Source organism: Aotus nancymaae, unplaced genomic scaffold, assembly GCF_030222135.1.
Source record: "Aotus nancymaae isolate 86718 unplaced genomic scaffold, 86718_ANA_hifiasm-v0.15.2.pri h1tg000022l_1, whole genome shotgun sequence".
Taxonomy (NCBI): domain Eukaryota; kingdom Metazoa; phylum Chordata; class Mammalia; order Primates; family Aotidae; genus Aotus; species Aotus nancymaae.
Genome location: NW_026988435.1, coordinates 9,078,403 through 9,222,581, shown reverse-complemented (window position 1 = coordinate 9,222,581; position 144,179 = coordinate 9,078,403). Strand labels below are relative to the sequence as shown.

At 36.7% G+C, this 144,179-nt stretch overlaps 1 protein-coding gene and 1 pseudogene across 1 annotated transcript; both read right to left on the bottom strand.

Moving 5' to 3' along the window:
* Positions 1–43,746: 43,746 nt before the first annotated feature.
* Positions 43,747–54,471, bottom strand: LOC105718832 (uncharacterized; annotated as a pseudogene).
* Positions 54,472–55,045: 574 nt separating this feature from the next.
* VGLL3 (vestigial like family member 3) lies at positions 55,046–103,612 on the bottom strand. Its single transcript, XM_064380013.1, has 4 exons — positions 103,487–103,612; positions 91,856–92,138; positions 81,819–82,355; positions 55,046–61,458 (listed from the first exon to the last, which is right to left on the bottom strand). Exons 1-4 carry the CDS (start codon positions 103,610–103,612, stop codon positions 61,415–61,417), a joined length of 990 nt encoding a protein of 329 aa, XP_064236083.1. The 3' UTR covers positions 55,046–61,414.
* Positions 103,613–144,179: the final 40,567 nt, after the last annotated feature.

Here is a 144,179-nt window from a genome sequence, read left to right as displayed (position 1 = left end):
AGGGCAAGTGACTGCATTTTTCTAACGTCTAAATTCTCACACATATTTTTTTTTCTCTCTCTCTCTCTCTGTGTGTGTGTGTGTGTGTGTGTGTGTGTGTGTGTGTGTGTGTGTCTTTCTCTTCCTTTATGGAGGTTCTGCCTGGACTGAAAGTTATCTGAAGGTAGGGACTTTGTCTTGCTCAGTGCTCAAGAGGACTTAGCACAGAACACAGCGTGTGGTTGAGAATCAATAAATATTCACTGAATGAAAGGAGGCTCACTGACACTGAGTGTTACTGCTCTAAGTCTCTTGAGCCTCAGCTCTCTCTTCAGGGCAAGAGGAATCTGTAGGTGAGCCTTGGACTTCCTAAGGAAACAGAAAACCATCATGCAGCCACTGCCCAGAGTAGAGACTGGGACTAACGCAGGACCTTAGAGAATAGTGGTAGTGTAGCAAGGACTTAAATGAAAATGACATTCTTGAAACCCTCACATCGGAGAGTGTTTTTGTCAGCTGAGCTTCGTATATTGGAAGGTGGTGCTGGTTTGGAGTCTTGACTAGGCTGGCCCAGAGAATTTTATCCACTGAATTCAATCCCATAAGAAAGAATTCATTATCCTGCTTTCCAGAGTTAATGATTGTCATTCCATTTCATTCTCTCCCCAAAGAAGTTTTTGTCTATTTTGAGTCCCTCCCTGTGAAAATAAGGCAAAGTTCCTTAATCCCTGGCACATAGCTGAGGTAGGGAAGTCCTTAGGACTACCATCTAACCCCAGAGAAGAGTACCAGTAAACACCAGAAGTATATTTCTTCTTGGATTGAAATCCTTTCCTGCTGGCTTCAATGGGACCCCACAGAAGGGAAGAGGAGACCTCTTCCTCACAGTAGAATGTCCTCACATCTGAATTTGTAGATCCATAAGAGAGAAATTGGATTAAGAAGTCTATACAGTCAGTAACAGTATCAGCTAGATTGGTAGCCAGTTCTGCTATTATCTCTCACGTGGGCCACTGAAACTGCCTTCCAAGGGGTCCGCACCTGTCGACCCTTCAAACTGATGCCCTAGCAAGCCTCCTGAAAAATACATATGACAGATAATAATCAGAGTTGGCAAGAATGTAACGAAATTAGAACATTTATACATTGCTGGTGAGAGTGTAAAATGATGCAGCTGTTTTGGAAAACAGTACACCAATTTCTCAAAAGATTTTTCAACATAGAGTTATCATATGATACAGCAATTCTACTCCTAGGTATATACCCAAAAGAAATGAAAGCCTAGGTCCACACTGAAACTTGTACATAAATATTAATAGCAACCTTATTCACACCAGCCAGAAGGTGGCAACAAACTAAATGTTCATCAACTGATGAATGGTTAAACAAAATGTGGCATATCCTACACAATGGAATATTATTTGGCAATAAAAAGGAATGAAGCACAGTTAGAACATGGAAAAAGAATTATGTTAAGTGAAAGAGTGCAGTCACAATAGGCCACATATTAATATGCTTTCATTTACATGAAATATCCAAGATAGGCAAAACTATAGAGGCAGAAAGTAGATAAGTGGTGATGAGAGAGGAGAAAGAAAAAAACCCAGTCAGGCAGGCAGTTAGGGTGGTCATCAGTTAAACCTTTTCAAACGAAAGAACAGCCTGCAGGCACAGATAAGGGACTTAAACAGGGGGGCTTGTCTAAGACATGTCCATAGCTGCACAGTTAAGAAAAGCTACACAGGTGACTTGCCTGGATATACCTGGAATAGAAAATTCCATCCCCTGACACATGCACAGTAAGGGGAACAGAGCAATATGGAGTAACTCAAGATAAGAGCCCATATGCACATTAGGAGGATGGAATGGAGCTACCAGAAATTTGTACCTTATGCAAATAAGACACCCATCCTTAATCGGTTTTCTATAAAAGCTTTTGTATTCAACTGTAAAAAATGGCAAAACCCTTCCCGGTTCCCTCTCAGCAGCAGAGAGCTTTCTTTCTCTTATGAAACTTTCAATTCAACCTCACTTTTTGTGTCCGTGCTTCTTAATTCTCTTGGTCGTGAGACAAAGAATTCTGAGTGATACCTCACAATGAGAGACTGCTACATCCTTGTGCATAGGCGAGACTGTAACAGTTACCTAGAGCTGGAGAGAGACTGGGGGAAAAAGGGGTGGGTGTTCTTACAATTAAAAGGTATGAATTTCTTTTGCAGGTGATGAAAATGTTCTAAAATTGATTGTAGTGATGGTTGAACAATTCAGTGAGTATAGTAAAAACCACTGGATTCTACATTTTAAATAGGTGAATTGTGAATTATATCTCAATGAAACTGGTACCCCTAAAAAGAAAAAAAAATTAGACCTGCTCATTCCCCTACCAAAGGCTTCTGCTGGTTTCCCATTACCCAAAAATAAAACCCAAGCTCCTTGGCCCACCAGGAAACTGTCTCTTGACAATTGGGCCCCACCTCATTTTTCAGCATTGTCTTCCTCTCTTCTTGACATGTACCCCAAATGCTGAGCTTTTGAGCTTGCCCTGTTCCTGAACATACCATGCTGGGGCGGCCACAGGAGTCCAGGCCCTTGCATTGTGTCCTTATCTCCTGCATTGCCTTTTCTTTTATCTCTCTCTGACAAATGCTGATTTATTTCTCAGGATCCAAGATGAGCATCACCTGTTCTATGCAGCCTCTCCCAGCTTTCCCAGGAATAGTTTATCTCACTCCTGGGCTGCCACGACACTCTGTTTATAGTCTATTTTTGTGCTTATCCCATTTTGTTTTAATTATCTGTCTGCATAGTACCTTCTCCACTAGCCTGGACCATCGGCACTTCAAGAACAGAAACTATGCCTTATTCATCTTTGTACCCTTCTCTCCAGCCCACTCCCACCACATGTGATTAAACACACAGAAGGAAAGAGAGGGACCTGCACTCACACCTTAGAGTCCAGCCTGTAAAAAGTAGCTAACAAACATGAGGAAGGGAGACAGAAAACAAGTGGAAGAGGACAGTCTCTGGCATTGGAGAACTAGGTGTGATCTCATCCCATTCCATGCTGGCTGAGCAACCTTGGTTAAAACTTAACCTCAGTCAGGAGTTCGAGACCAACCTGGCCAACATGGTGAAACCTTGTCTCTACTAAAAATACAAAAGTTAGCCAGATGTGGTGGTACACACCTATAGTCCCAGCTACTCAGGAAGCTGAGGTGGGCAAATCATTTGAACCCAGGAAATGGAAGTTCCAGAGAGCAGAGATGGCACCACTATACTCTAGCCTGGGCAACAAAGCAAAACTCTCTCTCTCAAAAAAAATAAATAAATAAAAAGAAAGAAAGAAAAAAGAAAATTTGGCCAGGTGTGGTGGCTCACACCTGTAATCCCAGCACTTTGGGAGGCCGAGACAGGCAGATCACCTGAGGTCAGGAGTTCAAGACCAGCCTGGCCAACATAACAAACCCCATCTCTACTAAAAACACAAAAATTAGCCGCATGTGGTGGCATGCTCCTGTAATCCCAACTACTCAGGAGGCTGAGGCAGGAGAATCGCTTGAACCCAGGAGGCGGAGGTTCCAGTGAGCCGAGATTGTGCCATTGCACTCCAGCCTCGGCAACAAGACTGAAACTCCCATCTCAGAAAAAAACAAAAAACAAAAACAAAACTTAACCTCAGTTTTCTCTGGTACAGAAGATGATTAGCTGGGCCATTTGTGTTAAACTCATTAACCCCTACAATGATGCTTTGAAGGACGTATTATTATGTATATTTCACAAGTAGGGAGCTCAAGGCCACATTCCTAGTACCCTAAGCGATCTAGATGTTTGATGTTTGGAGGTTTGTCTCTCTGACCCCAAGGCCTGAGCTTTCAACCTCCTCAGCAATTTGCATGTCATCAGCGGATAGTTGCTACCTATTATTTAACTTTCTCCAAACTATCAGAGGACCCTGGAGGCAAACAGCGCCAGGTTGCACTCTCAGAACATATCCTTCGACTTGAACTGCATTCAATTCAAAGCACTCTGCCTCTCGGACTCAGTTTACTCCCCTGCGGATTTCCAGATGTTACCGTGAGGCAAATGCATGCCTGTAACTTCCATCCTCTGCTCTCCACCCAGCCAGGGCTCCCTCATTTTTTAGGACCCAACTCAAATTCAATATCCTTTAAGACATCTTCTTAACTCTTTTTTGTATTCTTCGAGGTCTTACATTCTGAACCACTTATTTTAACCACACATCTCTAAATTTTGCTTTCCATTCACAGACAAAAATGTCAATTTATACCCCTACCCCGTCTCCTTCCTGCCCACTCATTTGGTGATACCCTGCGATACCCACTCCATCCTCACCACTCCCTTAGAGCTACATTCTCACCGTTACCTACAACCCTACCTCTGTGCCAAATTAAATGGATTTTTCATAGCTCTTCTCCCTCATCCCCTACAGCATTTGACAGCATTCTCTCCTCCCTCTGCCTCCTCCTGGACACACCGCCTGCCTCCTTCACTGGCCTTCCCACTCCCCACTCCCTCACTCCTTTTCCTCACTGGGCCTGCCTGAGGCTCAGGTGGGGCCCTTGCTTCTCCAGCCTTCACACCCTCTTCCTTGAAGTGTGGCATCTCTCATAGCTCAGACAATAGCCCTGACTTCTTTCCTTAGCTCCAGTTGAGTGTCTCCAACTGCCTTCTGGGCTTTTCGACTTGGATGCCTCACTGTCACTCAGCATTTAACCTGCCTAGATCCTGGAAGTGCTATTAATACGCATGCTCAAAATGAGCTGTAGATCCCAGTATCTTGATGAACTATAAAGTATCTCTCCCATTGTTCTGCACCCCTACCTCCACCTGGTCTCTATCAGAATGGCACATGGACTTGTTTATCTCACGGAAGAAGTCATCGAGAGCTCTGAGATGAGAATGCGTACGTGCACACACACTGCCTGAGATATTAGGGCCTGTATTTGGCACCAGAACCCTTGCAATGAATAGTCAACCCATTATCATGGAATGCCTGTTCTGTGCCCGGCACTGTGCTAGATGCTTCTTGAGATACAAGATGATTCCTGTATAAAACCCATCATCAAACAGATTACAGCATGTACCATCTCAAAAATAGCATAGTATAAAACCACACTCACCATCTTCCCCCACAGTTGACAATCATTTTAGTCATCCATGTTTATGACAGGTGGGGGGTGCCCCCCCATTACTTCTTCCTCTTCTCCAAACTTTCCCCCAAATCTGATCAATTCCAAATCCTGCTAGTTCTCCTTGGGGCTCCAAAACTGATACCACAAAATATGGTACTTTGCTATGACAAAATGAAGAAGCCCCAAGGTCTCTCTGCCTTCCCCCTGGCCCCCTGGCACAAAGCCTTTATCTAAGGCCCAGACCCACCAAAAAGAGCAACTGCTTTTTCTTCCCCTCCCTCTGTAAGTCCAAGAATGTCACCACACCTGAACAGACCCTTTTGCAAGATTATGTATGTTGATCTCTGCTCCCTGACCTGTTCATTTTCTTAGTAATCCCCTCAACAGAATTCCTCTCCTCTCTCCTCTCATAAACTATTTCGCCAGGATGGTGTATAAGCTTCTGATCTACCTTGGTGCGTGGCTGATTATTCTGTGATGCTTCCCATGAATACTCTGCGCATACATTAAATGAATTTGTATGCCTTCTCTCTAATTACTCTACCCTTTGTGAGTTGATTTTTCAGAACCTTCAGAGGACCAAGGAAAAAGCTCTCCCGTGATCCTTACATTCCTCTTCCTTAGCACCCCTTCATCCCTATTCTTTCTGTCTCTGCCCTGGCACATACATTTAGGTCCTTGTGATTTTACGACTTGGTCTCCACAATGAGGCCTTTCCTCTGGAAGCCTTTCTACCTCTTTCGATGGGTCTCTCAGAACTTCCAGATTAATTCTCTTAATGCACCCATTCTAGGAACTCACTTCCTTGTTCAAAACTGGCATTTCCTACAGCAGCTTTCACAACATGATGGAACCTCAAAGTGAGATAAAAACATGGGTGAAAATAACTCATTGTTGTCCTCCCTTCTACAACACACCCTCCTCTTAAATTCATTCAGAGTGAAAACCACTCAAACAACTCACTTCATGATTGCCCTGATTGTTACAAAATCTTTCTCCAGTTGACTTGACTCTCTTATTTCTAACTTTGGTTCAAGTTATTCATTTTTACCTCCTCCTAGCTTCTTCATCACTTTGTTACAGCAGGTAGTTAGTCAGGCATGAGCAGGGCAGGAGAGAAATGTCACCTACCACCAGCAATGTCAGATGACCATCAGGTGATGGTCAGGCAGTTGTTAGCTGTCTCTCTAAAAAAAAAAAAATAGGTTACAATGAATGCCAGGGAAAGCAGTCTCCCAATAGATAGAAAAAATACTGAAACTGGGACCAGGTGCAGTGGTTCATGCCTATAATCCTGGCACTTTGGGAGGCTGAGGTGGGCAGATTGCCTGAGATCAGGGGTTTCAGACCAGCCTGGCCAACATGGTGAAACCCCATCTTTACTAAAAACACAAATATTAGCCGAGCATGGTGGCGGGTGCCTGTAATCCCAGCTCCTCGGGAAGCTGAGGCAGGAGAATCACTTGAACCCGGGAGGTGGAGGTTGTAGTAAGCCAAGATCACACCACTGCACTCCAGCCTGGGTGACAGAGCAAGACTGCCTCGAAAATAAAATAAAATAGAAAAAAACTGAAACTGGTGATCAGCAGCTTCCAGATAAGATCTCAGGAGTTGGGTGAGTAGGCTCAGGCATGCACACGAAGAGGCCTTAAGATAAGTCTTAGCAGAAACTGTACATTCACAATTGCTTGGTGTGAGTCATTTAGAGTTTTCAAGTGTTCAGGCCTATGAATTCACCACCTTGGCCGTGTAGAAATATCTGATTATAGCTTCTTTTGGTGATTGACGCATCTCTTGATCACTTTTCATTTACAAGATATGATTACCACTTGGAAATACAATATATATACATATAAACAAATGTTAGGGGGAAATCTTTTCACTATTATCATAGTTTGAAACATCATTTTTCTTCTAGTTTTACCTTGTTTTCAGGAGTGTCTAGAAAAACATGAGACAAATTAAATTTTGGGATTTTTTATTTTTTTAACTTAATGTTCTACTTTTGGTGACCTCAAGTAGGTATTTCAGAAAATGAGAGGGAGGGACACATTTAAAAGGCAGAATCATTTCATGTATGTTGTTACATTGCCTAAGAAAAGTGAAAATATAATGTTGAAACAATAATTGTTTCTTTTATATGTACAACTAGTCATAGACTTTAAGTAAATTTTTACTTTGTGGATGTATCAAACATATATGCTTATCTATAACTGATATTATAATTTCAGAAAGCCATTTATTAGATTCAACAAAATTCACTTTATGGAATTTTTATGGTGATTTTAAAAATTACTCAAAGTTGTGAAGAAAGTTTTAAAATAATTAATCTTTACAGACCATGGAAATATTTCTCAAAGAGAATAGAAATATCAAGATAAAATATTTCAGGATAGCTGTTTCTTGTGACTTGTTAAGACAGAGCCTTTCTTGTGGAATTAAAAATTTAATACATCAACAAAATGTGTTTACTAACTTATAGTGTGTGGGAAATAACTCACATATTTTATTTAAATCACTATTATGCTGTATGATTTTTTTCTGCTCTGATTATGCAAGGTTTAGACTCATTAAAGTATAAATTCAAAAAAATTTATTTAAAAAACATTCTGCTAGATCTCATAATTTATTTTCCTAATGATCTCTTCAGATGTGAACGAATTTTTTCCAGATAGTATTTAGCGTTAGCTTTTGGCCAGTGAATCAATAAATATAAACGTTATAATCTCTATGGATAGATTTGGTGTTATGTATGGAAGTAAAAGAGGAAGAATTTTTGAGACATTATGTTGGCTGTGCCTTGTGAGAACCTTACACATTCCCTAAGGCTAAGGCCATGTGTTTTTCATCTTGAGTCTAGCACAATTTCTGACACATAGTAGGCAGTTAAAAAAATATTTGCTGAATGAAAAATGACTGATGGCTGAATGTACTTAACTGTTCCAGTTTAGCCTTTAGAGGCTATTTTTAAAACTGTTAGAGTGAGGAATATACTCATTGAATACAGCAGCAAATATTTTCCTTTCACAAATGTCCAAGAATTTTTTGATAGGTATGTCAGTTTCCCATTGTGCCAAAGCTCTAGTCTTTTTTTTTTTTTTTTAATGTATGTAAGCACCTTGGAAGTCTTTGGTTAAATTGTAAAGGATTTAAGTTTGCATTTTCAGTTTTTCTCTTTGTAAAAATGTTAATTTTCGTGTTGAACTTTCCATTTTATAAAGTATCATTAATAGTTTTTATATCGTATACCTATGGTTCCAAGCAGTTTTTCTTAAAACAATTATTCCTATTAAATTAAATACCATTTAACAATTTTGAAAAGTATGCATAAACCTCAAAACAGTCCTAAGATGTAGGTTTTATGGTCATCATTCCTATTAAATTAGATCTAGAGATGTTAAAGAATTTGTCCCAGTTCATTCAACTAATAGTGGGGCCAAATATGACAGGTACTAACTTGTTGCCTTTATTATGGTCTTTGGCAAAGCTACTTTTTCTTGGCATTGTAGCATGTGGACCACATTCATTTCTCACTGTGTGTGTGTATGACTGTGTGTGTGCATCTGTGTGAGAGTGTGTATATGTGTGTGTGTGTGTGTATATATATATATATTTCTAATATATAACATGCTATGCAGAGTCCTTACCTCAGCATGTTAAGTCATTTAACTAAGTCTAGAATTAAAAGTACATGGCTAAGGTGGGCGTAGTGGTGCACATCTGCAGTTCCAGCTATTGGGAGACTGATTTGGGACTGCTTGAGCCCAGGAGTTCCAGACCAGCCTGGATAACATGGCAAAACCTTAGCCAGGAGTAGTGGCACTTGCCTCCGGTCCCAGCTACTCAGGAGGCTGAGGCAAAAGAATGACCTGAGCCTGGGAGGCAGAGGTTGCAGTGTGTTGACTATACTCCGGCCTGAGTGACAGAGTAAGACCCTCTCTCAAAAAACTAAAAACTGTTTTTAAAAAAGTACATGGCTGGAAATGTCAATTTTTCAAAGTATTTTTTGTCAAAAATATAATTTATATTAACTTTTAAAATATAAAATTATGTAAAAACTTTTCCACGTCACTAATGGTGAAATATAAGAACCTAAAAAATAAAACAGCACTTGTTTATTTTTAAGCACCAGATCTGTTTCCCACACAGTAAACACTTTGATTTGTTTTATTTTGTCCTCTTGCTTCCCAAAATATGTACATAGGTGTGCCTGATTACAAGTCGAGTTGTTTATGTTATTCTAGTTTTTCAGACACAGAGAAGTTTCTTTTATTCTTTATCTTTTCTTTTATTAATATGTCAATGTATCACTAAAATGTCTAAAGAAAGACAACTAGAAAACAAATCAGAACCCATTATTGTCTGCAAATGAGATGAAAACACATAAATTTAAATTACCCCAAAAAGTGCTCATTTTACTTCTTCAACTGGTATGATTCAGATATAACTAGTGATGGAACAAACCCTCTGAGAGCAGTAATTGTATTTCTATTATACCATTTGGATGCTCGTAGCTGCTTTTGTCTCAGGAGCCATAGCATGGCCATAGAACAGGGTGTTTCTTGTGGAAAGCAGCAGCATGGCAACACAGTTATCCATTTAAAAAAAAAAAAAGAGGCAAAGCACTGCCATGTTCAGGGTTTTGACATTTTCATTATTATTATAAGTTGCTTCCATTTTCAGAGTTGAACATTATTCAGGGTGATTACTGTATCCAAAAAGAAAGAAAGAACTATAGAGCTCAAAATGTATTGTAGACATGTAACAGCTGGTTTCGGGGAGTCAATATTAAACCCCAACTCTATTATAATACTTTTGATGCCCTTATTTTTACTTTATACTGTCTAGATGGACAAATGAATTGACTAATTTTATCAACATGTAGTTTATTGACTTACATGTCAATAAATCTAAAAATTTAGATGAAAATATATTCTTGATTGTGTACAAAAATTGCAATTTCTGTAGTAATCCATTCACATATTTGTTGAGTGAATTAGAGAATAAATGAATAAACTGAGTCCAGCTCAGTGTTTGTGGATGAAACTAATCCAATGAGAAAGTAAAGCCTTAGCAAAAGATAATGGATGCCTGTTTGAATGTTACAGGTACTGAGAGAGAGAACTTTTCACTTATTTTGACTTGTGATATTTGTGGGTGGTATAATTTGAAGCTGACTGACTTGAGAGTCAGAGGCCTGGATGCTTGCTGATTCTGCCATGTAGTGCTGTGTAACCTGTTGCCATTTATTTAACCATTTTGAGTTCAAATTTCTTCATGGGGACAGTCACAAACTTCCTTGGCTTAAACTTTATGGTGACTACTAAAAACTGTAAAATTCCTTTTTTTAAAAAAAACACATTATAAAGTGAAGAGCCTTTCAAACAGATTTTTCTTATGAATATAAAGTTGAGGATTTTCTGGAGTTTGCCTCATTTGGATAAAATCCTTTCCTCTAGTAGCTTGTTCCTTTTTGAATCTTTGAAATTTTCCATGTCTACACTCAAGAATAGTGAGTGGAAAATTTTCTTGAAGGGTTTAGAGATAATAGAGATGAAGAAGGAAATTGTGCACCTGTCATGAGATCAGATGACTGAAGTGAATGAAGCCATCATTCCAGATTGCCTATGGGCTCATGTACCCAAACCGACATCAATAATGTTGTGCGTATGTGTATTTCTGTGTACACTTGTCTGAATTTTTGCCTTTATAATAAATGCTTATTATCTATTCACCAAAATATGCAAATCTTTAACTCCTGAATAATCTACTACATATAGGAACTATTCTAAGTCAATAGTGTGTGTTTTAAAGAAAACTACTCAGACAAAGGAAATAGATTTATGTTTCCCCACAGGACTGCAGAGCAGAAAGACATTATACAGGAGAAAAAGTCACCTTGTCCAAAGGACCAGTCTTAAAATGATACCCGTTTTATGTTATCATGTAGAAATGATGAATGGTCCTCATTGTAAATGGGATCAGATGGCAATAAAAGAAAGCATATCTGTTGGCTACAATATCAGGACCAATTAGATAAAATGACGCAGCAGTGCATAATGGACAGAACACATCTGTTGTTATAATACAAAGTGCTCCAAGGAGTTTAAGGACTACACAAGAAAGAGCAGGGGAATTTCACACTCATTGACTTTGCATCTAATTGATATTTCAGCTGCAGAGATAAGATAAACCTGTTTTCATGTTTAAGTAACAACACTCTCCAAAATATCTAAGTATCATTAGCAATTATAATACACAAAGAAAGAAAGAAACCAGATGTTATATCTGACTTTGTTTTCCTGTAATTAATTAAAAGAATACATGCTATTTCTTTTGCTGTGAAAGTATATTCAGTCTTGAAATATAAAATCAAATTTAGCAATACAAATGGCAAGGAACTAATTTATGAACACCACATATAGGCACTCTTTTTATCTATTAAGACATTGAGGATGTCAATGTTTAAGTATTACTGGGCTCCAGCAGCTGTAATTGTCTGTTAGTGTAATCAGCTATCTAATTATATTAGAATGGTGCAAAAAAAATTTTTTTTTTTTTTTGTATTTTACAGCTCAGTGGTCAAGATACTCAAAATTAGACAGCACATTAGGGCTTTGATAATGAAAGTAATGTACACTAATATTTTGAAGGTAAGGGTTTTTGCTGGAAATTGATGTAAACTGATTTTAATGTTAATCGATTTTTAGTTTCAAATATACCTATCTACTTTTCTTTTGAAAAATTATAACTAAAAATAATTAATGATCCTTTATTCAGTTAGCACATTTATTCCAACAGACTTTTCACACTTAATGTTTGCTGTTATAATTAGCCACAACACAATTAATAATACAATAACAAATTTTATTTCATGTATGGGAGGGGGGGAGAGAGAGAGAGAGAGAGAGAGAGAGAGAGAGAGAGAGAGAGAGAGAGAGAGACTTTACTAAACTCCATACCAGATAAATATTATTATTACCTCAATTTCACAAATGACAAATTGGCACCAAGAATTTAATTAACTTTTCAATAATCAAAAGCAAGTAAATCGTGAAGACATGATTCAAAGGCAGGTAGGTTTTACTACGCACTAAACCTCTGCAGAAACCTGGGTTTCACTGTTCCTTAAAGCTCCAAATTTATATAAAGAAGAAAAATGTTGAGTTGTGTCCCTAAATCTGCTTTCAAGCTAATACCTTATTGTCAAGTTGTTATATATTTTGCCTTAGTTGAAAGAAGTTCAAACATTTGACAGACTTCAAAGTCTGTTGTACTTGAGTTTGAATTATGACCTATCCTTGTTACTTACTTGATGTGTGATTTGGGGTTAGTCTCTTACAATTTCTTAGCCTCAGTTTCCTTGTGTGGAAACAATAAGGAAAAATAACTCTGTTCTTTTAACACTGTAGACATAATTAAGCAAAGATTAGTCTTATTATTTGTGAGGCTCTTGGCATAGAGACTGGAAAAATAGAAAAGGCCTAATATATGGAACTATTAACATTAATATAGTTGCCATCATTATCATCCCCTTAACATGTGGTTCATTTAAGATAATATAATTACTTTCAATAAGCATTTCACAAATATATAATGAATAAGTGGTTCATGCATTTCTGCAATATTTTAAAGACTACTGACTCTACTGTATTGATATTTTGTTTTAGAGACAATCAACTCTGTCTGTTAAATTGAGAAATATGCTTTTAACCTGACTTCTAAACAGTAGCATTTCATAATCCATTTGTAGAGATGGACCAGAAACAAAGAATAAGGTATTTCTTGAGATATTTTGTTTGCATTAATACATTCACTTCCAGTGGGTACACACCACCACCTGTTCTTCAAGTGAGCTCAAATCTGTGTAACATGTTGTTATGTATTTGAATTCAGTTCATTCCCTGATCAACTATTGTGGTTGAGCTCATCAGATCTGAGCCTTTGGATTCATCATCTTCTTTTTTTTTTTTTTTTTTTTTTGGAGACGGAGTTTCGCTCTTGATACCCAGGCTGGAGCGCAATGGCGCGATCTCGGCTCACCGCAATCTCCACCTCCTGGGTTCAGGCAATTCTCCTGCCTCAGCCTCCTGAGTAGCTGGGATTACAGGCACGCGCCACCGTGCCCAGCTAATTTTTTTTGTATTAGTAGAGACGGGGTTTCACCATGTTGACCAGGATGGTCTCGATCTCTTGACCTAGTGATCCACCCGCCTCGGCCTCCCAAAGTGCTGGGATTACAGGCTTGAGCCACCGCACCCGGCCTGGATTCATCATCTTCTACAATAATAATGCTATTTCTGTAATTAACTGCTTAAATATATTTAAGTCAAACTGACATCTAGCCCAAGAAACATTTTATCTTTCATCCTTCTTTGAGGATTGAAGATTTGTTTTTCAGGTATGCCCAACTCTACCTAAATAGTCTGGCTTATGTAATCATTGGCTCTTCATGCTTATTCTCGTTTTCAAACATGATTGTGACCAACTGTCTCCCCTGACACAGTCAGTTTCATGATCTAGGTGACTTTTGCAGTCCTTGTTGGCTCCTGTTTGAAATGGATAAAGAGCAATATCACCGCTCAGGTTACAAATGAAATGTTCTTTTATTGACATAGTTTATAAATAATATGTAGGTACATTACACAGATTCTGAAAAGTACAAAACAAAGTCAAAGAAGAAAATCAGTATCACCTTGCACTCAGAGGTATCCTACATGTAGGCAAGAAAGAAAAATAAATATCCTGCTATTTCCATAGATCACAAATATTTTTTCTGGTAACTAAATACTCTTGTAAATAACCATTCTAATGAGTAATACATGTTTACACATGTATCCTATAATTCATTTCAATAACCCAATTGTTGATGCCAATTTTTCAGTATTATAAGTGTCATGACAATAAAGATATTTATAGACCAATAGATGGCAATTATTTATTACCTTAAATAGCTTCCTAAGAAGGAAATTTCTGGTCTAAAGTTAGTATAGCACTTACTTTTGGTAAGAGCTGTATTTTATTTTCCAGGAAGTTTATACCAGGCAACATTAAGTAACATCACTTTTTAAAATATTTCCACTAATATATCAGTCATCTCATTCATCTTATTGTATATCTTAAATAAATATAACTTTTGCCAGTTGTACCTCAATAAAGCTGGTGGAAAAAATAAATGAAAATAGAAGACTTCTGGTAACATTTAAATTTAGTTCAATGGAAATATAATTAGTGCATGTTAATTGCAGAAAATTTAGAAAATACAGAAGTAAATTAAAAATTCAAATACATTTTGCCATTCACAATTAGTGGCTGTTCCATTTTTCCACCAGAGCTTATGTATACATTAAACACACATTTTTAAAAAGGTAATACAAAGTTTCAAGCTCTTCTCTTGACATTGTAGTGTGAGCATTTCATACTTTTTGATTCTCTTTTTTTCTTCCCTATTTCGGAGATTGGCTACTATCTATAATGTTGCTCTCATCAGAAACTCATGGAAATCACTCCAGACATGACCTTCTTTCTTTTGTCCAAGACCAGTGGCTTACCAAGTCCTACAATGTCCACTTGTAGAATAATTCTTGTAAGTTTCAGCTCCCCTCCAATCACATTTCCTCTGTTGTTCACTTGAATTGCCATAAATGCCTTTCAGCAAGTCTTTTGACCTTCAATTTAGCCATTTTATATTCCACTTTCCATGATGCTGTCAGAATTTTCTTCTTAATATTGAACTAAAACCCTGTCACTCCCATGATTATAATGACTCATTAAGATAAAATCCTAGTTTTTCAGTATAACACTGTTTCCCTTCACTTTTTCAGCTTCATTTATCTCTTGACATTATCTAAGCTGTAGCTTGCCCTGAGGTAATGCCAAATACTTGCTGTTCCTTGACTGTTTGCTGCGTTTCCATGAGTGTGTAAGTTCCATATTGGAAGCCTCATGCAGGGGCTCAGAGAAGGGGCTCTGGGTGAATATTGCTTATATTTAAGTTTTAGCTGTGCCAGTTGCTGTCCTTGGGCAATTCACTTAATTTTTTTTTTTTTTTTTGACAGAGTCTTGTTCTGTGGCCCATGTTGGACGGGTACAAGAGAGTCTCCCATCTCAGCCTCCCAAGTATTTGGTACTACAGTTGTGCGCTATCACGCCTGGCTGGCTAATTTCTGTACTTTTAGTAAAGACGAGGTTTCACATTTTGGCCAGGCTGGTCTCGAACTCCTGACCGCAGGTTGTCCTCCCCTTTAGGCCTCCAAAAGTGTTGGGATTACCGGCATGAATCCCTGTGCCTGGCCTCACTTAAATGTTATGTGTAACTTTTATGTTTTATCACCTGTAAAATTAGGATAACAGTATTTACCTCTGGGATCATTAGAAGGATTAACTGCTATGGTTATTAATTAATAACTATGTCTATTAAATAAAGGCTTTCTATTTTGCCTGCATATTATATTGCTTAACTTGCACAGCGACCTAACATTGAGATCTCTCCAAAACTAATTTTTTTTCTGAAACTAGGCTGAAATGCATTCCTCTCTCCTTTTACTTTTGTCTCATCACTTTTACCCAGTGTTGAAATTGTCTATATTTGTAACTCCTAAAACAGACTAAGTTGTCTGAGAGTAGAGATTGTCTTTCTCCTCTTTGTCGCCCTCATTGAGCAGAAAGCTTAAGCTATGTCCTAAACTGTTGTGCATAGGTATCTGTTTTACAAGTGATCAATATTAGATTTGATAAATGGTAGTTTTAAGATTTTATTCACCACTCTTCTTTTTCTGTGCAATATGCTTTCAAGACTTAAGTTAAGTTAAAAACTCTATGTATTTTAATAGTTAAGCTTCACACAATAAATTTAAAACATGTAATCTAATTTTAAAGCTAGACAGAGTCAAAATTTACTTTTATCTGGTATTTTATTGCAATATTTTCATGGAGAAAACAAATAGCACATGTTATATAACAAACACAGTAAAATTAATGAACAAGCAGGCACATTGACTGAAATTGTATGTTTTAACAATCTCACGTAAACACCATGAAAAGACATGAAGGAAAAAGACATCGCCCTTATTTTGCAGTATGCTTAGGGTTCTCTTTGGCTTCAGAACACTCATCCACAAGATTATTTAGGCACACCTAGAGACTTGTAACAATGTATAATTCAGAGAATAAGTAAGTAAATTAAGACAATGCCATATCCACTGATATAAAGAAGACATAAATGGAACCATTATAAGTCAACTTTCAGCTTAGCAATGAAATATTTTGAGATATTAGCCTTAATTCAGATTATAAAGACAGAGTCAAACAAGGCTCTGAAAAGGGAAGGTTAAAAAGTTATTAGAGATGAAGAGAACACTCAAAGTCATAAAAGTAGAGGTGAGATTGATATCACCGAAAAGAAGCTTTGTGGAGGACATAAAGCGATTGCAAATTCTTTTTCTCTGTCTGATGGTGCAATAGTAAATAAAAAAGATATACTACAGAGTATGGAAGTCTTTCACTACTGAAGTATTTAAGCAAAAATGAGTGAGATAAAAGTACTTCATAAATGAACAAGTTATAAAATGTACATATTCTTATAATACCACCAATGTTCCTATTACGTTTCTAGCAACAATAATAGAAAGTGATAACATAATAGCATTTTGACTGATGACGATGATGAAAATGATGACTATTATCATTATATTAGTAATCAAGGGGAAGAAAGATGAAAAGGCAAATATAAATATTCTAGATTATGTTATTTACATACTCCAGGTTTATTGAACACCTGGTTGTCTAATGTGAATTATTCTCAAGAACATGCTGTTCCTTTCCTAACAAAAAAGAGCTTCAAAGGCAAATAAATAATTTCCAATTCCTTTTTGGTCTCCAACTCACTCTTTATACAAGAGGAATTTGATGAGTTAAGTGTAAATGTATAAGAAACATGTGGATTGCATTTTCTTTAAAAATATACAAGGGTTTAAAAATTAAAGACGAAAAGTGTTTGGCACAATGCATTTTTGGTGAAGCCAAACCAGAAACATTTGAGACAGTTTCAGATTGTAGTGTGACCTTCAGCATTGCTTGTGATTCTGGGTATTAAATGAATCTAAAAACAAACACTATCCTTAACTAGGAGAACTGAAGCAATAAAACCTGCAACAAGGTATGGATCTGAATGAAAAATTTTATGAGGATTTACTGCGTTTTTTTTTTTTTTCTAAAAAAATAATCTTCCAGCCTGAGAATTCAAACAAATGCCCACCATATGTGTCATGCTTTGTGTCTATTGCATTATTTCTTCATAAGGTTTCTGGTTCACGTGGAAGAGGAGACATCTGAATATGTATAAGAAAAATGTCAACTCTCCCCTAGTGGTAAGATTAATTTAACCACAACTTTTAGTCTTCAGTGGGTTCAAATGTGTTCTCGGTTTGAGTCATTTTTTAAGGCATTTGGTCCATGCTTTGTTCTAATTTCTTCCTATGTATTTGTTGAAAAGACACTTTCTGAGAATGACATTTTGTTTCTATCAATAGGCAAGAATTATGAAACATGAATAGCTAGGTCGTGCTGAGATTTATTGGTGAGTAAGTCAAGGTGATAGAATATGCACTGTAACAGGCAAGGGACATTTTAATAGCCTGTAACAAGTGGGAAAAAAACAATAAAATGGAAATGCAAAATTACTGTTTTTATTTTTGTTGTTAGCTGCTGGCTTACCTGGTGCCTCTCTTTAAGCATGGCATTTCAGTGGTTTTTGCTATTCTACAAATTCTCTCAGTCATCACACATTACCTCCATCTCCTTTATCCCAGTTACCAAGCACAAAGCACTGTGTATTAGTTCATTCTCACACTGCTGAGAATGGGTAATTTATAAAGGAAAGAGGTTTAATTGACTCACAGTTCCACATGGCTGGGGAGGCCTCAGGAAACTTACAATTATGGTGGAGTACAAAGGGGTAGCATGAAATTTCTTCACATGGTGGCAGGAGAGAGGGGAAGAAAGCAAGAGAGGAGCTACCAAAACACTTACAAAACCATCAGCTCTCATGAGAACTCACTGACCATCACAAGAACAGCATGGGGAGAACTGCTCCCATGATCCAATTGCCTTCCACCAGGTCTCTCCCTCAACACCTGGTGATTACAAATCAATATGAGATTTGGGTAGAGCACAGCCAAACCATATCACACGGAGTCCCATCTTTATTTCTTAGTGCCTCTCTTAAAGTCATCCTTTCTTTTGTTTTCCTACTGTCAGCTTTCTGAGGTAGGCTCTTATCTCTCTAACTCTAGACTCTACTTGTGAAAGAGAGAAAGCTTCAGTCTCTGCTATTACATATGCCCCATAATCTGTTGACAGCAATTTAATATTTTGAAAAAAAATTGTTCTACCACTTTCTGCTTTAGAACCTCTGATGGCACCCTATTGCTCAAAAGCTAAACTCTTACATCACAATATTGGAAAGCAGTGTTTATTCAATAAATATTTGTTGAAGAAACAAATGTATTCCTCTCTTTTATAGCTCTCTAAAACCTGTCTGCTCACTATCTCCACTGCTTTTTGAAGCACTTAAACTCTTTGTGGTAAGCAGAATGGCTTTTCAAAGCAGCTCACCCACTAAAACTTGGAAACTGAGTATGTTATGTTACAAAGCAAAAGAGCCTTAGTAGATATAATTAAGGTTACAAACCTTAAAACAGGGAGAGGACCCACTATCCAGGTGGGCTCTCAATCTAACCACATTATCCCTTAAAATAAGAAAAATTTTTGGCTTTCAGGAAAAAAAAAAAAGTGTGGCAGAAGGCAAAGCAACAGATACATGGCCATAGGAAAAATCAGAGAGATTCCAAATATGAGCAGATCTGACATGCCCTTGCTGGCTTTGAGACACGGGAATCCACAGGCAAGGATATCAGGGGCCACTGGGAACTCACAGCAGGCCCTATCAGAGAGGGGGATCTCAATCTTACAAGTGCAGAAAACTGGATTCTTACAAGAATCCAAATGAGTTTGGAAGTAGACACTTCCTGGCACCTCCTGATAAGAACCCAGTTTGCCAATATATTTAGTTCAGGCTTATGAAAAAGCTGAAATCCAGAGCAGAGAAACTAGCCAAGTCAACAGAACAGTGGGATAAATTTGTGCTGTTTTAAGCAAATTTGTGGTGATTTCTTACAGCAGCAATAGGAAAATAATACACTCTCAAATATGCTGTTCTTGAGTTATGCCCATGACTACAATTGGTTCCTCAACTTTATGTGGCACTCTACTTACCAATTACCTATGGCAATAGTGTACCTTCTGTACGACCTCCCAGTCCATCCCTAATACACAAAGACATCTTGAAAAAAAAAAAAGGCCTCTAGATTCCTCCTCTCTGAGCAGGGCATCTCTGAAAGAAAGGCAGCAGCCCCAGTCAGAGGCTTATAGATAAAACACCCATCTCCCTGGGACAGAGCACCTGGGGAAAGAGACCACTGTGGGCAGCTTCAGCAGACTTAGATGCTCCTGCCTACCAGCTCTTAAGAGAGCAACAGGTCTCACAGCATAGTGCTCAAGCTCTGCTAAGAGACAATCTGCCTCCTCAAGTGGATCCCTGCCCGCCATGCCACCAGACGGGGAGACCTCCCAGCAGGGGTCGACAGACACCTCATATAGGAGAGTTCCTGCTGGCATCTGGCGGTTGCCCCTCTGGGACGAAGCTTCCAGAGGAAGGAACAGGCAGCCATCTTTGCTGTTTTTCAGCTTCAACTGGTGATACCCAGGCAAACAGGGTCTGCAGTGGAGCCCTGGCAAACTCCAGCAGATCTGCAGAAGAGGGGCCTATTAGAAGGAAAACTACCAAACAGAAAGTAATAGCATCAACAGCAATAAAAAGGATGACCACACAAAAACTCCATCCAAAGGTCAACAACAGCAAAGATCAAAGGTAGATAAAGCCATGAAGATGAAGAAAAACTAGCACAAAAAGGCTGAAAATTCCCCAAACCAAAATACCCCTTCTCCTCCAAAGGGTCACAACTCCTTGCCAGCAAGGGAACAAAACTGGACAGAGAATGAGTTGGATGAATTGACAGAAGTAGGCTTCAGAAGGTGGGTAATAACAAACTTCTCCGAGCTAAAGGAGCATGGTCTAACCCAATGCAAGGAAGCAAATAACCTTGAGAAAAGGTTAGAGGAGTTGCAAACTAGAATGACCAGTTTAGACCATAACATAAATGACCCAATGGAGCTGAAAAACACAGCACTAGAACTTTGTGAAGCATGCACAGTATCAACAGCTGAATTGATCAAGTAGAAGAAAGGATATCAGAGATTGAAGATCAACTTAAAAAAATAAAGTGTGAAGAAAAGATTAGAGAAAAAAGAATGAAAAGGAATGAAAGAAGCTTCCAAAAAATAAGGAACTATGTGAAAACACCAAACATACATTTGATTGGTGTACCTGAAAGTGACGGGGAGAATGAAACCAAGTTAGAAAACACAGTTCAGGGTATTATCCAGGAGAACTTCCCCAACCTAGCAAGACAGACCAACATTCAAATTCAGGAAATACAGAGAAGACTACAAAGATACTCCTTGAGTAGAGCAACCCCAAGACACATAATGGTCATTTTCATCAAGGTTGAAATGAAAAAAAACCAAAAAAACAAAATGTTAAGGGCAGTCAGAGAGAAAGGTCAGGTTACTCAAAAAGGGAAGCCCATCAGACTACATGTTCAAATTAAAAAAAATAATAACTGCTATACGATGCCTTGTTCCTAGTACTAGAATACACAGGTGAGAGAATGAAATGTTGGTTGAAAGAAGCATCGACCACATTCACCATCCCCATCCCCACAAATGACCCATTGGGGAGTTTGTGTTTCTCCTTCACCTTTAGGTTCTGTAGATTCCAGGTCTTAAACCCCAGTGGGGGAAATGTTGCTTCTAAGGAACACACTAAAGGCTTTTTCCAACCTGAAACTTTGGTTTTTGCTTAGTCATTTTGGACTCCTCATGTCTGTAGACCAGCAAGTAAATGATTTTTTAAAAACAGTTACTAAATTGACAGGATGATTTACCCTAGTTTTCATGTGCTTCTATAGTCGCTGTCATATAATGGAGGAGTGCAGGAGTGCACTGGGCACTGAGGGAAATCACTGGAGCATCCCATGGTGTCTCTATGATCAATGAAAAAGAAAACAAGCATTTGCAGCAGCAACAACTGGATAAGGGGCAAGGCAAACAAAGACTCAGACAACTAAGGGGTGAAGGTCTGTGCTTCTCTATCAGGCAAGCAGCCATACGCCAGCTGTAAGGCCGGCCAAGTGAAAGAAAGCTATACAGTGGGTGGTAGAGAGGGAGATAATGAATATCAGTTGTAGCCTTGGGACTCAGACTGTAGCAGGAACTGTATTTGCTCTACTAAACCTATTTTAAATTTTTATTTAAAGAGGTTGTGACCAGCCACTACTTCAGAGTTGTTAAAAAGTTGAGCTTAATGTGGAGCAATGGCATTTCTGAGCAGTGAAAAGGCATACTACAGTAGACAACTTGTGTGTTTTGTGTCAAGGTCCCGAAGCCAACTTGCAATTTTAGCTGCATTTATGGAAAGTTCCCAGGCACTCTAGCTGCACCCCTCCTCAAGTGCTGGTTTCTCTGCTTTTCTTTACATTTTTTTTATGGCGTGCGTGCCCTCTGCACACAGGGCAACTTGGGAGTGGGAGATAATTAACTGCTCCGGGGCACAACCCTCAACGGTAATGAACAAGGAAGGGTCATGGTAAAGGCTCACTTTCCTGTTCCTCCCTGGCTTCATCTGTGGGATGCAAGCCTAGTTCAACATATGCAAATCAATCAATGTATGCTCACAAAGAGGTTGTGACCATACAACCTGAGTTCTCAGGGTCTTTAACAGGACTGAGCCCTAGTGGCTGGCAGTGATAACCCACCCTTTAGTGCCATATCTTCCTTTCAACCCCACATTCCTGGATCCTTTAATACTGTTTTCTGAGATCATGTGCCAATAAAGTTACCTGAAAAAAACAGTCGCTCTTTCTGAATAAACCTAAATTGTGAATGGTTATAAAGTGTCCAGCATCATGCTTGATAAATAACCAGTACCCACTACATGTTTCTATCCTCTGATTTTTCTTTGCCTTAAGATATTTATAGTTCTTTGGAGAAAATAACTGATTAAAAGTTAGGTGTTTTTTGTAAATATCACCATATTCTTAAATGTTGCCATAGGCAGAAATTAAGCCAGCATATTCCCATGTGCAGAGGACCAACTGATGTTTTTCACTCAAACATGTCTGGAGCTTGAAAAACAGAGTTTTTTTTTAATCGCTACAATAGGTGTCTGAAGACTTGGATTTTGATTCTGTTTCATTTAATTATTGGGATTTTATCTTATGTTTAAAATATTCACCAATATATTTAACTTTAGGTTTATTATCTTCAAAATATTGTGATTTCTTCTAATGTATCAGTTGATATGCAGTCCCAGTAAGCTAATGGATGTAAATACACTTTGTAAGATGTAAGCTATCTTAACACAAATGTGTATGTCTCTACCACATGAATGTCAAAGATGGTTCTTATTTGGCAAATTGAGCCAAAATAATATTTCCTGAAAACACTAAATGCATGCTAATAGGTATTATTTTGTCTCTATTTTTCGGAAAAATAAAATTCTATTTCAAAAGTGCTGATTCTATTTCTTGGAATTTGAGATAATTTGCAAGGTTCATGATGACAAAGCTGCCTGTTAGCACATCTCAACTTTATGCACAGAAAATAACCCACTTTGCTTGAGCTTAGAGCTGGTCTTAGTAGTATTTTTCTTTCTTTTGAAAACAATTCTAAATGCTACCAAGATATTTGGCAGAAATTCTCAGCATCTAGACACAGACTCTAGCACATGATGTCAAAGACAGTTCTTATTTGGTGAGGTGTGCCAAAATAATATTACCTGAAAAACACTAAATGCATACTAATAAATATTATTTTGTCTTTTTTTTAAGGAAAAATAAAATTCTGTTTCAGGAGGGTTGATTCTATTTCTTGGAATTTTAGATAATTTGGAAGGTTCATGATGACAAAGCTGCCTATTAGGTAACACCTAAATTTATGCACAGAAAATAACCCACTTTGCTTGAGCTCAGAGCTGGTCTTGATAGTATCTTTTTTTTTTTTTTCTTTTGAAACAGTTCTAAATGCTACCAAGATACTTGGCAGAAATTCTCAGCATCTACACACAGACATGAAAAATACAGATGTGTGATGTGGCTTGTGTCTGAAGACTTATGGAGGCTTGGAAAATAGAGAACAGTTAAATTACATTCACTTACTCTAAAATTGGCTGGTCATTTTGTTGGTAGTTATAGCACAATCAGTTTTGATTCACTGGTAATGAGTGAGCACCTACCAAGCTGAATCTTATCTCTACATAAATATTTGAATTGCTGTGTAACAATTTTCCTAAAGATTTTTCTTAATTTACTGTTTGATACGGTTTGGCTGTGTGTCCCCACCCAAATCTCACCTTGAATTGTAATTCCTAATGTTACTCAGGGTCTGGTTGGAGGTGACTGAATCATGGGGGCAGACTTCTCCCTTTCTGTTCCTATGATAGTGAGTGAGTTCTTGTGAGATCTGTTTAAAAGTGTGTAGCACTTCCCCCTTCACTCTCGCTCTCTCCTGCTCTGCCATGGTAAGGTGCTTGCTTTCCTGTCATCTTCTGCAATGACTGTAAGTTTCCTGAGGCCTCTCAGCCATGCTTCCTGTATAGCCTGCAGAATTGTGAGTCAATTAAAACCTCTTTTCCCCATAAACTACCCCATCTCAGGTAGTTCTTTATAGCAGTGTGAGAATGAGAATGGACTAATACACTAGTTGAAAGTTTAGTTTACTTTTCAAGAGATTATAAAACAAAGTTTACTTTTTACCATTTTTGATTCACTGGTAATGAGCTCACTCACAATCTCTAGAAAGATAAACTAAACTGTTCAAATAGTAAAGTAGAAATTAGAAATGTTTTTAGGAAAATTGTTATAAGATAACTCAATATTTATGTAGAGATAAGATTCAGTTAGTATGGTGCTTCAAGGATATACTAGAAAATAGGGTTGATCAGTTATTTAGAGAAAGTGATTTTTTTTTTCTCCTTTAAGTTTTATCTCCCTTTTATGAATGTTAATATAACTCATGATACTTTTTGGTAACTCTACCCTTACTCTTCAATATAATATTCTTAATAAGCTTTCAGCCTATTAAATTTTTTAATTGAATGATCATTTGGATGGCATTAATTCAGTACATTTTTCTGTGCTTGGTTGTCAGTTACGTTTCAAGACTGTCATAATTTGGAATGGAATAGAGATTGCTAACTCAATCTTAGTTGGCAATCCTTTTCCATATCAGTGACATGACATAACAACAAAACTTTCAGCTTGCTTCATCAGACAGTTTTCCTCTATCACTACTTCTATGGTATTTATATTAACAGTTATATAAACAAACTTTATCCCTTAGTTTCTTCTTTTCAGGAATACTGGTATCTGATGAAAACGCTAAGAGATATATCTGCTTCTTTGCATACACCGTAGTCTTCCCAAGAGCACCAACCTGAATGCTATGTGCTTTTAAATGTATCAATCTAACAGTCAAACCTGGAATAGAACTTTTATTGGAGGTAAAGGCAGTTAAAGCTTAAACTTTGGTAACTATAAAATTCCAAATTCAAGGTGACTCCTCTCTAATTGATTTCATTTAAAAGAGAACCACTTATTTCAAGAAAATGAACTTGAATAAAATTATAAATAGGTGATAGTGTGAGTAGGCATGCTACGGTTAATTGATGTGAAATGTAGTCATTTTATCAGACTAGACATGCTTAGTGAATAAGTATTCATAGTTAGAACCTTTCATAAAATTTCTGAGGAAATAATAGATATTTTAATATATTATTCTTGTATGTATTCGTTTTAAAGACTGTAAGAGAAATCCTAAGTTCACAGAATGTTACAACAGGGGGTATTTTAGGGAGCATTCAATTCCATCTTCTGTTCTTTTGTCCTCCTTCTTGTCCAGGGAAAGCAATATAGCATTAAGGTTAAATATGCAAAATCTGGGATCAAACAACTTTAGTTTTAGTCTTGGCTGTGACCAAGTTACCTAATGTCTCCATCTCTCAGTTTCCCACCTGTGCAAGGAGAAGGATAATAGGAGCACCTAATTAGAGGGCTATTGAAGAATTGAGTAGCTGAATACACGGTAGATCTTAGAAGAAATTGACACACATTAATAATACAATAAGTTTTATTATTTGTGTGTGTGTTTTTTTCTGCAGTGATGTTTTACTGAGAACTTGCTACATGAAATCATTGACCGGGTACTAGAAATGCAAAGAAGAAGACTGTCGTGGTTTCTGACCTCAGGATGCTGAAAAACTTGAGGAGATGGACACAAGATGACACAGAACACAATGGTGTGAATGGGCATATTTCCCTGAAACGATATTTACAGATGAGATGATACTTTATCCAAGTCTAGAAGGTTAAGGAAAAGCCTTCTAATATGCTGCTGCTGCTGCCATTGATAATGGTGATAATGACAACAAATGATGAATTCATAATATAATTGTTAGTTAATTGCTAAAATTTACTGGGCACTTACTGTTGACTAATTTCTAATAACAAAATGTGTTATTTTGTTTAATGCTAAGAAAAAATCCCGTGTGTCAAGTTTCATTTTTATCTTTATTCTTGAAGACACGAAACTGAGGCCTTGAGAGATTATGAAATTTTCTAAAGGCTACTCAAGAAGTAAATGGCAGAGTTGGAAAGTAATCACAGGCAGAAATGCATTTTAAGTGATGGGACAAGCACTGGAGAGCATATTTAAAAGAGCAAGGCATTGTGCTGAATGGAAAAAAAAATGTTCAGAGCAGCTCAAGCACTGAGTGTGTGCAGGTGATGGCAGCTGATGGTGAAGAACCTTCAATACTCTGCTAAAAGGGTGAACATAATATAGTAGGACCCAGTGGAAAAGAAAAGCTTTTAAAAGAGAGAAATAAGAATGATTGCTACCATTTATTAAGAATTTATATCTATTCATAATCTCAATTACCTGTCCCAATAGCTTGCTATATACATAATCGAATCCTTGGAAGTTTAAAGGTTCATCACTTTCCTAGGAATTTTGAAAAGATTACTCTGGAGGCAGCATGCTTTAGAGTAATTTCATATATATATATATATATATATATATATATATAAAAAATTGCATTTTAGGTTCTGGGGTACATGTGCAGAACATGCAGGATTGTTGCATAGGTACCTACATGGCAATGTGGTTTGCTGCCTCCATCCCCCTGTCACCTATATCTGATATTTCTCCCCATGTTATCCCTCCCCAACCTCCCTACCCACCACTGTCCCTCCCCTATTCTCCCCCAACAGAACCCAGTGTATGATGCTCCCCTCCCTGTGTCCATGTGTTGTCATAGTTCAACACCCGCCTATGAGTGAGAACATGCAATACATGAAAGGAAAGGAACGATGAAGTCAAGAATTACTATGGTTTCCAGAGCAGAGTACAGTGGAAGAAATTATAACAATAACTGATATTTATTGGAGAGCTTGAGCGGTAGTGGAGGAAATCAATAATCAGTGAAAAATGCATAAACACATCACTGATTATTAGATTTCCTAGTGATAGATATTTTTAGATGAGCAGTTAATGTATGCATCTGAGTAAGAAAGATAAGGTAGCTAAGAATGATAATCACAGCAATGATTTGAAAACCATTAAGGAATTTTCCTTTTACCTTTTGGAGTATATAACCATTATGATGATTGATCTGAGGTCCAGGGATGTGGGTATCATTGGCAGGTGAGAAGATGAAGGTGTTTCAGAAGAAATGTAGAGAAAAAAGATGATAATGGTTATATCAGTGATGATTTACAGAAAGGCAGTGATTGTAAGTTCCAACATCATAAAGAAAAATAGACTACTTTAATATCTTTAATTCTCATTTTATATATGAAGGGCTAAACTAGATGCTTCCCAAAAGTTAAGAAAAGCAACCATCCCCTGAGGTTAGAATAGAAAGGAAAGTGATAATGTGATACATAAAAACACTTCACGCTGACTTGAAATTTGGTCAGAAAATGGAGTTGGGAAGAGAGGGAAACTCTTTGATTTATATCTCAGTGTTCCTTCTCTGGATTTGAAGGAAAATCTATTAGATAATTAGGGAAGAGTAGAAAGTTCAGGGTACTCGTGATTTCAATTATTTCAATTGAAATAATTTGGGAGAAACCACTATGGACTGCACCCTGCACGAACATGAGGCAGTCAGTTTAGCAGGGAGGGTGAAGTGGATGGGAAAAGAGGAGCACAGTGCGAACCCTCTAGCTCCTGCCATTCTTTGACGGTAGGGAGATCGTGGTCGAGGTCCCCAGATCTGTGAGCAGCCTACCGAAGTGGCATAAGTCACCCTCTCGTCAAGGCCAGAGAGATGAAGGGAAGAGAACTGTATATCTTCGTCAGCTGAAACGTGGGCAAGCTGAGCTAACTAGGTAGGAGAGAGCTATGCTTCTGGAAGGACTGTATTGCAGCCCTAAGTTTAAAACCTCAAACTTTAGTTTAGAAGGTATGTACAAGGTCTAACTACAAAGCAGGCAAAAGTGACATTAAAAATATTAGCAAGTGCAGATCTAGCAAAGAACCAAAGGTCAGATGAGCCCTCCCCATTGTACTTCTCACCAAATCAAAATTAAACAAAACCAAGAGCCACTACAAAGACATGTGGACATTCCCCTCTCTCTGTCTGAAAAGCTTAACTTGATAGCAGGTGAAGGATGAGGAGACTATTTGAACCTAAATGCCACTAGAAGAGACAGTTTATTTAGTTTCAAAATAGATAGAACTAAAAGTCAGTATTTTTCTTCTTACCAAGGAGTGAAGATTTCTAGGAAGACAGACATTGTTATAGATTAAATTAAAGGGGTTTTATTTTCTCTGTGACCAGCATGAGACTCGGAAAAAACAATGAGAGAGAATAGAGGTATTCCAAAGTTAGAGTTTCCTTTCCAATTATGGGAAGAGTTTCCAGAAGAACTCTGAAAAAGCTTAATTAATTTTCCCAATGGTACAGCGAGTGAATATGCTGAAATTATTAGCTTGAGTTCATTCTTGACTGTGCATCACTTCATGGCCACTTCTCATGGAAGGAGCCTGAGGGTGATGCCGAGAACTTCTCAGAATGCTTATGAGGCTTTAAAATAAAGAATTTCCATGTTGGCTTCTGGAAGCACAGTGCTAGATGGGTGGAAGGAAAGCTTTGTAGAATGTTATGTACAAAATGTTAACCCTCTCCGTAAAAATAGTACCAAAAACACCAACATATTTTTTTAGAAAAATCTGTATAGACAGAATCCTTTTTAAAAACTCAATTTTATTTTTTACTTACCTAAAATTAAAAAAGTTTTATATAATAGTTTGGGGGTCATACTTACCATTATTTGGGGGGTCATATTTATCATTGTTTTGCTTTTGAAAACAGATTTGGATTTATCAGATGTGGTATTTGCTGCTTTGGAGGTTTATCATTTTCAAATTGTAATTTTTGGATTAAATCCAAATGAATTAAAAATATGTATGTAAAGTAAAAATACCAAGATTCTTACTAAAATAGATAATAAAATTGCTGGATGGCATTAGACCAACAAATGGCTATGAGGAGTTGTAATGGAAGGTTGAGAACAGCAAAGCTGCTGTGGGACCCAGGCAAATGTTTTTTTCTAATTTTATGTGAAATTGAACTGAAAATACTGGGTAGTATAATAGGAAACAGTACTTGTTATGTATGTTTCCAAAAGTATTCTAAACACTTCTCCTTCTTGTTTATTTAATCCTGGCACCATCTCCAATAGGTAGATAGCATTATCTATATACCTGTATTAGAGATGAGAACTGAAGCACACCCACAGTGACTAATAATTTTTCCAAGATCACCAAGCTAGTAAGTGGATGTTATAGACTGCATATGTCCCCCCAAAAGTTTACATATTGATTTCCTATCCCCTAGTACCTCAGAATGTAAATTTAAGAAAATAAGACCCTTAAGGAAATAATTAACTTAAAAAAGCCGTTTGGGTTGACCCTCATCCAGTTTGATAAGTGACCTTATAAGAAGAGGGAATGCGAATACACAAAGAAAAAACCAGGAGCGTGTGCACAGAGAACAAAGACCAAGCTACCATCTGCAAGCCAGGAGGAGAGGCAGAGTCCTCAGAAGAAACCAAACCTGCCAACACTTTAATCATGGACTTCTAACCTCTGGAACTGAGAAAATAAATTTATAATGTTGAAGTCACCCCATCTATGATAGTTTGCCCTTGAACAATTTATGGGGTAAGAGTTCTAACCCCCATGTAGTTGAAAATCCATTTATAACTACTGACTCCCCCAGAATATAATAATTAATAGCCTACTATTGACTGGAAGCCTTACCAAAAACATAAACCATCCATAAACGTATATTTTGCATGTTACCTGCATTATATACTGAATTTGTACAATAAACTAGAGAAAAAGTACTTAGGAAAATCCTTTTTAATGATTTTTACTATTTACTAAAAATATTGTTAGGAAAATCAGTTTTAATTATTTACTATTAATTAATGGGAAGCAGATCATCATAGAGGTCTTCATACTATCATGTTCATGCTGAGAGGAGAAGAGGGATTCATACCATCATTTTATTACTTTATGTATTTCAAGTGAACATTGCTTTCCAAAAAAGATACTGGGAAGTGTTTTTCTGCCCTTTAGCGCTTTGAACAAGGGCAGAGACTGTAAGAGCCTGTAAGTGGACAAGGAGGGCAGCATCAAATCTACTCTGATTCTCTAAAGGTGGCTGGGGTACTCATGGCTACAGCCTGGGGTTTCTTCCTCTTTACCCTCATGGACAACCTAAGTACTGTAATAGGTCAGCGTGTCTTCTCTCACTTTCCTGTGACAAATCCCAGCCCGAGGGCCCTCTTTAATGCTGTAAGATATCAAGCTGGGCTCATTCCCTTACAATTTTAAAGAGTCTAACCCATGTTTTGCTGTTGTGGTATGTTTTCTCTCATCCACAAATATACATGCACAAATAGAGTGAGTCTTCTGAGTTGGGATAGCATACTGGACAACATCATGGATTCTGAAATCAGATGGCTTGGGTTCAATACTGGATCCCCAACTACATTGATATGCTAGGGTGGCCATACAAAAATGCTATTGACCTTTGCACAACACAGGTTTGAACTGCATGAGTCTACTTACACAGGAGTTTTGTTTCCTGCCTCTGCCACTCCTGAGACAGCAAAAGGATTCTCTCCACTTCTTCCTCCTCCTCAACCTACTCAACATGAAGATGATTGGGATGAAGACCTTTATGATGATGTGAAAAGAATTTGTAAAAGAATTTAAGATCCCCCCAACTTCCTTTTCTTAAACAAGCATTCATTCAAGTGTCCTAAGGAAAATATATTTTCATTTGAAAATGTGATGAATCCTCTCACTGGTGTTTGCTTTTGAAATTTTGACTTTGACTAAAGGTATACCCCTAAAAAAGGAGTAACTTTTAAAGAGATTCTACCAAGAAGTAACACTGAATTGATGTGAGTATAAAGTCACAATTCTATAACCTTGTAAACCATGAAACCCCAAGATTGTATTGGGGACACAATAAACAGTAAAAGATGATGTGATGTCTCCTGCTTTTAATCCCAGCATTTTTTGTGCTGAGGAAAGAGGATTGTTTGTGACCAGGAATTTGAGAATAGCCTGAGCAACACAGAGGAACTCAATCTCTACAAAAATAAAATAAAATAATAAGCTAGGTGTGGTGGCATGCCCCTGTAGTCCCAGCTATTAGAGAGGCTGAAGTAGGAGGATCTGCTTGAGATCAGGGATTTGAGGCTGCAGTGAGATATGATCACGCTACTGCACTCTAACCTGGGCAACAGAGTAAGACTCTGTCTCTGGATATAAAACATAAAAAACAAAACAAAACAAACAAACAAAAAAAAACAGTAAAAGAGCGCAAACGTTTGCTTTCAGGGGTAGTATAGGAAGGTAAATAATGAACACTGAATGGCTATGTGATGATAGAGGATTTTTACACTCTTAAAGTAATTCTCATTTACAGTAATTCATTACTATCATATACATTTGAACTTATGGTCCAGTTTAGAGATGACAAAAACAAAATGTAGTGAGGACAGAATCAGATTCAATATTCACTAAAAATCAGACCTGAATTTAAATCTATCTCAGCCTAGCAGAATAAAACAACAAAATTCTGCTTTTTAAACTGATCTGTGCTTCCTGATGTGACCAGACCAGTTTTTTAAATACGTTCTACCAATACAAAAAGAAAAAAAAATAACAAAGAAAAATTGAAAACTGGTGTAAGTATTAAGGGTGTAGTGTACCTTTTACAACTTTTATTGTTATGAGTTTACCTTGCTCTAAGCAGAACATCTGGCTCTTTTCTATATTATTGGCTCTAAGGTGTTTATTTTACTTTCCTTTTTTTTTCTTAAAACTCATTGGTTGTTTATTCTAATTTAAATTGCTCTGTTTCTTCACTCCCACTTACCTGCTGTTATAGAGATTTCTATTCTTTTGTTTCTTGAATCTGGCATATGGGTTATTGGGTTCCCTATTTTTCCTTTTCTCAGATTCATGTTTTGTTTTGCCAGAGTACAGTATTAAGTATTTTTTTAAGAAAGGATACAGGTGGTAAAGTGATATATTATATTTACAACTGTGTTTTTTCTCACCGTGATTAATAGTTTGCCTCAGGAGAGATATCAATTTTAAAAATAATTAATCCTAAAATTTTGAAGCCATCTTCCATCATCTTCTAGCAGTGATGTCTATGAGACATACAATGACATACAATGACTATCTTGAAACTGATTCTTTTTAAGTAGCTATATAGTTAAAAAAAAACTAAACTATATTTAGTTTTGTTTAGTTTACTTTAAAAAAACTATAGTTTATAGTTCAGTTTTTTAAAAAAGTCTGCTAGCAACTTTTAAGCTACTCTCTTGTTTTAAATTTTGTGAAGATGTATCTAGTTGTGTTTTTCCCCCATGGAATATTGTTTTGTACTTTATGGATTCATTCAACCTTAAAAATACTGGTTTTCGTTTTTTCTTTGTTTATCCTTCAGGAAATCCTACTTTATTTTTCCCTGGGGTTGTTACATTCCCTCTGTTTTAATTACCCACTGCTGCTATAACAAATTATCCTGAATTTAGAGGCTTAAAACAACACAAATTTGTGATTTTATCATTGTGGAGATAAAATCAAGGCGTCAACAGAGTGGCATTTGTTCTGGAGGCTCTAGAGTAGAATCGATTTTCCTCTCTTTTCTGGTTTATGAAGGCTGACTGCTTCCTTTGGATGGTGGCCCCTTTCTTGCAGCACTCAGGTGTCTGCTTCTGTTGCCACGTTTTCTCTGACTCTGACCCTCCCACTTTCCTCTTATAAGGACTCTTGTGATTACACTAGGCCTCTCTGGATAAGCGGGATAATCTCCCCATCTTGAGATCCTTAATAATTTATTCACAGTTGCAAATTCCCTTTACACATGTAAGGAAACATATTCATTGGTTCTGAGGATTATGGCAGACATCTTTGGAGACCATTACTCTGTCAACCATATCCTGCATTTCCTCCATTCTGCTTCTCTGGAATTCCTATTTCTCAGATTTTAATGTTCCAAGAACAATCATCTGTATGTCTCATGCTATTTCTCACAGTTTCATCTCTTTCTCTTATTGTGTATATTCTGGTGATATTCTAGACTCTTTTTCAGATTTATTTATAATGGTTTATGTTGGTAATTGTGTGTGTGTGTGTGTGTATTTGTGTGTGCATTGTATACATAGCAGCTTATTTTTATTATGTGAAGTTTTCTTCTGAATTGGTCTAAATGGGTGCCCTTTGTGTGATTTGCCTGTCAAATAATTCTACCTCATTTTTATTATTTAGAAATTAGCTAAATCGTTTTCAGATAATAGTCTCACTTCACTCAGCACTTTTTGTTTGTTTTTTTATTTTATTTCAATGGTGTTAGGAGTACAAGTGGTTTTTGGTTATATGGTTGAATTGTATAGTTGTGAAGTCTAGAATGTTAGTGCACTTATAACCCAAGTAGTGTACATTATACCCAGTATGTACTTTTTGCCTCTCAGCCACTCTCCCACTCTTCCTCTCCTGAGTCTTCAAAGTCCATTATACTACTCTGTATGCCTTTACATACCCACAGTCTAGTTGATTGGATTTTCATTCCTGAGTTACTTCACTTAGAATAATGTCCTCTAGCTCCATTCAAGTTGCTGCAAAAGACATTATTTCATTTTTTTTATGGCCGAGTTGTATTCCATGATGTATATACAATAAATTGTCTTTATCCACTCATCAGTTGATGGGCACTTAGCTTGATTCTATATCTTTGCAATCATGAATTATGCTGTGATAAATATATGCATGCAGGTGTCTTTTTGAATAATAACTTCTTTTCTTTTGGTAGATACCCAGTAGTGGGATTGCTGGATTGAGTGGTAAATCTATGTTTAGTTCTTCTGGAAATATCCATACCGCTTTCCATACAGGTTGTGCTAATTTACATTCCCACCAGCAGTGTATAAGTGCTCCTTTTTCACCATATGCAAGCCAAGAACCATGTTTTTTAACTTTTTAATAATGACTATTCTGCTTAGGGTAAGGTGGTGTCTCATTGTGGTTTTAATTTGCATTTCCCTGACAGTAAGTGATGCTGAGCATTTTTCCACATTTGTTGGCCATTCATATATCTTCTTTTTAAATTTTTTTGTCCCTCCACTAGTAATAGACAGAATTTTGCGTATTTTATTTTGAGAACTTTTTATCCATGCCATTTGTCCATTTTGTGATGCAGTTTTTTTTCTTACTCAGCACTTTTTTGGAATTTGGTTATCTGTACTTGTTTATTGTCATTCGCTGACTTTTCAGAAAATAAGTGACATAAATATTTGTGTTCTATACTACAAATGTAACTGGAGTTTCCATAAGAATGAATTTTTAATTTAATATTGCCTTATAAATAGTAAAAGCTTGTTTTCACAATAATGGCTTGTCCTTTTAGGCTGATATAACACAATATTATGTACTGAATGGTTTAGAAACAAGATAAATTAATTTCTCACAGTTTTGAAGGCTGAGAAGTCCAGGATCAAGGCACCAGCAGATTCAGAGTCTGGTGGGTTTCCTGGTGCGTTGATGGCGTCTTCTTGCTTTGTCTTCACATGGTAGAAGGAGCAGCAAAGCTCCCTTGCCCTCTTTTATCAGGGCACCAGTCCTCTTCAAAGAAACTTTACCCTCATGATCTAATTTCTGCCCAAAAGGCCCTTCCTCTTCAAGTCATCAGTTTGAAAGTTAGGAATTAAACATACACATTTTGGAGAGACACAAGCATTTAGACCATAGCAGATAGGAGGAAATTACAAGAAAACCTAAAGAAAGACATCTCTAGAAAGAGAAATAGAGGCAATGGGAAAGGCAGCAGTGTAGCAGTGATTGGTAACAAAATGAAAAAAAAAAAAAAACAAAAAAACTGAGTGAGGCGTTCTAGTAGCCAGTGGCCAGAAATCTAGAACACTTGAAAGAAAATAATTAACACCTGAGATGAACGTTAAGCTGACTTTCCTATACAAAGATAGTAGGAGAAGAAAGCAACATAAAGCAGCACATACAAGGACAGAGACACTCTTCAGTTAACTGCTAACTGGGAAATAAATTTAGAGAATAAACGTATATGAGAGCTGCAATGGTCAGTACTTAGGTTTTTATATTTTGTAGTAGATGAAATATTTGTAGCCAGGTGTGGTGGCTCATGCCTATAATCCCAGCACTTTGGGAGGCCGAGGTGGGCGGATCGCTTGAGTTCAGGAGTTGGAGAACAGCGTGGCCAACATGGCGAAAACTCGTCTCTACCAAAAATACAAAAATTAGCCGGGCGAGGTGGGCGCCTGTAATCCCACCTACTCGGGAGGCTGAAGCAGGAAAATTGCTTAAAACTGGAGAGGGAGAGGTTGCAGTGAGCTGAGATCACGCCACTGCACTCCAGCCTGGGTGATGGAGCAAAACTCTGTCTCAACAACAACAACAACAACAAAATTGTAAAAGTATTTGGTAATATATATTTTAATACAAATAAATTAGGTTGAGTTATGTAATTGTTCATGCCCTATGTTAATCATTCAACAAAATACCAAGATGGGAAGCATGACTATGGTAGGTAGTTTGGACACCTATAAACATGAGTAGTGTGATGTTTCTGCACTCACTGTGAACATGGAGTCTGGAGTCTCTCAGAGCGGGGTTGTGGCATTTCTTTAACTCAGTGCTCCATGCACTCTGTAAGAGTTAACCAAATGTCCCCAACTGCAAGCAGATCTCAGGGCATTTTTATTGATGACGTGTAGTAACTTCAGCTTAAAGAGAGAACTGCAATACAATGAAGACCTCATATCAGAGTCAGAACCTCAACTGTGCTAAAGTTAGAATTGTGAAGGAAAATGTGCTTTCTGGATTGTAACTGGGCAAGCATGACATCCAGCATCCAACCTACCAATGGCCAAACATCAGGTATATTACCAAGCAAGGACTCTTCAGAAATGTTTCAAGATTTACACAGGCAAGAGTGCCCTCATTCAAGACCAGAAACCATTGGTCCTGCTTTCATCAACTACTCTCAAAGTCTGTTAGGAATATTCAGTCTACCAACTATAAACTTAAAATCTGTCCTGTCTTTGAGCAATCCTTGCAACAAATCCACCTGGAATATCCAACAACATGTGAGGAGTTTTAGTGCAGTGGTCATCGGTGTGCCCTCTGGAGCCAGACTTTCTGCATTTGAATCCCCTTTCTTCCACTCCGTGCTGTGCAGAAGCTTGAACATGTTGCTTAACCTCACTATGCCTCTGATTTTCTCTGAAAAACCAGGATAATAACAGCAGGTATCTCTTAAGGTTATTATGAGAATTAAGAGTCAATGTATGTAAAGACCTCAAAAAGATACCAATGTAAGTAAGCATTAAAGAAGGTAAATATCGTTACCTACAGTTTCTCATCTCCTTTCCTTCCAAGAATCAAGGATGTGTTGACTAATTAGTGTATCAATTGGTATGTTGATATGAATAGCTCTCATATTAATAATTATTCTGACTTTTAGTAGTCATGAGGCTTACTGACACTTGAAGTACTTCTGTGATGTTCTTAGACAACAATCAGCATTACCAACTCATTCCCAACTTAATTGACCCTGTGGAGAAAGTCAAGCCCTACTTAGTCCTGACTTTAACAGATTCTTTAGTACAGAAGTAAATCTGTACCCTTTGCCCCAAGAGTGTATGTGAGGCCAACCTCATATTTTCTACTTACAAGCTCTTTCTTCTGCCTTTCGTCTATGTTTCCATTAGTGACTCTTCTATTTACTTTCAAAGTTGTAAGGGTTAAACTACTTTCTTGTTCTAGCTCTGAGAACTGCATTGTATTCCACCCTTTTGTTGGAAAGCGGAACTGACTTTAAATGAAAGGCAAACAGATACTACTTAGTCATGATAAATGGTGAAAATTAAGCCCACAGAACTTTTATCTCTAAACATATTTTTACCCTGACATCTTGAAAACATTATATGATGTAATTATTTCCACAAGTATTTTAAAACTGTTTTTCTATTCCAAATAGGACCTCAAATGATTGCCATCATCATCATTCCATGGACTCCTACTCTGTGTAAGGTGCTCTAAAGATATTGTACGTACTGAAAAGATACTGTACATGACTAAGATCAAAGGATCTTTCTCGCTAAGAGTGTATTTGGGGAAGTTGTACAAGCACAGAAAAATTATAATCCCAGGCAAAATTTACCTACCACGTGGGTTATAAGATCAGGAAGTAATGAATCCTATTCATAGAGTAGAAAATGGATTTGGCTTTGAAGGGTCTTAAAAGATGAGTACGGTTGAGGCAAAGGGCATCAGTGCATCACAGAATCCTTAACAGGAGGTATGTGGTGAGTGCCCATGTGGAGTTGGGAAGGCACATGGCAGGCCTGGGAAATAATAGTAAGTCATTTGAGCCACAGTGAGTAATTTTTATATAGAATAATTTTTCTAACTAATAATTTTTCTAAAAAACTACAAAGAGTTCTGAAGGAAAAGAAAAGAACTCTCAAACATCACCAAAAACACAATATAAGCAATGGCTCCTAGGTGAATATTTTTGTAAACAAAGATTTTTATATCTTTTTTTCCTTTTTCTTCCTTCTTAATGGGTGCTTAATGTTCCAAGAATCCATTTGACTTTGCCAAGCTCTACCAGACACCAAGTGATGGCATCTTTAATTTGTTTATATGAAACAGAAAAATAGAAAATAAAAATAAATAAACAAAACCTAGTATGATTTTCACTTGAAGAAGCCAGAAACGGAGAAGCAAGTGGGTGCCGTGTCCACTGTGAAATGGATGCTGATATCTCTAGAAGGATCCTACCTCTACTGTACAGGTGAGTTTTGTTGTGTTTCATAAAGTGTTCCAGCCCTGTGACATACTGGAGTCTTTGTTCTTTCCTCCTTCCCTTCAAAGGCTAAAACAAGCAGGGGAGACTGGATGATGATCATAACAGAAGGAATGTGGGCGTAGGAGGTATGAGGAAATCAGTGCCTGGGGCCTGAGTTGATTCTTCCCTGAAATGATTGAAAAGCACAATGTGGCTTGATGACCAGAATGAACAACAAAGACTTTGAGTACAATCTGCAGTGTGGGCCCATGGGAACAGAGTTCAGCAATGATGAGTCCAGCCAGCCATCACTCACCCACGTTTGCCAAAACAACCGGCCACAAGAAGGATGCCCATCTCCCCCAGGCCCCGCTTGGAACCTGGATGTAGTGTTGCCTGTTGCTAATGAACCTCTAGGATCGCCTCAAACACACCCTGACAGCTGCAGAGTTTTCAGTAACAGCCCTAATTCCACTTTCCCTTCCATCTGTCTACAGATGGTTTAAATTTGACCCCTTAAAAAAAAAGTATCCTATCCAGAGGCAATTACGGTGCTTGTAGATTTCCCATAAAAATGACAGAATTGTGATTTGCAAGGGAGTCTGGTAATTGTGGATTATGTTGAGAGTTTGACACTTATTCTGGACATGGAGGTTTTGACACTATTTGGGGCTGGATTGCTAATATTCCATTTAGATTTATTCTAACTGTCAATCATAATGATATAGATAATAGAAATGTCAGCCATTAGCACAAAAACAAGCCAGTCCTTTCAAAAACCATTAGCACTGATTTTATTTTTATTTTTCAAAATATCTTTCAACTACAACAGGATGCTACAACACCAGAATGTTTCTGTTTATTTTGTGCCATCTGCATTTCCTTGATTAATTATATTATTCTTCTTTCTGCAAGAACTTTCTTCTGAAAGTTGCAAAGCAGTTTAAAGATAGTGCTTCAAAATTCGTTTTACTTTAGGTATTATCTCAGTATGAATACCAGGACCAAGCTAATTTAGGAAAAATCAAAATGTGAATAGGTTCTTAGAATATGTAAAAGAATTACAAATCTTAGACTCTTTGCAGTCTTAAAGTTTGCTGGTCCAAATCTCTCCTCTGCTAGGAGCAGGGAGGATCACCATGCCCTGAGTCACGAATTTTGTTTCCCAGTGAGCCAGAAAGAAATGCCAGTCCTCCTAATGCCTAATTTAGTACTATGTACTTTTGACACCTAAGTGACATAAAAATCTTCTAAAATAAGCCTGAGTTTTATAACCTCATTTATCTGTAAATATTTCTGAAATAGAAGGATTTTCATTTTAACATATCCACCCAATACTTTAGAGCACTTGCTTTGTGTACTATGTTGCAGAGCCTACAAAGAAAAGATACAGCCCCTTCCTCAAGAAACATATTATTGTCTTGGAAAATTATCTTGAGGAGTCAAGGCCTTCACATGTGAAAAGGCATTTAACATTGAGAGGTTGTGCCTGACAGAAAGTGAATGGTACCGTTGGTATGGAAGTGAATAAGGCTTCTCCTTGACTTTCATCAGGTGCTCTGCAAACACTTGATGAGTTGCATTGAGCTGTATTCACTTGGAGAGCAGCTTCTCTATGAGGAAGAATAATGGATTTGATCAACAGTGTCATCTACTAATTTTTTGTAAAAATTCTACAGGTTGGGCTAAGTTGTGGGTATTTGTTTACATATATTTCAATGTACGGTGAGACTAGAAAGTGCTGTGTTATGCATCTATTCTAAAAAAATTATGTTAAACATGAAGATTATATTAATATGGGGAAATATTTTTATAAATAATTTTCTAAGTCTTTAACAGCAGTGTTCTAATTTGTGATGTTTGGGGCCTGAATTACGTATTAACTTGGCTAGGCCATGGTACCCAGGTATTTTGTCAAACATCAGTCTAGAGGGTTTTGTGAAGTATTTATTTCGATAAGATTAATATTTAAATCAGTATTTGTTGAGCAAAGCAAATTACTCTCACAATGCAGGTGGGCTTCATCCAGTCAGTTGAAGGCCTTAAGAGAAAAAAGGCTAATATCCCTTAAGGAAAAGGGAATTCTATTAGCAATCTGCCTTCACATTCAAATTGCAATATCAACTTTTCCTTGGGTCTCTAGCCTCCCTATGTACTCTGAAGATTTTGGACTTAACAGCCTCCGTAATTACCTGAGCAAATTCCTTAAAATAAATCTCTCTTTTGTGAAAGTCTGCATGTGTGTATCTTTACAAATATAAAATACCATAATAACATAAATACAGCAAGTTCTTGAATAACATCCTTGCAAACTTGCAGATAGACTACATGCTGCAGAAGAATTATAAACACACACCAAAAACAGCATGTGGTTATAATACATATGTAGAGTTTATTGAGGGAAACATGTATATATAGAGTGCATTGGAGAAAAATTCAAACTAAGGAAGTAGTAGATCTCCTAAGTTCATTATTCTACAACCTAAGCAGGGTATAGATGGTCTGAATGCATTCTGCCCATGGTTTCACTAGAAGTGTCTGCCAGGATAAGAGGCTAGAAGAAAGACTGAGAACATTCCAAAGCAGTCAGTGACCCTGGAGCCCACACCGCATTACATAATTTTTGGTTAACCTAAGAGGGGCTGGGAAGCACCTTGTTTCACAAAGAAACAAAAACAGATTTTAAGATATCTCTGAGCTCAGGTAGAATGCTACAGAGAATACATTCAAATCAGGTGGGTCTGGAAAGCTATGCATGCTAGGAATTCAGATATCAAAGATCTTTTCACTGAGCCAGCTCTCTGCCAAGTTACCAACAAAGAGAAGAAAATGAGCCTCCAGAGCCATGTAGACTTGTTTCCCATCAGGGTCTTAAATATGAGTGACAAGAATCACTTCTCCTTTCTGACTCAGTTCCCATTCCTGTGTTTTCTGACTATGGAAAAAAATAGAACTGCATCTTAGTTACTATTTCAAAGCAAGTTATGCATCTTGTGTGACAACAAATCCAATCTTGGAAGGGCGTTGTCTCCTAGGTGGCCCCCAAACTGAATCTTCAGCCATTCCACTAGTCTGCTAGATCAGCTAGTACATAGATATGGATTAACTGCCACTCTTCTACGTTTCTAGGTTAGAAACAACATGGTGTGGGATAACCATGACTTGTAAGTGAGGCATTCTATAATTGCTTGGATGATAGTGCTAGAAGCAAGGTGCATCAATAAGTCAAATTCAGTTTTGAAAAATGTATCTATTTATATGAAAAAAACATTTTGCTCACCAAGACCTGTTTCTCGTTCTGAGTGGTATATCGTGCATATTGCAACACTTGTCTTTCACCCTAAAAAGAATGTACCTATATGCCCTTAGAAACTTCTCTAAGGACAGAAGCCTGACATTTTATTTTATCTCTTACTCTATACACACAAATGACTTCCTAATCATTTAGGATGTTCTTGCTGCTTCCTTCTCACTAGATTCAATTAGCATCTAAGTCATGGACAAATGTGATGTTCCATCAAAGGTCCTAATAAAGGTCTTATGTATGTGTAAGCATATTATTTAAGTTATGATCATTACCATACCTTATGTAATATAGAACTGTATTATATGCTGTGTTCATAACTTATATACTATAATTATACATAGACTACACTGATATTTCTGACAAGAGAAAGTGAGCTGCTTCTGGTCAACCTTTCAAATTGTTTTGGAGAAGAAGAAAAAGGCATTTTCGAGCCAGATCAATAGATATGTACTAAATTCTAAATCCTTCTTTGGATAATTGTACTCAGAATCCTATGTGGAATAGCAGTTATAATTGGAGTAACCACCTGAGTTTAAGACAGCTCACAGTCATTATTTATGACTCCTTCTGCTATTTTTTTTTTCTGGAAGTAAACTATTTGTGGTCCTCCAGGGATGAGGTTTTAGTGTAGGTTTGCTATTTAGGTGCAGATGGCCCTTCCAGATGCTAACACTTGGGACTTCTTATCATAGTGGACAGTATGGGGGTTCTGTCAGTTTCCTAATCGACTTTACCCAACGATGCTATTAGGAACTGGGAAAATACCCAAAGGAGGATCCTGGACCCAACAGGACCACCTTGAGATAGACTTGGCCCAAAACCTTATTCATCAGCCAATTTTCATAAGTCCCAGAAAAATATAGTGGCACTTCAGATGCTCAGGGATTAGTGTCAACTCAGAGCCAGTGTCTAGAATTTTCCCTTTCTCCGGTGCAAAGTCATAGGCGAAATGGCCATATACCCCTTCAGGGTATGCTTAGATGAAGGTTCTGTATACATGAGGATGTTGCAAGGCCTTTCTCAAGGGGGCTTCGTGTCTCCTTCAACTGAGCAATCTAGGTTTATAGAACAGCTTAGGTAGAGGAATTGGAGGAGATGTTATGACTTCTTACTGCAGTGACTAGAGACTTCTGCTCCCTATATGCAGTGTATTCTCTATAATACGAATTAAGTAATATTTTATGCCTGTTTATTTTGTCCTTAAGTCCCAGTAATCAATTATCCATGACTCAGGTACCGCGAGTTTAAAACACTCTAGATTGCAGTCCATCTTTACAACCAATTATGGTAATTGAGCCATCCTTATCTCTCATGGTTAAGTATTGCAACCCAGCCTCTGTCACGCTGGAATCCCAAAATTTCCATTAAAATCACGTAGACTACTTCACGAGTTGCAACTCCCACCATCAACCCCTATTTACAGTTGAAAGCCAGAATCGAGTTTTCAAAAATGCTGGTATTTCCTTCATGAAGCATTTCTCAATGCCCTGGCATGGTAAGTGTTTTTTGTAACTTCCAGATAACATTGTCAGAGAGAGAGAGAAAGCAAATTGTGCATAATTATTTTACTCTAAGATTATCATGTTTGTACATCTGTTGGACTCCTTGCTTTAAATAATTACAGGGAAGTCTTCGCATCTTGACCTCATTAAACATAGCCCTTTGTGGAATCCATACTTTAGTCCCTCAACCAAGTGAACTATTATTGCCATTTCCACATAATCAAGTTAATACATTAAATCATGAAACCAAGAGATATAGCCAACCTAACTGCATATTTCATTTTCTTCCTGAACATGCTTAGGATTCATTTATATGTGTGTTCCTTAAATTTAAATAATAAATATGGGCAAGTTTTTGCAATTCCTGGTGGTTTATATGCTGGCTGTCTTCTTCCAAAATAACTAGTGATTCTACCCTGGTCTTACTGGAATCTACCTCCAGTTTTGGATTTACAAGCAATAAAGTGTGATGTGTGTGAATTACAAAAGAAGGTTAGTTCCCTTGGGAAAATAAAAAGAGGGAGAGGTGTTTCAATTGGGCAATCAGTTTTGATATTCAATTATGGAACTCATTTTATTGTGGAAGTCAAATGTCCAGCTTTATCTGTGAACAAACAGGTTTCTGTTCATTTCTAAGAGAATCATTGCTTTCTCACTAATCCCTGAACATTAACAGAAGAAATTTGGCAAAGTTATCTGACCATCTTCCTTCAAAATTCTCCAAACTACACAAGACATTACTCCTGACTTTTAGCCATGCTGTCCTGTATGTATAATGGGTAAAAATAATTCACTGAAAGTTGTCATCAAATACTCTGGTTTTCTACCTGGGTTTGAGCTGAAACTTAAAAGTCTTGCATTGACTTTTTTTTGGAAACCATGTAGTGTTGTCTCAAATACTTTATCAAGCTCTACAATATTTGTAATCATTGTTACTGCCATAGGAGCAGAGTACAACAGATTACTTACTATCTTAAAGCCTTGATAACCCAGGTGGTTGTGATCCCACTGCATAGCATGGAATATTAAAATTCCCTCTCTGCCTGCATGTGGGTCATTCCTACTTTCATGCTCTAACATAAAATCCTTTATTGAGGATTTGTTTCCTGGGATCACTCCTTATAGGCAAAATTGTATATGCCGTATTTCAATCAGGTCAATAGAAACCACTCTGAGTCCTTAAATAGCAAATTTGAAGCAGGAAATTGGTTATACAGTAATAGACGAGCTACGGAGATGGTCAAAAAACCAGAGATTAGCAACATCAGGAAGCCGCTCCCACCTATAGGGGCAAAAAGGAGAAGCATTCTAAAGGGAGCCCAGACACCAGGATACCCAGCAGGAGTTGGGAGTGTGTCTGGAGCTAAGGCCTCAAAGGAGTCGTAATCACTGTGGGAGACACAGCTGCTGCCAGAGACGCTGTCCAAAGCAGAGCAGGAGACTGAGAAATATCCTGGCTTCTCCTTGTACCCGGTCTCACCCTCCAATCTCCTGCCAGTGCCAGGGCTCAATCCTCTGGTGATACTACATGGGACACTGGAAAGTCTAGGAAGGGAGCAGTCTCTTGGGCAAACAGTTTCAGTACCTGCTAGGAGACTAATGTGATTTTCCTTTCCAGAACAGAGTGGTTTATTCAGGAAGAGAAACTGTGTCTTCCTCCACATCAGAATGAACTGCTCTGGCCAAAATTTGTAACCACCACTGCCCAGTTAAAGGGCCTCAGGCTTGATGTGAGCAATCTACTTACAACAAAGCTATGATGAGGGTGAAAATAGATGAAATGTGTGTTAGGACTTTTGCTGTGGAAGACGTACTTATGAGAAATGAGGCAAGTCAAATATGACTATTATGGAAACATTACTGATAGAAGAGAACATGATAGAGATCCATCCACATGAAACAGCCAGACCGAGGAGGTTGAGGGCAAGGACTGTATTCATTTGACTTGCTTTGTCTACATGCTGGATAGCATCATGAGCAGGTGGTAAATGCCTTCAAATTATCATGATAAACTGTTTTTCCTAATGAAAGTGTGAATGACTGTAGGTAATTACATGAAATTCAGTCACAAAGAAATTAAGCAGTCAGCAAATGCAGGAAAATTGTATTGAAATTTAGCCACTTACTAGTGTCCCAGAAGAATCTATAGAAGCCAACATAGATCGTTAAAATTAAGCTGGACACATAACAAGGATTTGGATTTTAAAAAGCAGCAGAGCTGACTGAGTTGAATAACCTGTTATGTCTTTAATGATATATGTCTGTAACCTTGTCTACTGTGCTGCATGTAATTAGTAACAAGAATGCTGTGAATATTTTTATTTTTAAAGTCTACATTTCTATTTTCCACCATTGAATAATTCAAACCAGCACATGAAACACATGGGATGAGCTAAATGTCTAAATTGTGCACAGGTTTGCATATTGGCTCCTTGAAAGAAAAACTGTCAAACACAAAAATCCAGGATGTCAAATTCCTAAGCGAATCATGTCTCTCTTGCTATTTCTTTTTTCTCTCTCTTTTTTTAAAACTTTAGATTACATAAATGCTAATGGCATTTGTTGCAGAGATTGTTTGGAATTTTTCTTTGTTCCACTCTGAACAACATTGTCATTATTGAATTTTTATAGCTCCAACTTCCATTAACATCTGAAGAAGTTGTTAAATAATCTTTTCCAATTAGGTTACTTTTTCCAAACTATTCTAGCTCCAGGAAAATATGAATGATGATGTCTAAATAGGGTATGGTGTTATATTTAAAGAAAATACATGTACAAAAATGTTTAGAACTAGAAGAAGCCTTAAAGATTGTCCAGTCATGTTGTTCCTGTTTTACAGAGAAGTAAACACATCAAGGAAATTTGGCAATTTTTTTTTTCTAGGAGCACACGAGTTGTTATTAACAAAAATAGGTCAGGATTTTTTTTTTTTTCAGATAATCTAAGAAAGTATTCTTTAGGTAATGCTTCATTATTCAGTAAGATTCCATTACTTTAATACATGATGTAGTTCTGGTTCATGATCATGCATAATTGCAAACAACAAATAGTTTTATTCTTAAGAAAAAAAAGACTGCTTTATCCGGAGGATAATTCATTCCTTATAATTCTCGGCATCAGGTTATTGGCACATGAATTCTTCAGTTCAGAGTCATCTTACAGACTTTTCTTGTTTGTTTATGTAAAATGTTCTCCAAACATTTTTAACTTTCCCTTCTGTCTCTCTCCCTCAACCTGGTCTTTTTATATCTTGGTTATTGTGTATGTAACTCTCTTACACTCTTGGCGTTTTGTTTGTTTGTTTGTTTGACAGGATCTTGCTCTGTCACCTAGGCTGGAGTGCAGTAGTGCGATCTGGGCTCACCTCAACCTTTGCCTCCTGGGCCCAAGTGATCCTCCCACTTCAGCCTCTCAAGTAGCTGGGGTTATAGGCATGCACCACCACACCTGGCTACTTTTTGTATTTTTTTTTTTTTTTTTTTTTTTGTAGAGACATAGAGAAGGGGTTTTACCATTTTGCCCAGGTTTGTCTCGAACTCCTGGACTCTAGTGACCCACCCACCTCAATCTCTCAAAATTCTGGGATTACAGGCATGAGCCACCACACCTCACCTTATTATCTTTTAATTCTCAGTTTAATGTACTACAACAGATAGGAACCAGAAATTAAAAATGCAAAGCCACAGTCTGGGAATAGCAAAGTTCTATTTGGAAAGGCATCAGACTGTGCCTTTCCAAATAGAACTTCCTTTTTTATCATGGGAGACAAGCTTAGGTGACATGTGCATAGGAGATTTGCCATGAGGCTAACTGGCTAAAGCTCCAGGGTCTCACTTGCACAGGCCCTTTGCCAGGTCTTGGGATGAATCTAGAGCTCATGTTGACATCTGTTTTTGTAGTTTTCTCAGAACTTAGTTGTTTTACCCACTGTTGTCTCCTTCACTCACATACACTGTCTTCTCCATCACAGCTTCCCCTCATGGGATGGTAGAGATGAAGCAAAGAGAAGGTTGAGTTGATCAGTACACACAACTGTGATTTAGTGGATATATTTATGCCATATTTAAATACATCTATGTACAATTAGATAATCATTCCCTGGTGTATAAATAGCTTCTAGGAATATGTCAACTCCTCCACTGCAATGTTTCAAATGGGCCTGCGATGACCTCTCTCTACAAACATATCCTATCAGTGTTCTATCAGCAAGCACAAGAGTATAGTGAAAAGAGAAAAAAAAGCAGAAGATAAAAACTGGTTATTAGAAATGCAGTGTATCACATATGCATCTTTAAGCAAGTAATTAATAAAAATATACATTATTTTTCTGAATTTTGTGTTTTAGGGCATTTATTAGCTTTCCAAAATTTGTCAATTATGATTTCTCATTTTCAGTCTTCACTTATGTACAAAATTTAGTATTCATTTTGTATTATTTTTCTTAAAGGTCATCCTCCCCCCGCCATCATAAGTTTCAGGCCCCACAAACCCTGGAGCTGCCACTAGGTGATTAACTTTCCAAAGCTAATCCTTTTAGACCTCAGAGGGAAAGCCTGTTCCTGGCTCGCTCTAGCAGCCAAAGTTTAGCAGGGCTGGGGTAGCAAAGACCTAGTAGAACAATCAAGAAATAAAAACAGGTAAAAATCTACTCTGGGACATGCACTAAAAAGATTCACATCAGAGAAGCTGAATTCTTTTGACAAGTCTAAGAGAACTGTCATGGAGTCAGGGAGCATGAACACATTTAGAAGTCTCACAGGTCCCAAAGTATAGCAGAGAGCAAGGTGCAATGGATGCATCTGAAAACATCTCCGTGAAAAAGCCGGCATTTCTGAGACTTGTTTTGATGAATGTGCACTGCCCGATCAGAGAGAGCGCCTATATTCACTGTCAACACTGTTAAGGAAAATGGATTAAACATCCATATGACTTTAAATCAGGACTTCTGGGGAATGAAATCACTACTTTGTTTTACTTGTATTGGGTGGGGTGATTTCTCCTGCTTTATTTTCATGAGTTTAGAGAAAGAAGAAAATGGAGATTATAGTTCATAATTATCTGACTTCTGTTGCAGAAATTGGACTCGATTGTCCAATTACTTATCATAATGTGTCAGTCTCATAATTCAATTTTAGGAAAGTAAGACAGTAGTGCAGAGAATACAGCTAGTTTGTGGTATAAACAGTTTAAAAACCAGGCTTTCAGTTACCCATAGTAGGATCTCTAGACTTCTGCTTTACTTATATTTTATATGTGAATGTGAGCAAACACTAGGCACTCAATATTATTTGTATAGTAGATTGAGATAGAGCTTGGTGTGGTGGAAAATAGATGAGCTTTGAAATTACATGACTGGACATTTAATTCTGATTCTGCTTTTGACATGTTATTTAAAATCTCTGCAACTTAGTTTTCTCATCTCTAATGTGAAAATAAGGAAACCCAACTTGTAAAGTTGTTCTGAGGATTCAATGAGTTGACTTTTGTAAAGTTCCTGATTATAGATGCCTAGTAAATTTGAGCCAATACTAATAGATGCATAAAATTCTAAACTTCCAGGGAAGTCTAGTACTAAACAGACACTTACACGTTATCCCATTTAATCCACATATCTATCCTATAATGTAGGTATTACCATCTCCATTTTACTAATGAGGAAGGGTACATTTCCCACTTCACACAGTTGGCAACTGGGGAATAAGATGAAGATAAAATCTTATAACCTCTCAGCTTTCCAACACAGAAGATGCAGGTGATAAGTGTTTTCAAATGACTTATTCTATTCATATTTATTAAAGTTCTGCTCAAACACATACTCCCACTGTGAGAAATGAGGGTATTTTATTTTAAAAAATTTCAGGACTAAAATGTAATTTTGATTTTTTTTTTCTAGCAGATAAAACAAGAACTGAACACTTAAAGAGATTAGGGAGTTGACAGTTTCAGAGGAAAAAAAAGATTTCAACATAAAGAAGCCATAATTCTTCCAATCTGTTATTCACTATTTTAATGAGATTTGGGGATGAGCTGAGTAAAGAAATAATCATAATCCTTCAAACCAGAAGAATATGTCAGATGAATTTATTCTGTATCCCCAAGTTGCAAATAATGTTCTAAAATTCCAAAGTCTCTCATAACTCTCATTCATGAAAGCCTCCTTAATCTCCCTCACTCTTCCAAAGTACCCTACCCTTTCTGGCCATTTTTAGCTCCTTCTATTGTCTCTTTTAATCCCAGTTTGCAATGAGATTATTAAAATCTCACAGTAAATACATTCAGATATGACAATAGCAAAAATTGGGGGGATGGTATGGATTTCTGAGATTCTTGTTTGGCTAAATCTAGGTTTGGATCCTGGCTCTGTAACTCACAGCTGAGTGCCTATATTAGTCAGGGTTCTCTAGCAGGGCAGAACTAATAGGATATATACATACATACATATATATATATATATATATATATATAATATATATACACACACACAGACATATGTATATATCCTATTAGTACACACACACACACACACACACACACATATATATGTAGATATCCTATTAGTTCTGTCCTGCTAGAACTAATAGGGTATCTACATATATATATGTGTGTGTATATATATACTAATAGTTTATATATATGTGTGTGGGAGTGTGTGTGTGTGTAGATAGATAGATAGATAGATAGATAGATAGATAGATAGATGGGAGTTTATTAAGCAGTATTAAACTCACATGATCACAAGGTCCCACAATAGGCCATCTGTAAGCTGAGGAGCAAGGAAGCCAGTCCGAGTCCCAAAGCTGAAGAACTTGAAATCTGATGCTCAAGGACAGGAAGCATCCAGCATGGGAGAAAGATGTAGGCTGGGAGGCGAAGCCAGTCTAGTCTTTTCATGTTCTTCTGCCTGCTCATATCCTAGCTGTGCTGGCAGCTGATTAGATTATGCCCACCCAGATTAAGTTGGGGGGGGGGGGGGTCTGCCTTTCCCAGACCATTTACTCAAATGTTAATCTCCTTTGGCAATACTCTCACAAACACACCCATGATCAATAGTTTGCATCCTTCAATACACTCAAGTTGACACACAGTATTAACCACCACAAGGCCACCCCTTGTCAGATTGAACCCATACACATATCCTGAATCATACACAATTTTCAAATAAAGATGATAACAAGATCATAATTACACCTAAATACAATTATCCTTCATACAACCAGAAATGAAACAATCCCCAACCTAAAAGCTATTACATAAAGTTAACAACATTTAAATGCGGACATTATATCAATAAATCTTATGACATATGATTTTTCCTGTATCATTTCCTTTGATAAAGGAAAAAAGGAAACAGAATGAAGGTATTTTCTTAGTGCAAGTGTATATGTGCACAAACATGTTTCTGACTAAAGGAGTAGGAAATACTCACGATAATTGCAGTCTCCGTTTCTGCAACTGGTCACATGCACATAGCTGGTATCGATGACTACCTCTTTCTACCACCCATTCTGTATTCCCTTTTGCCTTCAGCAAGCACCTCAGCAGGTTGTGGTTTTTTTCCCTGGTGGAGCTACTCAAATGTCAGTTCTTGACTTCTGCGCACTCCCAGGCTCAATGTCATGTGGAAGCTGCCAAGGCTTGAGGCTTGTACCCTCTGAAACCACAGCCTAACCCCTAAGTTGGGCCCTTTCAGTCATGGCTAGAGTGTCTGGGACACAGAGCATCAAGTCCCTAGACTGCATACAGCACACGGACCCTGAGCCCAGTCCACAAAACCATGTTTTCCTCCTAAGCCTCCTGTGATGGGAGGGGCTGCGATGAAGACCTCTGACATGCCCAATGGCTTGGGGTTAACGTCCAGCTCCTTGTTACTTCTGCCACCAGCTTGAATTTCTCCTCAGAAAATGGGTTTTTCTTTTATATCACATTGTCAGGCTGCAGATTTTCTGAACTTTTATGTTCTGCTTCCTTTATGAAACTGAATGCCTTTAACAGCACACAAGTCACCTCTTGAATGCTTTGCTGCTTAGAAATTTATTCCACCAGACATCTTAAATCATCATCTCTCTCAAGTTCAAAGTTCCATAAATCTCTAGGGCAGGGGAAAAATTCCTCCAGTCTTTTTGCTAAGACATAACAAGAGTTACCTGTGCTTCAGTTCCCAACAATTTCCTCCTCTCCACCTGAGACCATCACATCTTGGGTTTCATTGTCCATATCTCATCAGTCTTTCTGTCAAAGCTATTCAACAAATCTCTAGGAAGCTCCAAACTTTCCTATATTTTTCTGTCTTCTTCTGACCCCTCCAAACTGTTCCAACTTCTGCCTGTTACCTAGTTCCAAAGCTGCTTCCACATTATTGGGTATGTTTTCAGCAGTTTCCCCACTCTACTGGTACCAATTAACTGTATTAGTCCATTTGCATCCTGCTGATAAAGACATATCCAAGACTGGGCAGTTTACAAAAGGAAAAGGTTTAGTGAGCTTACAGTTCCATGTGCCTGAGGAGTCTTACAATCATGGTGGAAAGCAAAGAGAAGCAAGTTAGATCTTACATGGATGGCAGCAAAGAGAGAGCTTGTGCAGGGAAACACCTGTTTGTAAACACATCAGATCTTGGTAGACCCATTTGCTATCACAAGAATGGCACAGGAAAGACCTGCTTTGTGATTCTCTATCTCCCACCAGGTCCCTTCCATAACCCTGGGAATTATGGCAGCTATAAGATGAGATTTGGGTGGGGACACAGAGTCAAATTATATCAGTTCCCTTGGGAAAGGATTTAACTGATGATTTCCTCAATTACTGAAAAAATATGATAATTAAAGAGAAACAACAATATTTACTTAGTGATAAGCAAATTAAATACGTAATCCCTATAACAGCTCTGTGAAGTAGTTTCCTTTAATATCTTCATTTTACCTACAGATGACCCCACTGTGATTTAGAGGTGAAGAAAATTATCCAAAATATACAGCTTCTAAGTAGCATGTATGTTTTGCTGAAACTCAAACTTCATTTTTATATTGCTAACAGTTTCCCAAATAATGCTATCTGCATATTGCTATTTGTGAGAATTACTTGAGAGGAATTCATGTAATACTCATGATAGATCAAGGACTTTCAATAAATATTGGTTCCCATTTCTTTGAATATGTATAGTACTTTATTTTTTCCAAAGCAGTTTAGATTTCTTATTTCACTTGATCTTCCTTGGACAGATAAACATAAATATAAGATTAAATAATATCAACAAATCACCAGTGAAAATGGTCCTCACATCTGGGCTTTCTCTCTTCATATTTGCTACCTTTTTTCTTCCAAACCTTCGATCCTCAAGATACTATGAAAAGAGACTTTGAATTTTAACTTTTCTTGTGTCCTTCCTCCCTTTTGGGGATCTGAGAACAGGTATACAAAAATGAGGCATACGCTTCTTTTCATAAATAGATGAGTGCCTTGATGTTGCAGAACCTGATAGCACACACTTAAAATGATTATTTTGTGATCTTTGGAATCAACATGGCTGGAGTGCCACTCACAGCAGGACTTTTCCTCTTCTTGTAATGATAAGCCTTAATGGAATCTGGCCTGCAGAGTGTCTGGGCTGTGTGTGAGCTTGGTGTCAGATCAAGTCCAAGCAAGTTCCCCGAAGCTCAGGCTTTACAACATCGCGTAACTCAGAAACATTCCATCAAGGCACCACCCACCTTTTCCAGTGGGAATGTACTAAAATGATTCTCTTGGAAGCAGTGTGGAAGTAGGGGGGAGGGTGTTAAATTTGTGCTTTTAGAGGGGATTGTGGATGGGTGAGTGGGTGGAGACAAGATGGGGGAATTAAAAGCAAAGATGGAAAAAATAACCACACTGCCACCAAAATATTTCTGCTGAAGGATGAGGGAGTACACCCTACAGCTGTTAGCACTGTTCAGCATATTTTGCATATTTACATATACCAAGTATTTCCAAACAGCCTTGTGTTTGTTTTAAAATCCCACACGGAGATGTCTGGTAAAGCTGTCACTGCAGAAAGCTATTTTCTTGGTGAAGTTTGCAAGACTATTTTCCAAATTCTTTATATACACCATAAACTGAGAAGAAGAGCTATTGTCATTAACCACATTATAAAGAAATCTGACCTAATCTACCCACCCATCAGACAACACTCAGAACAAAGCACCATGTTCTAAGACAAAGAAAGCACCTCGTTGATTGAAGCCAATTTTTTTTTGTTGTAATTTATTTAATATAAAATGGCACACAGCATGATAGCCTGTCTCTCAAAGATCCTTGATTAGTCCTGAACTATCAAAGCATAATTTTTCTTTATTTCTGTTGACTCTAATCTTTGACTTAAAGATCCCAGACTTACTGAGTCATAATTGACAAAAGTTGTATATGTTTAAGGAATGTGACATGATGATTTGATATAGGTAAACATTGTGTAATGATTATCACAATCAAATTAATTAATACAGCCACCACCAGAAGTATTTTTTTTTTTTTTTTGGTCAGAAAAATGATAACACTGGACAGATTTCTCATGTAGTCATTTTCTTTTGGAAACAGAAAACACCACAAAACCATGCATAGCTCATTTGAAAAAGATTAGTGAGCTTTCAACAGAAGGAATAGGGGAGTTTAATGCTATATTTTCCTTTTAGCAAGATCCACAAGAAAGGATAGAGTGTCATGCTTAAAGGGGAACAGATTTTGTATTTTTTGGCAAGATATTAAATCCTCTGTTGCTATATTTGGCTCTCTGCAAACAGTCTCTTGTACAAGTGCAAAGCAAAGATCAATGCTGGTGTTCTTCATTCAGTCACAGCCAAACTTGGTATGGAAAGTAAAACAGTTGTGCTTGAGTGTTGTTTCTTACAAAGTCTTGCAGCTCATTTATTGATCAGCAGCATTCCAGAGTATGGATACCCTCTTTACACATTAAATCTATCAAAACATGTTTGCTTTTTCACAACAGTTTTTCCACTGCTTAACTGATAGCAGATGGAGTGATTCAATCTGGACAAAAGTGTTAAAGCTTTACCACGTCAATGTGGTCATATTTAGCTATTTAGTCTAATGTGTATAAGCAGGTCAAGTGAGATGCTTGGAGACTTAGGGCATCACAAGATGGGCCTATGCTCCCAAAAAAGGCAGCAAAACAATTAAATTGTACTTGGTTGTCCCCAGAGAAAAGACACTTCAGCTAGGAAGAATCTGCACTAGATGACCTGCTCTCCACCCCCCAGACTGCTCATCTTACATAAACACCACATAACCCTTTGGATTCTGAAGCACTATAACAACTACATGAAACATTTGAAATAGTGACAGGAATTTTCTTCACGTGCAATGAATGAAGATAAACCCTCACACAAATGCCAATGCAAGCATAATGCTTCCAGTGAACTAGTCTTTTTTGATTATAAGACTGATAGAAAATGATGGAAGTCCAATACTAATGATTGTAGGTAGAATAATGCCTCCAAGTCCTAATCCCCAGAATCATTGAATATGTTATTTTACATGGAAAAAGGGACTTTAAAGATGAAATTAAGAACCTTGAAATGAAGAGACTATTCTGGATTATACAAGTGAAGCTAATGTAATCACGAGTCTTTAAACATGTAAGGGAGAGGAAGAAGAGAAAGTCAGAGTGATGCATGTGAGAAGGTCTTGACCAGGTTACTGGATTTGAAGATGGAAGGAAGCTAAGCAAAGGACTCTAGAAGCAAGGAACAGCAAGATTCTCTCTTGGAAGCATCAAAATTCTTTATATACATCGTGAACTGAGCCGAAGATATTTTGCTCAGCCTATTTTCTATAGCCCACCAAAACTAAGATCTTTGCCGAATGTCGGAGCTGTAAGATAATAAATTTGTGTTGTTTGAGGACATTATTGTTGTATTAATGTTTTACAGCCATCATAAAGCTCATTTTGGTGTATTCTAAATGTGGTAGACAGTTAAAAAGCCTGTGCCAAATTATTTCATCTGTAGTGCCGGAGAGTCTATTATTTAAATGCTGATTTTCAGACTTTAGTACCTTCACATTAAAGATACATGTAATAAGAAAATTGAGGGCCCATGTAAAGCAACTCTAGCTTTTCTCGAATACAAGGTTTGGAATTCTCTTTTCAATGTCAATGAATGGTAGAAAAGTTTTTGTTTCATTCTACTTATGGCAGGGTCCCTGTCAACAAATGTAAAAACAACAAAATACACCTTGGTCAATCAATAGCCTTAGAAACATGGTATTATAAAATTCTCAAAACTCTTGCTGTTATGTAATTAATATATCCCATTTCATTTGCCTATCCATTATGAATATGTGTTTTCTAATCTATTCCTTGCTCTAATATATAGATTTCTTTGTTCCGAAAATTAACTTTTTAATTAAAAACACCTAACATGTTGCAATAAGATGCTTAATTTAATAAGAAACAAAAATAGCCTTAAATTCTCAAAATGCAGACCAAACCCAAATGCTACATTAAAATATAAACATTCAATTCACATTAAATTATTTATTGAACAAATTGAAGATAATGACATCTGTTTTTATTACAAAGTCTTCCATCATCTTATATCATTAACACGTATTATGAGACCTGCATTTGAAGAGTGAATAGAAATAAGAAAATGTTTTTCCCTAACCCCACAAAACAGAAAAAATATATAATTTTATAATTATCTTATAAAGCCAAAAGTTTTATGAATTATACATTTTTATTAATTAAGAATGACAGCATAACTAAGATTAATTTTTATTTCTGGAATCACAAAATTAAGGTAGCATGACTGCTTATAGAATTAACAAGTCTGAAATTTCATTGTATTTCAATGCAATAAAATAATACTTCTATTATTAGTTTTCAGTTTACCTAATCAAGTGACAAATATAAAATTCACTACACTGTATTTTTTTTCCACGAAAGCATTTCACCTTATCTAGATTTATATAATAAAAACAAACTGAATTCATATCTTCCCTTTAAATATATGTACTTTAAAGTGATACAAAGAATTCACACGAAAACCTTCCCCTATGTTTTATCTCTCAAAAAAAATGTACGGAATAGTATTTTTAAATCAGATATAACATCAAATTTTGTACATTTGCTAAGAAATTAAATCACCTGCGTAAATAATCATTAATAACTTTTGCTCTAGCCACAGCATAGGAAGAAATGTACATCTCTATTAATATAAAGAGATTTCAATAGAAAAGTTCACACCTTATGCATATACCAAAAATCTAATTTAATAATCTTGCATGTTAAAATAATTATTCTTATCCCAAATTTAGTAGTGCATAAATTGCTTTTTTTAAAACAATGAATTGATGATGACCTATCATTTTCTAAAAGGTATCTGTTTTCTTATACAATGGAATTGGTAAAAGTACACTTATTTATATTAGAATTTCTTAGAACTTAAAAAGGAGATTCAGATAAACTCACTGGATCAAATTAAATTGATAACAACTTCAAGAGAATACTATTTTGACCAATACTTTGAAACTATGGAAATATATTTAACCAAAAAAGCACAATAGACAATAAAAGAAATAGGAAAATTAAGATATTTTAACAATAATGACGATTTCTATAGGTTGGAAAAGTGTACATGGTGCAATTCCCAGAGAGCACTACAAGATTAAAAGGAAAAAAAAATACTAAAAATTCTAAATGTCTTTACTGTGACCAGTCTCCATGACCAAGTTAATGAGGAAAGTAACATTTTGAAGTTATTGAGACTGAGGTTTCCTCATAGGCTCCACTCACGCCCCTAGTTGCCAGAGCCATTCATTTTTTTATAGATTATATGTTTGTTTTCAACATTGTTTTTGAACTAAAATTTAGCCTAACTTTTCTAAAATGATTTTAATGTTTTCATAAGTTTCAATGTTTTCATAAGATATTTAAAGAGCTCTTTGGTCTTTACATATTTTTAGAAAATAAATTGTGATTTTTCTCTCAACCAAGTCTTACCTTTTCTTAAAGATGTCTTTTATCCTACAGGAAACAAAGAAAAAAAACTGAGTTTCTAGCATCCTCTACATTAAACTGGAAGGCTGATTTCATTTCTGATCCCATACAGTTTCTGCTTTCTTTCTCTTGGCTGCAAGAGTGATCAATCAGGAATTCGAACTGCCATCAATACCCCTTTGTAACTGCAATGGCTCAAGTGAACTCCTTCCATCTTCAAAAACTGACACAGTGTCAACATCTGCTTCCAATAAGGTTGTTTCTTTTTTTGTTTGAGTAGAGTAAATCTGCTGACTGAGATCGTAAATGGTTCTGTTTTCTTTCCCCCTTTTCATGCGGAAGATTTTTTCCACCGTATTTTGCAACTTTCCTTTAAGTCAAGTGAAATTTAAAAGAGAAATGGATAACTGCAAAACAAATGTTCTTATCCTAAGTGCCAAGGAAGTTGGCTGTATAATTGAAAAATATAAACTTTGGTGAATAAATGACACTGTCCTCATAATTTTGGACACAGTAATTTATAGGGTCCCGGATAAATAAAATTTTAGAATATGTAAGAAAACTGAGTTGGACCTACATGCCTCTCTAAGGTTAATTTATTTTTCCTTCAGAAACGACATACTAAAAAGTCAACTCATTAAGAAATGTACATTTATCTCCTATACCTGGTAGGAGGAACAGCTAGTAGGAGAAAAACACTCTCTTTGCAGTAATTTCTTAAAGAAAAACAACCATATATCTATTTGATTGCTGCAGAAACAGTTATGGATGTGAAGAGAAGGGATCTTTGGCAGCTCAATTTAGTGAACCACTTACTCAACTGATAGGCATCTGTGGTAGCTGTTATTTATTGAACATCTAATATGAGCCAGATGATTGATCGTGTGTGTGTGTGTGTGTGTGTGTGTGTGTGTGTGTGATTTCCAACTTCCACAGCCTTCTTGTTAGGTATTGTCCCATTTTGCTCATTAGAAAAATAAATGAAGCCCCAAACCACATATAAAACTGTGGCTAAGCTAGAATTTAGAGGATGGCCTAACAACCAAATTCTTTTCCATTAATTCATTCTGCTTCTCTATTTATCTCTCAGTCAAAACTCTAACATTTGTACTTTCCTATTACCACCACTTAATGCCACTGCCCCCACTGGTTTAATTCAGCTAACACTATTTAAATAAGGAACACTCAGTAAGGGATAGAGCACAGGTTCTTGAAATATAGTTTCCGATTGCCACTTTAAATTATAAATACATTAAACCAGATAGCAAACTCAAAAGCTAGATAGTGTGACATAGTCTGCAAATCTTAGAACAGGAATTGGCAAATACTGTTTTGCATAATGAATAACAAGTTTCTCAAAGGCAACTTTCATGTCAGTGCCTAGAATTTTGGTGTTTTTTTTTTAAGTCTTATAAAGTTAAAGAAATAAATCCCTCAATTATTTGCAATCCACTTGTTCTCATTTTGCAAATTTTAGAGCAATCTTGCCCATTTTTTATTGCTTAACAAAATAATATAAATACTCTTAAGAGGAAAGAGAAAGGAGAACAAATGGAGGGGAAAGTTAAGAGAGAGTGCTTAACTTTCTTAAGAAGAAACATGGATTTCTCAAAAGTTTAGAAGCTCTTTCAAATGAACAATGAAAGACCTAATAATCTGTTAGCTTCCTGATTTGTCAACATTATGTTGTTTTCTAGTTCCTGACGGTTTACTGGTAGAAGCATAGATTCTATTTAGAATAAATGAGATGATTTTCTAGAGTCTAGTTCACAGACATTTAGAAAGCTTGAATAAAATCTGATTTGTAAAATCTGACAAAGCCACCTTTGTCTAAAGGTGGAGTGGTTTTATATAAAATTGGGGAGGCAGGTGGTAGCCCTCAATAAAGCAGTTCAGAAGCCTCTAAGTCCAACAGCATCATTTTAATGTGAAAAAAGAAGAGCCAGAGAATGATAGAATTTTAAACTTGGAATGAATTCAGAATATCACGCTAAATTGCAACCCATCCTCTTTTAGGACTTCTGGTGATAATAGCAATATGGTCCTAGCAAGGGGATGCCAGACAATTATAGAGACGTGCTCATTCTCTATTTATATTTTTGATCCACTCCTGAGTGGCCATGTAAGCCAAACACCGAGATCCTGTTTTCTTTTTGATACAGGATCGTTCTCTTTTGCCCAGGCTGGAGTACAGTGACTCAGTCACATCTCACTACAAACTGCAAACTCAAACTGTCCTCCCAACTCAGCCTCCAGAGTAGCTGGGACAACAGGTGTGCACCAAAATGTCCATGTAATTTTTAAGACATTTTTTGTAGGGATAGGATCTCCCTATTTTGCCCAGGCTGATCCTCAACTCCTGGGCTCAAGCAATCCTCCTGAGCCTCTGCCTTCCATAGTGCTAGGATTACAGGCATGAGCCACCACACCCAGCCTGGGTCCTGTTTTCAAAGAGAGAGCTCACTTACAGACCTTTCCTCTGTACAGCAGAAATCAGGTTCCCAACATTCCTCAGATCCTAAGAGCCAAGATATTTTTTATCTGACAGTTACCGGGAGAGACACAGAGCAAAGTCTACATTCAGAGTGAAGACATCTAATTGTTTGCCTCTGCCTTTCAATTTAAATTGGTGGAAAATAAGAAATGGAGCAAGGAGTAATTGCATTCCTTCCCCTCTTCATTGGGAAAATCCAATGGAATGATCTGAATGAGTTTGAGTATAACACGACTTTCCAAGAAATTAAAAGGAAAGTTAATGTATTCCAAAGGTAGATGAGGCAAATAACCCTGTGAGTCATCACATGGGAATTGTTGAATACTCTTCTTTGAAAACTCAGAAGGACACAAGGCAAAATCAGATTTATAGATTCACTAAATTCTTGTTCCTCATATTTGGGCAAATTATAATTAAACCATTCTATCAAATCAAATTACTGACCAAAGCATAGAAAATTTAACTGGCCACTCCCAGGATATTTAAATTCATATTATTAGTGAGTGGAAGGTATCTTAAGTTTGGACCCCACATTGGTCAAAATGTGCATATTGTGTAAAAGAGAGTCTAGATAAGAAACAGCAAAGTGTGGAGTGACAAGAGTGCAAGAGAGTGTACAGACCTAAAACTCAAAAGATGGATAGGATACTAACAAATGCATAAATTACAGCCAAGGAATATATTTGAAAATTATCTATGAGAACTCTGCCTAGTTGAACATGCCATGTTCATGTTTAAAAACTTGACATATACGATACAGACAAAGAGAGAAAGTGGTATTTCACTGAACATACTATTTTATGTGAGTGGTGAGAAAGACGGGAGAAATTTGAAAAAACCGCTTTATAAAACTAAAACACTTCCATATTTCACTAATTTTTTTACATGACATCTCTGGAAGCAGTTGAAGGAAGAAATGAACTTTGCCTTTGAAGTCCTAATATTATCAATAACTGCTACTTTCATAATCTTAATCTTCTCCTAGCAGTGTCTTAATGATAATTTCAACTTCACTTTATTTAAATTCTGAGAGCCATATCAAGTTAAATCCTCAGATTTTTAATTTTTAGCCCAATTTCAGTTGTATATAACCTCTGGTTTTATTTATAAATTGCAGCATAAATTTAAATCCTAATATACACTTTATTTTGCTCTGAATTTCTTTCTAAAAAAGAATTGAATCAAGTAAAACCAGATTTAAACAAACAAACAAACAAAAAAAGACTTGTTAAGCTTTGTGTTTAAACTACATCTTACAGGGATAGATGGCATTATGACAAAGAGCTGGGCTTTGTAATTTCTCTAGTACCTTCCCAGATATTGTTCCTTCAACTGCTCTTCAGAAAAAACAAATCCCATTTAAAATATGACTTTTTAAATTGCCGTGAATGAATAATTAGAAACAAGCAAAATGAGCCACAGGCACTCGCAGGGAGCATGGTTAAATGCACTTTTTTCCCCTAGTAGTTGTATATAACCTCTGGTTTCATTTGTCAAATTTGTATGGGCTAGAAAGACAATTATTATCCTCTAGGCAAACTCTTCATGTGATTGAAAGTTTATGCAAACTTTCTTATTAGTCAACCTCCAAGTTACTCTTTGGGAGAAATCAAAGTAATAAAATATCATTTCTTTAATGTGGCCATTAAAAAAAAACACTTTTCAAGCTAAACATATAATTCAAAACTAATTGAGCTAGCATGGAATTAAATCTTTACTGAGATTCAATATAAAAACAATACTGCGTTGGTTTGACTACGGTATAGCTACTTCTGTAAAAAGGAAAGAACATAAAACATTTGAGGTAACCTAGAAAGCACACAGACAGAGCATATCACAGACATCTTAGAGATAAGCATTTTAAACATTTTTGCCAGTGCTTCTCTGAGAGCAAGTTCTTTAAACAGAACTCAACAATTCTTACAATATTAAAAAAAATACATCCCTCAAAAATAGCCCATCAATTCTAAACCAAACTTTTTGTATTTCTACAAAAATAGATGCACATAGAGCTAAAAACTTGTATTCCTGAAAGAATGAGCCTTTTAATGTATGGTTCACCCTTTCCTGACAAGGCGGTTGGTTAAAAAAAAGAATCACAATGAAATGAAACTTAGCTATATATTGATAAAAGCAAGATAACAAAAAGAGAGAGTTGCACAGTGGCAAAGGCTCAGATGAGGAAAAAAAACACACAAGTAAAAATGTTTTTCTTCAATGTCTAGGACCCACCCTGCTTTCTCAAAGAAAGGCGGAAAATCAAAGTCAACCGCATGACACTGTCTTCTCCTTCCATGTCTTTCATGTCCTTTTGCTGAATGGAAAATCCTGACAGCATCTTTTCCCAGTGGGCCCTTGGATTCATGTTGCAACCTAACTCACTAAGATGGTGTGTTTCAGTACCATGGTGATTCCTTATTCTTGTCTTGATGCTGTAGACCTGTAAAAAAATAACAATGGGGAAAATACAAAGAACATTAATACATTTAGCACCAAAAATTAGCATAATCTGCAATGCATTGGACGTAGAAACCCAAAAAATAATCCAGGCAACCGTGAGGTCTGACCTGAAGACAATCCGATCTCTAAACAAATTTTGTGCTGAAGCTCACAATTTTCAAAAAGCCAGCTAACACAATATGTGGCAAGAACACAAGACTAAAACAGTGCTATTGATATAGCGCAAATTCTTTGCTATGGTTTTTATTTGCTTGGAGTACGAGTGAATAGTAAATAGAATGAATGAAATCTTTTATTTGTAATTTCAAAAGGAGGTGATGTTGGGAGAAAAAAGACATAAACCGTCTTTCAAGCATTTTTGCAGTGCTTCAATTAATACTTTCAGTAACGATCAAAATTATTCTTTTAGACCAATGTGATAAATAAATTCTGTTGTTATTTTGAAATGTATTCCACAATGGGATTACTATAAACTATGGCAACCAATTAGATGGCTAAAAACGGAGTCTACTATTGTCGGTAAAATAAATATAGTTGGTTCATAACTATCAGTCCAGACGTATATTCTATTTATTAATTTACTTGTTTATCTTCCTCCAAAAAGTATTTAAAACGGATTTAAAAAACATACTACATAGCAAAAAAATCAAATTTAGAAGTTAAAAATAGTGACAAAAGGAAGGTAAACATAGATTAATAGGACATAGATTAATTCCAACTCAAAGCTAAAATCAGTAAGAAGTTTATCAAAGAGAAAACAGAAAATACAACCCTTATCTGTGCCTTATACAGTTAATTGACTACTTTCTGTTATGGGCAATTCACATATCATCTTCAGTTTGCACCTACTTGAAGTTACTTTCATTTTGTTTTTGTCTTTCGAGCTTTATTGAAGTGTAATTGAAAATTAAAATTGTATGTATTTAAGATGTGGAACAAGATGCTTTGATGAACTTATATATTGTGAAATGATTACCTCAATAAAGTTAGTTAATACATCTTTCACCTGTTTTCGTTTCCTTTGTTTTTGTACCTGAAGTATAATTGTTTGGAAGAGAGTAAGAACACAGCATAATAGGTGATTTTAAACTAAATACCAAAACATGAAGCAAAACTCTTTAAATACGTGGGTAGAAATGCAGCAAAGGCTGCTGTTTTGTGGGTGCAAGGGTCTCAGGTTGTCTTCTTGAGCTTTGATGTAAAACTGTTGCAAATCCAGGATGGATGTCAGAAATTGAATAGCTAATTGAGCCAATTTGGCTTAATGTTTTTCAATTATTAAACAACATTTCTTGTCCCTCAACTAGTCAAAGAATTCTGTAAAATGTAGATGTCATTACAAAGTTGGACACAATTAGTGTTTGGAGACATTAAGACAATCTACGAAAGGGACTACACAAAGGGCAAGAGAACAAATGGAAGAAAATAAAGAAGCACCTCATAAAATTACAAGTCACAATGTGTGTACTATGTTGCATTTGTGTACCAGGAACAAACAACACTTCCTGAATGCCAGAAGATTGGCTCCACCTTTTCTGTTTTCCACAAGCATACTGGTATTATGCTTAATAAAGTAGCAATAGTTTTCCTTTCCCATTTCGAAAGAAGAGGAGGAGAAGGATAAAAGAGAACAATGAGGGAGAGAAAAAATAAAATAAAAGGTGCTGGGGTATGTCTATCCACTCTAAGTTTGCTTTACTCATTTTCAAATCATTTTCTGGTTAGAATAATTTGCAACCTGGCATAGTGTCTGTTGGGTAACTCTTGTAATCTAAACCACCTTTACTGACAATCTGCTGACTATATAAATACTTTTTTCATTTTTAAAACATCTCATCTTCTGTATGACTCAGTATTTCCACACTTGAAGACTGCATCAATCTATAGAATGTCAGCACTGCAAGTCATGAATACTGTTGTAATCATCAAGTGGTTTGCCTGTCTTATTTTTGCTTTTAAATAAATGCAATTCCTTATTTGCTTTGCAAAGACATATGACTCCTTCAAAATCACATGAGCCTTTTGCTGCGGACAAATACTGCATTGCTTAAGATCGCCCCAAATTTTCCAAACAGAATAACAGAAGTCATTCTCTCATTATAAATTCATCTATTCAATTTCTTGTTTCCATGTCTCTGCATTTCTACAATGCAAATCTTAAAAAGTCAGTTCCTCTGTGGCCTGAAATATACCAAATATCTAATGGATCACTGTGGTTAAACTTCTTCTTGGTGATGGACCATAAAAAACTTTGCTTTAATTACCAGGCATTCATATTTGTAAATCTCAAGATAGGCATGTATAAAGCACAAGAAAATGAGCAACTACAAACAAAAGACCCTACTAATAAGTTGCAAGAGAAAATCAGAGTTACAATTTTTTTAGTTAAGACAACTGGTAATGGTACATTGGAATAATTAAGTGTCAATAAGTACACTTAGTTTTTCCCAGTGAGGACGGAGGGGGCAAAATTGTTAATTCATGCATTTTATGTGGTCTGTATTTATTCGGGATTTCTCAAGATTTTTCTTGCCTGAACATAATGCACTCTGTCTGCTACAAATTCTGCTCCTATTCAGACGTTTCTGCTTCCTTCCTTTATGTTCAGCATGGTGCTAAGTGCTTTATATGAAACATATTTCATCCTCCTAATCATGCTATCTTAATATTCATTTTACAAATGAGAAAATCCAAGCCAAGAGAATTTATGCAATTATTAAGTGATAGAACTAGGATTTCAAAAGAGGTACTCTGACGTCAGTCGATGGTCTTAACCACAACATATATGTTCACATTATGTGAGTTATATTAGCTGTAGCCTATGTCAAAATTATCTCACAAAATCATTTCAAGAAAAACCGAATAGATTTTTATACTCCTTTTTGCACTGCTTGGAAACACCCTGATTTAACAGAACTGATATGAAGATTAACAAAATAGCTCTCAGTAATTTTTTTAAACTCTGCATTTGTCCCATTTTTTCTAAGATGACATAACTGATGACATATTAGTCTGTTACACTTTTAATGAAGACCACTTCAATCTTATAACAAGATGTATCATATTTAACTGACGTGTCTCTCTACATGCATTTTTAATTTAACCACCACACCCCCTGAGAGACTTCTCCAGTGTGAACTTTAAAATCACAGGGTGGTCATTTGGCTCATGATGTGGTTGTCAAAAATGAACTAAGAAACAAAGATATCAATTGTTGACTGCAGAGTTGGAGTTTGAAATTCAGTTAGGATAAAAGCCCGAAAGAAACAGAAGCCATAGATCCATTTCCTTATTTCAATTCCGAGACCGCTACTTCCTGAGCACCAAAAGAAAAGGAATAAAAAAATATTCAGAGCAAAGATGAGACCAAAGGAAATATGAATATACAAAAAAAAAAACAAAACAATCACCACCACCACAAGAACAACAGCAACAACAAAAAACCTTGGGATGGGGCAAGTGAGAAGTCTTGGTCAAGGAAGAGGATGAGAACATAATTTATCTTTAAAATTTGAAGATTTTAAATAGTCTTAGTCCATTTGGGCTGCTATACCAAAACACCATAAACTAGGTAGCTTATAAACAACAAACTTGCGTTTATCACAGGTCTGAAGTCTGGGAAATCTAAGATCAAGGTGCCAGCAGATTTGTTGTCTGGTGAGGGCCTGCTTTCTGGTTCATAGAAGGTGCCTTCTGCTGTGTGATCACCTGAGATCTCTCTCATATCTCTTTTATAAGGGCATTGATTTACATTCATGAAAGCTCTGCCCGTATGACCTCATCACCTCCCAAAGGCCTGGCCTTGTAAGATCAGTACCTGAAGGCTAGGATTTCAACATATGAATTTGGGGGAGATGTAGTTATTCAAATCATGGCACTGACTATATGTAACAAGGCATTATGACTCATTTTCTGAGATTCAGGAGGCAGCAACTTCACAGATCTACCTCTTGTAAATGCTATAGAAATAAGAAAATAGAAATGGCAACATGATAGGTTTGACCGTGAATGGCCTGGAGACATCCCCCTTCCTGGCTTCCCTCAAACCCTGTTTTGTTTTGTTTTTTTCCAAGAAGTCTTAAAGTTCACCTAGGCTCCCCACAAATGATGCAGGAGATAGTTCAATGGGAATTCTGGGGTCCTATCAGTATTAGCTGTGATGTGGGTATCCCACAGCAGAAGAAATGGCGGGAACCACCCTGGATGAGCATCTTAGAGAGATCACAAACACTGGGAACTGAATTCAAATGGACCAAGTTGAATAGGGCATTATTAGAAAGAACACTAGAAAGAATACTGTATAGAGAATGCCTGAAGAAAGAGATTAGAGGAGGGTGTGTTGGAAACAACAGTCTAGGATAAGAATGAAAAGACAGAACCAAAAAGCAAGCAACAACTTATCAACTGGACAATGCTTGTGATGTGAATAACTTTTAGTAACAGAGGCAAGCCCCAAGGAAAGAAAATGAGGAAAGAATCTGAGAAGAGTTTTCAACTCAAATGGGATTTTGTTTAAAACAGAATAATGGAGCTGCCAGTGGACTGAACTAAGAATAAACAGAATTGATGAGGGACTTCTCCCATTAGATAGATACAATAAATAAAAATTTGGGAACAAGAAATGTTACACTAACATACAGCTGAGTTTTAGGTACTGGTTCACTGTTAGAGTCATAACCCACTGAAAAAGTATGTGCTACTTCTGAAAAAGCATAATCATTTGACAATACTACTGATCCGCTCTTGAAGTAAGTTGAATATGCTTTCAATTAATTTTATTGCTGGAGATAAAAGAGGTAACCATATAGTGGTAAACATGCTGTTGATTTAAAAAAAGAACATAAACAGGAACATAAAGCCTGAAAGTATCTGTAGAAACTTTGAAGACCTAAAAGTAAAGATAGCATTTATATGGGTAAATGTAAACTTTTTGTTTCAAAAGTTTCTTACTCAAGAAACTTTTCTTGATTAAGAGTCAAGAAGCCATGTGGATTAAAATGCTTACTATTAGACTATAAGAACCCAATAACATTTCTATATTTAAAAAATAAATCTCCCTTTTCACCCATCCTTTAATAAAGATAAGAAATATTTATTACAAAGTTAGATGTATACACCACTGTGTCAGATGCTACATCAGAATACCTAAACTTCAGGAGCAACTTGACAGCTAACACTGACACATTGACATATTATCACAAAAAGGTGCAAGAGAAGGTCGTATTATTTTCTATTACTTTATGAAATTATCATTGCTGATGGTCATACAATTGCATTTGTTTGTCTGAGCCCTGGGGCAATCACTTTAAATACTAGTTAAAAATTTCTAAATAAGATCTATGTAGGGGTAGCACCTTAACGCTTGCAAGAGAAAACTGTAAGAGAGAAGGCTACCCAATTTGCAAACTATGATTTCATTTCAGGTGAATATCAAGATTAATAATATATAGGCACCATGTTTTAAAACATTTTTAAAAATCTTGAAACATCATGGAATTCTTGCTTTAAAAATCAAGCTAAATAGTATTTTGAAATTAAAAGCCTGCATAATATCCCCTATTATCATACAACTTGCTAGGTGCACCCAATCTACATATAGACACACACTACTTGCCTATTTCACCAGCAATATTATCTCTGAAAACCGTTCCACGTCAGTATGTGTAGACCGACCCCAACCTTTTGGAGGGCTGCACAGTATTTATTCAATAGTATACCATTACCCAATCTCTATAGATGTACATCATTTAGATACACACACACACACACACACACACACGGGTGTATAAAGTTACTGCTACTTGTGCGAATATTTAGGAGTTAAACTTCTTAGAAAAATATACATATGTATAATTGCTGAATCCAAGCATATGGACATTTATGTTTACATATTTGATTGTGGTGGCTAAATGTGCTCAGGAAGTTTGTACCGATATTTATTTTATTTTATTTTTTACTATTCATGATTAATATGATAGCTTAAAAGTATCTAATTGTTTCAACATAAGTTTCTTTCACTGTTAGTGAGGCTGAATATTTTGTGATTATGGCATTTCTTCCTCTATGTTTTAACTCTGGCCAAATGTTTATGCTTTTTAAAAAGTAATTTTCTCATTGGCTTTTAAATGCTTTTTGTGTACTAGCATTTAATATACTTTTAGGTATACTAGCATTTTTTTCAAATGCATTAAAATATTTTTGCCAGTTTAATGACTTCTCTCAGTATTTAGTATGTAAATTTTGGACAATAATTCTTTTTAAAGTCAGCACAAATTAGATGCATTTTCTTAAACCAGACCAAATTTTAAATTTATTATGATATTTTAATTGCAATCAATCCCTTATCATTACAATTCGTGCACACTGCAATCATTACACAAGATGCCTAGTATGGCCATGTAATAATTTTCTGGCAGAAGGAGATTTTTCTGTGTATAGAGGTGTTTTCTCCAGGCACATTTAGAATTCACTTAAAATCTCCACATAGTAATACTGTCAGAAACAACAAGGTTAAGAAACTGTCTGAACTTGTCAAAATGTCTTTAAGCTCAGATTCAAAAGAGGGTAGAAATGTAAAACCCACCGAACCTGATGTTACTAGAAGACCGTAATTAACTATGTTATTTTAAGAAGTACAGCACCTGCTCACCTGAGGCAAACATTGCAGGTGACAAGAGTTCAGCCACCCAGGTGTTTCTCCTTGCTAGTGTTTCCCAGACCCAGACAGCAAGCCACTTTATTCTGTTTGCTCTCTCAGTACCTGTCTCCCTCCAAAACCACAAACTCTCCTGTGCACAGAATCTCTAGCCTTTGCCTTTAGTTACATCTACTTCCTCAGACGTGTGCACATTAAAATGCATAGCTGAAGGGTAAATTGGCAAATACTTAAAGCATCAGGATATAAAGTTACAAATCTGAACCAGTTGTTTAAAAAATGACCTTATGGATATATGTAAAATATCAATCACAGAGTTAGGTAGTTTTTGATCATGGTGGCAATTTACCAGTCTCAAAATTTGAATGTCAATGTGGCCAATAACTTCTTAGGTGATAGAAGCCGGGACTATATGGAACGATATGAAATTTAGACACTGCTTACCAATTCAGTGACTTCAATTTCAAAAGCAGATATAGAGAAACTTTGAAACCAGAGACAAAGAATAAAGGGAAGGAAGAAGGGATGGGGAAAATGAAATGGAATACTCTTTGTAATTACTTCTACAGATTTTCTCCCAGAACTGGAGAAGAGTAAGTCCAAAAAGAAAAAAAAAAGGAAAAAGAAAAAATAAAAGAGCTTGGATCACTTATTATAACCAAAACCACAAGTTATAATACTCTCAAGAGATTCTAACTATCCAGACATCTGTTGGATAACAAATGTAGCCAAACATGCATCTTTAAAGAGGTTTCTAGGTTATGCAGTAACAGCTTCACAGTCCAGAAAACAGATAATCCAATCAGAAGAAGAGCTAATCGGGATCCATTTCGTACCCCCCAAAAACATAATTAAGGACCTAACACCAACATAGGAAACATGATATGCAGGAGTATGAATTAGAATATTTAATACACCAACATTTTTAAAAGATGCTTAAAAACTGCTGAAATATATTTGCATTTTAATGCCTATTTGGTTTAAGAAATCATTCTCTCCTTTAATGCAAGATATATTGGAAAGTTTTCCATTAGAATGAGATATGTTGCATCTACATCAGTTCTTGAATTGACATCAGAAACTTTTCATCTTTTTTTTTTTGAGATGAAGTCTCACTCTGTTGCCCAGGCTGGAATGCAGTGGCATGATCTTAGTTCACTGCAACCTCTGCCTCCCACGTTTAAGCAATTCTCATGCCTCAGCCTCCCGAGTAGCTGGGACTACAGATGCAAAACACCAAGCCTGGCTAATTTTTTGTATTTTTAGTAGAGACGGAGTTTCACCATGTTGACCAGGCTAGTCTCAAACTCCTGACCTCAGGGTATCCACCCTTCTCGGCCTCCCAAAGTGCTGGGATTATAGGCATAAGCCACCGTGCCCAGCCTCATCTCACTTTTATGTGACAGGAGCAGAGGCTCACTCTTTGACATTTTCCAGAAGAAACTGTTCAATTCAACAAACATAAATAGGACTTGAATGATTATAAAGATGCTAAGCATAATCTTATAGTGGTCAAGTAAAACAGGCATGAAAAAACATTACAACACACACTTGTGGTAAAAAAAAAAAAAAAAAAAAAATTATGAAGTTAAATCCCCAGTATATCAGACTGTATCCCAAAAATAAAAAAAAAGTAAAAACACACAGCATATTTTGCTTCTCATCAGTTCTTTTTGCCAAGAAATTCAGAACATGTTGGCTGCAGACAACTGTTTGTGAAACATTATATTATTGATAAATACAACAAGAAAAGAATAGTTAGGCAGACTGAAAGGTAATAAAGAGTATCTATAAATTCCTCAGGCCACATAGTATTTTTGTTCATAATCTTTGCAAACTGTTTGAAAATGGATGTAAAATTGTCGGGGAACAAGTTCTGAAACAGATTTCTTCATTTGAGCTGTTCTTTTAGATGCACCCCTATACGAGAGATGAGAAACAGCAAAGCTGAAAATATTGTTTGCTGCTAAGAGCCTGACCACTGAAACAGGCTTTTCAGTGCTTTGCATAGTTCTCTATTGAGAGTCCTATCAGGACAACCTGGGAGTTTTCTTGACACCTATGGCTTCCTTCTACAGTGAGCATATCAGTTTCCTTGGGGAAGACAAGTTGTAGTTTGAAAATGTCTCCACCTCCCAACCACAGCTAGTTGATGACAATACCTTTAAAAAAAACTGTCAAATATGACAGTGATTCTTAATCTTGCTTTCTGTTTTTAAGAAAATACTTAAGACAAAAAGAGAAACTATTCAATTTACATAGTAATTTATATGATAAAGGAGCTTTAAAACTCCTTTATAAAATTAATGCTAAAATAAAAAATTGATTAGTTTAGATTTGCAACTTTTAAGGGTTAGCATTTATTATCGGAGTTTTGTAGAGCTTAATTCATAGTCTAACTTCCTTCTTTGTACTTAAAATTTCCTTTTGATTTATGTGAGTGACAAGGATGAATAGCGCAACAATTATAAAGCATAATGGGATAGGGTTTTTTTTAATACCTTCTCACTCCACATGGCAGGGCGTTCTAGATAGAGAAAACTGTTTTAAAATGTCTTGAAAATGCTAACCCCTCAATATTTTTATCTTCTTTTCCATTGTCTGCACCCAGTTTTCACTGTATGGCCAGTATCGGCACACACCACTCTCAGGAAATTTAACTGTAACAGATATCACAGCTAATCTTCAATAACAGGAACGAATTAAGTCAGACACAGACAAAATAAAAAGGACAGATGCATTCACAGCTTGCACCTCAATTTTTCAGGATGCCTCAAACCTCCAGTGTGAACTAACTTTTTGTTACAATGAAATATATCTCAGATTCAGAATAATGAGAGTTCTCATTCTGTATCATGTATCACCGTCTAGAAAACACAAAAACACTCATTAGCTCATTGGACTCTCCCAGCTGTGTCAGGGCAGGAAGTGTCCTCTCCATTTTGCATCTAAGGAAGAGGAGGAGCTCAGGGGTTGTTAGAAGCTTACTCAACATAATGCAGCTAATAAGTGGTGATGTGTGTCCAGAATCTGTTTTTCAGTCCCGGTTTTCCCTACATATATCTGGACAGACATTACTATATCTCTGCAAATATTGAAGAACCTACACTGACCAAGATTTTTATGAGCCCTTAAGTGAATTTGGGAGGGGCAAATAAATTACTAATATAATTAATGTAATCTCTTTTCTCTTTTTCCCTGCCTGCCTCTCTCTCTCTCAATGCATACATACAGATATGCACATGAAAATATGTATATATATTCTTCTTCTAAAGTCCTTCTCATTCTTTCCTCTTCAAACTCATATTAGTGACCTCAACACCTGTAGCCCCAAAAGGAAAGGAAACACAATTTGACAAACTAGTCTTCTCTGCTTTCATTGAATGACATGTACATGCACATACCATACAGACATATATATATGTCTGTATGGTATGTGCATGTACATGTCATACATAATTTTTTGTTATTATTTTCCAAAAAAGACATATATGTGCTTTTCTTCATCTTTTCTTCTTCAGTCAGCAATACCATATGAAACGCAATTCACTCACAGATCCCCCGTCTTGATGGCAGTCACTTAATTCCAGTTTTTTTCCTTCCTATGAACATTGTCACAGTAAACATTTTTGAACATATAGCCTCATATGCTGCTGCTTGTATTTATAGGGGGTAGACTCTTAGCAGTAAGAATGCTAAGCCAACTTTTATGAATATTATTACTGTTACTGCTTTTTCCAGTCTTATTTTAAAAAAGGAAACCCTAATTTTCTACCAGCAATATATGAGAAATAGCATTTTCTCTTGCCAAGATGTCTTTTACAATGATTCAAATTTACACACACACAACTATTTGTATTATTATGGAAACACATCCTAAAACATAACACCATCAGAAGGCTCCTGCGCCTGTTCTGCCAGGTAGGAGAAGAATCTGTGAGGCAAATCCCCATACTTTAAGTATTGTGACATTGTGGGACCATTTTATGGATGAAAGCCCACAGAAGAGCATGGGCATGATATCTACATGGCTCCCAGAGAGCAGGGGAATTTCATTAAGGTCATGCAGCATCCAGCCTTGAATACTTGAAACTGACAGCAATGCTCTGGAATGCATTTCTCCCCTCTGATTCACCATCCAGTTACTTTTCATGCAGATCTCACTATCTGGCTGTGATCTCCTGGCATTTTGCATGCATCTCAAAGATGGTTTCCATTACTCTCCTGGTCATGAAATTGTCGTTCTGGACACGTGCCCTACACAACTAACACCAATCAAGAGTTTGTAAATATTTTAACATAACTCTGATGCTTTTTGTCCTCAGTGGAAAATAGGCTTAGGACATATGCCAGAGAAAAAGAAAAAGTTTTGTAGAAAGTGTGAAGCAGTCGGGTGTTGATTAGCAAAATTTGTATTGTTATCAAATCTTCGTAAACTCGACATGACAACAAAGTCCAGAAAAAATATTTTCATTATTCATAAACATCCTGCCTGGCATTCTACAAAAGAGTCTGCATCGATTGCCTTGTGGTGTTTTAACTATCCTAACTGAGATAATGCCTTCAAGGCAGGTATACAAAATTTTATAAATATTTTTAAACCATACTAATGAGATTGAAAAAAATTATATACTCTTAGGCCTGGGTTCCATATAGAAATGTCATTTTATCTGTCTACGTACTGAGATCAAATGATTATACGTAAACTTTTATGCCTTTATATTTTTAATACCACTTTTCAAAACCTTCATAATTTCCTAATCATTTATACAAATTACTAATACTGTCAAGAAAGGCTTCAATGAATCCCCAATGCCATAAACCTCAGAATTCAGATGGCTAATGTATGCTCCCTGAAAAGAACTGAAGTGGAAAGGAGGGAAACTATTTTTAGTTAAGCATCTACAGTATAAGATACTTTGAAGCCCTCTCATCTCTAGGGTGAAAAATACCAAGTGCTTTAATATTTTAATATAAATCAAACTGTTCTGTTTAATATTATTGTGGCTCTCTAATGATTCATCTCCAAATTTATTGCATCCTGCTTTCCTCGTAACGCCTGGAATTGGAGCATCACAATATCAAGTAAATATTCAAGGGTCTTGAGCTGGTAAATCTACATTTACTTTAGTCCTTTTTGCAAATGTAAATGTTTAGAAAAAGAAATTATTTCTAAGAGGATACCGGGTATAAATCTCCATAATTTTAATAACATTAGTACCCCAATGAAATTAACATATCAGTAACATTTTAAAGAGTGTTATTTAGCAAGGTTGTTTGTAGAACTTTCATGCAACCAGTGATTTTTACCCAGGTGGGTTAGTACCAGATCACCTAAAAGAAATCAGGAGTCTTGAGATGTGAGTAGGTTGTGGCAAATTTACAGGTGGGATGGAAAAGTAAGAAGTAACTAGATCTATCTCTCTTTCATGGAGAGAAAATGCTTCTCCATTTGCTTCTCTATATTTGCTATTTTCACCCTGCTTTTTGTATTTCCTGTACTTAACAAAATAAAGATATCTGTGTTTTTAATTAATAGATTTCATTGTAAAGCATCATTATAGTGCCAACCACCATAATCTTAAACACTAAAGTAGTTTAGTTAGTCTGTTCCAAAGTGAATACTATATAACAATTTCGAGCAATAATGATCACAACTTAAACCCATTAAAATACAATTTTTGTCACTTGTGAATAATGTCCCTTTCACAGAATATTCAGATTAAACCAGAATTTTGTTTTAAAATATAGCTTACTGACCTTAAACCATAAATAATTCAGAGTATCATTTAATGTGATTCTACTTTTATGGTATCATCAGGCACAAGCTGTCCAAGAAGAGAAAAGAATAGATTAGGACATTGATCTACTCCTAACTTCTCCGTAGTACCCAGTGTTTCCTATCTGATATCAAAATGGAGACCCTCAAAGAATTATTTTCAGTTTTCTTAACAGATGAACTTCATTCACAGGTTAGAGAGTAAAGCTTACTGCTATGAAAGTCTCTTCAGAGAGGATACTAGAAACAGCTTTCTGTACTTATGACAAACTTCTCAGTCTATACGTTGCAAGTAATTTGTAGACTAGTAGCTATTGTAGTTTTCTCTGTATGTCAAAAAAACATTGTCACAGTCTGTGACACACAGTCTTGATTTCACTTAGTATCTAAAGATATCTTACTAAGTGAGAGATGGACAAGATAGTGTTTAATATCTGGATATAATCACAGTTTGGGACCAGCTCATATAACGACTCACTCATAGAATCCACTATTAGGTGGCTACTTATGAAAATTAGTGGCTAGTGATTAGGATGTGTTTTTTTGAGAGGCAAAAGGTACATCGGCATATGTTTACTCCTTCTAAGTTCTAGATTTCATGAACCTGCGAAATATTAGGTTGTGCAAAAGTATTTGTGAAATATATATATATATTTGTGTGTGTGTGTGCAAGCGTACCTGTGTGTATTAGCATATGATGTTATTTTGTTTGTTTTTAAGTTACCTAAATGTATCGTAGCAAAAACTATATGAATACCTCAATTCTAAGTTGTTTATGTATACTGTATATTTTATTATTGTGACATTCTTCAAAGTAAAAATAGATATTTATAACAAAATTGTAGCTAAAATAACATGACGGATTCCAAGAAAAATAAATCTGTGGATCTACAGATGAACACAATCTCTTGCCATGAGCAGCTTGTGTTTATAAAGAAGAAGTCACACCACAAAGCATGACTACTTTTGTTTTTGGTACATTTAAACAAAGTGGATAAAATGGAAATTATAAAAGTTAAGATTAAATTTCATTTTAAACTTGTTAACAATAAAAAAGCCCTTGTTAATAAACCTTCACTTGAAAAATTAATTCAAACTTGGCTGGAATGTACAAGATTGTATGCCTTACATTAGGTAAATAATTGGCAATAACAGGAAATAAGAATGACAGCATTTCTGTAAAATGCATGGAATGGTTATGACCACTGAAAGAGGACATCTAGGTCAGAATTTACTTAATGTCATCACTAAAAAATCTGAGGATGGTGAGAGGAGGCATATTCTTTCATTCCCATATTAATGTCTGGCAATATATTGTACATGATCACAAATATTTCCACGTCTAACTCTCCTCTTCCTCATATCCAAAGGGGCACAGTATAATACTCTGAGAGAGCTGAAGTCAGTCCTCCACATCCTGTGACCGTCCCTTATTAATTGTACTATTCTAGGTGTTATCTCTGACCCCACCTACCCGTGTTAGCCCGCATTACATGCAGCTTAATGTAAGGTGAAAGTCACTCATAAAAGTTGAAAACCATGGCTTCTATTATAGGGAAGAAGCAAAGCTAAATGAGAAGTTAATAAGTGCACCCACAAAAAATGTGCTCATAAGAAAAACAGAGTGGAAAAATCTCCTGCTAAACACAATTTAAACAGCTTTTTTCCTAAAGAATATACAAAACATTTCATATGTTATGGGGAACTGCGATCTCTAAGAGGTATATGGTAGGTAATGTCAATAAATTCATTTGAGAATAGATCTTTTGTTTTTTCAGTTAAGACCGTATTGTCACATTCTGAGTGCTTTTTCTATGGAACCCATGAGATTTGGTTTAAAGACTACTAAAGGAAAGGGAAAAAGCCTAATGTGAGATTTGTGTCAACAGCCTCTTGGTAAAGATGGGCATTTTTCACATGGAGGTCAAATACAAATGACTTATGATCATACCATACTGATCATTCCAAGGTACCTGTATATAATACCTGTTAAACAGAGGGAGCAAAATGTGAGAGTTAGCTAGCATGACAGCAAAGCAACACCAGGACAAAGGTTAGAGGAATAAGGAGCCCTGGCTGCAAAGTATGGGGTGGCACGCACTTGCACACCCCTGACAGCATGGATCCCTTTTAATTTTGTGCCAGAGGCACCTCACTCTCCTTACCACCACTCAGCCCTTCAGAAAAAATGGACTACCTTACTTCATTCATATGGCAGTTTTGCCTATCAAACCTCAAAGCTCTACTATAGTGTGTTATAATGGGTTTTAACAATTTAAATACTAAAAGACATTTTAAAATAAAAATTTAAACTTAAATATTTTTAAAAATTGCAAATGTATGCTCTTTGAAAAAAAAAACCAAAATTATAGAAATATGTAAAATAAAAAGTGAGGTCCTCTCAATCCCACAGTTCTACTCCTAGATATATTTCCAAGAGAACTACATACACATTGATGTAAAAACTTGTACATGAGTGTTCGTCGCAGCATTATTCCTGTTAGCTGAAAAGTAGAAACAGACCAAATGCCCATATGCATTTGCTTATGCATCAGATGCAAAAGCAAAATGTGGTATTATCCACACAATGAAATACCTAGCCCCCAAAAAGAATGTATTTATGATAGATGCTACAACATGCATGAAACTTGAAAACATTGTACTAAGTGAAAAAAGACACGAAAAGCCACATATCATACAATTCTATTTGTATGAAATGTCCCAAATAAGAAAATCCATAGAGGTAGAAAGCAGACTAATATTTGCCAGGCATAGGGGCTAGGGAAAATTGGGAGTGATTTCTAAAAAAAATAGGAGTTCTTGTTGAGATGATGGAGTATTCAGTAATTAGTGGGGATGGCTGCACAATATTGTGAATATACTATAAGACCAATCAGTTATACTTGTTAAAATGGTGAAGCATATGCTATTGTGAAACATATCTAAATAACACATTTTTAGAAGTTAAAAAAGTGAAAGTCTGTCCATCTTCTCTTCCATAGCTAGAATTTACAGAGTACTTGTTATAGGCCTAGTATATTTGTAAATGCTTTACTGCAAACTAATTTAATTCTCAAAACAATCCTATTAGGTATCCTTCACAGATAAAGAAGTTGAAGTAGCAGGATGGTAAAGATCGACAGTCTGTTTCTTTTGTAAGTGGCAGAGCTAGGCTTATAAAATCAAGCAGTCTGGCTTCAAAGCTCATGCCATACACTAACTTACCAAGAGTAACTACCATTAAAAGTTGGGATATACCCTTCAAGATAGTTTTCTTTGAGGGAGTGCATGTGCCCACATGCATGAGTGTGTATAGAAGATAAAACACAGGAATAATACTGGGGGTCAGAAATTACCCACAGGCCAAATCCGGCATCACCTGTTTATGTATACCCATGAGCTAAAGAATTTGAGAGTGAATTTTTCAGTGGCTGGAAGAAAAGAAGAAAAAAAAGCAAAGTAGCATTTAATGACATGTGAGAAATATATATAACTCAAATTTCAGCACCAATCAATAGTTTTATTGGAACGCAACCATCTTCATATAAGTTTTGTCTATAGTTGTTTCTACACTACATGAGCAGAGCAGAATTAGGTAGTGGTAACAGAGACCTGTATGGAACAGCAAAGCATAAAGTATTTTTATCTGTTTCTTTACAGAAATATTTTGCTAACCCCTGGATTATGCTATACATGATACTATAAAACTTTGTCACTAAACATTATATTATGTTCAACCTTCTAGATTTCAAGATTTCCTTAATTTCTTTAAATAACTACAAAGAAAAATATGCACCTAAAATTATTAAACCATTTGCAATGAATGGAATGTTTATGACTCCCTTCCAAATAAATTCAGATGTTGAAATCCTAACCCCAAGATGATGATTTTAGAAAGTGAGCCTTAGAAGGTAATTAGACTATGAGGGTGGAGCCCTTCTGAATTATTGCCCTTATGAAAGAGATCCTTAAAGTTAATTTGCCCCTTTCACCTTAGGAGGTTACAATGAAAAGATGGGCATCTAAAAAACAGGCCCTTATAAGACACTATTTTAGAATCTTGATCTTGGATTTCCCATAGTCCAAAACTATGACAATAAGTATCTGTTGTTTATAAGCTACCCAGTGTGTGGTATTTTAGTATAACAGTTTGAAAGCACTAAGACATCATTTCTCTACTGATGAAAATTTCATGTTTTTAGGCTGGGCACAGTGGCTCATGCCCATAATCCCAGCATTTTGGGTGGCCGAGGCGTGCGGATCACCCAAGGTCAGGAGTTTGAAACCAGCCTGGCCAACATAGTGAAAACCCGTCTCCACTAAAAATACAAAATATCTCCAGACATGGTAGCATGTGTCTGTAGTCCCAGCTACTTGAGAGGTTGAGGCAGGCGAAGAGCTTGAACCCAGGAGGCAGAGGTTGTGGTGAGCCAACAAGGCGCCACTGCACTCCAGCCTGGGCAACAGAGTGAGACTCTGTCAAAAAAAAAAGAAAGAAAGAAAGAAAATTTCATGTTTTTACCAAGTTGTTCTCAAAATAATTGGATTAATGTATTTACTTTCTAATAGATATGAAAATGACCTATATTTTAATAGTCCAGGCCACCTGGACTTTGAGAAGTTATATGATGTATGAAGCTTCATCTCTTGGCTGCTCAGTAGCTACCCAATATTGATGCTGAGTTCTCAGTTGAGTCACTGGTTCAGGCTGTATGGTCAGGACAATGTGACACAGTTTATATAGAGGGACCCAACTCTCACTGTTCCCAACTGTTCTGCTACCCTTTCCTAGCTTGGTCCTATTATGCAGAAACTTCTGTTCATTTAAATGTAGTTGGAAAAGTGGTAAAGTAGCTACTACCCTTTTGCTGTCCCTCTTCAGTGGACACTGTGGTGTGCAACCAGATCCCTCTCCCTTTAGGACCGAGGCATTTATTCTGCTGCTGCTGGCAATTCCTGACTCTCAGTTGTTTTCCTCTTTGGGAATTGCCTTCAGTTGAACCCCCCTTGCCCAATATCATGTCCCCTTCCCAGAGGCAGATCACAGCTTTTAAGAGGGTCAATTCAGGAATGTAAAAGCCCAACCTCCTTGACCTTAGGCAGAACAGTTATGAAGAACCGTCTCACTCCAGAGCTCCTTGTAGAATTCAGGCCTCTATTAACTTTATCAGTGAGATTTCTGCCCAAATCTCTCTTCCTACAAAGATGTTGCCCTGATAATATTATCCCATAAATTGTCTACAAGCAAATATGAGTCTGAGTCTGTTTTCTAGAAAAATTAATCTACAACACCCCTCTCTAACTCCTGCCCTCTCTAAGAAAGTGAGATGTAATATTTGTTATTATATCCAAGTTTAGCAGAATAAAATGACCATATATGGCTCAGCCTCTTCGTCTCTCTTTTGGGCCAGCCCCCACGCATGATGGTGCAGTGTCCTCCTGCTTGTGCCTTTTGTAGGGAAACTCAACAAGGGTTAGGTCTCAGATTATGTTTTTCAGAGAAAAATCTGAGCAATCACCAATCTCTTCACAGTGATGGAGCTCTAAACTGTATAACAAGAAAGGTATCTATGGGAATCTTCTCTGAAGTCCAGATTTTCCCTAGAACTGCATGTTCCAGAATCTAAATTTAGCTGAAGGCAGTAGGAAGTCTAATTGTGGCAGTAAGTCTAATCTAGAATTTCCAATTCTGCCTGATCAATGATTATGCTAATAATTTTATCATTATTTTCATGATTCCTTTGTTTTCTCAATTGGGTCAAAATTTATGAAATAGGAATGAATCCTGATCACTGTCCTAAACCCACACTGACAAAGGGCAGCATTCCATGCATGCAACAGGAAAACCTTCATCTTTCACTATTAGCCATTTTAGTAGTCCAATTCACCTAATTTTACCTGATTTACTTATACAAGGAGATGTTATCCCAGCAGTCCCTTAGAAAGGGATACATCTTAGTTCAAACTTCAGCTTGGACATATAAAAATGCAATTTAAGCAAGTAGTTTTCTGAGCCTTAGGTTCCTTATTCATAAATGAAACTAACAAGATCTATCTCAGATTTGGTTTAAGAATTTAAAGTAATAATGTGTGTGTACAGATGTGTGTGTGTGTGTGTGTGTATAAAGTACCTCAGGTAATGCCTTATATTGTGAGTAATAAATGCTCATTCATAGCTCTGTAAGTATGAATAATTATTATAAATTATATACAACTGGGTCCTCTCAAGAATTTTCAGAGAACAAAAACCCACTTGTCTTCTTCCAAAAGGTGTGAGAATGGCTTTTCATCTTGATGAGATTATTTCAAGCAGAAAGCCAGTAATAAGTCAGTGAATCAAGCTCACACCAAAGTGAACAACACAAAAGTAGGCCATCAAAATGAAAGAGCAGCAATCACATCCATTTCCCCCTTACTGGTAGACTTCACAGAGGGAAGAACACACCCTTTGCCTGCTAAGAGCATTGTTACTCTCGCCACATAGGTATCACGTAAGACAGAGAAGAGCTTCCTGAGACCTGCTGCCCATGAAGGCAACTGCCAAATTGCGAATTCTAATAAGATCTGGCCCCAGGCATCAGATGACGCCCAAGTTGTCTTTATTCTGTTGATATGTGGCAAAGAAAGAAGGGAAGCCTGTGCTGGCTAGTCCCACCACATACTCTTCTGCGGAGGGAGTACCAAGTCCCCTGATACTTTGTTTCGAAAAGCAGCTTGAACCCAGCCTCTATAGGAAGCTGAAATGGGTTAGATGGTGCAATGATCAACAATGAAAAGCTCAGTGGAGAATGGTTAACCAAAATAAGAATGTTCCACTCAGGTCACGGGAGAGGTAAAATAAAGCTGAGCATTTATGACTCTGGGGAATTATTTGTTGTGAATTAGCACATGATTAAGGGTTCTCCATACTATAAAAAAACTAAGGAAGGAAAAATTTCTTTTACTTTTGGAAAGAGAGCTCCACTATACCACAAAATGTTCTAGCAAAAGGACCTGAGACCCACCACTTTGGAATGTAGACTCTAGGGATGCAATGATCAATTTGTCTTTTTGGACTCTGATGCCTGTGAATTCGTGAGCTCAGAACTATGAATACTATTAATATGACTAGTCTGGTCCAAAAATCAAGCTCAGACATGTGACACCATAACCTTCAGAACCAGTGAATTTCAGAGAGGACATGAATGCTCTGTGAAGAAATTGTTTTCTTACTATTTGTTTCTAAAGCTGTTGGATATAAATTTTATAGTAGTCTTTTAAGTCTTGTGTTATTTAAATCAGAGACAGGGAGAGAGGAGAGGAACAAAGGAGGAGGAATAAGAAAGGGGAAAAGAAGGAAAGCAAAAGAGGGCAAAGCCGGGGAAGGAAGGGAAGGGGAGGGGAGGGGAGGAAGAAAGAAGAACGATTCATTCATTTAAAATATGTTCACTAATCCTTTTTCAAAGGGCTGCATTATAGACTATGTTTCACAAAGCAGTTTTTATAAGTCATACATAAGGCCTAACAAAAAAGGAGAGGAAGAAAAATTACCCAAGTGTACTATTTCTGAATTCTATTAGGCCTAACACATGGTATAATGCACAGAGATATGGGAAATTTGAAAAATGGGCTCAGTTCTTTGTAAACAGAAGGTACCAGAGATTCCATTTAAAGAAAACCAGACTACTAGCTGAAGAGATGAGAGAAAAGCTCTAGACCTTTCTCGGGCTGTATTTCATGAGCTAGTCATACCAGTTTCTGCAGGAATGCGGAAATTATTGCAAAATGGCTAGGTTCCATAAACATGTTGGTAAAGTTTAACTTTACAGATAAGAAAAAATAATTTCAAAACAAATTTCCAAAAAGATCCACTCCTTCTTAAATCAACTTTTTCTTGTTATAGAAAGAAGGAAATCCACCAGCTCACCTGTATCAAATCCCACACTTGGCACTATGTCTACTGTTCCATGAAAGGCTCCAGCCCATGCTGAGGTAGCAGTGGTGACTGTAGGCGGTTCTGTCTTTGTGATGTCACACTGAGGAGCAGGAATCCTGGCCGCATGCACTGAAGGCATCAGCAGAGGCCCATAGGATGGATCCAGGGCAGAGCCAGCAGGAGGGTGGTGATGGTGGTGGTGGTGGTGGTGGTGGCGGTGGTGCATGTGGGCATGAGGGTGGTGGTGCCGCATGTACACGTCATGCATATGGCTGTAGGATGGGCTCACCTGAGATGTCAAAGGATAAGGCCAGGACTCAGACACAGGAGGGGGAGGGGCTGGGCCAGTCTGATGCAGGCTGTGTCCTGGCCAGGGACTGGGGTCAGCTGCAGAAAAGGTGCCAGGGGGTCCAGTGACCTGGAAGTCAGGATGAACTCCCCCTAGACAGGGTGCAGGTGGGGGCTGGTAAGAGCTGGTCCAAAAGGAAGTTGAGAAACTATTCCTTTGGCTTGAGAGAGCTGAGCTGTCTGAGAAGACAGAAAATAAAAAACATTATTAACATAAGACTCAGTTTTGGGATAGAGTTGCCTTTCATTGTCCAATAATATTTAACAAGCAGTCAAATTAGCATACACTCAGATTCTCCTCAAACAGGGGCGAATTGATTCCAGGTTGGCCTCTGGCCTCGCAAGCCAATTGGTCCATGTGCAGGATCCAAAGAGTTGAATGAGACTCCCTCCATGTGCTCTGCTTGGTTTATGCTGTCACAGTCTGTGCTAGCGTTTGAGATTTGGGGATGGAAAAATTTCATTTCCTTCTGAGCACCTTGCAGCCATTAGGTCTAAGAGGAGGTCATAGCTACCCGCTTCACTGGTAAAGAATGCTTATGCCATAAATGAGGTTTATATAAATTGGAAATGATCATTTTTACCAACTTCTAAGTGTAAATACAATTTTCATTTAAATGAAACATGTTAACGCCAAAGGTACCAATGGAAGTAAGATTATAATTACTTATGCTCACTAACACTCATTTTCCATTCAGTAGAGTGTATTCCAGACTTATTTAGTTAGTTAGTTAGTTATTTTCTGTGGAGATCTGGAAGTCTCTAGACCAAGAACAAAAGTGGTTAATATTTAATGACAGTATGAAATGTCCAACACCATGTCAGGGGTTTTCCATGGATAATCTGATAGAAGTTTCATTCCAGGCCTATGGGATAATTATTGTTATTATCCCCATGATGAGAAAATCCCAACGGAGAAGTCACCTGAGGCTTAAGACAGCAAGAATGGGACTAGGCTTTGAAGCTAGGTGGCCTAAAGGGCCAATGGCTGGTACTCTTCATAAAGTGCCACAAGGGGGCACAATTGTAGCTATCAACATTTAGAATTTGGTGAAGATCCTATGGAAAATGATGGGTGAAGGCAATTCAAGTAGAGGTCATGTGTTTGAGGAAGTATTTGAGGAAGAGAGGAAATATCAAAAAATAGCACTTAGAGACAAATAAAAAAGAGAAAAAACCGTCCCCTAACTCTTCATCAATTCAATTTCCTACTCAATCATAATAACACATTTATATATGACCTAGTATGTATCAAACATAGGCGTCAAGGATGACCAAACGGACATTGTTTTTAGTCACAATCTGCAGAAGGATAGATAAGTAAAAACAGACATGTTCAAGGTGACATGGTTGGTATTCTCCCAACAGGAAGCACAGGGAGCACCGACCCAGCTTAGAAAGTGAGAAGTGGAAGCTGACAGGCTGAATGGGGGCTAGCCCTGGGAAGAGAGCTTTCAGCAAATGGACCAGCATGTAAGAAAAGGCCATATATTACACACACACACACACACACACACACAGAGAGAGAGAGAGAGAGAGAGAGAGAGAGAGAGAGAGAGAGCAGCATTTGAAAGACAAGAAGAGTTCAGTAGGCAGAGATAACAAAAGAAAAAATGGGACTATTAAAATAAGGACCCAGATGGGTGTAGACTTGCTGGCCATGGTACTGAAGGTGAATTCTATGCTGAGGTAGTAGGGTCTCAAGGCTTTGAAGGGTTTTAATCTAGAGAGTGACATAGTCAAATCCATTTATAGAAAGATCAGTGCCTCCACCTGTAGACTGTTGCCTACAATGTTGTATAACCAAGCACTGGGCCAGGAGACCAAGGAGCCCAGCTTTGATCCTAGGTTTTACCCTATCTCAGTTTATCAACCCAGATGGACCCATTGATCTTTCCATGGCTTACTTTATTTTGCTGCAAAAATGAAGTCTTTGAATTCATTAAATCAAATTATCTACTGGCTTAATACTGCTAACAGTCTGTGAAGTGACCTATGGATTATTTTTAACTATAGAAGAAGCTATTTTCTAAAGACATTAGTCATGCAAGTTTAAGAGAGTATTTTTATACTGGGTTCCACATAAAAGAACCTTGACAGATCTTTCCATTGAATGAAGGGTATGAATGAAGGATATCTTTTCACTGAATGAAGGGTATGAATGAAGGATAGTTTAAAAAACTTCAATCAACCACCACGTATGTCATTTGGTTAACATAATTAGGCTATTACTGTGGTGTTTGAACATTTTCTCTCCCCTAAAGGCTGTGGCAGCAGCACTGCAATCTCTTCCCCTTCATCTGGGCTCCAGAGCTATGATCATTCATCCCATCCATCTTGAGGTCAAACAACTATTCACAGTCAATTCCCTCCTTCACTACACCTCCATAGATCTCAAAACACTTGGGAGAAATCTAGGAAATGATATTCTTCAAAAGGCAAAGAATGGAAGTGTGCACTTTAAGTCTTCAAACAACCTCAGAAAACTTTTAATCGAATGACTTTGTTTGGTCAAAATCACAATTTATCTAAAAATACCACCTAAACTCAAACTGACTGGTATTGAGGTAAATGTTTTCTTTAACAATCGTCACTTTGCCAAATATGAAAAATACTATTAATGACGAGAAGGAAATTCATATAACTTGTGAGAAGAAAATTCAATTTGTTTTAGATTGTGGTCATTTGTAGAATATTTCTGTCATATCTACAATGAAAGCCATCAATGTTTAAAGCTTAAAAACCCAAGTTTATAGAGGCTCCTTATTCTACATAGGTCATCTTTGCTACCACACATCTGCTACTTTGCTCTCACAACTCCCATCTTTGGGATAAAACCCTTCATTCTGCTCCTAACTTCCATATCCTGGAGGGGCTAGAATCCTGTTATGAAAACTGTTGAACCCCGACCACAAGTACTAGCCAGAGATACGGAGTTCCCTTTATTAAAATCCCCCATTAAGATGTCAAAAGTACAGAGAGTATATAACATTTCCCTGTATGCTTTTAGTCTCATTTATATGTACATGGAGCCAATCTTATTTTATAGATGCTTATGCATTTTCAATATGCACACACAAATGTGAATAATGAATGAATTCCTTAACAAAAATATTATTGGTCTATTTATGAAGTATTGTACCGTGATTAGTGAAGACATTATTAAGAAAAGTAGAAATCTGTTTTCGAAAATGCACTCCATAAAGATTAAACAAAGTTTTAAAATGCTCCAGGGAAAAATAAAATTAAAAGGAACTTAATATTTTCCCAGTTAATATGTCTCTTGAGATTAATATAAAGTTTGCAAAGATCTATGCAGCCCTTTAAAAAAAAACCTGTTACATTTACAAGTGAAACAATATTGAATTGAAAATATGTTTATGAAGAAGTTTGTACTTCAAAATCACTATTTGGTATCTTGCTTGTTTAAAGAATCTTGATACAAAGGAAAAGATGATATGCTTTGTTTCATGCCTGAGAATCAGTGTGCTTAATTTCATATGTATGCAAATTTTTTTCATTACATGACTCTCTGCTTATGAGTACTTAATCCTTAATCACAGCCACATTTGTTGGATAAAGAAAACATATGAAAAACTGCATGAGCTATTTCTATGCAATATTACATTTCAGGTTAGTAGAGGCAATATAGTACTGTATGCTATTAACACTATATGGTGACTTTGGATTCAATATTACCTGATATATAGATGATGTTAACCTCAATATTTGAGTGAGGTTAACACTGACACTCTAATACATACAAAAAGCCTAACTATAATTTTGTTTCAATTTGCAATTGGGGTTAAAAATATTACACACACAAACATACATACACAGAGGTTTATTTCTAGACAAAAAAGAAAATGATAATATTGATACATTGTCCAATACAATCCACTCAAAGCAAGCCTAGTAATCTCACTATCTTTTTAGACCAGAAGTATATTTTAAAGACATGAAAGAGTTCCACATAGAATACCAGGTATGTCTTTCAATTTTATAAGAGCTGGGACACTTTTTGGATTGATTCTAAATGTCTTTTTTTAAATACACACACACACACACACACACACACACACACACACACTCCCCCAAAAACCAATATAAAAAATTCTCAGGGTAAAAAAATGTAGGAAAGATAAGATTCAAAATTTAAAGAATGATACACCTTATTACTTAATTTAAAAAATAACAAAAACTAAATTAGAAAGAAAGTGGCACAATGAAGTGTTACAGAATCTCCAAGTCATCTTAAAACTTTCCAGAAAGCACATTATTCAAATCAGTTATTGATTAAAAACATTATTATCATGTTAAAAGGTAACATTTTTATGTTTTTTATCAATATCAGTTAAAAAACAAAATTCTACTCAATCCTTAACCTAAAGTGTTCTTGCTGGAATTTCATTGTCATTCTCTTGTTCTTCCCATGAAAATAAATGACTGGGTCAGAGGTAAAAAGACATGTGTTCCAGTGTTTTCTGTCATTCAGTAATTATGAATTAACATTATGTCCAAAGATTGCCCTCTAGTTACTTCCTTCTAGAGTTGCTCAAAATGGGCCTTGTGACTCTACAATGAGTTTCAATGGGTGATGTCAGACACCAATACTCCTTGGAGGCAGCAGGGTGAGATAAGTCATACCTCACTTTTTTCCCCATGTCTTGGTCTGTGGACATTCTGTTCATTTCCAATATCAGCCAGCTCATCAGACTGGGCTTCCTTTTCCTTTCTCCATTTGACTATTTAGGTTTTGTACTTATTTTGAGAGTTCTTTCCTATGAGAATGAATTGCCCAAGAAGGCCTTATGTACATCAATAAGCCAACAGATCATTTTCTTTGCAACTACAATATCAGATTAGCATTTAGTATGGTTTTAAGTCAGTGATCTACTCTTCTGTGGCTTGACATAACTCTCTCCCTTTTCTATGACACACACACACATTCTGTAAAGATCAGTGCATAGACATATTTGAAGCTAATGTTTAGGTCTGTGCTAAATTAGTCATATAGATTATTTTTAAAAATCTTTATAATAACTCTAGGAAAAGGGTATCAATAAACACATATTTATATGGAGATAAGGGAACACTGATATTCATTAGATTTTCTTTCTTTCCTTCCTTCCTTCCTTGTTTCATTCTTCTTTCTTTCTTTGTCTTTTCCTTCCTTCCTTCCTTTCTTTTTCTTTCTTTCTTTCTTTTTCTTTTTCTTTTGAGATGGAATCTCACTCTGTCGTCCAAACTGGAATGCAATGGCATAATCTCGACTCACTGCAACCTCCACCTCCTGGGCTCAAGTGATTCTTCTGCCTCAGCCCCCCAAGCAGTTGGGATCACAGGCACCTTCCACCACACCTGGCTAATTTTTTATATTTTTGGTAGAGACTGGGTTTCACCATGTTGGCCAGGCTGGTCTCAAACTCCTGACTTCAGGTGATCCACCCTCCTTGGTCTCCCAAAGTGCTGGGATTACAGGCGTAAGCTCGATAGGTTTTTTTAATGATGAAATGAAATTCTCTCAACCCCGTTAGAATATATAGCAGGATTACAGGTAACTGGTGAGACATGGCGCCAAATAAAATACATATACTTCCTGTCATTGTTTGTCTTACCGCTGAAAAATTCCTAAAAAAAACTTTCCCAGCTTCATCAAGAAGATATACATTCAAACTATAACTATTATTTCATAATTAGCCGACACACATTATTCTTGTCTAAAGATTTACCATGGAACTACAGTCAAACATGATTCAGTTATTAAATTTGTTTGTAGCATGGTACCACTTCTGTGGCACCGTAATAACTTGATGCTGGAAACTAGACCCTTTAACACTTGGTCAGCAGTTCCTTTCTAAGCATCATTACCAAGGACTAACATTATCAATAGCCTTTACTATCTACTATTATCTAGGACTCTGTGTTTTGTGCCAAAAACACAAGGTTCCAGAAAACAATGTTCCTGGATAAAGACTCAGGGTTTTTCTGTGCCAAATGAGTGAAAACTTACTTAGGGACAAGAGAAAAGGCATCTGACTTTCATTTAGCACCTTGAGTCAAGCTCTGTGCTAAATGATTCAAATACATTATTAAAAAATCTTTACAATCACTCTAGGAGATGGGTGTCCTTAAACATATATTACAGTTGAGGAAGCTGATGTAAGATATTTTAATTTAGTAATCCAAGATCACATTGCAAGCAGAAGGTAACGGCTGGGACATGAATCTAAAACAAATGGATTCCAAAGACTGCATTCTTCCAATCCTGTGTAGCTTTGCCAATTAAAATTAAATTGTCACTAACTCTCTTATTTTATGAGAATGAAAATGTGAATCTCATTTTATTGGACCTCTTCTTTAAGACATTTTCTATATCTTTAATTTCCGTTTGTGGCTCTCCTGTAAATCCTATGCAAGTTTTATACGTTTATCTAAATCTGACTAATTCACAAGTAAAGACAACTATGGCAAAGTTCTAAGAAAAGCAAATAATACATTTGAAATCACAGAACTTTACAGAAGAAAAGGTTTTTACCAATTATTGAATTCAACCACCTTGTTTTATAAATAAGAAAACTGTACCCAAAGATTTCATATAACTTATTACAAAGAAATTTTCTATTAAAGGCTTTTTTGTTTTCTAATTCTGGATACATGGTATGAAATTGGTTCATCTAATTCAGTCACTTAATCAGTTCATATTTATTTCAGATTTTCCACATAGAAACACATTGCTGTGAACATCAGAAAAAAATGAGGAATGATAAGCAGATGTGGTGTTTGTAGACTTAGTGGGAGAATAGGAGATGAAAATTGAAGTGCATGCTGCTTTCCTGGTATACTCTGATAAACTGATGTAAAAAGCTTTAAAACGGCCAGGCGCGGTGGCTCACACCTGTAATCCCAGCACTTTGGGAGGCTGAGGTTGGTGGATCACCTGAAGTCAGGAGATCGAGACCAGCCTGGCCAACATGGTGAAACTCCGTCTCTACTAAAAAACAAACAAACAAAAATTAGCTGGGAGTGGTGGTGGACACCTGTAATCCCAGCTACTGGGGAGGTTGAGGCAGGAGAATCATGTGAACCCAGGAGGCAGAGGTTGCAGTGAGCTGAGATTGCGCCATTGCACTGCAGCCTGGGTGACAAGAGCAAAACTCCGACACACACACACACACACACACACACACACACACAAAAAAAAAAAGCTCTAAAATATCTGTTCTCCACCTATCACTTTTCATTTCGTTTCCCTCACACCAGTATTTTTGCTTCTTATGGAGTATTATTCTAAGTTCAATCCATCCTCAGGGTTTTGTACTGTCTGTCCCCTCTGTGTAGAATTATTTTTCCCTAGATAACCACATGATAAGTATTCTTATTTCCTTCAGCTATCTGCTCAGACATAACTGTGTCAGACAGGGCTTTTGCTATCACCTTATGTAAAATAGCACCTTTGGTAACAATTCTTTGTTTTCAGTTTCTACCCCAAAACGTCAGCGCCATGTTTTATATGTTTATCTAAATCTGACTAATTCACAATAAAGACAACTATGACAAAGTTCATGAGGGTAGAGCCTTGGGCTGTTTCCTTCACTGATACAGTCTCAGGACTCAGCACATTGCCTAACACATAGCAGGAGGTTGAGAAATGTTTGCTGAGTAAGTAAATAAATAAAACAGGAGACACATTTGAAAATCAAATTTAAGATGATTTCAAGAAAATTCTAATAATATCTGTATAAAACCTTTCTATGCTAAAATTTAACATCTGCTAAAGGACCTTGTACATTGTGTTATGCAAATTACAGAGAAAACGCTGATGTGTTCCAGGGTTTCTGCACATTCACAACATCACACTTAAAATTATTTTGAATATGATACTATAGACAATCACTCTTGCACCAAGAAAAAATCAGGGACTTTAATTCTGACCTTTCAGGTTAAATGATAGCAAGGTCGCATATGCCCATGTGCTAAAAGAAGTAGACATTATGTTTACTACTCTCCCGGGACTGATTTTCATGAAAGGATTTATTACTGATATAGCAAATTATTTATTAAAGCCATCTAATTCACTAACGTTTTCCTATTTTCTTCCTCTACAAATTATTAAAGGTATTCATCATGTCCTCTTAAATAGGACATTAGTTGGTTACCTAAGCATCTTGGGCTTCCAAGGACTAAGTCTCAGTTCTCGTAGAAAGTCCATAATATCTACTAATCAAATAAGCAGTATGTATTTCAATTCATTTCTATCAAGGACTTGGATACTTTATTTGTAATTCACCTTCCCCTTTATAGTCACTGCTTAGTTTGTTTATGTTTACTAAAAGGAAAAATAAGGAAGTAAAGAAGAAAAAAGAAGGAAAGGAGACAAGAGGAGAGCAAGCAAGCGGGGAGGGAAGGAAGGAGAGAGAGTAAGAAGGGAAGGAGGGAGAGAAGAAAAGAAAGGTAAAGCAGAGAAGAAAAATCAGACCCAGCAATTCCATGTGGCCAGGACTTTTACAATAGAGCAGAACCATTCAGGCTGCTGAGAGGGGATCACTAGTCACTGCTCACTGCTCACCTGGCCCTGTTCACAGGTGGCCAGCTTTCCTCCGGATAGGAGTCACCCATACCCTTGTTAAAGTGTGATTCCCACACCTTCCTATGAAGATTCCAGGTCAAGAGATTCAAGATAAGGGACCTGCAAACTGTCTAACAGCACTAGAGGAATGATTATCAAACTCAAGCCTGCAACTGAGTCACTGGGAGGGCTGATTAAGACACAGATTGCCCCACCTCAGAGTTTATGATTCTGCAGTTCTGGGGTGGAGCCCAAGAATTTGTGCTTCTAACAAGCTCCCGTGTGGCACTGATGCTCCCGGTCAGGAAAATCATACCTTACGAACCATTTTAGTAGATCATTCCTGTAACCAGGTGAGTTTGGAAGAAATCACTGCTGTAACAGATTTCTCTGAAGCTGTCATTGGAATGACGTATTATGTTTTTCTGTAATCCTGTAATTACCCTGATTTAGATGTCACCAATAATTTTCTGTGAGTCAGAAATCAGTTTCAAACATATCTCTGTGACCTCAATAGAGAAAGAAATAAAGAAGCCCAGCGTACTCCTCTTTCTTTATCAAGGTAAAAACACTAGTTTAAACCATGTAGATGCTGCCAAAACTGCCTAGATTGTATACTACAAAGAGTTAATACTGCAACAAATCAGGACAGAGAAGTCTATCAAAAGAACACAGACAGCTCCCAAGGTCTGTATTCCTGGGTCAGACTCAGGTCTCTTCTATGTCATCTCGTAGCACCTATTGGAATGAGCAAGAGCTAATTTTTTCAAAGCTAATTTAGGCATGCCTATTATTTAGAGAACCAAGTTGGGCCACTGGGGCTTTAGGAATGGTGCTTCGCAGCTCAATCCAGCCACCATAAACTCAAGCCGGTTGTATCACTACTTTTCATAAGGAATTTAAGGGGTGTGACTGCATCCTTTCCAACCCTGCATTCCACATGTGACAAAACCGATCCAGCTGTTTGTTTGAAAGAAATTCCTCGCTGTCCTTAAATATTAAAAAGCAAGTGGATATCCATCCTCAGGGGCAAGTCTCCAGCTGGAACCTGGTACAGGCAGTTGCAAAACAGAGACAGTGCCCTGGAGAGCATCTGCTTTTGAATTCTTACCTCGCCATAGGGGGGTTAGCCCCATCTTGCTTTTTGAAATGGCAGATTCTGGATGGAGGGTGATGGCTTGGCCCAAAGCTCTTGAGAAGTGTTCATCCACTACTGACCCAATGTCTCCCTGGAAATAAGTGAAAAGGACACAGCGAGAGTTAAGGTACTCCATCTCGGCAGGCTGGTCTTTCTCCTCCTCCTCCTCCTCCTCATCCTCATCCTCCTCCTCTTGTTTGCTGGGAAGGGTGACTTCCAGAGAGTCCTGCATCTTGCTGAATACCGCTAACTTCTTCTGGGATGGAATAAACAAAACACAGTATCAAAGACAGTTTGTAAAAAAGCATTAACTAGTTAAGCTTTCATTTAAAAAAAAAAGAATCTAAATATTAACATATGTTTGCAAACTGATTCTTCTTCATCTGCTTTACTCCATTTTTTCCTCCCCAAACCAGTTGCCTCCTTCCCACACCAAAAAAAAAAAAAAAGTCTGTGATTCTACATTTGGCAAACAAACATAAACGTCCATTATCAAACAGTATATTTTCAAAACAGGATTTTTTTTTTCCTCTAGCTAGGCCAATAGGAGAATGACTTTTAAAAAATAGTGGCATATTTCTTCTAGTTTTTCTTTCCAGTTTTGATTTACTTTTAAAAATGTAATATACAGCAATGTTATGGTTTAGCACAGAAAGGAATGACTGTCTGGGGGTGGGGTGGAGGAGAAACGAACTTTTCATAAATAAAATAAAATAAAATAAAAATAGGAATGTAGCATCTTATAAAAGGATTTGGCAGATGTGCTGAACCCATTTCTCAAAAATCAAACTAAAATGACAAAAGAAGTCTGTGTGAAGATCCATTTTGCATGGAACATATTTTTCAGATGTTCCACTTAACTACCATTATCAGGAGGGGAAAAAGTTTTATTATGGTTTATGAAAATTTTATAAAATACTAGTAATGGGCTAATCTTTCAAATAAAAATGAGAAAGATTCATTAATTTAAAATGTTTAAAAGTATATTATAACTCTAATAATAATATACATTACATCAGACACGCTTCTAAAACTTTGTATTTATCATCTCATTTAATTTGTACAGTTCTATAACATGGATATTAATGCTATCCATATTGTAAAGATTAAAAAGCTAAGGCACAGAAAAGTTAAGTAACTTGCCAAAAGTCACAAATCATATAAGCTGCAGAGTCCGATGCATAAGGAAAACATACAGGTGTAGACATACGTGTGCATATATATGTGCTGGGGAATGGCGGGGAGCGAGGGGTGTCTAGCGTATAGATATGCATGTGCATGTATGTGGTGGGGAAAGGCAGGGAGGGATGTCTAGAGTGAAAAAATTTACAAAAACATATTTTGTATTGTTTTCCTGGGTAATACGTTTGTAGTTAATTGTCATTTTCTTATTCCTGCTTTTCAGTATTTCCAAACATTTCTCACTGAGCACATATTACATTTATTATCAACTTCAATATGAATTACATATAAGAAGATAATGCTAAAGATTTTGAAATGTATTATTCAAGTGACCAAATGAGCTTTCTCTGTCATCTTTATGTCTGCAAAACCTGATCCTTGATCATTCCATTTTTCTTACTTTGAACAAAAAGCTTGCTGGAAAACGAATGTGAATAGAAAAAGATAAGTCACTCCAGCATACTCAGTAATTGTGCAATTGTTAGCAAAATACATATCCCAGACTCTTAAGTTTCTAATGTAATTAGTAGCTTCAAAAGGTATAGCTACAGATTATAAATGCACCATTCAATAAATTAACACCTTTCCCCTAACAGTGAATATATTGTTCCTGTATAAGGTGAGTCCTGAAATATTCGGAAATACTATGAGCTGCTAGTTATCATTTCAGGATGTTATTTATAAATATATATTTTGATTTTATTTAAAATTTGTGTCAATATGGTTATCATTTGTTGATGAATAGATAATTCATTCTTTGTAATGAGTGTGCCTTGCTGATGAATAGGTGATTGTAATGACTGAGTGTTTTCATTTCTCATAATCTACTTCAGCACAGATTTGAACATGTTTATATTTAACTTCAATAGTAAAAACACCATAGAAACATATGGTATGTGTAAAATGAGAGAACTGAACTAAACAACCTCTAAAGCTACTGCTAGTTTTAAATTCCATTATAAAATTAAATGAATATTACGATTTATTAGTCAAATCACAGTACTGCTTCTTGGTGTGCACATGTATTTACATAAAACATGTACTGTTTTAACCATATGCACACACTCTCTGTTGGATATTCTGGCACATTAGAAAGTAGCACTGTTTATATGAAAAAAAAAAATTAAACCTATCTACATGGTGGCATCATTGTCTACATTTTGTTCATTATTTGTGAAATTAATTTCTTTTTTCTGTTAATGTCCAGCTCAGCATCAGTTTGTGAGACTGAGGTTTGCATATAATTGCCTTATTTGTTTAATTGTAACATTCATCCTTTAAATAAAAGAGACTGGCTATTAATAACCCAAATAAAGTCAATGTTTTAGTTTACCCTGAATTGACAGCAATTAATTCTTAGGTGAAATATAAGTGAATTTATATATATGTAAAGGATTTGAAAGCCATGAATCCTGATACAAATGTCAAATACTATTCTGATCAATAGTAGCAATTATAAAATATCAATTTTTAAATTGACATTTTTAAATCAATTAAACTATTATATTTAAACCATAGAAATTCAATCTATTTAAGATATCACAATTTTCTAAATGCTTCATAATACTGTGTTACTTGTCCTACCAATTTTTGAATGGTTGGATAGAAATAAACTAACCTAAAAATTGTATTTTTCAATATCCAGTAGGAAATAGTAAGCAAAAGCTGCCCCATATTAAAATCCCTATCATTAGTTTATTTTAGAAAAGAATTATCTCAATGTATGCATTCTTTATATTCTTTTTATTTCATATGTGTAACATATCTATATTGATATAAATATGTATACTGAAATATTCCTTTTTGATATAGCAAACATATATGGTTCTTTAAAATAGCTGTACTGATTCTTCTAATTAAATAAATTTTTTTGGAATGATTATATAATATACTTTCTTTTTTCTTTCTCTCTCTTTCTCTCTCTCTCTCTCTCTCGGTTCTTTAAGTCAATTCTTCCACTAATTAAATAAATTTGCTAGAAAACTATCAAAGACATAAAATGAAAAAAAGGCTTATAATATATCTACCAGTAGGCAGGACATAAGAACGTCTACCATTGCCACTTGCATGTCTTTTCAGATAAAGTTAGGTTAATTTTCGCAGATTATAGTAAATCAATTTAAATATTTACATTTACAACACACACACACACACTCACATACACAGACATTTACAGCCTCACAATCAACAGTACTGGTTAAAATAAGAATCTCAAAGCATCCAAATGGCCTGACAACCACCTATGTGCCAAGGCTGAATTTGCATACATTTTTTAACATTACATGTGATCATGAAGAAAACAGAAACAGTATTTAAACAGCAATTGATTCAAATGCTGCCATTCATCCCATCTTAATTTCCTTCTCCATAGACTCTGGTGCCTCAACTACTTTCTGATGTCTGTGCCTTGGTGACTGTAAATCAATGTATTTTTTTTTAAACTAAGTATTTTGCTCATAAGCGCTTCTGCCGTATGCTGTATTCACTTGGTGTTTGCTCCTTCAGTGAAACTTTCCTAGTGTTACATTCTTTCGTGGGAATGATTTACAAAATTCAAAACATTGAGACTAAATATCAAATCATCAGAACCAAGATTTCCTAAATCAAGGTCAAAACGTAATCTAATTTGTATTTTTCTCAAAATGCGCACTCACTTCCTAAAAATATCCAGATTTCTCAGAAATACTTATGTTTTCCTTACAAACCCCTGCATAAACGTTAACAAAAATAAAGCCATCTAAAGAGAATTTAAAGACTACAAGTTGTTGCATTTTTTTAGTGCACATTTATGTCTCTTCGCCACTACATAGTTACGACAATTTTCCCCCAGGTCAAATGACTCTGGAGTAAGATGAAACAGCAAATGGGTGAATAGCTGTAAAGTTAAAGCTAACTCACAAACAGGTTAAAGTATCAGCGTGGAGAGTTTGCTTGGGCAGTACACCACACTGCCTGCCATTAAGTACAACAGCAACAAACGTTTTAGCAGGAATGTGCAGGGGAAGGATTTGTCTGACAAGAGAAAGACTTCCATGTCAGGAGCCAAATACCACTAACTCCCCAAGGCTTAAGTCTACAAAATGCCAAATGATTACCGTGAATATGTGGAAACTTTTTTTCCTAGGGAAACAAAAGTATTTTAATGAATCACTGGAGTCTTTAGATATTTAGAAACAGATTTAAGAATAAAAATCTACTGGCTATCTTTGTATAATACAATGATTTTTTTTATGTTGAAAAACATGATTGGAGCTATAAGAAGAAATCGCTATCCCAGGGTAAATATTTCAAAACCCTAGAGGCCAAAATAGCAGGACATTGCTAGTTGACTATATATATATTTTTTCTTTTGAAACAAGTTCTCGCTCTGTCACCCAGGCTGGAGTGCAGTGGCGTGACCACGGCTCACTGCAGTCTTCACCTCTCAGGCTCAAATGACTATCCCACCTCAACTGGGATTACAGGTGTGTGTCACCACGCCGGACTTATTTTTTGTTCTTATTGTTTTTGGAGCTGACAGGATCTCACTATGTTGCCAGGGTTGGTCTTGAACTCCTGGCCTTAAGTGATCCTCCTGCCTCAGCCTCCCAGAAGTGTTGAGATTACAGACATGAGCCACTGTGCCTGGCCACATATTTCTTTATTTACTTGGATAACAGATTTTGGTTCTTAGCCTATTTGGAGAAGGATAGGTCGGGTTATATGAGGTTGGGTCCTGCTAAGGAACATATGTCACAAACCTTTTATATATTTTATTTCACGTAACTGTCCTCTCATACACAAATATTTTGTCAGAATAAGTAATCCCCAGGTAAAAAGTTAATGGGCAAATTACTGGGTCAGGATGGTCTAACTATAACAGTAAGTGGTAAAGATGGGATTAGAACCTAATTCTGTCTGTTTACAAAGCATGTATTCATAAAATAGACTAAAGACAATGCTTCTCCATAGGATATTTATTTTAACTGAATAAACAGAAAATATCAGTCAGCATGGCATCACATGGACAGTCTAAAATTCATGACATTAAAAAATTAGAGATTTAAACAATGCCATGCTTTTAAATATATACATAATTCTAGATGAAACTGAACTTCTATATCTAAAAATAGATTATCTCCTTGACAAATAAGATACATGAAAACATTTTCTACAATTTTTCCAGAAATCCTATTTGGGAAATGTGACCAGAGTCAATTTGTGAGACAAAATCACACCTCGCGATTCTGTATGTTTGTTTGTTGTCTTAACGGTAGGCGGGGGAGCAACCAAAAATAATATAACTTTACATGATGAGTTACTTTTGAGTGCATTTGCCTCTAAATGATTCTGGTCATTATCAAAAAGTCAAACCTAACCCCCAGAAGGAAGAAACATCCAGGTTTGATGATGTTCAAAAAAATGTGCCACGGGCTTAGAGGCGATTTCAAAATTTACATTCCCAAAATGTTTTAAGCAATGATCATATCATAAAGGGATGTGCTCTCTTTCAAACCAACTACTTTGAAGGAGACAACAGCTTCCAACATATAAATTTCTAGTCCATATGTATAATTCTATTATTAGACTAAGGGTATAATTACATTTTTAAGATAATTTATCCTTTATTCATTCACTTATCTAATTGTCAGTTAATTCTTTCTTTTTGTCAGAAATTATGCAAAGACTTGAAGTCACAACGATGAAAGTCATAGTCTGTTCCTAAACTCAGACTTCTCATAATTAGAAGAGTATGGTAACAGCAATAATAAATAAAAAGCCTCATGGTTTATTATATGGCTGATTGCATTGTATTCTCTAAGTAGCTAATATTCCAAAATTTAAAAGTAAGTAAATTCAAACGCTAACATTAGATTAATTACAAATAGTTTTCTTGTTTCTAAAGCAGCACAGATGGGAAGGGAATACAAAGAAAGAGAACTGAAATGGGAAAGAGAATGACCAAAACTATTTTCATGAGTCTGAGCAAGTCACTGAACCTTCTGGCCCTTAGCTTCCTCTTTTGAAAACAAGAAGCTTTGATTTGATTGTCTCAGTGGTCTCTCATCCAATTCTATATCTTAATAAGCAATATGCTGCAGCTCTAGACAAATTCACACTTAATTTTGTTTCCTACATTGGCTGCCTCTTCTGATATTTAGCCAAAAAAAAAAAACCCTACAGACCACTGAAGAATTATTTATTTTCAGACATGGGTCATCTAGCGCAATTCCTAGGAATTAGTTACGGTGCTTCCTTTATCTATCTTCATATTAACAAGAAAGGATACATTTTTAGAGTCCCCCTACTCCATCCTTCAATGACAAGTGTTTTGGCACACTGAAATGATACAGTTTTAAGGAGAAACGACACCTGTTGAATTTAGGTCATTCTTTTTTTCTTCTTCTACTAAAGAAGGAGACAAGTGAAAAACGATTCAGTTACCCCAGTTCAGACCACACTTGTAAATTACTAGCATAAATCTGGTATCCACTGAACTATCAGTAATTATGGATTTATGAGTTGTTCTAGCAGCAGCTGTTTGGGTCTAATGGTTCAAGGCACTCTTAGGTTCTTCCTAAATGAGTAGTCAGAGCAGAAAACCAGCTGCTTAAAGAGCTGTGTTTTGAAAGGTTCAGAGCAGAGCTTAGCTCAAAATTTTTGCCTTCACTGTCCCTGACAGAGACTGAAATTTGACTCTTAGAGAGCCTTTGCTTCTTGAATAAAAATGTTTTCTTGGAGGTAATACCTTAATATATTATCTATTACTGGATGTATTAATTGTCAGATTTTTAAAAACTTAACTGGACATAAAGCCTATGAGAATGAGATTCAAGCTAAGCACCCAGGTTTTAGAATGACAGTCACCTAGCTTACAAATTTGCTTTAAGATCTGCCTTAGACATCATAAGCATAAGAGTCTTATTCATATTGAAAATTCCCTTTGCACAGATAGATATGACAAATATATATACATGTATATATACACAGACATACACACACACACATATACACACACAGCCCAGCCTCTTTTGCAGTAGCCTAAAGAGACCGTACACAGGAGAACAAGACTTTCCACTCTAAACACCTCTTTTCCCACCTTATAGGTCACGTCCTTACCATCTCCAGCTTTGTGAGTTGTGAAATTTTACTAAGAGCTAGATAAGGTAGGACTTTCTTGCATTTAGCCAAGTGTCACCTTGTCCTAGTATTTGGTTTCTTGGTGAACACATCCTCACTATGCATGATTTTATGGATCTCAATCTTGCCCTTACCATCATTATTGTAATCTCCATTCTGGTTGACTGCCAGAGACAACAGTTCAGTTTATTTTAACATTTAATTTTTCCTGTGGCTTTGAATTTTCTGGCTGGGAAGTTATTGGGAGCATGAAGCCATGGGGCGCTTTAAGCCTCTAAGTCTCTGCCGTGAAGTTAATTTGTGTGGTGTGGAGTTACAGGGGCTGTTCTTTCTCAAATAAGTCCTGTATGAATTTTTATAAATCCACTTAAGTCCTTACAGTTTCAAGAAAAATAGATCCTCTGCCTCAAATAAGTTGTCTGCGAATTGAAACTATTTTGGTTATAATTGTATTCTTTCTCTTACTTATGTTGGAATATCAATGACAGATGAGGCACTTAAAATTAACTGCTAATACCACTTTCTGTATTTTATTTTAGATAAATAAATATCCATTTGCTAAGTGGATATTCTGTTTCATCAACAAGGATGCAACATGGATAGTATAAGTCATTAGCATAATACAAATGCTTGCTAAAGACCTTTGGAATGCCTAAACTTAAAAAAGTACACTACCACGGACTTGGAAAGAATCTTGCACTCCAAGGCATATTAATCTTCATTATAAAAAAAAATCGATTGGAGATCTAAATACAAAAATAAGCATATTGTGCAATAGCAAAACATGAAAAAATAAAAAATAAAAAGCTTTAGGAAACTTCATGGCATTGTGCAAAGATGCTACACAGGAGAAAGGGAGATATGGCGGTCCTACTTTCGTCACCAACCAACTTTGAAATCTTTAGCCAGGCATTTCAGTCCTATAAAAATCCGTTTTCTCACATGTAAAAGGAAGAGTTGAAGTTATGTTTTTCCAGGGCTTTTCTTCTCTGACAAACTGAATCTTGCAACAATTTTATGAGTCAACCAAGGTAGCAGAGACCAGAGACAGTTTGAAAAAACACCTTACAAGACTTATAAATGAAGTTCTTCCTCCAAGGGCACTTAATTTTTTCAAGTGAAAGCATGCATGCAGATTCATCCAGCTGTTAACCCGGAAGAGGACAGAGTAAATATACTCCATTGAATAAGAAGCCCAAAGTGTGATTGTTAAAAATCCCCACGCTCAATTAGAAAACTGGTGACTGTTCTGTGTCTCATCTATAAACTGCACAATCCTGAAACCTTTGAGAGCATGTGCTGGGAAGCTGAATGAAGAGGTCTCCTGAGGAGGTGTTAGAGACACATACTAAAGCCAGGAAGAGATGGTGGGCACGGGAAACAGGTCACCCAGTAGCCCTCAGCAGTTTGGGCTTTATAAACTACACTGTAGGATTTACAACCAGCCATGCAATTTCTAGGAATTAATGTCAGGGACTATAAAATGTATACTTTGGACGTATTTTAGCACTGTATACCTAAGTAACACGCTGCAGTGCAGGCTAATACATATACAGTTAACTAGGTTTTTAAAACATTCACTGGTTACCCACTTACAACGGACAATATGTTCAACAAAAACCTAAACTTAAATTTGCAAGTGCACATCTGTGCTTATAGGGAAAACATGAGAGTACACATGCCTGGATAATGAAGTTCTGTTACTTCTAAAATAATTCTCAATGTTACATGATCATTTGTTACATTACAGGGAAAATATACCTGTGTTTAAAAGCCATCATAATGAATCATTTTGATATACTAATAAGGACTTCGGGGCTATACAGTTTGAGGGGAAAATCAGTTGACAGATACACTACTACAATTGAATACAGAAGCAATACAAAACTTTAATGCTGTCTCTTCTAGCATTTTTAAAGTGACCATTAACATTTCTTGATGAGTGTTACTTTTCTTTGCTCCTTTTCCTTTTTGTTCTTCTTGAGAAATCAATTTTTGAAATTCAGTAGGAGTTGTAGCCCTTATTTCTGTCTCCCAGGCAAGATGCTATTAGGGGTCACTTCCCATGTACGGAAAAAACAATCTTCATGGATAATAATGATAAAACCTTATGGAATGCGAAAACAACCAAAATATGTATTCTCGGATGACTGCATTAGGGCCAAGTCAATATTAGTCCCACTACGCCCACACAACGCATAGTCTAAAAATGCTGTCAGCCTGATAAGAATTTCCTTTACTCTCTTTTCCAATAGAAAATGTAGGTCATCAAAATAAACTTCTGACAGTAAAAGAACAGTAGTTACACTGTCAAGTCTCTTTTTATTTAGCTAGCCAGTTATGGTCAAATAGTTTCTTTACTTGACCAAAGGAAAAAAAAAGAAGATGAAGAAAGAAAGAAATCTTGGACAAGCCATTTTAGTAAAAGCAACATGAAAATTTCCAAGCACACCTCTCAGCTACATTCTTAGGGTTGACTCAGCCTAACATCTACTTAAGCAATGTCTACAAAAGCCCCAAATATAGAAGTTGATCATTATGTAACTAATCAATGTAGATAGTCTTTTTTTTTTTTTTAAGAAGATCATTGGTCACAGTTTTTCTAATTTTTATTTTATTTTTTACTTTTTAAATTTTGGTCTTCAGTATGTTGATGAGTTTGTCAAAAGAATTGAATTTGGGGACTAAGTCTCAAGGCTATTGCAAACATTAGATAAAGCATTTGGAGTCATTTCTTATTGAAAACTCTTATGATTGGTAATTTGTCATTTTCTCTGATACTTAATGTTGTTTTCTAGCTCAAAAAAAGAAGTTAGCATTAACTCCACCTCAGATTCATTGATTTCACAACCCAAAAAATGAAACCGTATTTGAAACAACTTCTACTAGTTGTTATTTTTTAAGGGAAGAATGTACCTTTCTGAATATTTAGAGAAGTTTTAGTTTGTTGCTCATCCACATTCCAAATGATAATTGAAGGCCTCTATAATATCAGAGGTGCTTTGAAATGCTGGAGCTGCTAAATATTAAAAAAAAAAAAAAAAAAAAAAAAAAAAGCGAGAAAGTAGGGCTCCTTCCTCTTTTGCCCTAATTGGTCCTGTTTAAGCTGGTACTGTTCAGCAGATGAATCTGGGACATGTACCCTTCCAAAATCAGCTGAACTTCGCAGTTCCTAAATTCTAAACAGAAAGTTAGATTTCTTTCTAGAGAGTGACACTGTAATTCTAGCAAGAGGAAATACAGAAAGTAAAAGGCCAGATGAATTAATGCGCCAAATTATACAGGTTTGCAATAAAACGTGGTTCCTAACAAAGTAGAAAGAAATAAATCAATGCATTCTATGGATAGTAATTTCCTAACCAAATCTAGTTATACTTTTTAAGTTTCTCCAAATCCACCAACCGTAACTCCCATAGTCTGAGGTGGACTCTATTTTGGTACAGCCCTTGACACACGCACTTTTTGTTTTAATGTAGTACTAACTAAGCCTTGGCACACTCTGTTGAATCCAGAGAGTAACGTTGAAGGGCACCTCGTGCACTCTGCGGTTCCTTCTAAAGTAACTATATCATCTCCTCAGTTCACGTCCCCTTATTATAGGCATCTTCAGTTACTCTTGGAGGAGTGGAGACCCAGCATCCAGAGATCCAAGGTAACAACCTCTTGGTTGAGGGACACACTGTCAACAGGCAACACTAAAGCTCTGCGCTTTGCTGGGATGAGAAAATGAATGAACAACCTTAATCCATCCCTGTCCTCTAAGTCACAGTCACAGTGAGAAGGGCTCTATGGAGAAGTTCTAGTAACACCCCATAGACATTAGGCTAGACCAATGTTCCCCCATTAAAGTCCCAGATCGTTTTGTGAACTCTGTCAGCACACTTCATCTTCTTCATCAACAAAACCCTAAAACACTCCACCTTTCCAAACAAATAAAATAGTTGGTTTAAAGGAAGTTTACTCACATAGTCCTAAGACAGATGCCCTTGGTGAGCTTCAGAGAACTGAGTCCTAAGAGCTGGGGTGGCTGTGAGGAGCAGCCTCTGAGCTCCGGCGAGCACAGCTCAATGAAGCCCCCGCCGGGTCATGCCTCGCCCGCCCGTCCGCCCCGCCGCGCTCCCTTCCCGGAGCCACGGCCTCTCCTCCGGCTCTCTTGGGACTGCTTTCTGCTCGAGGACGCTCCCGCAGGTCCCGGAGCATCCTCCGCGCCACGCGTGCCTGCGGGCCGCCGCCGAGCCCCAGACCGGTCCCCGTGGTGCCCCTCGCCCCCGCCCCAGGCGGGCTGCCCGGTCGGTGACTCACCTGCTGGCCGGGTTGGGGCGCCGGCTGGTAGCAGGCTGCGGGGCAGGTCGTCGCCGCCATGGGGTTGGGCAGGTACTGGGACGCTCCGTACGGCTGCGGGTGATGCATCACCTCCGCACAGCTCATGGCAGCCGGGGCAGTGGCGGCCCCCGAGCCGCCGCCTGTGTCGCTGCTCCAGCTGCTGCTGCGGCGAAGGCGGGTCCCGGGCGGCCGCGGGCTCCAGGGGGACTGGCAGTCAGCGGGGGCGCGCGCGCGGGCACCTTCATCTTCAGCCCCTCCGGGTGTCCCCTGCCGCGCTTATATAGCGGCCCGGGGACGCAGCCGCCCGCTGCGGCATGACGGCGTCCGGCTCGCGCGAGTCACAGCCACAGCCCAGCCCGGGTCGGGCAGCCGTGGGGAGCCCGCGCTGTGCTTCGCATACACACGATGCGCGCCCTGGGCTCGTCCTATCACGGGCGCTCCAGGCGGTGCGAGGACCGGGAGGCGGGGGCAAGGGGGAGGGAACGCCCGGGAGCGGGGCCCTTCGCCTCCCCAGGCTCTGACGCGGAGCTTTGCAAAGTCTCTCTAACTCGCTTGGCAGCGGGCGGGTCACCCTGCAGGGGGACCCCGGGGAAGGCCGGCTGCGGATTGGAGCGAAGTTTGCAGCGCTCTCCGCCTCCAGCACGGGACGATGGTGGGAGGAGAATGGTATGCAGCGGCTCCGCGCCCTCGAGGCTCAGCAGCTTCCCACCCTGTCTGTGTCACCTGGCCGCCAGGGCGAGGGCTTCCCAACTCCAAGGAGCTTTTACAGGGAACGCCGACTCAGAGGCTGGGGCCAAACGAAAGCCAAGTGTACAAAGCGATAAAACAGGGCAGGCGCAGAATACACGGGGATTACCTCCTACATTAGAAATAATCATAAGTGAAAGTTAAGATCACTGCAAGTGCGCACATGCCAAGAATGCAGCACCGTTTTCCACACGCAATCTCTGCTTTAAGTTTACATCTTCATGATACGACTCTCCTGTGGGACGTCCACCATTTCTGGCTTTTGCAGTCTGGTTTTCATAGAGCAATAGAGAGTAATTGATTAAGCTCATTCAGTTACTAAAGATTTATGTATTTGCAAGTGGATCTAACCCTCCCCAAAATGAGGAAAAATAAATATGTGAGAATATACTTGTATCCTGACATAATCATCAGAAAGAATTATGCTCACTTTTCAAAATTTATTTTGAGACAGAGTCTCCCTCTGTCACCCAGGCTGGAGTGCAGTGGCATGAGCACAGCTCATGGCAGCTGCCACCCCCACGCTGCAGAGAACCTCCCATCTCACCTGTTGGAGTAGCTGGTACTACAGGCCTGCATTACCACGCCCAGGTAATTAAAAAAAAACTTCTTGTAGAGAAGGGGTCTTGCTATGTTGCCTATTCCAGTCTCCAACTCCTGAGCTCAAGTGATCCTCCTGCCTCGATCTCCCAAAGTGCTAGAATAACAGGCGTGAGGCTGCACTGGGCCTCATTTTATAAATGAGCAAACTCTAGCTCTGAGATTCAGCAAACATATCTCTCCTTATACGTAGGCATCCTCTTTTATGACTTAAAGCAATCTGTCATTTTCACAGGCTATTCTTTCTCAGAGAAAAAGTCAGTTTGGAAGTCAAATGTACTAATGTTTAATAGCTTGAATTATATCTTTCCAAAAACTTATATACTGAAGCCCTAACTTATATTACAGCTGTATTTGAAAATAGGACATATAAGGAGGTTTTTAAGGTTAAATGAGATTTTAAAGGCAGGGCTCTAATCTAATAGGACTAGGGTCCTTATAAGAAGAGAAAAACACACCAGAGATATCTATCTATCCACCAAACCCCATTCCCTCTCTCTTTGCTCTGTCACGGAGGGAAGATCATCTGAAGTCCTAGTGAGAAGGCAGCTGCCTACAAGCCAGGAAGAAAGGTCTCACCTTGAAACCAACACTGACCACAACTTATCTTGTGCTTCTAGCCTTCTATGAAAAAATTAATTTTGGGGGGTGCCACCTAGTTCGTGGTATTTATGGCAGCCCTAGAAGACTAATATAGATATACAGTTCTCATATTGTTAATGTTTATGTTAAGTGTCTGTGTGTATGTCTAACTACACAGATACATACACATGTATATACATACATGCACATACACACATTCACACTATAAAAACTGGATAGGACACCGGGTGCGGTGGCTCACGCCTGTAATCCCGGCACTTTGGGATCCAGAAGGTGGGTGGATCACAAGGTCAGGAGATCGAGACTATCCTGGCTAACATGGTGAAACACCATCTCTACTAAAAATACAAACAATTAGCCGGGCATGGTTGCACACGCCTGTAGTCCCAGTTACTCGGGAGGCTGAGGCGGAAGAATCGCTTGAACCCGGGAGGCGGAGGTTGCAGTGAGCCGAGATTGAGCTACTGTACTCCAGCCTGGGTGACAGAGCGAGATTCTGTCTAAAAAAAAAAAAAAAAAACTGGATAGGAACTTTTTTCTACACCGTCACAGTTTCTATTCACTCATTATTTTATCTACTGAAAATTAAAAGCATATTTATTAAGGGCTTGCACAGTTTGGACTTTAAATTGTGCTCTTTGTAGTGCAAGAGTATTTCTAGCAATAATGTTTCATGATTTACTTTAAATGTTTATTATTATCTTTTCCCAAATTGACATCCTTTGATCAGACCCCTTTCCTATATTTCAGACTTATCCATTCAGTTCTTTCTAGGTAGCTCTGCATAGGACCTCGATCCCGATAGCACTGATCATGTCACGTCCCCAGTTTGATCCTCTTTTTTAATCTTCATCTCTACTGAAACTCTCCACCTACAAGTTGCCTCAGCTACAAGTGTGGGAATCTTCCGGCACTCCTTTCCTCTCCTCACAGTCCCCACACCTGGCCTTGGAGTTAAATTGACCCAACATTTTACATTTCTAGTGACTCCTTATCACTGGTCATCTCCCACTCAGACTCCTGCAAGAGACCCCTAGTGATTTCCAGGCCCCAGGATCGACCTTCTCCCCATTCTTCATAGTTTATACTACTACTCTTTAATGTCCCAGCCACTGCAAATCCAGCTGTGCAATGATGATTCATTCTTCTTTTTAAAATTTCACAGTCACATCCCACAGCCTGTAGAAACAACAATTCAAACCTTCAGATTCTGGCCCCTGCCTATGTCATTACTTCCTGCGAATGTTTACCAGTTATCTGAATGGAGATCTGCATTCTGCAAAGAAGATGTTGTACTTTCTACCAGCATGTCATTTTACATATATGCAGGACGTCTACACCAACACATCCCCCACCTTCATCACTTGTTAACTCCTTCTTGCTCTTCAGGTAATTGTCTTCCAAAACATCCGATGAGGATCAGCTTTAATGCCTCTATTTTCATCAGCTCTCATACTTTTATGAATGCTGCTTGCATCATACTAATAATAACTACTTGATTTGCAATTGCTTATTTACGTGTCACCCCAATACGACCATGGCTGCTTGAGAGGAGAGGCTGTGACTTTTATCTCTAAATTTCAATCACATTATGCCTGGCTTAATAAACATTCTGAATAAGTAAAGTATAATAGGAGGAGAAGCAAAAATTATTAGAAAAGCTTACGAATTTGTGGGGGGATCTGAACACATATGAAATCAGTGAGGTCTATAATGCAGAATATCATTTCAAACTCTGTTTTTGGCTTTCTACTGTATGTTAGATTGAGAAAATCCTTATGATGTTAAAAAAAAAATAGGACCTGGAATATAAAGTGACTGAATTAGGCGACAGAGCAAGTGTGTGAGGACAGCCACTTCTTGATACCAGAACCCCTGTTCAAACGTTTAATTGCTCCAACTTTTTTTCAAATAACTTACATCTGTAGTTGATTATTTTTTGTGCAATTATGAGTTCAATATCTGTCTTTTTAGTTAGACTTTGGCAGAGGTTATTTATATCGTGTTCATCTCCATATCTAACACTTAGAAAACATTCTATATACATTTTTTGAATGATAAAATAAAGCCAGAGCATGGTTCAACATGTCCATACCCCCCATTGCTGCATCTTCCAGGCCACACATGGCCTCTAGGGTGTTGCAAATATTTATTCCATGACAAAGAAAAGTCCTTTGGTACTAATAAGTCATAGACATGCAAGTCTGTAGGTGTTTGGCAAAATCTTCCCACAATTCAGTATCTTTTCTGATACCTCTCTTTGTTTCTGTATTTTACTGATGGAAGAAAATAAGAGAGTAAAGATTAATTCTACCTAGGTTTAGAATCTAGAAAAATGGACACAGAGAGAAAATAGCTTGTCAAAGGCTGCAGTCTTAGTGAGGTCATTAATCAGAATTCAAATAATTCATGTTAACGAAACCTACATTTGAGTTCTAGTTGGAAAGTAGATGTACCTGACTTTCCCTAGGTAGCTATTTAGGGTTTTGAAATGGAAAATAATGGAAAGGATCATCTAGTTTAAAATGTCCTCTTTCATAAATAAGTAAATATGTAATCTGGTTGATGTCCTCTTGGGAACTAGTGGCAGAAGTATAACCAAAGTCCCATTTCTCTTGACTCTTGATTTAGTTCTCTTTTCTTAACCCCGCAGTAAGGATATATAAACAAATACATATGCATATGGATATGCATACATACATTATACATATGTGTACATATTCCTAGATGTTTACTTATGCATATATATACATACACAAAAGAAGAAATTTTTGATCAGATTATCCTTGAGTCAAGTTGGAGTTGCAGAAGAGGAGTGTGTATATGGGGTGGGGATGCAGGTCAATTCCATTCAGCAAGAGTGAGTCACTCAGATCAGGGAATGTGATCTGACCACTGGTGTACTCATTGTCATCTCTACTATGTAAGGGTGTCACCATTACTTGGAAAAGCAGCAAGGGTATGGAATTTAGTTCTAAGTAGTTCTGAGCTGAAGTTCCTCAAAGTTTACCCTTCTATGCTTTCTCCTTTCACACTTTCCTGGTTCAATTCTGATGTGGAACCTGACCTGAATGAACTTAAACATTCCCAACTCTTCTGAATCATGGGTCTTCAGTCACTACATTTCCCCCTCCCCCCACCAATAGATTTCTCAAAATGTTTGTGTCCAAATTATCCAGGTGGAATTTAGTGAGGTGGGCCCACTAAACTACTTTTATTTGGAGGGATAACAGGAAGTAGGTTTTCCTAATATGTTTTTGGAAAAGATAGGGTAAAAAAGTAAGGGCAGCTTATTTTTTGAGTGGTGACAGCTATGGCTACCTTTAACTTGAGGTCCCAATGTAAGAAAACTCCCCAGGTCCTGCAGTGCATGCATGTTGATATCTCAAACTGTGTATTTAAATCTCTTCCCTACCTGCCTGCAGCTACCAAACAGCTGAGTTTTGATCAGCCCTTCACCCTAAGCTGAACCCATTGATAATGCAGCCTGCTCTAGGAACCATGGCTCTGAGGAAATGGGCCTGCGTCATCTGTGCAGGAAATTGTCAGGCCGTGACTAAAGAAACATAGTTGTTCTAGGCAGAATTATGCCCCTCCCCAAAGATGTCCACATTCTAATTCCTGGAACTCTTGAATGTGTTCTGTTACTTAGAAAAGGGGAGTTAAGATTGCAGATGGAATTAAGGCTTGCTAATTAGTGGGTTTTAAGAAGATAAGCCTGATGCTCTGGTGGGCCCAGTGTAATAATTATGAGGTGGGCCTCCTCATATGAGTGAGGCAAGGGACAGAGAACAGTCTCTCATAGTGATGCAAAGAAAGAAAAAAGACTCTACAGGCCATTGCTAGTTTTGAAGATGGAAGGTAATCAAATCATGAGCCAAGGAATGCAGGCAGCCTTTAGAAGCAGAGAAAGGTGAGAAAATGGGTTTTCCTAAAGTCTCCAGAGAAAACACAGCCCTGCTGATACATGTGAGCCCTGTTTTTGTACTTCTGATTTCCAGAACCATAAGAAAATAAATTTACCTTATTTTAATCCACTAAGTTTGTGATAATTGGTTATGGCAATAATAGAACTCAAATACAATGGTATGATGGGGAAGAGGATGCTAGAAGAGATTTTAGGTGAGCAAGTCCCCTTTGCCCTATAATTTCCTACGGGGAAAGGCACAATAGGAAGAGGGCCAGTGAGGGGTACTCTAAAGCTCAGGGCCGGGGAGGAACTCTAGTTGCCTGGGTCAAAGAGTGATACCAATAGTGCCATGGGCCAGAAGTAAAAACAGGAGATCAAAACTCGCAGGTAAGCATGAAGATCGTTTTAACCAGTTGTCCTTCAGGGTCTCCTGCCCTCCTCAATGGCACTGCAACTTTACTGTGTTTCTCTAAGTGTGCTTCCCCTGTCCTCTTGCAACTACTGCTTCCTGTCCTGTCCACCATCCTCAAATCTCTCCAATACCACTGTATCCGCTTTCTCCATTTCTATTCTCTATTCTGCTGCATCACCCCCCAAAGTGTTTTAAGGTCAGCAGTAATTAACATGTTGCTCAATTCAAAGGTAACTGTTTAAACCTCATCCTAATTGATGCTTTATTAATTTTGCCATTGGGAATTCATCCCTTCTCTTCTATTGATCTCCTTACATGGTATCCTCCTGTCTTAATCTGTTTCTTTATGCGTTGGCTATTCTTCCTCTTTCCTTTGCTACACCCTCCTCTACCTAAACTTTAAACACTGAGTGTCTTAGTGTTTGGTCCTGTGCCCTTCCCTCGTCCTTAGGTAATAATACTTCTTGAAGAGATTTTATTCGTACTCTAATTCAAGGTGGTATTTTTTTTTTCCTGATGAGTTTACAACATCTAGTGAAGTACTCCCTTCTCTTATTAATGACTCTTATGAGGTTGTTAGAGTACACCTCATATAAAGACCTGAGGCTGGGGTTTCAACTGCAACAAGTAATGATGGACTATTTTCAATCTTCATGGTTTGATTTATGTAATGAAAAGTGAGGCTTTAAATATTTCTGGTTGACTCAGCAGAGACACATGGCAAATGGTAGCACCTGCTTCACACAAGGTTTTTATTCACTGGGAACCCAGCCAGGGTTGGCCAGGACCCTCTCTTAGCACCTATATCTACCACTAGCACATATTCCTGAAAGAATCAGCACACTCTTTCTGTTAAAAGTTTATTTTCATAATTTTATAATAAAAATTTTCATGAATTTGGCTAGTTATAGGACTTCACTAGAATGCATGCACACACACACACATATATGCAAATATACATTTATGATACTATATTACTAGTATATTTTATAGATACTTGAACATAGAAGAATCCAAGATGAGAAATAGTGAGGTGAGGTGAAAAGATGTCAAGACACTACTTAGGCTCCATCAGCAGAGTCAGGTGACATATGTTAATTAACCTGATTTAATCATTCCACAATATATACACATTCTATGTTCTACAATATATCACAACATCACATTGTACACCATTAAGTGTATACCATTATTATTTGTTAATTAACGAAATTTAAAAAATACAGGTTAGTCTAACAAATGTTCAGATAACATGACTTCATCATTTAACTATGTGCTGTTAAAACTGTAATTATTTTTCAAAATATTAGCAAAAAATATGTACTTAATTGTATAATAGGGTTATCTGTCTTCACAAATGACAGACCATGAGTTCAACGCATACCTTGAGTTTGTTGTTTGTTTCTTTGCTAGTTTTCCTCAAGGTAGTGACAAATCTGGGCTAATGTAACGACATTGTCTCTGTCAGCCTCTGACAAGCGGAATACATTCACACCAAGTTCGGGCTGGGTATGAGTACAGTTCTGTCCATGGAATGGAACAAAGATAAGTAGGCCGGGGGGATTAAACCCTTGATCTTGGCATCATTAGCACTGTGTTCTAACCACCAGGCTAACTAGCCACAGTCAAAGACCAGTTGGACTAATAAATCACAGCGGCCAGAAGTATCTGGTTTGCATTTATGTCTCATTTTTAATATGTTATTTTTATAATTTGATCTAAATATTTTAAAATAAGAAGTAAAAAAAGAAAAAGAGAAAAAAAAACTTTGGAAGAAATGAAGCCAAAGGCAATGTCACTGTCATTCAGAAGAGAGAAAGCAGGGAGGAAGAGCTATCCCACACAAATTCCCAGTACAAAATCAGACTATGAGATGTGCTCTCACTTTGTATGAGAGGTGTCAGCTGAGAAGGTAGAGAGAAAATCACAATTCTTTTAAGTAATTTACATTTAAGAAGCACAAAAGAGGCTTTGTATTTAGGGAAACGTTTTTTGAACCACTTTGAAGGCCAATAACTTTTATGAAAAAAAATGTATGTTGAGAAAACACAATTTTTCTGTTCTGTTATTGCTGTTTCCAGATTTTCAGTTTTGTGTTTGATCCAAAAATGAGGTAGGCATGTGTCTTCACATCTTAAAAGTAACTTAGTTGCATCCCAACTACCCAGTTTATTCTCATTGTATAAATAGGTCACTGGAGAGGGTATCTTGACATTATTGTCCCTGTGGATTTTGATTCCTGGAATGTATTCAAAATCCTATCTATTTCCAAAGTCCGTTATAAGCAGCACCTCTTTTAGGAAGTGTATCTTAACATTTGAAAATTGACTTCCTTTATACTGTTATAGTTTGTGTTGCCTGCATCTTATATTTGGAGACTTGATTGTATGTAATTATTATTATTTCTCTTTATTTTGCTCCAATCAATTCCATTATCATAGTTGTCTCCCGAATGAAAAGACAAATTTCTTAAGGGAAAAGGCAGAGTTAGATAACTCTTTGATGACTCACACAGCACAAAAGGTAGGCACAAATTTTATACCTGCTGAATTTAATTTGAATTTAACAATTATTCCTGTGATCTTTGAATATTGTGGGATTGTTAATCTACAAATATTCTTGCTTGATTTCTTTCAACACCAAATAAGAAGAACAGAGATGCTAAGAACTTTTATATGAACATTATACAAGAAATATATGTTGAATTATGTTTTAGCTTAATTACCTAATTTATGAGTAAACTATGTCTTCAAGATGTCTTGGAAAAATTTATGTACAGAATAATGTCAAAATGTTGAATGTGTTGGGCAATACTTTTAAAGTTTTTTTTTTTATTTTCTAAGGTTTTAACTACAGCAGTTTCTTTAGTATAGTACAATTATAGTACAACCGAAAAATATAAAATCAATTATTTCAGAAGATATGCATCATCTTTAGTAACTATAAATATTAGTAGCTTATCTTCATATGTTTGTATCTTGAGGCCTTGCAAAATCAAATTCATCTTGTTGGTATAGGAAGGGGCAGGCTTCCTGAAATTATCTAACCATAACATAAACTTGATGAAGATAAAGTAACACTAATAATAGAAATAGTAATGATGATATTTCTTTAGAATGCCAACAATATTGTAGGCAGGTCTTAAGTGATTTGCACCTACAACTCATTTATTCCTCAAGACAGCCTCACGAGGTAAGAACAATAATTTTCCCCATTATACAAATTAGGAAACTGAGGCACTAAGTGATTAAGTTCTTTTCTCAACGTTATCCATCCAGGCAATCTGTTTCCACAGTTCAGCTCTTGACCAGTGTACACACTATGTCTCAAAAGTGAGGGTGTTGAAGAACGTTGGTATGTAATTTTGCCATTTCTAGATCATTTTAGCCATTCTGTTATAAGAAATCATAGTCTCTTGTCTACAAGTTTTTCTGAGAAACTGAACACACAACATCATCTCTGAAGTCTAAGATGATGTTCTGTACTCTAGACAACAATGGTCTTCACTAGAAGGAAAAACTGTGGACGATAATAACCTGTCCCCTACATGTACCACCTTCTTGGAATCTCAAGGGGACAGGGACAGTGAAAGTAAACAAACCAATTGAAATAAAACAGCACCTAATGCCTTAATATAATCCTTGCCCAGCTTTCTTATTTATAGTATCCAAATAGAAATTTTGTTGTTTCTTAAAAGTGAATAACCAAAATAATGGTATGCCTGCTGCCAACTGTGTGGAATTAAATCTTATAAATTCTTAAAGACTGGACTGCTTGTTTATATTTTCCCTGGGAGCACACCATGTTCTATGTGGATAATAACAGTTTAAAAAGAAAACCTAAAAGTAATTTCAGAGCATTTGATAATCAGGTCATGACATCATCAACTTCAGATATGATGAGAATATGAGGAACTCACTGTGAACAAAAGGGAGAGATAAAGAACTGTGGGAGCTGTTCTTGGACAATGTGAGACACGATGTTATATGTTAATTATTACTTCAAGCTCAGGAAATATGCAAATATTAGTCATTAACTAGAGCGTCGCTACTCAAGGTCTGGTCTATGGTCCAGCAAGATTGTTGTTATCTGAGTTAGAAGTGAATAATCTCAGGGCTCCAGCCCAAATCTGCTGAATCCAAATATGCATTTTGATAAGATCCTCAGAGGGATTCCCACACACATTAAAATCTGAGATTCACTGGACTAAAGTGTCTCTCTACACCCAGTATCAAAATGTAACATCACTTCACTTACATTACCTTTTAGCCTCATTTTAAGACCATAGCCACCTTAAAAAAGTAGACTCATTGTGATGTATGCATGGCAATTAAATATACAAAACCCTTTCCCAGGCACTAACTTCATGTAATATCCTTATTCTGCCTTTGAGAAATCCAGAATATGTACATGTTTTTAATGATAAACTGTCGCTAAGAGAGGAACTATCATGAAGACAAATACATAGAGGTGGTCATTTAAACCTTGATTTTCTAAGTGCAAATTCAGTATCCAAATCCATTTTAACTCCCTCACCTTTGAGACACAGTGAGACCTTTTCCATTCCCAAGACAAGCATCTATAGTTGTCAGAACATTATTAAGTCCTGTCCTGGAAATGCTGAAGGGTTGACAGTCTATTTTTCTAAGACACAACATATTCCCGATACAATTCCCACTCTTCATGAAGGTAGAAAAGATGACTTAGTCAAGCATAAGTAAACTATATCACTCTAAGATTTTCTCAAACTTTTCTGGATAAACATATGGTTTGAGGTTAAACTAGACATTTCAGATGTTTCTCTTCTCCTTCTGCCTGTAATGTGATTAGGATATTTGGTGTGGGTGGAGGGGATTGCATGTGTGGGGCCATGGTATGGAGGAGATGCTGTGGTTGCCACAGGTTGTGAGTCCTGACAACCACATTGCCACCTCTACTCTCTCCCCTTGCCATGGTGACATTCTTGGGAGGTTGCCGCCTCTTGGCATGCTAGGCAGAGAGCAGAAGCACAGGCATTCCATCCTTTAAAATTGCACTTACGACAGATTTCTATTTCTCCTCTTCCCTTTTAGGTTCCAACTCCAAGGGTGGGGACAGGAGAGGAGTGGACAGGCCAGAGGTGCCCCCTCTCCTATGTCTTCACCAGTATCTATACTTTTCAGTTTCTTTACAACTCTTCCCTATTTCTTCTAGCTCAGAGAGTTCTTATCTCTTCAAAGGCAAGAAAAACAAGATCTTCGAGTACTCTTATGTGGCTTTTATTTTCCAGCTGAAAAGTCAGGAGTTGGATGGTTTTGTTTTCCAGTTTCCATAGCTGCCACCTCCCCTTAAGGCAACGCCTGCCTAGGGTCTGTCTGATGACCTAAATGGAGGAGAGGTAACAGGGTGAAATGGAATGAGGTGTGGCAAGCATCGGTTCATATTTTTTAAAAATGTCCTTTCTGGTGTCCTATAATTCTCATGAGATAATATGAAAGTCTAGAGGCACTGGACTTTTTAGGGTTTAAATCATAGAAACTTAAGCTCATCTAATCTGTTCGTCTGAGAATATCTGAGATACTGAATTCAGTTCTTAGTACTACTCTCTAAATGTCATTGTCAACTTAAGGGATGGGCTTAGGAAAAGAATCAAAATGGAAAGGTGTCTGGGGATGATTTCCTGTGAGGTCTGATTATATGAAGTATGATTATTTAGCCTAGAAGGAAAAAACAGACTAAGAGGAAATAAATATTTAAACATCTATCATATTATGGGGAAAAGTAAGTAAGCTTTTGCTATCATTGTTGCTTGTTCCAAGAGCTGAATGAATGAGAATCAGTGAATTAAATTTAAGAAATCTAACTTTACTTCAAATTAAGTATGGCAGAGAAAACATTGCCATTTTCATTTTATTTCTAGATACAGCAACATTATAGAAAAGCCCAATTCCTGAGACACAATTTGAAGGGAAAAGCCATGAGGAAGGCAGGCATTTTGACACATATGAAATGGTGATATGAGGGAGAAATAAAATTTTTATTATGTAATGTCATCACTAATATTTGTGATTTTTATTTTATTACAGCATATTCTCCTACTTTGAATCATATAGTAATGAAGAATTTCCTGGGACAGATATTTAGCAATGAACTGGATTCTCCATGCAGAAGTACCTATTCTATTATGAAAATTATTGAGCAGTAAAGATAATACACTTATTCAAAAAATGTTTCCTTAAATTTATTTTTAGATTTCTTAACATAAGTATTTTCATTGAGTACAAATGTGCAGGTATCCTAGCATGCAATGAAGAAAAATTGGTAGGCAAGATCAGCATAGTCTCTCAAAATTGAATGGTTGTTTTGATTAGGTGATTTTTATGTTTGCTCCTGATTTTTTGACGTTTTAGGGTCAATTTAATAATTTAATAGGATACTGCTACTCCTACATCCTACTGTACATTAAAGTTTCTATAATATTCAGCCATCTCATTTTTTCCATATACATTAGGGTATATGCATATTTATGCATTTTTATTTATGTAGACAGTTTTAGACTTCTGATAATTTGCCTAATGATTTTTTTTTTTTTTTTGAGACGGAGTTTCGCTTTTGTTACCCAGGCTGGAGTGCAATGGCACGATCTCGGCTCACCGAAACCTCTATCTCCTGGGTTCAGGCAATTCTCCTGCCTCAGCCTCCTGAGTAACTGGGACTACAAGCCTGCGCCACCATGCCCAGCTAATTTTTGTACTTTTAGTAGAGACGGGGTTTCACCATGTTGACCAGGATGGTCTCGATCTCTTGACCTCGTGATCCACCCGCCTCGGCCTCCCAAAGTGCTGGGATTACAGGCGTGAGCCACCGCGCCCGGCCCTGCCTAATGATTTTTAAGCATCGTGAAGAACCTGAGACTTTTATCCTACTTGTATGTTATCAAGTTAGTTTGTCCTAGTTTCGTGGATGCTAAGAGAAGGCAAAAGACTCCTGAATCAGAAACAAAGGACAGTTTATTGCTTACATCAATAGTAGTAACCAAAATATCAGCATCTACATTAGTTGCCTGAGTCCCAATTCTTATAAACCTACGTGATGAGGGCGAAGTGGCCCCTGCACATGCAAAGGGTTGCATTAGATTACAAGGGAGAAATACCACATTTAGGAAATCTCGGGCTTTTAGAATGGGCTGCAAGCAAGCCTGCCCAAACATTGTCCCAGAGGAAGACATTACTTGTTTTCATAATGAACGGCAAACAAGCCTGGTCTCTGTCCTCAAAGAAGACACTCTCTGTCTTCCAAGGTTGCCTTCTATACAAACCTGAAACTTATCTGAAAAGATAGAACACAAGGCTATCAGTACTTCCATTCTCAAGATACACAGAAACGTTAGAGATCCATTAAACTGTCTTGCAATAATGATGCGTACTCGATTTCAAGCTACCGTAAACCAGATCTTACCTTCTTCATCACAATATTCAATTCCTTCCCTAGTGCCTAGTCCACAGCATAAGGAGCTAAGACTTACTGAGGTCTTATCATATGTCATGACTGTTCAAACACTGTGTATATGAACTCAATTCTAACTACTATTATATAGTTACAAATACGACCTTTATTTGGCACCTGAGAAAACTTAAATCAAAAGAATTTAGAAACAACTAACAAGTGTTGGAACCTAAGTATATATTTCTAGAAGAAGTAAATTGGATTAATAGACGGCTAAAAAATTATGAAACAGAAGTCTCTGTGATTGTATGCGTCAAGCTATGTATCAAGCTGCAATATGAGTTTTAACAGTGCAGTTCTGTCTCCGGAGCTCACATACTACTAAAAACAGACTAAAACCGGAGACTGATGCATATTGTTTTACTATTTGTTGATTTCTGTAACTACAGTCTACTCGGGGAATCTACAAGGATGCCTGTGCTGTGACATATCTAATGGAAGTTTTAGTGTCTAGGTTTAATTTGCCTGACTTGGCCAAACTTCATGGTGAAAGACTAATTCTATCTGAAAAGTATAAGAATTTATTTCATACTGATTGTTCTTAGTAGTATGTCCATTGGCAGAACATTAAAAAACAAGAAGAATGACTCTGTTTTATTAGCTGTGGAATAAATGTACAATGGAAAAACTAGCTCATGACTAAAACAGAGAGAAGTCATTTCTGTGCTATGTAGCTGTCCCTGGATATAGACATGACTGTAGCTACACAGAGTATATACTGCTCTATGTCTTGATTTTTGTTTTTCAGAAATTGCAATCTGTTCAATTCTAGTCTCCCTCTTCACAGAATGATCTCTTTTTTCCAGGTTGTAAATATATAGTGACATGCACTTGAGTAGAAGGAGACTGGAAAATATATATTACTGCATATCAGCAGGAATATAATGAAGAGAAAGGTGGGAAAGAGAGTAAAGGGTTCAGAAAATCAGGAAATTAAATAAACGTACACATAATTCCACATCCCAACGTAGAACCACTATCACATTAATTTGTATAGTTTCCTCCAGTATTTAAGGGATTCGTCAACAAATTCACACAACACATATTTATTGAGAACCTATGATATGTCAGATACCGTTGAAGGTGCTGGGCAAATAGCAGTATATAAAATGAAACAAATATTCCGCATATATTGTAGAGATAGCTTTTCTAGATAATATACATAAAATTTTGAATACTATCTTTTAAACTTTTAATAATTTTCCCAGGTTACTCTCTGGTTTTCATAACCATCATTTTTAAAAAACGGCATGATCTTAACAAAATAGCCAATGATTTCAGCTACTTTTTTATGCTTGTCATATTTGCTGTTTTCCATCTCCTTTTCTTCTTTCCTTCCCTCTTTCCTTCTTTTCTTATTTAAGAATAATTTTTAGCAAATGGCCTGATAATGAACATCTTGTCAGACTGCTTTTTTCTCTGTATTTCATGCAAGTGTGTTCTTTCAGCTCACATTTCCTCTGGACCTGTGCATGCTGACTCTAGATGCTCTTCTCCTTTTGGGCAATATTCGCATTACAGAGCCCAGTTCTTAACACATCAAATTCTCTATCAGCAGAATTGTCATTGAATAATTCCAGAGGTGCCAAAGAATGATTCTCCTGGGATTTTTTTATCCATAGTCGAGTTTCGAAACTTTAAGGTTAGAGTTTCACATTTATCCCCCTTCAAAATGTGCATACCACTGCAATAGTAAAATCTAGCTTTGTTACAATCATCTATGCATTTATAAGAACAAAAAAGAAGGAGCAAATTTGACAGGGCAGCAGAAGAAAGCAAAAGGCCAATGGTGCCCATTTTGCCCTATGAATAAGATTCAGGCAAGTTCATTTTTATTTATGTATATATGAAGGTCATTTCTTGCTTCATCGTTGCTATGAAATACCTAGTGTGAGATTATCTGACATTAAGAAAATCTGTCCAAGTGTAAGCTTGTGTGTAATTGGCTGGGTAAAGGGATCAGGTGTGAATCTCATTAGTGCAATGTTTTATTGTCTAGAGTCAATAAATAGGAGGGATTGTATATATTGTTAGACTATAATAATGATTAAGGATCAGAATAAGCTGGGAATGGGGTAGGCTCATAGATTGTTAGCACCATATGCTCTTCTAGTATAGTTATTTAATTTTCAAATGGAGAAGCTGAGAATTAAAGAAACTGAGACACCTAAGTCATAAAAATAGAACAATATTTCAATTCTAGTATTCAGCTTTTGTTTACTGCCGTTATACTTTAAGGAGCATTTGGACATTTTATAATGGCCTTTCAAAAACTCAATTTTTTCAGCTTTTTGAAGGAAAGCGGATATCAGTAGATGCTCTTTTTTAATCGTTTATTTTTCATTTTCACTTGGAATCTCAATAATCTTTCTAAACTGCTTTGTGGACATACTTCATGAAAATATGCAATAGAAAGGAAAAAGAGAGAAAAAGAAAAAGAATGAAGCAACAATTTTAAAGCAAATTGATTAAATTTAGACTTGCTCCTAATAATATACAAAAGCTTCAACATATATTTTCTATATAAAATTTCCAGTTTCCCTTGTATTCCACTAGAAGGAGCCATTCAGTCCCAACTTTGAGGATATAGTTCCCTTGATAAAATGAAGCATCTATTTTTTTTCCTGTAAAGACTTGAGCTAATCATGGGTAAATCAATTTTCTCAAAACAAGGTTCTCTCTATCTTTAAGGAAGAATAAATACTTGTTTTAAATTGCTAATGGATTTGGGCTTTATTCTAACAGGTGATTATGCTCCTCTCTAATTCTAAGAATCTGTCCATCTTAATACAGGAGGAAAAAAGGTAGAAAAATAATCCATACATTTAAAAGGGAGCAAAAGGGTGTAAGTGAAAATTCTTGGAAACTGGAAGTTGGAAAACTAGTTGGAGGAGCGTATAAACCAGATGTCAAATGCCTCTAGATATAGTCCTATAGTGAAGCTACTCATCAGCAATTCCTTGGGCAAGGAAGTGGTGATAAAGCCCTTGTAAAAAGCACTATTCTAATGTCCAGGAGCTGTGCTGGACAAAAGAAACTCAATTTCAGTCAACTCTCCAGTCATTACATAATGGAAATATGTCTCTTCCCTGCTCTCATTTTAAGCTTCAGATGATTGGAATCAATGACTTGCTCATATTATTTCAATCTATTTAGGAAACAAATTTGCTTACTCCATGTTAGAGTCTAAGTGTTTGTGTGCCTCCAAAATCCGTATGTTGTAATTTAATCACCAATGTGCTGGTGTTGGGAGGCGAGGGCTTTGTGGGGGGTGTAATTAGTAGTTAGATGGTGGAGCCCTTGTGAATGGGATCAGTGCCATTACAGAAGTGGCCCCAGAAAGCTTCCTTGCCCCTTCAACCACATTAGGACAGAGCTAGGCAGTGCCATCTGTGAACCAGAGAGCAGGCCCTCACCAGACCATGACTCTGCCAGCACTTTGATCTTGGACTTCCCAGCCTCCAGAACTGTGAGAAATAAATTTATGTTGTTTCCAAGCCACCCAGTTTGTGGTATTTTGTATAGTAATCAGAATGGACTAAGATAGTTTATGGTTCTACTTTAGACAGAAATGAAGATCTGAACTATTTTTCCTCAATTGTTTGTTAATGCTTATTTTTATTGTTTACTGGATTGCTAGTGGAAATAAATAAATAAATAGTATTTCCCCATTTTTTTCACATTTTCTATACTATCGTAGAGAGCGAGGGAGAGAGGTTATATTTCATTTTTTTCTCCACTCATATTTATGGACAGTTATTTGTTCTTGAATGATGCATGCCAGTTGAATTTGCATATGCTGATATAATTTATAAACTGCCAGAACACAGTTTTGTAAAACCACAAAATTAAAATATTATGCCTATTGAAGTGTAGCATTCCTTATTTAGGTTATGCAATATTTCTTAAGGAATGGAAATGACTCAAAAGCATTTTATAATTATTTACTGAGGCCAACTTTTGTAAAACATGCAGGCCATAAAATCTATAATAGATATTACATGTTTAGTATTATTTCTTTAAAAAGAAAATAAAAATTAATTTTTTAATTGTAATATTTCATATCTAGGTGGTAGTTATCAGAGGCTATATTTAGAGTCATAAATTAGTGCTCCTCCAAAACAATACATAAATGAACACTTTGCTTTGTCTTTATTTGTTTGGTTACATATTTTAAAGTATCTATTATGTTTTTTTACTTGTTTTTAATTGATATACAACAATTGTATATATCTTTGAAGTACATGTGATACTTTGATACATGTATATAATATATAATGATCAAATCAAGGTAATTGGGATATCTACCATCTCTTTCCTTCCTATTGGAAACATTACAATCCTCCTCTTCTAGCTGTTTTGAAAAATACAATAAATTTTTAACCATTAATCTCTCTACTATACTACTGAATACTAGAATTTATTTCTTGTTTCTAACTGTAATTTTGTACCTATTAACCAACTTCTCTTCATCACCACTCCTCTCTGCCCTATCCCTGGTAACCATTCTTCTCATCTCTACTTTCATGAAATCTACTTGTTTAGCTCCCACATGAGTGAAAACATGCAGTAGGTGTCTTCCCGTGCCTGACTAAGTTCGTTTAACATAATGATTTCCAGTTCTATCCATGTTGCTGCAAATGACAGAATTGTATTCTTTTTTACAGCCGAATCGTATTCCATTTGGTATAGATACCACATTTTCTGTATCCATTTATCCATTGATGGACATGAAGGCTGATTCCGTATCTTAGCTATTGTGACTAGTGCTACAATAAACATGAGCATGCAGATATCTCTTCAATGTACTGGTTTCCTTTTTTGGGGATGTACACCCAGCAGTAAAATTGCTGAATCATACAGCAGTTCTATTTTTAGTTTTTTGAGGACCTCCATACTGTTCTTCAAAGTGGCTATACTTAAATTTGTACTGGGAGTGTATGAGAGCATTCTCCTTTCTCCCCCTCTCATTCATCTATTATTTTATTTTCTTTTTGTATTTTTTGTCCTTTTAATCATAGCCATGTTAACTGGGTGTTAAGAGTATCTCATTGTGGTTTTGATTTGGATGTCCCTGATTATTAGTGGTGCTGAATTTTTTTTTTAACTCATTGACTATTTGTATGTCTTCTTTTGAGAAATGTCTGTTCAGATCCTTTGACCACTTTTAAATGGGATTATTTGGTTTTACTGCCATTGAGTTATTTGAGCACATTATATACTCTACATATCAATCCTTTGTCAGATAGATAGTTGGCAAATATTCTCTCCCATTCTGTAAGCCATCTCTTCACATTGTTGATTGTTTCTTTTGCTGTGGAGAAGCTTTTCAGCTTTATGTAATCATTTGTCTATTTTTTGCTGTTGTTACCTGGGCTTTTGAGGTCTTATCCAAAAAATCTGTAATGTTTTCTCAAAGTGTTTTACTAGTAGATTCATAGTTTTAGGCCTTACATTTAAGTCTTTATCTCTTTTAAGCTAATTTTTATATGGTGAAAGATAGGATCTAGTTTAATTTTTCTGTATATGGACACACAGTTTTCCCAGTACCATTTATTAAAGGGACTGTCCTTTGCTCAGTGTATGTTCTTTGTGCTTTTGTTAAAAAGGAGTTGGCTGCAAATGTATGAATTTATGTACTCTGTTTCATTGGTCTACGTATCTGTTATTATGCCAGTCCTATGATGTTTTGATTACTATAGGTTTGTAGTATAATGTGAAGTTAGGTAGTACGATGCCTCCAGCTTTGTTTTTTGGCTCAGGATTGCTTTAGCCACTCAGGGTCCTTTAAATTTCCATACAGAGTTCAGGATTGTTTTTTCTAACTCTGTGAATGACATCATTGGCATTTTGATAGGCGTTACATTGAATCTGTAGATTGCTTTGGGTAGTATGGAAATTTTTACAATATTAATTCTTCTAATCCAGAAGCATAAGATATGGTTTTCATTTTTGTGTGTTCTTCAATTTCTAAGTATTTTACAGTTTTCTTTGTGGAAATCTTTCATTTCTTTGGTTAAATTTATTCCTAGATTTATTATTATTTTTTTTGTAGCTATTGTAAATGGGATTTCTTTCTTGATTTTGTTTTCAGGTTGATTGCTGTTAGTGAACAGAAACACTACTGATTTTTGTATGTTGATACTGGATTCTGAAACTTTATTTAATTTATCAGTTGTATGAGTTTTTGTTGGCATCTTTAGGATTTTCTGAATATAAGATTATGTGTTGTCTGCAAACAGGAATAATTTAACCTCTTCCTTTCCAATTTGTATACCCTCTATTTCTTTCTGTTGCCTAGTTGCTCTGGCTTGGACTCCCAGAACTATGTTAAATAAAGTGATGAAAGTTAGCATCTTTGTCTTATTCCAGATCTTAGTAGAAAGGTTTTCATGTTTTCTTTTTTGTTCAGTATGATATTAGATGTGGGTTTGTCATATATGACCTGTTGTTTTGAGGAATGCTCCCTCTATGCTCACTTTGTTCAGAATTGTTATCATGAAGAGATGGTGTATTATATCAACTACATTTTCAGCATCTATTGAAATGATTGTATGGTTCTGAACTTGATTCTGTTGATGTGATGTATCATGCTTATTGATTTGTATATGTCGTATATGTATCCTTAAATCTCTGGAATAAATCTCACTTGATTATGGTGAATGATCTTTTTAGTGTGTTGCTGAATTCAATTTGCTGGTATTTTCTTAAGAATTTTTGCATCTGTGTTAATCAGGGATATTGGTCTATATATTTTTTGTTGTTGTTGTATCTTTGGTTTTGATATCAGAGTAATGCTGGACTCATAGAATGAGTTTGGAAGTATTCTCTTCCCTTTAATTTTTTGGAATAATTTGAGTATAATGGTATTAGTTCACCTTTAAACATTTGGTAGAATTTATCAGTGAAGCCATCAGGTCCTGATTTTTCTTTGATGGGAGACATTTTGCTACTGCTTTAATCTTAGTACTTGTTATTGGTCTGTTCAGGTTTTCTGTTTCTTCCTGGTTCACTCTTGGTAGGTTGTATATGTCCAGAAATTATCTTCTATGTTTTCCAATTTGCTGGTACATAGTGGTTTTTTTTTGTTTTAAAAATATGAATTGAAATTTTAAAGTATGAAGTAACTATTTATGGCAGTAAATATAATTTTGAATTTTAAAATAATGCATATTGAGGTTAATTTGCATATAGTAAATTTGCCCCTTTTGGAGTACAGTTTTATGAGTTTTGACAAGCAAATACAGTTGTGTAGCCACCATCACAGTTAAGTTATAGAATATTTCCATCATCCTTCCAAAATTCCCTTGTTCCCACTTATAGTCCAATGCCCTCCCCAACCACCATCTCCCACCAACCACAGGTCTGTTTTCTATCTATACGTTCCTCTTTTCCAGAATGTAATACAAATGGAATAATAAATTATGTAATGATTTAAGTCTGGCCTTTCACTTAGCATGATGCTTTTATAATTCATCCATGTTTTTACATGTATCATTAATAGTTTGCTTCTTTCTGTGACTAAATAGTATTCCATTTTTTGAATGTACCACAATTTGTTTTTCTACTCACTATGTGATACACATTCGGTTGGTTTCTGTATAAAGCTGCTGTAAACATTAGCATATGGGTTTAGTGTAGTCTGTTTTCTTTCACATGAGGCAAATATGTAAGAGTGGGATTACTGAGTCATAATGATTTGTATATATTTAACTTTACTTACTGTATTAACCTTCAAGAGGATTGTATGATTCTTCCTTTGATATTAAGGGTTTTCATGTAACTTGCTTCAGCCAATAAAATGTGAGTGAATATATCTGTGCAGCTTCAGAGTAAAAGCTTTAAGAAACAAAGTTTGTGTTTTTGGCAAATATCTCTTACTAGTCTGTGGTTTGTCTTATTTTCTTGACAGTATCTTTCACAGAGCAGAAGTATTTTATTTTAGATAAAATCTGTTATCCAAAATATATAAGGAACTCTTAAAATTCAACAATAAAAAATACAAACAACCTGAATAGAAAGACACCTTAAAAGATACCTCACCAAAGGAGCTATGCAGGTGACAAATAAGCATATGAAAAGATGCTCCGCATCACATATCATCAGAAATGCAAATTAAAACAACAGTGAGAAACCACTGCACAACTACAGCTATTAGAAGGACGGAAATCTGAAGCACTGACAGCACCAAATACTGGCAAGGATGTAGAGCAACAGGAACTGTCAATCATTGCTGGTGGAAATGCACAATGGTACAGCCACTTTCAAAGACAGGTTGAGAGTTTATTTAAAAACTAAACATACTCTTAGCATATGATCCAACAATCCTATTCTTTGGTATTTACTGAGTTAAAAACATACATCCACACAGAAACCTACAAATACATGTTAACAGCAGTTTTAATTATGTTGCCAAAACTTTGAGGCAACCAAAATGTCCTTTAGTAGAAATGGAAAAATAAACTGTGATACATCCAGAGAAGAAAATACCATCAGCACTAAAAAGATATGAGCTATCAAGCCATCAAAATACTTGGAGAAAACTTATGTGCATATGCTAAGTGAAAGAAGTCAGTCTGAAAATCCTACATACTATATGATCCCAACTTCATGACATTCTGAAAATGGGAAAAATATAGAGACAGAAGAAGATCAGTCGTTGCCAGGGTCTGGGGGGAATACAGGGGCAGAGGATGAATAGACAGACCATAGAGGATTTTTAGGGCAGAGAAAATACTCTGTATGATATTATAATCGTGCATAAATGCTATTATAAATTTGTCCAAACCTGTAGATTGCACAACACCAGAAGTGTACCCTGATGTAAACTATGGACATTGGTGAATATGATGTGCCATTGTAGGTCCATCAATTGTAAGAAATATACCATTATGTGGATGATGTTGATAATGGAGGAGGTTATGCATGTGAGAGGAAGGGGATATATGGGAAGTCTCTGTACTTTGCTCTCAATTTTGCTGTGATGCTACAATTGTTCTAAAGAATAAAGTCTATTAAAATAAAAAACCAAAAACGAAGCAAAGTAAAAATAATGCACGATTCTTCCTCATGCTTTTTTCTCTACTGAGAGAACCACAGGTCCCTCATAAAGTTTCTCTTGATCCTGGATCTAGGAATGAAGATGATAGATGAAGCAGAGCCACAATCAATCCACAGCCTCCATGTAACCTGAGTGAGAAACAAACATCTGCCACTGTATGAAACTGAGCCTTTGAGTTTGTTACTCACAGTAACCTAGCCAAAGCTGATTGATAAACTTTGGAAACTCCTTTCTACTCCATTTAACTTCATGTGTCATTTGAAGCCTGCTTCCTTGAACTTATTTCTTTATTCCCTTTAACTTGGTGTATGACTTTTTTTTATTTTCTAACTTCTTTGTTCCTTTCATTCTTATTTTCATTGGATTTTCTTTCTACTACCATTCTCTACAAAACTATATCTGTAAATCTTACCTTTACCTCCACACACTAATTGTATTGTACTAAATGTTTAATTAGTTTTACAATTTTGAATCTGTGATCCTCTAGCTTTGACTATGTATTTGTGATATTAGATGAAATTTAAAGAACAATATTTGCCTTATATTGTGTTTCTACTACAAATCATTAGTAACCACTCATTACTTATAAAGTTAATCTGACCATCTCATCTTTGTTAACAAGGTCCTTCAGTTGATTTCTGAACTGCCTTCTCTGCCACTTCTACCATTGCAAGCATCTTCCATTTCTCTATTGAATTAACACTCTTCAAATTGTATGGGTATACTCCTTGTTTCAGGATTTCCAGCATATATTTCAGTCCTTTTTCAACTGTTTCTTTCCATCTTTCCAATCTTTCCAAGAAACTCTTTCTACTGATTTCATTGAGGTGCCATTGACCCCTTCGAGCCACTCTCTGCAAAGCTGCAAGAATGACTCTTCAACAACATATATCCTCATCCCTTCTCTCTACCCTATTTAAATTATTTCACTGGGCATTTAGGGAAAAAAAATATGAAAATCTTGAAGAATCTAGAGAGGGATCATTTGTTCTACTCTCTCTCTCCAGTATTCTAGCCACAAGTATCATTCTGTGGGTCTATTGAACACCATATTCCCTCCCACCATAGGATCATAGTGCTTGCTATTTGCTCTGCCTAGAATGTGATTCTTTTGTCATTATCTGGTTAACCCTTTCTTGTCCTTCCGTTCTTAATTCTTTTATTATTTCCACAGAGAAACATCTGACCTCTCTGTGCAGATCCAAATTTTTATTTTGATCATGGCTTCATAGCATGATTTATCTACCCCTCCTTCAGAGTACTTATTATTGTGGTAATTTTATATTTATTTATTTGATTATTACATTATCTACCTGCTTGGACTTCAGCATTATAGACCTACCCTATTCATGGAACAGTTTCTGGCATGCTATAGATCCTCAATAAATATTTGTTGACTGTTACCCCAAAACCTGAAGTCCATGATGTCTGGACTCTTCCTTCCATCTTTGTCTATTATTTCCTATGCATTATCAGTTTACAAGATTGACAGTCTTGTATTGATTTGTAATGTACGTCTTTTTATCACTCTTCCTTGCTATTTTTTTTTGTTTGCATCACCACTATACCATTTTATTTCTGGCTACTATTGAATAGGAGTACTCACCAACTAAAGGTTAGAACTTGCAGCTAGATTTATGTATTTAGATTTATCAACATCTGGCTATTTAAAAAATTTTTCAAGCAAAAACTCTCGAGCACCTAACATCCCAAGCACTAACATTAGGGTTGCCAGATAAAATTTCAGCCATGAATAATATTTTAGTGTATGCTTTCCTTATAGCTTAGGATATACTTATATTATATTTAAGAGTGGTTTCTCTGAAATTCAAGTTTAACTGGGAATCTTTTATTCCCATTGGCTAAACCTGGCAACTACAACTATGATACTCACTGAAATGGTAATGGTCGCTCTTCACTGAGTACTGACTGTGAGTCATATATGGTACCAAGTGCTGTCTATTGAAAATTTACTTTGGGCACATGAAGAAACGGAGGCACAGATTAAAGAACTTGCTCAGAGTCACAAAACTATCAAGTGACAACTATGGTATATGCCTTGAGATGTATAAGAACGTAGAGCCGGCTCTCCTAACCACTATAAAATACGACCTCATCTAACACAACCTAAGCTATTGAGCATACCCTCGGCAACAGTGAAATCAACAGGGAAACTTTTGTCATCAAGTGTTTCAAGTATCTTTCAACTATAATAATCCAGAGATCCTAATGTAAAACCCAGAAGCAGATCTATAAAACTGCAAATTATTTCTGACATTCCTTAGGAAGTTTCAGGTAGTTTATCAACTATAGGGGTTCTAAATTGACGTAAGTGTGTTAGAGTATCACTATTCATTTAAGTTATAATATCGGGCTCAGTTGCCCATGAGTTAACTCTTTGAGAACTTTTTATGACATTAAAAAAGTCTAAATATAGTTTTCATGTCCTTAGATCAATTTAATGGATACCTTTCCAGTAATAAAACATCTCCAAGTTTATATTTTCTTTGAGGATTTATAAAGGCTTGCACTACACTCACCATTTTATTACAATGATAACTTTCAATATTATCAGACCACCCAGTGCTTTCCATTGTAACCACATAAACATTATGTGAATGAGTTATTACTTTGAATCTCATTTTTTTAATAAGTATTAATTTTAAATTCCCTCTCTTTAAATTACATTGTTAGGTGACATAAAATAATCCCTGAATTCTATGCGAAAGGCAACTTGGGCATAGTAATGGATTAAGTGATTCTTGAGCAGAGTTTAAGTATCAGCTTCAAAATGGTAAAGAGAAAAGATTAACGTATATCATATGTCAAGAATGTTGGGTTGAGCATTCCATCATTTCTTTACAGTCTTCCTTCAAGGAAAATGTGACTACTCAGGTTTCATGCAAAGTAAACCTCTGCTCCTTCATCATTATGTAATTTTTACTAAGTAGTGGGTCTTAGACACAGACATTAAATGACTCTATTTCACACTGAGTCCATCCATGTTCTGTCCCTGGTTCATTTAACTTAGATCTCTTGCTTTTTTCTCACCATCTTCACATCATTCCCCTGAGAGCTTGTCATTCAGCACACCCAGGGACAAGCTGCCTCCTTTTTCTGATGTGCGGACAATGTCACAAAGTCAACAGTGCAAGCTCTTGAGTCAGACAGGTTTGAGTTCAAATCCCAGCTTTATTTATTAGCTGTGTAATCTAAGGGTGTTTATTTAACCAAAATGTTAACTAATCAGTATCACTATTATTTCATATCAGAAAAAAATGTGCAGAATATGCCATTGTAAACATGAAAGGAAAAGAAATAAAATGCCTTAGTTTTTACTTTCCTGTTGGACTATATTCTGATTTCCCCTGTCAATTTTTGTATTAATAAGTTGCATCTAATGTAAATACATTTTTAGCTTTAAAATACAACACACAAAAGCTATTAAATTTTATAGTATCAGTGAAAAGCACAGTGCAGAGCACATTGCCAATAGTGTTTACCTCTAACTATTCCTTAGATATTAGACTCTTTAACTACCAGGCTACTTTACTAAAGGTACATTCTTCCTGAATAAAATTACTCCTTGACTGAGAAGACCAAATGAGAGCAAATATTTCTCATTCTGCTAAAAGCATTCCTATTGGCTTTTGAAAAGTACGTAGAATCTAGTGCTCTCTAATTACAAATATATTGATGCTCTTTCTTTCATACTGAATGTCCCCTGCATCATCTCTACCATATTTTATTTTTTCTTTCCGCTTGATGAAAAATTTCCTGTCCATTAATACTTTCATAAAAAATTTCATCAAGTTTGGAATATTATTACTCAGATCAAAACAGTCTTGTCTCTCCTCTCTCTCTTTCTCTCCCTTTTTCTCTCTCACCCTTTCTCTCTCTCTCCAACGCTCCAACCACACCCTTGCACTGTCTTTTGAACTCAGTTCCCTTGATGTTTAGACCTCATTGTCTTTAACACATCACTCTTTTACTAAACGAAAACCTAATCTTTTCTTCCTAGTAGTATTTGTAACTAGTGGACTTAGTTGTTACTTCTATTAATGCTTAAACATCCATTTATCTTCTGCACCATAGACATTGAAAAGAAACTTTTAAAATATTCGTCATCTGCAAAACTGATTACAGGCACACAAATTGCTCCTTATGGTGATGGTATTATCATCTCCATTTGGTCCAGTCTTTATTATAAATGCTGTTCTTAGTAAATAATAAGTACTTAAAACTCTTTTTTTGGAAAAATCAATTAATACTGTTTGAGAGGGTGGCATTATTACCCAGTTATACTGTGTCTATTAAAGTAAGTATTCACAAAGTCCTTTATGCTAAAATTCTGTGCTTAATATTTTCAAGAAAGGAAAATTGAGTATGTGTGTTAAGGATTCAATTCTTGTTTTCATTCCTTCAATGATCATTTGTTAAGAGACTCCTATGTTTCACACTTTGAATAAATGACTAAGGATAGACTGTTGAGCAAGACATCACATCCAGGTCATTGTATTTATGTAATGTGTTTTTAAAGGAAAAAAATTCGTATAAGTAAATGATTAATATTTCCTTTCTATAACTCTATGAAGAAGTCAGTTGGTTCTATGAGAGTGCCTGATGGACTGGGTACAGAATGAGGGTAAATCAATGAAATATAAAGACCCAGAATTCTCACTTCAAATAAAATAAGAATGACCAGATAATCACATGGTCTAAATTCTTTATACATAAAAATGGATTTCTAACATGTGTTTAATTAACCAAACACATAAACAATTAAAAACAATGGGAGTAATAGATATTATACCTGGATTAAGCCAGAAAGCTCCTTGAAGAAAATAATTTATATAATAAAATTGTACTGTCTTTATCACTTTGGGGGTTGGTCATCACTCCTTTGGAAGGATCATAGTTTCAAAATTTAAATGTAAGTCAATGAGAAGATGTTATTTGACACAGTGATGCCAGGATAACTTTCTTTAACTACAACTACTTCAGTACTATAACTTGTGTAATGAAGTTACAATTATGACTAGAAGATTACCTATATCTGAAAGTCAAATCTGTGATGGAAAAGGAATCTCACTCATAAGCTAAAAAATTTTATTAGGGTCCTCCATTGAGTCAGATCCAAGGCTTTGTATTTGTGATAATACTAACTATGTTTTTCTGGGAAAAATCAGGAAGCCTTTCCCCAAAGGAATAATATTTTACTTGGACTTCAGTGTGAGTAGGTGCTCATCAGTCCAAGAGGAGGGGGAGAAACACTCCAGGGCTATAGAACAGCTTGAAAAAATATATGGAAGTTTGAAAGGACATTGCATGTTCACAGGGCAGTGAAAATAGGCTGGATTATGAGGAAGTGGTAGCAGCATTTTGTATGCTATATTAAAGAGTTTTGATTTTCTTGTGTTTAATTGGTGAACCAACAACAATTTTCAAGTAGCTGAGTGACAACATCAGCTTTACATTTTAGAAAGTTTTCTCTGCTATTAATGTAAACTGTGACCTGAGGACTGGATGGACCACCGTGAAACAGATAGAACTTCACTGTTAACCTGGCTAAGAGATAGCCTCACTCCACACAATTCATAACCTCTAATTATTATATCTGGGTTACGGTTATTCCTAATGTGAAATCACAGGGAAGTTTAAAACCACATACAGTACCATACAGGATTGTGAGACTATGTTTGAGACTAATAAAAAATACTTAAACATACCACCAACTTGACTATTTAAAATTACTGTGAAGAGTGAAGAGTTTCTGACCAGGGAGGCAGAAAGTCATAACACAGATTATAACCCTCACAAGCAGTGTGAATTTGATCTTACACTCAAACACTGAGGTCAGGGCTTCAGATTTTATATAGTTTCTTAAACATCAAACAAAAGCTAAACCTGCTTATGTTACTTTTATTATCTTCTACAGAAGACTTCTATTTATATATATTTTTAATGTTGTGGTGACCAACATCAGGATCCTCACCAGGGCAGCTGGCGGGATCTAAAGTTGCTGGGCAACATCTTTGCTGTGGGTTTCCAGGCAACATGCTTTGCATGTGGTCAGAGTTAAAGTTTGTTATAGTCCAAGGAGTTTGGACTGCTGTAAAAAGGTTTCTTTTTGGTTTTGTTTTGTTCTGATTTTTTTTTAATTTCCACTGTGTTTGTTAATAGTATATTATCAAATGGATAAAACTGTCTACCATAAAGAAAGTTTCAGGTCTGAAAAAACAATTCATGAGCAGTACTATTTCAAATATTAAAGGCCACAGACAGTCAGTTTTATGATAACTATACTTTGAATCAGTTTTTCTATTTCTCCGACATCAGCAATTTTCTGCATACTTATTTCCCCTGTTTTTCAAGAAAATCAATGCTACCCTCCCACCATAGGGTTTGGATGGAATGCAAGGTAAAATGAAGAGAGCTTCCTTTAAATGAGCCACTGAGTTTTTTAATCCATCTGGGTTCAGGCTCTGCTGAGGAAAAGTCAAGCCCTTTTAGTCATCAAGTAAGCAGCGTGCAATTGGAAGAGGGAAACTTCCTAAATACATATGAAGTGGATGCATGGCCTTTTTAAATATTTTTTTATATTTTTTATTTTTTTAATTTTAATTTAGGTGTATACTATATGCAGCATTTCTCCCATGTTATCCCTCCCCACCCTCCTCACCCCCCGACTATCCCTCCCCTACACCCACTAACTGCTCCCAGTGCATGATGCTCCTCTCCCTGAGTCCACATGTTCTCATTGTTCAACACCCACCTATGAGTGAGATCATGAGGTGTTTGGTTTTCTGTTCTTTTGTCAGTTTGCTGAGAATGATGGCTTCCAGATTCATTCAAGTCCCTACAAAGGACACAAACTCATCGTTTTTTATGGCTGTATAGTATTCCATGGTGTATATGGACCACATTTTCTTTATCCAGTCTATCATTGATGGGCATTTGGGTTGGTTCCAGGTCTTTGCTATTGTACACAGGGCTGCTATGAAGATATGTGTGCATGTGTCTTTACAGTAGAATGATTTATAGTTCTTTGACTATATACCCAGAAATGGGATTGCTGGGTCAAATGGAATTTCTATTTCTAGATCTGATGTATGGCTTTTCTCTGGTTCTGGAATGCAGAAGAGCCTGCAAAGCCTGTAGCATAATATCAGGGGTGTCCATTCCCACTCTATTGAATCCTGTTTGGGGACTGTGATTCTGGACCTATGCCAGTTGACCTTTTAAATCACTGATTAACTCCTCCGCTCTGTGACACACACACACACACACACACACACAAACACCCTAGAAGATGGATTTAGCCTCACCTCTCTTGTACCAAACAGATGCAAATGACCCCAGAATATGATGCCTGAAATAGCCTTCTTCCTTGGGAAAAATCAGGTCATTAACTTACATACTTTATTTGGTAGTAGCATAGAGTTTTTAAATAGTGTTGGATTGGAAGTCAGAAGGACCCTCCCTACCAGAAGATCATCAAATGCATTCAAACTCCTAGTATTTCCCTCATATTAGAATCCTTCTTTCTTCTAGCTAACCAGAGTTTAATTTATACCTTGGGAGCCATCTGTACTAACCTATGTGTGGCTCCATGAAAATGCACTACTATTTCATGCTTTTAACTGATTCACTTTTGCCTACCTAAACATTCTCTTTCATTACTGTTTTTTTCCTCTGAACCTTCATTTTTGCTTCAAGATGTTACTCTGAAGTCACCTCTTCTGTGAAAATTGCTTCAATAAATACATACAGGTTCTACTTCTTCCTGTGTTCTCATCTCATCTTGTTTTCCCTTGATAGCATGTTAATACAGTCCGCTCTTGGAGGCTCTTCTTTCTTTCTTTTTCTTTTTCTTTTTTTTTTTTTTTTTGAGACGGAGTCTTGTTCAGCACCCAGGCTGGAGTACAGTGGCACATTCTCCTGCCTCAGTCTCCAGAGTAGCTGGGATTACAGGCATGTGTCACCACATTCAGGTAATTTTTTTGTTATTTTTAGTAGAGATGGGGTTTCACCATGTTGGCCATGCTGGCCTCGAACTCCTGACCTCAGGTGATCTGCCCACTTTGGCCTCCCAAAGTGCTGGGATTACAGGTGTGAACCACCACTCCTGGCCAGCATTTCTTTCTTAATTTCAAGATCCTAACCCAGAGCTAGTGTATAAAAGCTGTTTAATACAAACCTTTAAAATGAATCAAAGGAACTCTTGGTTAAGACTCCTATTTTAAGTTAATTTGTTGTATAATTTAAGTAAACTTTTTCCTTTCGCTAGTAGTAAGTTTTCACATCTGTAAAATGAGTATGAACAAGAGCATCTCAAAAATTTATTCTATGGTAGCCATTAGTCTTGTTCATTAATATTCTGGTCCTCCACCTAACAGGCCCGTGTTAGTCTGAAGTATGGAATGATCATGTGACATATGCCCCTTGTCAATGTAAGACATTGCAATGTTCATTCTTTCCTTCTTTCTCCCTCCCTTACGGTGACTGGAAGTAGGCATTGAGATGGAGCAGTGCACCACAATGGACTTTGTTGGATGGATAGCATGAGTGAAAATTGTTGTTGTTTTTCAGATTTGGGGGTTATTTGTTAACACAGTGTAGCATAGCCTTCAACTATGGTAAGTTCAACACTTACATTTCGTGATTCTATTTTATTTAAGAGGAAACACACTTTCATTACAAGTCTAATATCAGGCCATAACAATATGGTTTCCAAAAAATCAATTACACTAATATGTCCTATAGAAGGGTTATTTTTAAAGCAGTCAACAGCACTTGAAACACAAGTGTGCTTCTACTTAATGTCAGGCAATTATAATAAAAGAAAAAGACTTCAAAATTAGTTTTATGTAAACCATAAAGAGAAATGGGGTATAATAGAGAATATTTTCCTCTTCTGCATTTAATTTCTATCCAGAAAAGATGGTTTGGTTTCTATGTTTTGGAAAATAATGTAGCACATGGACTCAATTTTACTAAAAATGCAGTGTTTGTGTATATTATTTTCCAAGTCATTCCTCTTTCCAAGAAATATGGCTAAGTTTTCCCTTTTTGTCCACATTTTCATAATTTCATGTTTTATATGGTAATGTTTTAAATATAAAAGGAATTTTAAAAATATATTTCCTCTAACTTCAACACTATCACCAAAAAGTTATATCAATGTCAAAAAATCCAAGTAAATTTTTTTTAAAAATTAGGCTTCCATATGTTTCTAATTTTAGAGGCTAATCATTTAATAGACTGAACAACTAAAAGATTGCTTATAATTTTTCTATTTTATTCAGCAATTTTTACAATGACAAACTGATTTTTAATTTGTTTTAAATTTTATTTGAAAATAAATTCATTTGGAGAGACCTTTTTTGGGGTTATCAATGAATTAGATCTTGCTTTCCACTGGTTGTAAAACTTTTGCATTTTCTAACCTAGACTTTGATAGTCAAGAATGAAATTGCTATTATGTTTTGACTGTCAATACTTATCCAAGACACTTCAGATCCTCACTTTTCTTCAGGCTAACCAGTAATAAAGCACTTCTCTTTATATTCTAGAATCAGAATCACGCTGCTTCTTTGTATACTAAGATTTAAGGAGGCATAGACCATAAGAACAACTCTTTGACATAACAAGCTGACTTCAAACTTCATAGGTTCAGCAAACCAGTCAACTGTCCTTGGTAAATTATTTACTCTCTGGAAGCCTTAGGTTCCATATTTACAAATATGAGTACTGATAATTATCTGCTTCATGCATTTGTTATGAGAGAGATATGCCATTTGATTCCAGAACTACAAGTTCTTTAAAGGTGTTTTGCTTGGCTCCTTCTGAAGTCCCAGTATTCACCATGCCATATATGCCTTATACAGAAGAATCCTTGTATGATGTCTGTTGAGTCAATGATTATATAATCATTTGAATCAAGGAGGTTAGTAATGGATCAATGCTTGAATAAAACTTTTTTTTTTTAGACATAATCTTGCTCTGTCACCCAGCCTGGAGTACAGTGGTGCAATCTTGGCTCGCTGCAACCTCCTCTTCCCTGGTTCAAGCGATTCTCCTGTCTCAGCCTCCTGAGTAGCTGGGACTAAGGGGACCCACCACCATGCCTGGCTAATTTTTTGTATTTTTAGTAGAGATGGTGTTTCACTGTGTTAGCCATGATGGTCTGAATCTCCTGACCTCATGATCCACCTACCTCAGCCTCCCAAAGTGCTGGGATTACTTTGGGAAATAATCCAGAGTGGTGTGAGCCACCACGCCCAGCCAAAAACTTTTTATAATATTTAAAATATTAAATAAGCTTTACAAGTTATAGTTATAACTATGACTATATCATTACAAAACATTTACTTTTACTCTTAAACTCTCCCAACATTTTTATAGTTTGACACTTTCATAAAAAATATTTCCAGCCTGGGCAACATAGTGAGACTGTGTCTCTACAACTAATAAAAAAAAATTAGTCAGGCACGGTGGTGTGCACCTGTGGTTTCAGCTACTCAGGAGGCTGAGGTAGAAGGATCCCTTGATCCAGGCAATGGAGGCTGCAGTGAGCTGTGATCATACCACTGCACTCCAGCCTGTGTGACAGAGTAAGACCCAATCTCTCTCTCTATATATATATATAGATAGATAGATAGATAGATAGATAGATAGATAGATATAGATATAGATGTACCAATTTTTACATTTTTGATAAACCATATTGCTAGGGCCTAAGATCAATGGACTAATGTAAAGAAAACCCTTATATAGCTCTCAAGAAAAACCACTCATTCTTTTCTGTATTCTATGTCAGTTCACAAAGATTGTTATCATCTTTACTTTCAGGATTTAAGTTACTTAAGATATGTCTATTTAATTGGCTTAAATGAAAATGCAAGTATTGATAATATATTCTGTGTATGATGCTTTTAGACACATAATCTCCAGATTTCTTTTCTTCATGTGACTCTCTCTCTCTCTCTCTTTTTCTCTCTCCTTTATAAACATCCTTCTATAGACTAGGGGAGAGTATGACAAGATCACACTATGGAAAAAGCATCAGCACATACCCACACATGTTCTTTACCTCATGGTGTTGGCCATTTCACTTGTGGACTATAAAAACTTAAATACCGAATAACACACCCCTCCTGAAGTTGACCTCTTCTATAGACTGAGTTTCTTGGCTCAGGAATTTTGCTGTTCCGTATAAAGTACTGTGATGAACCAAAAAAGTGATGAGCAGAACTTTGAAATTCCCTCCTGGTTCATACTAAATGAGGATAGCAGAGCAAAGGCAACTCATCGTGATGCAAGACAAATCCAAAAACCTGTAGCTACAGTATGCTCCCCCATGCCCAAGCCCAAATGATTAGTAAAACTGTGCTTACAAATCTTGAGCAGAAAAATGGTAAAGAAAACAGACAATGTATGCATTTGTTGTCACCACACTTATATTTACAAATTATCCACATTTATTTGTATGCTTGAATTTTAACATTTTATGCTATTCCAGTAGTAATTGCCAGTTTGGTCATACGTGGGTATCTTTGTTTCACTGTTCAATGCAGCAAACTCTAATTACAAGTTATTTGAAACTTTTTTGCACCAGCTAACTTGGCTAGTACTATAAAAAGACATTTACAAGTCATGTGAAGAAATATATTTCTTTTCTGTAAGTAAACTAGCAAAACTCCACAGCAACATACTGGAGACTTACAGGTAAGAAGAATGAAGGAGCTCAGGTTATTCCAGTCCAGAATTCCTTTAGGGAAAAGCATGTAAATGGTTTTAACAGATCCATACTTCTAAGTTATTTCCCTTTTTATTGTTCTTGGTTACCTGGCCCCAAAGCATTAAAGTAGCTCTTCAGGATGAGGATGGTGTCCAGAGTCTGACTGTCTGAAGCAGAAGGAAGAATCAAAATTCTTCTCAGATGCCCTACCAAAACATATTAACATAACAAAGACTTTTATTTTTATAATAAATGAAAGGAGCCTTTTGTTTATGACCCATGAATATATTTTCACTGCTGCCAAAATATCTGGCATACAGTAGGCACTTAATGAATATTTGAAGAATGAGGGACTGAATAAAAGAACACATATTACCTGGTTAATTGAATAAGCAGAATTTCAGGATTCATTGATATTTATTCATTTTTCCATCAAACGATTTGTGAAAAACTTTAGATCATATCAATTTCAACCTTTTCATTTTGATGAAGAGTTTGATGCTCAGAGATTTTCAGTGCCAGTTCTTATTTTCAGTGAGACAACCACCCTGAGGGGCTTGTGGATATTCTTCCAGAGAAATATACCAGCATTTGGAATCGTAAAAAGTAAGAACTAGAAACAATGCTAGTGAACCCGTTTGCTGCAGGTTACAACTCAACTAATTTCAGATTTGTAAAAATCCAATGATCTTGCGGCTCGAGTCTAGTTCTTTTATTCTAGTGTCAGTTGTGGCCCAGTTTTGCAAAGAGAAATTCTTAAAAAACAACAACAACTCACAACTCCTTTTTGCTCTTCCTCCCGTTTAGACTGCAAATCCAGAATCAGTCTGAAGCCTTATTCTGCTCAAAGGAACTTACTTTCTGACAGCTCCCTGTGTTTCTTCCTTAACCAGTTTCCCCAAGTCTTTTCTCGACTCCATTTTGAATGCCAGTTCTTCCTCCAGCTAGCAACTCAGTCAATAAGTATTTAATGAGAGTCTGGTCATACGTGCACTAACTTGCAATGCTCACAATCTTTCCTGCTCACACATCTGAATTTGGGTAAGTTGTGTGAGAAAGTTTATAAAAGGCCAGGAACCCTCAGCCTACCCCATCAACTAAAACAAGTGTATTGTATTCCTAGTCCTAGATTTTGTTACCACCAAGGAGAGCAAAAACTGAGAGTCATCTCTGCCAATGTTAATATCGAACAGCTTGTCTTATTCTCTAAATTCACTCTTCATATAGTCAATGCAGTCTTATATGGTTGACCCAGTACATTCTTGTTCTCCAAAGTAAATGAAAATAAGTTTTTTAAACCTGGATTTAGGACATACATTTAAATCGAAGCAGTTTGGAGGAAAAAAAAAAAAAGATAACACTTTTTGTCTATTTCCCAACTGTTTTATATAAAATGAAAGTCAAAGAATTTAGCCTTCTCTTAGTTAACAAGCACTACCTGTCTTCTCTGTGAATGCAGAAAACTGGCTGTACCTCAGCAATACAAGATTCAAATTTGACATTTTGTTTCCCCAAGTATTTAGCAAGTGACTATGTACGAGAATTGTCAATCCATAAAGAAAGAAAAATTATCTAAATGTTTCACAATAGATAAGTAGATTCTAGGAAGGGGAGTTAAAAATAACATGGAATTGTACCAATTTGCCAGATTAATGGACATGAATGAGATACATTCATGTCCAAAAACTCCTTATACTTTTTTAACAGTACTAAAAGCAAAAAGAGACTGTTTTCACTTGGTTCAGGGGGCTGAAGGTAATACGTACATATAAAAATAAAAATTCTATAGGTTGGTAAACAGAAAGCTCAAGTCTAAACCCATTCAAAGAGTCATTATCCAAGACTTTATCCAACCAAAATAGTGGTTCAGTGTAGATTCATTTCACGGTATTTAAATGAAAAAAGATTAAAAGATCAAGATCTTCTGTAAATATCCCCAAGTAAAGGCAATATTTAAAACAATGATTGCTAAAACATTTCAATTCTTCCTACTTGATTTAAATGTGTAGTTCAATGCTGTGTTTCATCTGGGAATGCAATAAGACTGGAACTTAAAGGAGATTGCAGCTAAGTACTATCTATCATAAAACAAAAGGCCATGGAATCCATGACCTTGGTCTGTTACCAACAATTCCTCAGCTAGATATTATAACTTCACGCCATGTGAAAGGGTTATGGAGTGATTCCTCTCATATCTTTTTACCTTTGACTCAAGTAAAAGGATTTTTGATTAAATCATAGACAACTCCAAGCCATTACTTATTTGGTATACTCCTACATGTTAAGTGAGAACATATTGGCACCAAAAGAATGGAAAATTTTAATTCTGACCTAGCTTCAGTAGTGATTCATCATTTTAAATTCTTTGGAAAGCAGAATAGGGTAAAACAAATAAATAAATCAAAACATTTGCGAGGTATCTGGTGTGATAAATATATGCAGAGTAACAGTTGTTGAAATTGGTCCTCCACTCTGGTTGCTCACTGAATTTTCTGGTACTCCTTGAGTATCTAGGAAAGAGGGTAGGCCTTGATCATTATGGGGTACTGGGTTTCATTATTAATGTTGTTTCAAGTGTTTAATGCAAACTTCTTTTGCACACTGAAGAAGCATGCTGTATAAGTGGACAAGTGTCTTTATGTGTATCTTTAAGATTTTATGTGTGTTATTTTTAGAGGAAATAATTGCAGAAACAGTAGAAGGTTAATATTGAGTTTTCCTGGGGAGAATATACCTCCCCTATCAATGAAAATATCAAGAATAATATAGTAGAATAGAATACTGCTCTCCAAAGATGTCCATATGTGAATCCCTGAAACCTGTGAATTATGTAGCAAAAGGGATTTTGCAAACATGATTAAGTTAAGGATCTTGACCTATGAAGATTAACCTTAATTATCTGGATGGGCTCAGTTTAAGCACACGTGTCCTTATAAGAGGAATTGGAGAATCACAGTCAGAGAAGGAGATGTGAAGATGAAAGCAATGTCACCAAGATTTGAAGATGCTACATTACTAACTTCAAAGATGAAAAGGCTGTAAGACAAGGAATGCAGACTGCCTCTAGAAATGGAATAAAAAGCAAGGAAGAGATTAGTCTCTAGAGTCTAGAAGGAATGCAGCCCTTGCTTTTAGCCCATAAGACCCTTTCAGACTGCTGACCTCCAGAGCGGTGAGATAATAAATTTGTGTTGTTTTTAATCCCTTACATTGGTGGTAATAAGATACAGCATCAATAGGAAACGAATGCAAATGAGTTTACAAATTGAATAAGAGAGAAATCTCAGGAGATAGGTTGTTTGAGTTTGAACCCACGTCTCTGTGTGATATTGATCAATTTAATTTTTGTTTCAGATTTTTATCAGTAGAATAGGAATAATAATGGTAATTATTTCATAGGGTTGAGGCAAGGATTAAATTAATACATGCAAAACATAAAATATGAGGCTGGAATGAAGAAATCACTGTATATGTATTATACATTATGTTAAGAATTGGAGCAATGGGCATATCTGAGAGTTAATCGGTAACTCTTACGTAGCTCCTGCATTGCTGCCACCTGCTCAGTTGATCATGAATGCCAGCTTAGTCTATTGTTTAAATGGAATGGAAATACATTGCCTCCTACTCTGTTATTTTCCTGTTTTTCTGGCATAGTTCATGACCTATTTCCCACTACAAAGAAGGACAAGGGGTCATTCCAAATCATTCAGAGGCAAGAGTCAAGGGAATTAAGTTCAAGATTCTAAAATTAAATCAGTAGAAGGCTAGTGAAATAAAAGACAGCCTGGGACCAATAAAGTGAGAGTCACAAAGGATGGCAAATCTGAGCAGCATTGACGATATCAGATTTTGCTGCTTGATCCAAGGTTGAAGATGGAAGATGACAGAGAAGGAGACAGTTCACGGGAAAGACTGAACATATTGAAGTTCTACATAAATTTCCCAAACCATCATTATGAGTTTGAGGTTATGGAATTTCCGTAATCTACTTTTAGTCCAGAAATCTCTCCAGAGATTCAAGTACCTCTTTCTAATAGTCAACTGGTCATCTCTACATATCTCCTCCTCATAGTCCTTATCTTGCTTGATTAATGATACTAGCATTCCACTCAGAAACTGGAAACTATCATCAACCTCTCCCTCACAGCTAAAGTCTAACTGGCCAAATCCCATCAATTCTACATGTCAAGTAAACCTCAATTACTCTCCTCTCTCCTCCCCCATGGTTTAGGCCCTAATAATTTCTCATTAGCTTCCTAAAGGGTCCATCTGCTTCTACTGTCACTACGTGTCAAATAATCCTATATGCTCTGCCTAAATTATGTTGATAAAGTTTGAATTTGCTCATGTCACTCTTACATTTAAATTAACATATTTTGATAGGTCTTTTTCAACCATAGAACAAAACCAAAATTTCTTAGTAAATACTTATGTTCTAGCTAGATCTGCTCCTCCCATTGCCATGGCTCTCTGTCCACTAATTCTTAGGTGCCAGTTGTCTGTGAATTATCTCTTGATCCACGCCAAACACAGAGTTCTTTTTCATGCTTCCGTATCTTTGCATATACTCTTCATTTCCCTAAATGCACCTCATCTATTATTCAATTGGCATATTCTTATTCATCTTTCAAACTTTGCTTGAATGTTATCACATTGACAAATGATGAGAAGTCTTTTCTTGCTGCAGATTGTTTGCTACATGTGTGTGTTCATAGCAGGTAGGAAGCTCAATAAGCGTGCAAGAACTTATGGGACAATCATCCTTTCCTTTTCTGGGACATGGATTAATTTCACTTTCAGTTCTCATTTTGCCATTGTAGCAGAAAATTGCCCTAAATTAATTTGGGCTTCCTGCTTCTTTTTCTGCGACTGGGTTTAAATTGTAGGAGACTCAAGTAATTCCAAGTACTTAGGGGCAGATGTTGTTCTGAATCCCCATTAACTTCAATAGGGAAGGTACCAGGTTCAAGAGGTGGAAGAAGAGACTCAGAGTCAGTAAACGAGTGATGGGGTTTTATTAGGGGGTTACATGCAGGATACAGAGTCCATTGGCAGTAGGCTGAACAGGAGAAATGGTCCCATGACAGCGAGCCAGACAAGATACTTGCCTTACATACAATCCAGGGGAGGTGGGCTGGACAAGACAACCACAGGGCCCAGTGGCCACAGCAGCAGGCTGGGCAGGACAATGGCAACAACATGCAGTTTACAGAGCCTTTTTACCTAGCACCCTTCCTTTGACGATCTCACCTGGCAACCTTTATCCAATTCAAAACTGAGGGCTTCAATCCTCTGTGTGACCTGTGTTCCACTGGACGAGACAGGGGCTCAGATGTTCCTCATAGACAAGGAATGAATCTCCAGTTGACAACTCCACATATTTGGGTGTGTCTGCCATACAGGGCCTTCCTAAGGGTATGCTTCACTTTTTGCTCTCAGATTCTTTTACCCTGCACTCCATTCCAGCATACCCTTGAATGGCCCTCACATTCTTATCATGCCAGTGGTTCATGATTTTCCTGGGGCCAGGTTTGCAAAGGAGCATTGAAGCAGATGCCAGAAACAATACAAACTACAATGACAAATACAATAACAATCACAAAGCTCTTCCATACACTTGGAAGTTGATCCTGGATGCGCCATGGCAGGCCTGTGGTGGAGGAGAGGGTGAGCTTTCTGCAGGCCAACAGTCTACTTTGTTCTGGAGAAAGGCCACCATCTGTGCCTAGTTGGTAAAGAGGTTTACTTTATACCATCTATGTGTGGAAGGTGAGATGTTTAGTGGGTGCAAGAAAGGACACTCATGACCTTTCAAGACATAGGAAGCTGTGTCATTCTGAGAGCACCACCCCTGGCAGAGGCCTTGTACTCTGTTTGTGATACCAAGGGAATTATCCCCCCTTTGCACTGTGGGAGGCCAGCGTAAGACACCTGGTGCACCACAGTGTTCCACAATAAGAGGATGATTGTTACAGAACAAGTTATTGATCATCCCCTTGCACAAGAGAGGACCAGGACCCACCACCCTCGAATACGAGGGGAAGTAGGGTGCAAAACCACTGTGACCTGTATATCCTGTTCTGGGCCTTTTCCCTATGGAACAGAAAA

Coding starts and splice junctions, on each gene's coding strand:
- VGLL3 (XM_064380013.1), bottom strand. CDS start 103,612: ATGAGCTGTGCGGAGGTGATGCATCACCCGCAGCCGTACGGAGCGTCC. Junction 92,139..103,486: donor CGCCCCAACCCGGCCAGCAG/GTGAGTCACCGA, acceptor ATTCCATCCCAG/AAGAAGTTAGCGGTATTCAG. Junction 61,459..81,818: donor AAGTGTGGGATTTGATACAG/GTGAGCTGGTGG, acceptor ATTTTTTTACAG/GTCTACAGCATCAAGACAAG.